Raw genomic sequence first — 140450 nt, 5'->3', positions numbered from 1 at the left:
CACACAGGGGAGGACATCCTCCTCTTCTGAGCCGGCTCCATTCTCTCCTGACTTTCTCTCCTCACTCTCCTAAACCTCCAAACTGTCTCCAAACTCTCACTAACCGCAACTCTCCATCAAACACCCACATTTTTGAATGAAGCCTGAGGGGTTTATATCTGTCATAGCTCGCGGCAAAGTTCAAACCACTTCATGAACCAGTCACGTGGTACAGCCGGGCAGCGAGGCTTCGGACGTCATCATTTTCAGCTCCTCCCATAAATGAAGCAAGCCTCGATACGCGCATCGCGGAAACGCCCCCGCAATTACTCGACACAAGCTTCGAAGCCTCGATACAGAACGTCACATCACTACTTTAAGGTGACACTGTGCAAAGGAGGTAACACCTCAAATCCGATGAAACACCTGGTGACGCATAGCGTTTTTTTTTAAAAAGCCGAAAAATGCGGCGTATTTGATAGCTTGCTGCGAGACCTCACACCGAGCACATCTACTGCGGGTGTGGTGCCTGTTATCGGACCCGGAGTTAGCAACATCCCCCAAGAACCCGAAGAGTAGAGTCCTGGCCCCTAGCCCTGCCAGTGTAGCAGAAATGATGAGGATGATGATGCAGCAGCAGCCGTTCTTCTCTGCGTGAGTAGCTTAATGTTGTTCGTGTGTAATTTACGTTGAGTAGGCTAACCACGTTATTACATTAATGCATGTAAGGTGAACTAGCAAACATCATCATAGCTACATGCGGCTGTCTTCTTGTTTGATGGCAGATGCTCCCTTCACCCTGGCCAAAAAGGCGAAAAAGTGGAAAACAGCTGAACATGAGAGGTTTTTGGACCAAGTTTGTGTTCTCCATTCTTTAAGCACCGGTTTGAGCACCGTTTAAGCACCGGCACCGTTTCAAAAGTACCGGTTTGGTACTGGTATCGGATAAAACCTAAACGATACCCATTCCTACTCACATGAATCTACTCATTTCAATTCTGTTATGAATTTTTTTCATGTTCACACGTTTTCAGATCTTCACTATGACTCCAGGTTTTATGTGCTGTAGATCAGCGGTCCCCAACCTTTTTTGCGCCACGGACCGGTTTATGCCCGACAATATTTTCACGGACCGGCCTTTAAGGTGTCGCGGATAAATACAACAAAATAAAACTAGTACCGGTACCGAAAAAAAGAAGATTTATTCATAACACACGTGAAAAGACCCAGGAAAACCGAGTAAACGATAAAAACGATAACAAAATAACGCTGAAAACCGATAAAAACCCTGAAAAACATACATTTCACACCTGAGCCTCAACTCTCGCGGCCCGGTACCAAACGACTCACGGACCGGTACCGGTCCGAGGCCCGGGGGTTGGGGACCGCTGCTGTAGATGACAATTTCAAGCTCTCATTCAGAATCAAAAGACTCAAAAAGGACACTTGTAGCAGGCACCGCCCATCCAGCCAGATTCCTGCTGTATTTCCTGCTGCAGGCTGTCTTACGTTTACACAACATAAACCAGTTTACTGGAATAACATATTTCCCATAAATGTGATCACTGTAACTTTAAGGTTACTGCTAACTTTGTATTTACACTTTGAAATGTCTCTGAGTATTTTTTTTAAGCTAAAAAAGCAAATCCATGCCTCCTAAAAAGAGCAAGATCCCCAACAAACCCCCTTTTGTTTTTTGGGGGCTATTTTATGTCCTCTTTGCTATTAAAAAAATCTTTATAGGCAATTTTTCCCTTTTTGTGTTGTTTGGCTTGGATTTTTGAACATCTTTGTTTCTTTTTTATACTGGTGGTGGTCAGAGGGCCCGGTGGCGCCTGTGTCCGGCAGCCTCGCCTCTGTCAGTGCGCCCCAGGGCAGCTGTGGCTACAACGTAGCTTGCCATCGCCAGTGTGTGAATGTGTGTGTGAATGGGTGAATGACTGAATGTAGTGTAAAGCGCTTTGGGGTCCTTAAGGACTAGAAAAGCGCTATACAAATGCAGGCCATTTACCATTTTTTATGATTTTACATTTTTTAAGATCATTATATTTTTTAGTTTTGTCATCTCTGTGGTCAATCACTTGGGAGGATTCAGTGCATTTAGGCACTTTACTGTTAATGAATATATGAACGTTTACCTTTTTGAATAAAGTATGAAAAGTCTTTTCCAGCTAGAACTTTTTGCTTCCCACTGTCACCAAGTCCTGCTTCACTGATGGGGTCTTCTCACTAAGATAGTAGGCTCTACCTTACACTAAAAATGCTTTAATATGAATAAATATTGAACTGATGTTACCGAGATAACAATATCCAGTTTGAAAAAGGAGACAGGGAGGCAAAGTTGACAACAGAATAAAGGTTTTTATTAATAAATAAACAAAAAAGACACACAAGCCTGTATTTTACCCCAAAAGAAAGAAACACACAAAACAAAATAAGTGTCGTTCAAAGGCTACATGAACCAAGCTCAGTCTTTATGACCAGCACGACCACGGCCAGCACGGCCAGCACCACCACGGCCAGCACCACCACGACCAGCACCACCACGGCCAGCACCACCACGACCAGCACCACCACAGCCAGCACCACCACGGCCAGCACCACCACGACCAGCACCACCACGACCAGCACCACCACGGCCGCCAGCACCACCACGGCCAGCACGACCAGCACCACCACGGCCAGCACCACCACGACCAGCACCACCACGGCCAGCACCACCACGGCCAGCACCACCAGCACCACCACGGCCAGCACCACCACGACCGCCTTCACTATCAGAATTGCTGTCTGGCATTGGTGGGCTCCACCCCATGGCCTGAAATCCTGTTGGACTACAATGACACATACAAAACTCAATGTCTTTTTTTTACATCAAAATATATAAAACGCTTCCAAATATGCAAAATACAACAATAACTGCTTGTGGAATTTACCTGTAGTGCATCCATGCACACCAGGCATCATAATCATCATCATAATCATAATCATATGAGTAGGGATTATGCTCTGGGAGGTCTGGGAGTGAGTAAGTTAATTCTCTCATCGAGATCGGTCTTGAACCAGCTCGAGTATCCCTGACAGGTTTTGGTTTGATGGTCTCAATGATTGTGATTCGCTTGGGATCCCAGACACAATTTTCCTCCAGGCCGCTCTTCACCATCCCACAGTTGGGCGGCACCCAGGCGGTGTCGTATCCGTGGTCATGCCAGGTCTTCTGAAGTGGGTGGTTCTTACAATTGATGGCCTTCACTTTTCCCACGTTGACCTTAACCTTAATGACAACCTTATCATGCTCAGGGTGACCAATGGGATAGTGACTCGCTTTCTTCAGGTCTCTGCTGAGGTAAACGCCCCGACCGAGCATCCCGCCTGGAGACTGATGAAAACCTGAAGCCCGGATCGATGAAACATTTGCCCTCGTTGTGCCATGGTACATGACATAGGTTTTATCATCTTTTGGTCCTTCACAGTCCACTCGAACTACCCCAGAAGGAAGACCGTCATCTTCAGCCCACTCAATGTTCATTTTTTATTTTCTGATATCGGTGTCAGTGTCCCTGCAGGAAGAAGGGTTATTGTGATGAGGACATCATCAAATTAAGACAAAAACAGGGTAAGGGTTACCGTTCAAAAAGGCTTATTATTATTATTATTATTATATGTCAAGTAATTTAAAGGTGTGTCCAGAAAAGCAATTTGAATTTACTTTAAATTCATTTTTAAGTAAAGTTAATCTTAAATAATTTCCAGTCCAAACATATGGAATAAAAATCCACATATACAATAATATACTAAGAAAAAAAATGGAAAACATGAATCTTAAAAAGACAGAAACAAAAACACTTGATTCATTTCAGTTGGAGTTTGGCTTTATGATGTCAACATAAAGCCAACAGAAAATAATGATAAAAAATATATAATAATAAAAATAAAATGCAAATCTCAATAAATCCAACAACTGTCCCCCCAATTTTAAAATATCAAAAGATGAATATATTCTATATATTATTTAACACAGTTGGGTAGATACCAAGTATACCAGTATTGGTATCTTAATGCAGATAAAAATGAGACCTGTAAGTGGAGCCTCACTGGAGGCCAAGGTAATACCATCCAGTCAGTATCTGCTTAGACACCAGGTTTCTGAGGGTTATTCGCAGGAAGTACAATAACAGTTAAATCAGAATTTAGAAGCAGAAAAACTAGTGGTCATCTAGGCCTTTATGTCTTTAAGACAGGCCTGGGTATGTCGTATGTATTATTGTAATAAGCAGCACCTATGGAAAGTATGTATAAAATAAAAAGCACTGGTCCCAACCTAAGAACCGTGTGCAACTCTGTGACTAAGTTTTGTGGGTGAAGAAGACAGACGAGAATATTTACATGAAAAATTACTAGAATCTACTAGAACCTATTAGAAATTATCCAAACAGGTGCATTGCATTTCTTCAGTACCAACACCCACAGTACAAAGTACTCGACTGTCTGCAGAAGAATATTATGGTCACTGGTATTGAACGCTGCCTAGCAGGACAGGTCCAGAGAGTGCACTGTCAGAGGCTTTCAGAGGGTCATTAGTAACCTTCACTAATGTTGTTTCTGTGCTCTGATAATCTCTAAATAATGACTGAAACTCTAGAAATAAACAATTCATCTGAAAGAGTCACAAAGCTGATTAGTCAATAAGCAGCTAACTGGACTTTAATTAGCACTTTATGTACACAGAACTATCTGTGAAATTCTAGACTTTGAGGAAAAAAGAAAAGTGTATTAGCTGAGTTCACGTACCTCTCTCTCCAGGTTCACCCAAAAGTGCAGCCTGTGTCTCAGTCTGCTTCGTTTAAATAACAATGTTCAGCCTTCAGGTGGAAGTACCATGAATAGAAATCCTTCTATCAGCTGTTTCACATTCTGCACATTGTTACGTCCTTCACTTTAGATTGTAGATGATGTTATTTATTGGGAGTGGTCTGCACAGGAGTTGTTATAGGTTTCAGTCCTGAGAACCAACTGCACACCACCCAGGGCCTATCAGACAAAACGGGCTTACGAGAACTTTCTTTTCCTCCACGAAAGATTTATGATAGGCACAAATTTGCCTTTTCAAAATGTACATTTTCCTATAGGTCTGTAAGACGAATTACAGGCAGTCAGAAATATCAGAAGGAAATGTGCAAACGGGAATCACCTGTCCAACTACATTCCTACCAGTATTAAAGTTTCCATTGCTCTGCTGTGTCCTCTCTTTCATTTCTCATCACATAAAACATCTTATGGGAATATGGCTGACATACTGTTAGGCCTGGACTTTTGGAAAATGGCACACGTTTGTAATTTTGCCTCTGTACACAACCACAGTGGATTTTAAATCCAGTCAAGATTTTTAAAAATCAAGATCTGAGTAAAATTAAAGTGCACGCCTTCAGCTTTAATTCAAGGAGGTTAACAGAAGTATCGTATTAACTGCTTAGGAATGACAGTTATCTTTATACACAGTCCCCCTTTTTTAGAGGCCCAAAACTAGTAGATAGTGATGGAGGAGCAGTTTCACTGCCAGGTTAGGCCTGCTCCATCATGACAAATTAAATGACTAAAAGATCTGGAGTTCATTCCAAGTGTTTGCCTCTTTCACATCTCTTTGGACCTCGTATTCAGAGTTCTAGTGAACAGCTTCCAAATGCAAGGTCGTTACTAGGCTGAAAGAACAAAAATAGAGAGCAGAGAAATAGAAAAACTTTAGGGTTTACAAGACGGTGCAAACCACTGGCTGTACTCAGGAACAGGAAGTCCAGAATCAGTCAGAAAACATCTAAAAGAGAAATAATACTTAAACAGATGGAACCAAGATGAATTTGTACCAAACTGATGGGAAGAGAAAAGTATGGAGAAAGACAGAAGCATGCACATCATCCATCAAACATGGTGAAAGCAACGTTAGGGCAGGAGCTTGTAGGCCTGCCAATAGAACGAGGTCATTATTGTGATGGCTGATCGCGGCAGCAGGATGAACTGTGATGTGACAAATGCTGTGAAACTGATCAGGCAGAGCTTCACAGTGTAAGTGGATAATAACCCACAGCAAACTGCAAAAGTAACCTCGAGGCAAAGAAATGGAATATTCTTCAATTGCCAAATACACCCAATAAATGCACTTTGAAAGAAGCAGGAGTTGAAAAATGCTCTGTTTCTTCTTTAAGGTGACGAACACTAGGGAGCAGGAGAAGCAGATCTAAAGGGAGGACGGGGAATAAAAATCATCGGCCCGTTGTTTTGTTTCTCAGTAACACAGCCACCTGTTAGCTTGTTCAACCTGTTTTAAATCCAAGTTTCACTTTTGTTTCAGGTCTTGTACATTTTTTGTAAGTCACACGTCATGGTATTCACGAGGTGTGGTTAGCAGAACAGCAGGTCCCACATCCATGTTTTTGACAGGAGACCACAAAGATATATAGTGGCCTGTGGTGCCATGCAGGGAAGGCGGACGCACCTGCACGGCATCCGCAATCACACCCGCCGACTTAAATATTGCACTGGGTTCTCTGGTTGGGGGTGTTCTTGTGGTACTGGTGAGCTCTGTGTGTATTGTGAACAGCAACAGTGTGTGTGCTAATAAAGAATGCTGCAAAGCATGTTAATGTCACCGGGTCTGCCGTGGTCATTTACAATAGTTATGCGGCCTTTCCCTAAAAAGAAAAAGTGTTTTTTAATTTTAATTTTGCCCTGCTGCTAGAGGAGGTTGTTTGTGATCATTCATATGAAGTCAACATATTCTCTTTTTTTAATAGCTATATTCAGAAACCCTGGTAACTTACAGAGTTGATAACCACTGTCATGTGCCTGTGACGGTTACTGTGAGAAGGATGTCCTGTTAATAATCCATTTGTTTCTTAGTGCTGAATCCAGATGTGGTCCAGATGTCACCACACAATTGATCCATAAATGATTCACATGTGCCTAAATCCTCAATCAAGGCCAAATGTGAACCAGAGAAAACTGCAGGTGGGGCTATGTTTAGGTTGAACATGCTGGCACTCAGACAATGAAAGCAGTAACAAATATTACTTAAATATCATGTCGAAAATCAGGTTTGACTCCTACTATATGCTCATTCAAAAAACAAAATTTGACCAACTGTACTGGGGCTGCCTTATAAAAGAAAACTGGAACAGCAGTGAAAAAACTCCAGTGTGATCACGGTGACAGAAAAAGTAGCAAAATGTTCATATCGATGCTATCAACAGCCACACGGGTTTCAGTGCTGGATCGATACTTTGTTTCTATCGTCTAAGTTCAGCATGTATTCCACTGAAAATGATCCATTATTTTTTAAGTGAAAAAAATATACGTCAAACAGGAACTGTGAAAAGCGTTCCCCGTCACGTCTATTTTATTTAACGTCTATAGCACATTTAAACAACAGAAGTTGGCCTAAAGTGTTTTAGACACAGACACATTTATGTTCCAGGTCTCAAACAATCTGTTTAATTATGTACATGAAAGCTGAAAGATGTGTTCACTGTGTTATTTATGGCAGAAAGTGAAAATCACAGTGATTTAGTGATCATTCAAATGTGTTGATGATGATTCACCTCATAAATCATGAAACACTGCTCTCCTCTATAAAGCTCCCTTTATTTATTTGGTATCACACAGCATTACAATTCAGGCAAAGTTGTTGGTATTTTTCCTCGAAAAGTAAAAAAAGTATAAATTTATAATTTTTCGAGAGTGTGGTTTCATGGGGGGGGAGGAGGGGCCCAACAACGCCTTTCTGCTCCTGTCTATAGAAATGCAGCTCCGGCCCTGCTGAGGTGTCGCTTCACAATCAGATTCAGAACATTTTATTAATCCCAGAGGAAATTATGTGGTTACAGTCGGTCCAAGACAATAAGAACAGCAACAGGCTGTATATACGATATATTACAACGTTACAAAATATAAGAAACAGCTCTAATATATTTATAATTAAGATATTTGTATATCCACAATATTACAGACATTTTACTGTAAAACTTTGTTATTTCACTGCAGCATGTGATCCTGCCACCCAGCAACACACAGATCAGGTGTTTTCAGCCAGAATGAAACGTTTGACACTTTCCAATTTTCCTCCATAAAAGTTTTGTGATATTAAAGGAAATTTGTCTCCTTAATATTTATAATTTTATGCTCTTGTTCAGATGCAGATGAGTTATATAACAGAAACACGTAACAGGAAATTCCCGTCCAGTCAGATTCCTGCTGTATTTGCAAATGTTTCCATTGTTCTGCTGCAGACTGACTTTCGTTTTGGACCAATGAAAGTTTACGGGAATTTGGCTGATATATTTCCCATATAGCGAGCTCCTGCTGTGGCTCTAAGGCTCCTGCTAACTTTGCATTTATGTAAAGCTGCAGATGCTGAAAATGACAGCCTGAATCTATTATTACACTAAATTGGCTTCTCTCAAAATATAAAAGAGCCCATCAGTGTCTTTAGTCACACATTTGTTCCGACAGATAGCATAGAAACTCAACATTAAACAGTCTTCTTTTGTCTTATCATTACTTAAATTTACTATAATGGATTATACAGCTGTGGGGTATACAGTTCATTACAGCAGACGTCTTTCTGAAAGTGCTGTAACTAATAACCCTTTCCCACTACTACCTACTCGAGTCGGCTCTGCACACCTCGACTCATTTTTGGGGGGTTTCTATTAGGTGGTGGTGCCTGGTACCTACTGTTAGTACCTACTCGGCTGGGGATCCAGGTGATACGAAAATGTGACGTCACCAGACGGCATGTCACCGATTGGCTAGTCAGTGGTGTCACTCGATGAGTCTTGAGAGCTTCTCCTTTACAAAAATCTAAACCGCCATTTTGAACCTGGCAACAAGGGAAATGTGTACAGAAAAAAACAACACTGTGGCCCCTGAGTCTGACAAAAAGACACAGACTGAGCAGCAGGTTTACCATCACCTCAACGTGCTGTTGTGTTGTGGCGTTCATGTCGCACAGAAATTACATCAACATGACCGGAACCGAGTTAAGTCAAGTTGAGCCAAGTAGGTACTAGTGAAAAAGAGCTAAAGTTTAATTCAGATCAAACTGAGGTTATTGTACTCGGCCCTGAAAATCTTAGAAATATGGTATCTAACCAGATTCATACTCTGGATGGCATTACCTTGGCCTCCAGTAACGCTGTGAGGAACCTTGGAGTCATTTTTGACCAGGACATGTCCTTCAACGCACATATTAAACAAATATGTAAGACTGCTTTCTTCCATTTGTGCAACATCTCTAAAGTTAGAAATATCCTGTCTCAGAGTGACGCTGAAAAACTAGTTCATGCATTTATTACTTCCAGGCTGGACGACTGTAATTCATTATTATCAGGATGTCCAAAAAACTCCCTGAAAAGCCTTCAGTTAATCCAAAATGCTGCAGCAAGAGTCCTGACAGGGACTAGAAAGAGAGAGCAGATTTCTCATGTATTGGCTTCCCTTCATTGGCTGCTCCTCACATACAACCTGATGTATCAATCTCACCTGATGAATTACGTAATCAACTAAAAAAATGCTCTAAGTTCCCTTCAAGGTGGTCTAGGTGAGGAAGACCAATGTAACCTGGAACAAAGAAAGGGTGGAAAGGGAATAAATAACTCACCTGTGTTTCACTCTGCTCTGTTTAAAAAGAAACATCCTTCTTTCAGTTTTGTTTCACGTGTTGTTGTTAAGTCACTTTAGGACCACACCCAGTAAATATTGTCTATAGCCAAGCGAGGGACTTAACAACAGCACGTGAAACAAAACTGAAAGAAGGATGTCTCAGAGTGGTTTGAAATGAAGTTTATTAAAGTGGAATTCAAAAATGGATTTACAAGTGCAGAATTTATTCTACAAATTATTATTTAAGCACAAAATTCTTTATTTTGATGCGCATGGCTCTTGACTCCATAGTCAGTGTGTGAATTAGGCTTCACTCCTGCCACACAGCAACACACAGAGCAGGTGTTTTCAGGCAGAATGAGACTTTTGGTATTTACCATTGTACCTCCATAAAATATTTAGAACAAACAGAGGGTGGAAGGGAATAAATAACTCACCTTTGTGTTTGTTTTGTTGCTTAACAATAGCTGGCAGACCAGGCGTGTGATCGGTCATATGATGTGTACACTGCTTCTTTTTTTGATTGTGCTTTATAGGTGGACTGGGAAACCTTGGGTCAGTGTATAGAGCTGATAACAATGGTCAGTGATCATTTTATTGTCCCCAATGGGAAATAGATTTGCAGCATGTCCACTCATCAAACAACACAGACATTTGAAAAACAAACAAACAGATAGAACAGCCCAAGTTTTATCAAGAGCTACAAGAAAGTCCCATCCTCTAGTTCGCAGTGATCGGTTGCATGACTGGAGGGGATGAAGCCACTTATAGGAGAGAGGTGGCCTGTCTGATGTCATGGTGTGAGGACAACATCTTCACCCTCAACACTGACAAGACAAAGAAGATGATAGTGGACACGAGGAAGAAGAGGAGGCCTCACCAGCTGCTGTTTATCCGGGGCCTTGAAGTGCAGAGGGTGAGCAGCTTTAGGTACCTGGGCGTCCACATCAGTGAGGACCTCACCTGGACACTGAACACCACACAGCTGGTCAAGAAGGCTCAGCAGCGGCTGTATTTCCTGAGGAGGCTGAGGAAATTTGGTATGTCGGCCAAGATCCTCAGCAGCTTCTACAGCTGCACTGTGGAGAGCACACTGACCATCTGCAGCACTGCATGGTACGGCAGCACTACTGCTATGGACCACACGCAAACGCCTGCAGAGAGTGATAACAACTGCGGAGAAGATCATCAGGACCCCGCTGCCCTCTCTGCAGAGCATCAACCATCGCAGAGTCCAGAGGAGAGCTGCCTCCATCATTAGAGACCCCACACACCCCCAACATGGACTGTTCACACTTCTGCCCTCGAGATGGAGGTTTAGGGGTGTGAAATCCAGAACATCCAGACTCAGGAACTCCTTCTTCCCCACTGCCATCAGACTCTTGAACAGCTGACCTATTTTCGAACAGTAATAATAATTTTTTGCACATCAGGCCATCCTGCATATTAAGCTACGGCTCTTTTGCACACATCTCTGTTTCAGAATTAAATATTTTTGTCTCCCTTTCTGTCTTCATTTATTTATTTGTACTATTTGTATTTTAGCTGTTCTATTTCTATTGCATATATTAATCGGCATCTGTGGGTGGACAGCAAAGAAAGAATTTCATTGCACAGAGAAATGTCTTTTTTATTCTTTGGACACATGACAATAAACACTTTGAGTCTTTGAATCTTGACTCTTGAAGGAAATGCTGTGTGCGACAGTGTTGGCAACAACAGCAGGTCTTCACTGCAGGCACTTCACACCGACGACCTGAGGGAAGCAGCTGAAAATTTGACTTTTCATTCTAAGAGCCTGAGTCTGTTCGGTCCCGTGACGAAGAGACAGATTGCCGTACCAAACAACGCTACAAAACATTAGAACAGATTAAAAATGTATCATAATTTCAGATGAAACATAAAAATACTCAATTTCCTTAAAAACACAGCCGTTGTTGGACCTTTTTTTTGTAGCAGCAAAATGTGACTCAAATGGCAGAACATCAAAAACTACCCTCCAAATACTTCTAACTGTCCACCAGTTCAATGGCTGGTGGCACCGTTTACTATTGTTAGTGCAGGATGGGGCCTGACCCCCTGGAGTGAGTGACCATGTCTTCAGTTTTCAGGGTGTTGATCTTTAAAAATGACGCCAAGAAGAAAACTCATCCACAGCCCCATGACTTACAATGACTGTTATCATGTGTACTTTGACAGTCATCCTATTACAGAATATATAGCAGAGGAGAGAGACAACATCACTGTGATGAACCAGTAGAGTATATACAAGGCCTGTATGCAAATATCAGTGGAAGCTCTTCCACCTGCTGCAGAATCTCCTCACTGATGAGCTGTTCATCTCTAGAGACGTTAAAGCAGCAGGCCTGAAATCATTTAGTGATGTGGGGTTTGTAGTCTTTACAACTGGAGCATTAACTGACTTTTTCTAAACCTCTGGAACCTTTTGCTTCTGGAGTGATAAGAGGAAGATATAAGAAAAGGTAAAGTAAAAATCTGTCAGCTCATTGGCCAACTGAAAACCAGGAGACTTCTTTCTTAGTACTGCTGCACATACACGACCCACATGAAGTGGAGATGTGACTGAGCTGCAGCAGACAGACTCAACCAGAGTCCAAACCTTCGGTGAGTCTGGGTAAAACAAATAAAGTGAATATATCTTCTTATCTGCACGCTCGCTTTGGCCCAGGCCACAGTTTCCTGCTCAGCTAGCTCAATCGGACTATTCTGGACTTTTCAGACTCTGCTTGTATCTTTGATTAAATTCACAGTAATCTTCCATCTGCTTCTCAATTTCTGTGCTTGACTTTTCCACTTTGGTGCTATTTCACATCCCTGCTCTCCTGTATATGAAGAAACCTCCAAACTAACTCTTAGGGTCCAGTCGTCAGTTTGTCAGTTTTTATGAACTTTAGTGTAAATTCTTTATATTTTCCTTCATTTAATTTTTTTTTTATTGTGGATTAATTTAAAGTAATGCCTGCTGTCATGTCCAGGGGGCGCTGTGGCTCTACAGTAATCACTGCCACATGGATGAACTTGTTAGTCACTCACATGTAGGGATGGGTACCGGTATCCGGTGCCATGATGTGGTAACCAGACCAAAAAGCAGCGCACATTTCGGTGCTTTTTTTTCCTGAGCTGTGATACACTTTAGATTCTAGCCAATCATCTTACGTTTCCGAGGATAGTAGGCGGGCCCAGGTACGTACGTTCTTTTAGAGCAGAGCTACAGATTAAAAATGCCCAAAGCGAAGCGGTCAAAATTCTGGCTGTACTTCACAGCAAAAGATGCAGCAAGTGCTTTAAGGTAGTGATGGGCAGATGAAGCTTCATGAAGCACTGAAGCTTTTCATCCAATTGGTTCACCCCAGCACAAAGCTTCTTGAAGCTTCATTTGCTCTAGTAGGACACCTACTGGACGTAAAAATATTAGTTGGCATGAATTTGAAGAGTGTGGCCTTTTGCACACAGCCTGTAAATGTCAACAACAAAAGGAGTGTGTAAAACATCTATATTGTAGTGATGCAGTATACTGTGTATATTTATACTGGCAGTATGGAAAATGATTATTTGGAAATGCTTAAAATGGAAATGATCATTTACTGTGAGGTGAGGTGTGGTTGGGGTGTGGACAGTAGTTGTGCTTTTGTAACGTTGAGGTATGAACAGCCACACACTGAGGCTTTGAGCCTCAGTGTGTGGCTGTTCACATTTTATTCTGTAAAAACTAAATTTTCACTGCTTTTATGACCTTTTTAGTGGGGAGAACATAGCTAGGATTTAATGATTTAACAAATCTTTTAAATCCTTTGTCCTCCACAATGCTAAATGGCTGGGAGTCCTCAATCACCATGCTAACCAGGTCTTCATCTATTTGAGATTGTTCTGAGGAAAGACAATAAAGACAAAGCACAAATATAAATATCACACACGTAACTTATAACAGTTGTATAATATTGTTATATCATTTAGTAACATTACTGCATGCTATATTATCATTGCATTTGATGGCTCACCTGGTCTTGCTCCACAATCGGTGTTCCCCTTATTCTCATGCAAAGCTCTGTAGTGCCTAAGCATGGATGAGGTGTTGTTGTTATATCCCAGCTCCCTGGCACATAGCAAACACTTCACCTTGTACAAAAGTAAAGAAAGCTTAACATAAATTGTATTGCACCATCAGTATTATGAAAATACATCTTCTGTAGAGATTTACATACCTTGTTGGGAGGAATAAGATCAAAATGTTCCCACACAGGGGAGGACATCCTCCTCTTCTTAGCCGGCTCCATTCTCTCCTGACTTTCTCTCCTCACTCTCCTAAACCTCCAAACTGTCTCCAAACTCTCACTAACCGCAACTCTCCATCAAACACCCACATTTTTGAATGAAGTCTGAGGGGTTTATATCTGTCATAGCTCGCGGCAAAGTTCGAACCGCTTCATGAACCAGTCACGTGGTACAGCCGGGCAGCGAGGCTTCGGACGTCATCATTTTCAGCTCCTCCCATAAATGAAGCAAGCCTCGATACGCGCATCGCGGAAACGCCCCCTCAATTACTCGACACAAGCTTCGAAGCCTCGATACAGAACGTCACATCACTACTTTAAGGTGACACTGTGCAAAGGAGGTAACACCTCAAATCCGATGAAACACCTGGTGACGCATAGCGTTTTTTTTTAAAAAGCCGAAAAATGCGGCGTATTTGATAGCTTGCTGCGAAACCTCACACCGAGCACATCTACTGCGGGTGTGGTGCCTGTTATCGGACCCGGAGTTAGCAACATCCCCCAAGAACCCGAAGAGGAGAGTCCTGGCCCCTAGCCCTGCCAGTGTAGCAGAAATGATGAGGATGATGATGCAGCAGCAGCCGTTCTTCTCTGCGTGAGTAGCTTAATGTTGTTCGTGTGTAATTTACGTTGAGTAGGCTAACCACGTTATTACATTAATGCATGTAAGGTGAACTAGCAAACACCGTCGTAGTTACATGCGGCTGTCTTCTTGTTTGATGGCAGATGCTCCCTTCACCCTGGCCAAAAAGGCGAAAAAGTGGAAAACAGCTGAACATGAGAGGTTTTTGGACCAAGTTTGTGTTCTCCATTCTTTAAGCACCGGTTTGAGCACCGTTTAAGCACCGGCACCGTTTCAAAAGTACCGGTTTGGTACTGGTATCGGATAAAACCTAAACGATACCCATTCCTACTCACATGAATCTACTCATTTCAATTCTGTTATGAATTTTTTTCATGTTCACACGTTTTCAGATCTTCACTATGACTCCAGGTTTTATGTGCTGTAGATCAGCGGTCTCCAACCTTTTTTGCGCCACGGACCGGTTTATGCCCGACAATATTTTCACGGACCGGCCTTTAAGGTGTCGCGGATAAATACAACAAAATAAAACTAGTACCGGTACCGAAAAAAAGAAGATTTATTCATAACACACGTGAAAAGACCCAGGAAAACCGAGTTAACGATAAAAACGATAACAAAATAACGCTGAAAACCGATAAAAACCCTGAAAAACATACATTTCACACCTGAGCCTCAACTCTCGCGGCCCGGTACCAAACGACTCACGGACCGGTACCGGTCCGAGGCCCGGGGGTTGGGGACCGCTGCTGTAGATGACAATTTCAAGCTCTCATTCAGAATCAAAAGACTCAAAAAGGACACTTGTAGCAGGCACCGCCCATCCAGCCAGATTCCTGCTGTATTTCCTGCTGCAGGCTGTCTTACGTTTACACAACATAAACCAGTTTACCGGAATAACATATTTCCCATAAATGTGATCACTGTAACTTTAAGGTTACTGCTAACTTTGTATTTACACTTTGAAATGTCTCTGAGTATTTTTTTTAAGCTAAAAAAAGCAAATCCATGCCTCCTAAAAAGAGCAAGATCCCCAACAAACCCCCTTTTGTTTTTTGGGGGCTATTTTATGTCCTCTTTGCTATTAAAAAAATCTTTATAGGCAATTTTTCCCTTTTTGTGTTGTTTTGCTTGGATTTTTGAACATCTTTGTTTCTTTTTTATACTGGTGGTGGTCAGAGGGCCCGGTGGCGCCTGTGTCCGGCAGCCTCGCCTCTGTCAGTGCGCCCCAGGGCAGCTGTGGCTACAACGTAGCTTGCCATCGCCAGTGTGTGAATGTGTGTGTGAATGGGTGAATGACTGAATGTAGTGTAAAGCGCTTTGGGGTCCTTAAGGACTAGAAAAGCGCTATACAAATGCAGACCATTTACCATTTTTTATGATTTTACATTTTTTAAGATCATTATATTTTTTAGTTTTGTCATCTCTGTGGTCAATCACTTGGGAGGATTCAGTGCATTTAGGCACTTTACTGTTAATGAATATATGAACGTTTACCTTTTTGAATAAAGTATGAAAAGTCTTTTCCAGCTAGAACTTTTTGCTTCCCACTGTCACCAAGTCCTGCTTCACTGATGGGGTCTTCTCACTAAGATAGTAGGCTCTACCTTACACTAAAAATGCTTTAATATGAATAAATATTGAACTGATGTTACCGAGATAACAATATCCAGTTTGAAAAAGGAGACAGGGAGGCAAAGTTGACAACAGAATAAAGGTTTTTATTAATAAATAAACAAAAAAGACACACAAGCCTGTATTTTACCCCAAAAGAAAGAAACACACAAAACAAAATAAGTGTCGTTCAAAGGCTACATGAACCAAGCTCAGTCTTTATGACCAGCACGACCACGGCCAGCACGGCCAGCACCACCACGGCCAGCACCACCACGACCAGCACCACCACGGCCAGCACCACCACGACCAGCACCACCACAGCCAGCACCACCACGGCCAGCACCACCACGACCAGCACCACCACGACCAGCACCACCACGGCCGCCAGCACCACCACGGCCAGCACGACCAGCACCACCACGGCCAGCACCACCACGACCAGCACCACCACGGCCAGCACCACCACGGCCAGCACCACCAGCACCACCACGGCCAGCACCACCACGACCGCCTTCACTATCAGAATTGCTGTCTGGCATCGGTGCGCTCCACCCCATGGCCTGAAATCCTGTTGGACTACAATGACACATACAAAACTCAATGTCTTTTTTTTACATCAAAATATATAAAACGCTTCCAAATATGCAAAATACAACAATAACTGCTTGTGGAATTTACCTGTAGTGCATCCATGCACACCAGGCATCATAATCATCATCATAATCATAATCATATGAGTAGGGATTATGCTCTGGGAGGTCTGGGAGTGAGTAAGTTAATTCTCTCATCGAGATCGGTCTTGAACCAGCTCGAGTATCCCTGACAGGTTTTGGTTTGATGGTCTCAATGATTGTGATTCGCTTGGGATCCCAGACACAATTCTCCTCCAGGCGGCTCTTCACCATCCCACAGTTGGGCGGCACCCAGGCGGTGTCGTATCCGTGGTCATGCCAGGTCTTCTGAAGTGGGTGGTTCTGACAATTGATGGCCTTCACTTTTCCCACGTTGACCTTAACCTTAATGACAACCTTATCATGCTCAGGGTGACCAATGGGATAGTGACTCGCTTTCTTCAGGTCTCTGCTGAGGTAAACGCCCCGACCGAGCATCCCGCCTGGAGACTGATGAAAACCTGAAGCCCGGATCGATGAAACATTTGCCCTCGTTGTGCCATGGTACATGACATAGGTTTTATCATCTTTTGGTCCTTCACAGTCCACTCGAACTACCCCAGAAGGAAGACCGTCATCTTCAGCCCACTCAATGTTCATTTTTTATTTTCTGATATCGGTGTCAGTGTCCCTGCAGGAAGAAGGGTTATTGTGATGAGGACATCATCAAATTAAGACAAAAACAGGGTAAGGGTTACCGTTCAAAAAGGCTTATTATTATTATTATTATTATATGTCAAGTAATTTAAAGGTGTGTCCAGAAAAGCAATTTGAATTTACTTTAAATTCATTTTTAAGTAAAGTTAATCTTAAATAATTTCCAGTCCAAACATATGGAATAAAAATCCACATATACAATAATATACTAAGAAAAAAAATGGAAAACATGAATCTTAAAAAGACAGAAACAAAAACACTTGATTCATTTCAGTTGGAGTTTGGCTTTATGATGTCAACATAAAGCCAACAGAAAATAATGATAAAAAATATATAATAATAAAAATAAAATGCAAATCTCAATAAATCCAACAACTGTCCCCCCAATTTTAAAATATCAAAAGATGAATATATTCTATATATTATTTAACACAGTTGGGTAGATACCAAGTATACCAGTATTGGTATCTTAATGCAGATAAAAATGAGACCTGTAAGTGGAGCCTCACTGGAGGCCAAGGTAATACCATCCAGTCAGTATCTGCTTAGACACCAGGTTTCTGAGGGTTATTCGCAGGAAGTACAATAACAGTTAAATCAGAATTTAGAAGCAGAAAAACTAGTGGTCATCTAGGCCTTTATGTCTTTAAGACAGGCCTGGGTATGTCGTATGTATTATTGTAATAAGCAGCACCTATGGAAAGTATGTATAAAATAAAAAGCACTGGTCCCAACCTAAGAACCGTGTGCAACTCTGTGACTAAGTTTTGTGGGTGAAGAAGACAGACGAGAATATTTACATGAAAAATTACTAGAATCTACTAGAACCTATTAGAAATTATCCAAACAGGTGCATTGCATTTCTTCAGTACCAACACCCACAGTACAAAGTACTCGACTGTCTGCAGAAGAATATTATGGTCACTGGTATTGAACGCTGCCTAGCAGGACAGGTCCAGAGAGTGCACTGTCAGAGGCTTTCAGAGGGTCATTAGTAACCTTCACTAATGTTGTTTCTGTGCTCTGATAATCTCTAAATAATGACTGAAACTCTAGAAATAAACAATTCATCTGAAAGAGTCACAAAGCTGATTAGTCAATAAGCAGCTAACTGGACTTTAATTAGCACTTTATGTACACAGAACTATCTGTGAAATTCTAGACTTTGAGGAAAAAAGAAAAGTGTATTAGCTGAGTCCACGTACCTCTCTCTCCAGGTTCACCCAAAAGTGCAGCCTGTGTCTCAGTCTGCTTCGTTTAAATAACAATGTTCAGCCTTCAGGTGGAAGTACCATGAATAGAAATCCTTCTATCAGCTGTTTCACATTCTGCACATTGTTACGTCCTTCACTTTAGATTGTAGATGATGTTATTTATTGGGAGTGGTCTGCACAGGAGTTGTTATAGGTTTCAGTCCTGAGAACCAACTGCACACCACCCAGGGCCTATCAGACAAAACGGGCTTACGAGAACTTTCTTTTCCTCCACGAAAGATTTATGATAGGCACAAATTTGCCTTTTCAAAATGTACATTTTCCTATAGGTCTGTAAGACGAATTACAGGCAGTCAGAAATATCAGAAGGAAATGTGCAAACGGGAATCACCTGTCCAACTACATTCCTACCAGTATTAAAGTTTCCATTGCTCTGCTGTGTCCTCTCTTTCATTTCTCATCACATAAAACATCTTATGGGAATATGGCTGACATACTGTTAGGCCTGGACTTTTGGAAAATGGCACACGTTTGTAATTTTGCCTCTGTACACAACCACAGTGGATTTTAAATCCAGTCAAGATTTTTAAAAATCAAGATCTGAGTAAAATTAAAGTGCACGCCTTCAGCTTTAATTCAAGGAGGTTAACAGAAGTATCGTATTAACTGCTTAGGAATGACAGTTATCTTTATACACAGTCCCCCTTTTTTAGAGGCCCAAAACTAGTAGATAGTGATGGAGGAGCAGTTTCACTGCCAGGTTAGGCCTGCTCCATCATGACAAATTAAATGACTAAAAGATCTGGAGTTCATTCCAAGTGTTTGCCTCTTTCACATCTCTTTGGACCTCGTATTCAGAGTTCTAGTGAACAGCTTCCAAATGCAAGGTCGTTACTAGGCTGAAAGAACAAAAATAGAGAGCAGAGAAATAGAAAAACTTTAGGGTTTACAAGACGGTGCAAACCACTGGCTGTACTCAGGAACAGGAAGTCCAGAATCAGTCAGAAAACATCTAAAAGAGAAATAATACTTAAACAGATGGAACCAAGATGAATTTGTACCAAACTGATGGGAAGAGAAAAGTATGGAGAAAGACAGAAGCATGCACATCATCCATCAAACATGGTGAAAGCAACGTTAGGGCAGGAGCTTGTAGGCCTGCCAATAGAACGAGGTCATTATTGTGATGGCTGATCGCGGCAGCAGGATGAACTGTGATGTGACAAATGCTGTGAAACTGATCAGGCAGAGCTTCACAGTGTAAGTGGATAATAACCCACAGCAAACTGCAAAAGTAACCTCGAGGCAAAGAAATGGAATATTCTTCAATTGCCAAATACACCCAATAAATGCACTTTGAAAGAAGCAGGAGTTGAAAAATGCTCTGTTTCTTCTTTAAGGTGACGAACACTAGGGAGCAGGAGAAGCAGATCTAAAGGGAGGACGGGGAATAAAAATCATCGGCCCGTTGTTTTGTTTCTCAGTAACACAGCCACCTGTTAGCTTGTTCAACCTGTTTTAAATCCAAGTTTCACTTTTGTTTCAGGTCTTGTACATTTTCTTGTAAGTCACACGTCATGGTATTCACGAGGTGTGGTTAGCAGAACAGCAGGTCCCACATCCATGTTTTTGACAGGAGACCACAAAGATATATAGTGGCCTGTGGTGCCATGCAGGGAAGGCGGACGCACCTGCACGGCATCCGCAATCACACCCGCCGACTTAAATATTGCACTGGGTTCTCTGGTTGGGGGTGTTCTTGTGGTACTGGTGAGCTCTGTGTGTATTGTGAACAGCAACAGTGTGTGTGCTAATAAAGAATGCTGCAAAGCATGTTAATGTCACCGGGTCTGCCGTGGTCATTTACAATAGTTATGCGGCCTTTCCCTAAAAAGAAAAAGTGTTTTTTCATTTTAATTTTGCCCTGCTGCTAGAGGAGGTTGTTTGTGATCATTCATATGAAGTCAACATATTCTCTTTTTTTAATAGCTATATTCAGAAACCCTGGTAACTTACAGAGTTGATAACCACTGTCATGTGCCTGTGACGGTTACTGTGAGAAGGAAAGGATGTCCTGTTAATAATCCATTTGTTTCTTAGTGCTGAATCCAGATGTGGTCCAGATGTCACCACACAATTGATCCATAAATGATTCACATGTGCCTAAATCCTCAATCAAGGCCAAATGTGAACCAGAGAAAACTGCAGGTGGGGCTATGTTTAGGTTGAACATGCTGGCACTCAGACAATGAAAGCAGTAACAAATATTACTTAAATATCATGTCGAAAATCAGGTTTGACTCCTACTATATGCTCATTCAAAAACCAAAATTTGACCAACTGTACTGGGGCTGCCTTATAAAAGAAAACTGGAACAGCAGTGAAAAAACTCCAGTGTGATCACGGTGACAGAAAAAGTAGCAAAATGTTCATATCGATGCTATCAACAGCCACACGGGTTTCAGTGCTGGATCGATACTTTGTTTCTATCGTCTAAGTTCAGCATGTATTCCACTGAAAATGATCCATTATTTTTTAAGTGAAAAAAATATACATCAAACAGGAACTGTGAAAAGCGTTCCCCGTCACGTCTATTTTATTTAACGTCTATAGCACATTTAAACAACAGAAGTTGGCCTAAAGTGTTTTAGACACAGACACATTTATGTTCCAGGTCTCAAACAATCTGTTTAATTATGTACATGAAAGCTGAAAGATGTGTTCACTGTGTTATTTATGGCAGAAAGTGAAAATCACAGTGATTTAGTGATCATTCAAATGTGTTGATGATGATTCACCTCATAAATCATGAAACACTGCTCTCCTCTATAAAGCTCCCTTTATTTATTTGGTATCACACAGCATTACAATTCAGGCAAAGTTGTTGGTATTTTTCCTCGAAAAGTAAAAAAAATATTAATTTATAATTTTTCGAGAGTGTGGTTTCATGGGGGGGGAGGAGGGGCCCAACAACGCCTTTCTGCTCCTGTCTATAGAAATGCAGCTCCGGCCCTGCTGAGGTGTCGCTTCACAATCAGATTCAGAACATTTTATTAATCCCAGAGGAAATTATGTGGTTACAGTCGGTCCAAGACAATAAGAACAGCAACAGGCTGTATATACGATATATTACAACGTTACAAAATATAAGAAACAGCTCTAATATATTTATAATTAAGATATTTGTATATCCACAATATTACAGACATTTTACTGTAAAACTTTGTTATTTCACTGCAGCATGTGATGAAGGGTGCAGCTACTGGATGGGGGAGTCGTACAGATATGTATCCACAGGCAGGAAGGATTTCCTGAGTCGTTCACTGGTGCATTCGGGGAATCTCAGACTTTCTCTGAACTACTGACGGTAAATGGCCGCATGAGGGCCTCTGCGTCCTCTTCACCGCCTCCAAAACTCTCTCCTCATTTCGAGTCTGTGCCAAATTCCCTCCTCCTGCTCTCTGCCAGCCAGTAGCAGCTCTCTGGCCGCGGAGGGGAGCATTCACACCCCGCTGTCGGCGTTTAGCGGATGGAGCTCTCAGTCTGAGTCTGACCCGGAGGGAGGGAGGAGGAGAAGATGAACGGTAACCCGTGCGCCCGCAGGCTGGCCCGGCGCTCCAGGTCCGCGCTGCTGCTGGTCGCCGCTCTGGCCGTCCTGCTGGTCCAGACTCTCATCGTGTGGAACTTCAGCAGCCTGGACTCCACCGGCGGGGACGGAGGCGCCAGGAGCCGGGAGAAGAGAGAGGACCGGACCGGGGGGTTCAACAAAGCCGACAGGGAGCACCCGCGGAAGGGGCTGCAGAAGAGGGGCGACCCGCCGCCGCTGGTCGGGAAGGCGGCCGATCAGCAGCAGCTGCAGGCGGTGGGTTTGACTGATGTGCCCTTCACGAGGCGCTTTAATCAGATTTTTACACGCGTGTTTTCGGGGAATGAGCCGAAGGAAGCCGCATGGCAGCCACGGAGAGGATGCTGCAGCTGCTGCCTGTTGTTTTGGCTTTCCCGTCAATAGTTTGCCCGCTTTCGTCAGGGAGATGGGTCTGTAGGCCAAAGTTAATTTAAAAAACAGCCAATTTAAGGTGTCGATTATTGGTGGCTGTGGCAGGTTAACTGCGCCACCTTCTCATTCGTAGCTACAGTTTAAAAACGTATCAGCACCAGGTAATCAATTCATCACTTTAAGCTGTGAGCCTCAGACAGTTTCCATTAACGCTTCATAACAGCTGATTGCTGTGACAATGAAATGAAAACTACGGGTGATCACGCGCTTTATTTATTGTAATACCAATGCCGAATTAAAGATCACGCAGACATTTAAAAACAAATGCCCCCAGTCTTGTTCTACAATCTAATTTTAAGGGTCGACAACCGAGAAAATGTGCAAATGGCTGTTTTTGTTGTTGGAGTTTGGTTTGGCAGCGTCTCACGTTTTAAACGTCATTTGTGTTACTTTCAGCGTGAAAGGTCACCGTGTTTTTTATGAATCTGTTCATTCTGCAGTCCCGTTTAAATTTCTGGTACTTTGGTGTTTTTGCACAGAATGAGGTTTGGGCCTGAAATGCTCTTCGGTTTAGGTTTTTGCGGTTTCCTTGGTAAATTTAAAGAATTGTACTGACACTTGAGGAATTTAGGAAATGATTAAGCCAGTTTTGGTTAAGAGAAGTTGCTCCCCTGTAATATTGGCTTATGAAATATGTTTATAAAGGGAAAACATAACATTTAATATTAAGTTAGAAGTAAAATGAACACTTTTACTCCTTAAAGCAACTTTTTGGGTGTGAGGTTTTAAAATTAAAGGGGTCCTCAAATTAAGCTCCCTTTCCCTCATAAATTTTAATCACATTTGAGGAAATTACTTAACAACTTTTATTGGTGGAAACTGGTCTTGTGTGTAAAACTTGGTAATTATGACAAAGACACAGCTCATCAAGTGAAAGCTTTGGTGATGAGTCCATTCTTGCAACAATAGAACTTTGTGTAATTTTTTCATCATATTTTGATAAACTGTTTCATTTCGAGCTCTAACACCTATTTTAGTGTCATGTAATTTTGCACAGAATCAGTAGTTCTTAGAGGAAAATGTTCTAAGCTTGGATTTTGGGTTTCCTTACTAAAATTAAAGGATTGTCGCGACACTTAAGGAACTAGGAAAACAGATTTAACCATGTATTATTAATGGAAGCCGGTCTGCTCTGATATTAAGTTGTAAAATGACTTTTACAAATGAGGCTTTGTGTAGGATTTCTTTAGCAAACCTGTATTTAAGTTTTACCCGAAAGCTAAAATTTAAAGCAGTTTTACCTTAAAGGCAAAAACCAAAAATCTCTATTTTAGTAATTTTCTGTCTTCTCACATTCATAATTAGATTTCCATCTTCATCTCCACGTGAATGCTCCACAGCTCATTTCAGGCACAGCACAGTACTCGTTATCATCCTGTTGAGACTCCTGTGTTTGTATGTTCAGAAAAACCTGTTGGGATCCAGCTGTTCTCACATGTTTTAATGACATGGATGTACTGTGTGTGTGTGTGTGTGTGTTAGCAGGAAGCAGTATCCCATTTCCAATAAAATATCACTTGCTGGAACTCAGTGAAAACAGCCTCCTCCCCCTGAAACACTGAGTGTGTGCTTTTATGTTTATCTTTGTGAGAACATGTTGGCCCGTTCCTTAAAAGCTGTTTGATAACTAAGAGTAGATGTTGGTGTTGTTCTAGAAAATACATGACGTGTTATCCGTGTCAGAGAACAAGAATGTTTACGGGGTCCAAACAGCAACAGTCTGGACTTCTCGGGAGAACACTGATAGCGCCGATTCACTGAAGAGCACTGTGGGAGTCTGCTTGTGATGGTGATGGTGGGGTGATTGGAAAGGTACAGGACTTACCCCATATTCTGATCACACTGGAGGTATGACTGTAATGCTGAGCCTGTATTAATGTGGCTGTTGATCCAAGTCGTTCCTCTGTATGAGTTGGGAGGATCCCGGCATCCTGCGACCTGTCTGTTACAGACTTGGACAGGTCAGCCTTTCTGTGCTTTAATGACGGAAATAAAACAAGTATATTTAATTCTTTCGTTACTCAGAAATGTCCTATTTTAAATAGTTGGCAGCCTTCAGAAACCTCAATGTTTACATGCAGCGTTATCTACTTTTCTATCATCTGAACTTCCTGTCAGAGTGGAGCAGAGCCACCAGGCCGCGACTGTTCGGGCCAGAGTTGAGGCTCGGTGTGAAATTTGTGGTTTTTATTGTTTACTTGGTTTCCCGTGTTGTAGTTGTGTGTCTTATTTTGAAAAAAATATTTACGCATTACCGTAGTGACCAGAGAGCATTAAGGGGCTGAGAGGAGGATGTTACTCTCAGTGTTGTTGGTGCATTTATATTATCTGACATTAAAACGGTCTGCGGCGCAACAAAGGTTGGGGACCGCTGCAGTGGTGATAAGCCTTAAAATTACATTCTTTCCAATGGCCAGCAGGAGGCAGTGACTCTGGTTTCAAAAAGATTTCAGGTTGTATAGAAGTCTGTGGGAAAATGACCCTACTTCACCCTCATCTATGAGCTCAGTAAACACTTTCCTGATGACCTTCTTGTCTCAGCCAGTAGTTTAAAGAGCTATTTAATACAACACAATCGTGATTTATTAAATTTTTGTCCCATTAGGTTAAACAGGAGCTGCTTTAGCTTTTTAAAAGAGAGTTCAGCCTCATTCGTCCTGTTTCAGTCTTGTTTCCGAGGGGACGGCAGCTACATGAATGTTTAATGTTTTCATTAAATATTTTGGGTCTTCCTGGACATCAAACCTCAAAAAGATTTTTGTTGTTTTTTCAGTACAAATCCCCAAAGTTTTTATTTTTATTTTTTTAAAGGTGAGTGTTTTCTGGCTTTTTAACTTTTCTATAACATTAACCGCTGGGTGTTGGAACAAAACGAGGATAGCTAGGAACCATCAGACCTGGGCCGAGTTGCCCTTAACCCTGGTTACATTTCTATCTGGGCATGTGCAGAAACAGGAAACCTGCTTCAGTGAAACACAATCATAGTAGTCACGTATGAGTGCGGTCCTCCACCTCGAAGGTGTGATGAATGTGGGAGTCGTGTCACTGTGGCGCCTTTCAGGATTGTAGTGAACACACTTGACTGGATGTTATAAACGAGGCTGCAGTGTGTTGGACACACACACACACACACAGCCGTTGCTGGAAAGCTGAACACTGCTGGTATTTAAACTCTGAAATCTGCAGTTGTGTCTTTGTGAGGACTTTGACATAAAGCTTTCCCAGGTTGCTGACCACAGCCTAATCCCGATTCTAACCTGAACTCTTAAATCAAACGTGAACCCTCAGAAAGCCCCGTGAAGCCGTCTGTGCGCACACGTGTAGAGTGCTGACCACACTGTGCGTGTCAGAGCCGATACACATACTAACAGCCAGGTCAGATCAGATTAGAGGATTTCTTTGGATCACGTTTCTCTGATGGGATTTATACTTTCTAATCTAGTTTAGATTGTACAATAATCCCTAAATGCTGTGTTTGTGTGTCTGTGTGTCCTCGCTTGTATCTCTGCACCGAACATTGTTTAAAAAAGGAGAGTGAGGACAGTTTAAGAGAGTGAGGACAGTAAGGTTTCAGATTAGGAATCTGTCAGTCTGCCTCTCTGATGTATGCGGCTGATTGTCATGAAGATGAATGTGTGACGCTCAGGAGTCTCAGATATCCTTTAAACCAGCTGTAAACCTGTGATGGCCCCAGAATGATGTAAAATATTTGGGTTTCAAATAGAGCTGGGCGATATGAGATTTTTTTTCATATCACGATATGTTTTTTTTTTTTCATTTCAGGCGATAACGATATATATCACGATATAAGCCAAATAACTATATTTGTAAGATTTAAATGTGCCGTTGCTCACAAGTAAAATGTGAAATAATCAGCAGCTTGTTTTGATTTAAATATTTATTTCCCATAATAAGTTCAACAGGGCAGATGTACTTAAGGAACATGAGACTTTTTCAGATAAATAAAGGAAAATATTGCAAACTACACAAAAGGCAGCTGCTAAAGCATTTAAGTTTCAGAATAGAACAAACAAAACAGACTAAATTGTCAATTCCACTTAGAAACAAAATATTCATTCTAGAAATAAATATTAGTTTGTTTTACAGAAGAACAGACAAAATTGACTAACTTTTGTCAATATCAAATAAACTGAGAACTAAAAGGAAATTCTCAATCTCTCCTTGTTGTATAGCTTAGCTTTTCAAACAGTTTTAACAGGTACTCTAGTCTGACAAAAGCCAAATGACGAATTAGCGCTTCCAGTCAGAGACTGAGCTGCACCGCTTTATTGTATTTCCAGACTTGCTTTCGGCACAATTTACAGTGCGCGCTACTCTGTTTTTTGTCTGACTTGAAATAGCCGAAATACCTTCACACTACAGAACTTCTGTGGCTCTTCCGTTCGACAATCTCTCCGGCGTTGGAACCATCATCTGTTTTCTCTTCGGTAACCTTCGGTCACGCTCGGTTGATTTTTCTCTAGTCGGCGCACTCCTTTCCTCCATTGCCCGGGCGGCACGGCGGCTGGCTGCTTCCCAAAACAAATACACATGTGAGGCTTGGCACTTGTGCTGTATGTAACAAGTCACGTGATGTGACGCTGCGGCTGTGATTGGTTCGGCTCTGCACTACTTAATTTGGATTGGCTGTTTTTTTGTTTTTGTTTTTTTTTAAGAGGACAAGAGCGGTGAGGCCTATCGCAATAGTTTAATTTTTCTATCGGGAAAAGTTAATTTGCAATACATATCGTTATCGTTCTATCGCCCAGCTCTAGTTTCAAACCAATAAGTTGTTCTTAACAGACACAAAATGAGACGGGAGCTCTGTACATTTATCTGCCGTCATGTCAATATTTTCTACATGGATTTGAGATTATAAGCTAGTTTAAAAACAAACACGTCTTACCTGGACAGTGTCTTATTAAGACTCAGGCAGAACTCGACATCGGCTCTGTTTTTGGACTTGGTTCAAACTGAGTTTGAGTTTGGGTCATGATGCCATTACGTAAATATTCTAGCGTTGTTTTAAGTTTTTTAAACATCATAATGTTGAGATAAGGGCTCTGTTCCTGGACTTGGTGACAGATATTGAATCTTGATCGTGGACTGGTTTTGGTCTTGGTTCCTGACTCATTGATGCTGACGTGTCTCTATTTTTGGACGTCTTGACAGGGTCGTTGGCTCGGGGGCTGTTTTTGGATCATCAGTGGTTCCATGATGTTGAGATCAGGGTTCTGTTCCTGGACTTGGTTCATTGTGAAACATTTGGGGCTGTGTTTTAGGGTTGGGTGGGGGCTTTCCAACACCATGATGATGAGATCAGAGCAAAATCTTTGGACTTGATTTCAAAGTGATTTGGGAAAAAGTAAATGTTATAATCTTTGGTCCTGACTCTGTGGTGTAGATGTTGCAGCTTTGTTTTTGGACCGGGTGTTGGACTTTTGTTGATTATGGTAATTTGCACAATGATTTGAGATCAAACAGTCAGGTTTGATCTAAGGTTTGCAGACCCTCTGTTGCAGGACTCTCCTAGTTATTAAAGATGATTTGTTTGACTCTGATTGTATATTTGTGCTTACAGATGCAGAATTAATTGGGATGATCTGTCTCTCTGATGCTGTTAATGATGCATATACATTTATTTTAAGGAAAAACCTGCAGAGTCTGATAGCAGTGCCTGAAACCAGCAGAGCAGCTGCTTAGCATAACACAAGTAAATTGATGCGATGGTCCAGATCTAATTCAGTATATGTGATTTAGCAGCGTAGACTGCTGTCAGAACCATGAAGCTGCTTTATGTTTTTCTGTATTTTCTTTGATATAATTCTCAGTAAATCTGGCATGGATGGATGTAAATCCCTGCTGTAATCCTGGGGCGCCCTGTTGGTGCCGGGGTGGTTTCAGCCAGGTTTCACAGCACCATCCTAACCCTCATCACAGTCCATTTAGCTTACTTTCTGTCCATCTGGCTCTGGTTTTCCTTTGTCTCTCAATCTCTCTATTTAGACAGATTACTCCATTCATCTCCTTTGGGACGTGATGCTCTTCTTTGTCGGTTTGTTTCTTCTTTTTTTTGCTTTGGCAGACTGTTTCTTTTTAAAGATGAGATAATGATCATCCTGTATGGATAATAAATTAGCATTCCTAATCACGCTTAAAAAAAACCCAAAACTGTCACTCAGTATCATAGTTTACTAAACTATGATGAATCTTATTATTTTACTATTCCCATATTATTGTGTATTTAGTACCAGCATGTATTTTGAGCTACAGTGCACTTATTGCCAAATATAGCAACCTGATTACTCAGATCTGTTTATTCAGGCCCAAAAAAATCAGAAAAATCTAGCTTTAAAAAAAAAAATCAAAAAAACACCAACTGTCTGCCATTCACACCATTGTATTAAGAATGGGCGAATCTGAAAAATATTTTTAATTCACACATCTGGACGTGGCGCCGTCAGAGGGAGAAACGTTTCTCCCTCTGACGGCGCCGCGTCCAGATGTGTGAATCAACTTTTGGGGATTTACTTACCTGGATGATTGAACATGCATCAAGATTTAATTCATACAATATTCACACAAATGTTTAACAGTGAAGAACTGACAGTCTGGTTTCAAAGTTGGTCAAACTGTATGAAGTAAACTAGAACAGTATCTTAAATAGGATTATTTTTATTGTCACGTTTTGCTGCAAAAAGATGAGGTTGGCTCTTACACTCGATTAAACAAGGTAAACGTTAACAAAAACAAATTGCGGTGGTGTAGGAGACTCAATATCATAATCCCATTACCAAGCTATAACATGCTATTCCTACAATCCCATTTCCTAAGTTGGGAAGTCAGTGTCCTGACTGGTGCGTTGAGGTTTTGCAGAAATGTGACCCGGAAACATGTGAATGTGGCAATCATGGCAATCACACAGGCCTGGGGACCAGGCTGCAGCCATCTGGCAAACAACTGTTTCTGGGAGAAACACGCATTCGCCACAAGCTGGGAATTAACTAGTTGTGTGGCAAACGTTTTTGAGCTTTTGATGTTTTCTTTTTACTCGAGAGGACGTTCACATGAGCTTGTAGCTCATCATTTTCTTTAAAGCATTTCGTATGTCTTCTGTGTTTTAGGCTCCACTTTCATGCGGAAGTGAAATGATCACAGCTTGAATTCAGCATGCATTAATTAAAAAAGACATTATGAAGATGCAGTAGAAAAACTAGAAACGTCTGCGTAACGGCTCTCGCTGTGAGCCATATAGAAATCTACAGGCCTTATGAAACGTACCATCTGTGAGTTAAAACATCTCAGGCACCACGGAAGCTCTTTGCCAACCTTTCCTGCTTCATGGATGGATTTGTAAACATGACCAACATAAGGCAGCCTATAAGATTTTCACTGCCCACCAGTCGGCATTTTCCCGCAGGTATACTGAGGGTAAACACACCTACACAGGAGCTTGATTAATGCATAACCAGAGCTGTGTACAGATGCAGCCTACAGCCATGTGAAAGGGCTCTTTATCGCGTCATATGAAGGTGTTTTCTCGCTCTGTCTGTCACAACACACCAAATCACTGCTGCCAAGAAAACAACAGCCTCTTTCTACCCTGCCTGTGGGGGGCATTTGAGCAGACATTAGAGACATCATGTACTGGATATTTGGTCGTTGGAATCATTAAAGAACCATTTGATATGAAAAATGTCCATTTCTGTGGACGGATGCAGACTTTGGTCCGAACTGTAAAAGCAGCAACAGAGACCTGTGGGCTCATTCATAAGACTGAATCATGACTTTATTGTGATTTACTGGGTGATAATAAAGGGTGAAGGTGGCATTTGATGTGAACTGTAGGTCCGTTAGTATCCATGATCATTCTGTGGAGAATTGACTAACTTTGTAGTAAGAAGTAGAAGTTCTGATGTAAACAAACGCCTGCATTTATCTTTGCATGGTCACCTTTGCTGTGTGCCACAACCTTCGCTCACATTTGTGACTTTTGGACCTACATCGTGTTCCTGTTGTGTTGATGTCGTTGGTGGATGTAACAGACCAATCCCACTGGTGACCTGTATAACCAGTCAGGCTTTTAATCCAGTTAAATGTGTAAATGTAAACGTGGCGTTTCTAATGTTGTGGCTCACTGGTGCATATCTCGGAGCAGGTGTCTGTGCACTCTCGCCGTTATATTCAACACTTCAAGATCTTTTACAAGATGTAGATAAATATGAGGAGCACAGCAGCTTTTCGCTGATAGTCACACATGTGTAAGTGGCTGTTCTGCTCTTCCCTCACTTTCAGACATTCCCAGAAAACACCACTGCACATTCTTGTCACCACACCAGATCCAGGCATTCTCAGATTATCCTTATTAGTGTGAACTTGTAATCAACAGATGTCAGAGCAACAGGTCTCTTTCCTCCCACCCTTTCCCTGCCTCGCCCCCGGCGCCCGAGGGAACGGCCTCTCTTGTCTCTTGTGTGTCTCCTTTATCGCGGAGCAGCAGGAAGTCTGAAGGCTTCAATAGGAACCTGCTGAGAAGGAGAGCGGCTGAGAGCAAACTGACTCACACAGGAGCACCACGAGCAAGAAAGCAGTGACTCAGTCCCTCTGTGAGTGTAAAGAATGATGTCTTTGTAGGTAAGCGGTGGTATTTTAGCTGTGGCCGGTCTCCATGGAAAGCACGGCCCTCTGGGAAAAAACGCTCTGCTTTTCTTTGGAGGTGGATCTGTGAAGGAGAGACAAACTTGTATTATTGTGTCGAGCGAATTACAGCCTGAAACGCTCGAGGACATTTTGGAAAACTCCTGAAACGGCATCAAATCGGCCTCATTACAAAAAACATTTCATTTACAAACCTCTGACTTCTTGTTTGCACTGAAGGAGCAATATTAGCTGTTAGGAAAAACATCATCATCATCATCATACGCCAGTTTTCTACCTGCTGTCCTGCTTTTTTATGTTTGTAGTCAGTTTGAGTCATTTTGTTAGTGTTTCTGAGCCGAGTGTGTCGGCATCTTGTTTCTTTCTGATAATGTTTTTGTCTGTAAGGTTATTTTGTGGTTGGATGGCTGGCTGCTCCAGTCTGCATGCCAAATGTTCTTGGGTAAGATTCTTAACTCCAAGCAGCTCTCCAATGCATCCATCAGAATATGCATGAGTGTGAATGTTGGACAGAAAGCACTTGAATGGGTGAAGGAGGGATGTTGTATAAATCGCTGAGTGCTCAGGTGGAGTCGGGAAGCGTTATATAAGAATCAGTCCATTTCCCTTTGTTTTGTTTTTGTGTAACAGTTTTTCCTCTCTGTGGTCATTTTGACATCATTTGTGTGCGTTTGGGATTCGGTTGTTGTCACTCTGCATTTCTTTGAGGTTCTGTTTTGTTCCTTTGGTTGTTTTGTGTCTCTGAGATGGCTTTGTGTTTGTGGCTGTTTGGTTTTCATCGTGTTTTGGGTTTGTTTGGGGGGGGGGGGTCTTTGAGATCTTTTTGTGGTTATTTTGTGTTTGTGTGTAAATTGTTGTTGGCAGGTTAAAGAGTTTAGACGTTTTTCACAGTTTTCTGTTGAATTTCGAGACTTTGGTCCAGACCGACATATTTCAGAGGTCAGAAAAAAACCTCAGTCAGATGTTTCAAGAAAGATAACGAAGAAGGAAAAGCAGAAGTGTGTGTGTGTGTGTGTGTGTGTGTGTGTTGCCGCAGTGAACATTTTCAGCTCTCCTGCCATTATTATAAGTGTGATATCCAGGAATAAAACCTCCAGAGTACAGCAAGAGATAGATTTCACACACACAATCTCTTGCTGTACTCTGGAGGTTTTATTCCTGGATATCACACTTATAATAATGGCAGGAGAGCTGAAAATGTTCACTGCGGCAACACACACACACACACACACACACACACACACACACACACACACACACACACACACACACTCTCTCTCTCTTTCCTCTAAGCTGATATTACAGATGAGATAATGAAAGGTTGACTGAGAAGCAGGTGGCAAGAGCTGATATTACTGTCTTCCTGCTGGGGCTTAGTGTGTGTGTGTGTGTGTGTGTGTGTGCGCGTGTGTGTGTGTGTGTGCGCACTCTTTATCCTGGGAAAGACCGATATGGGGGAGATCTGTGGGATTAAAATACTCATCGAGGTCATGTGGCGATGCTGCTGAAACACAGATGCCCACCAGGCTCTGATTATAGCGCTGTGGACCCCGGCGTGTGGATGAGTCTTTGCTTCTGCTGTCTGTTTTATTGTGATGTGCAGGAACAACACTTTGATTCATTCCAAGGAGATAAACGAGCTCACGTGGGTGTAACACGTGGAGCTCCGTACATTTAACATGTATGTGAAGCAGGGATAGCCTAAAGGGTCCAAATGTCTTCCTGACTTGAGCTTTGCTCCCGTCCTGTCCAAACGTTCCTTTCTAGCCTCATCACTTTCAGATTTAGCTGGAAGTTATTTATTTCCTTGCAGCTGGTCCACGTCCATCACTTTAGTATTTGGATTCAAAATGACGATGCAAATTTATTTCTTGAAAAATGCATCATATAATTGTAAATGGATACACAGCCTGTCTTTGTAACTGTTAAAGAAGGTTTTGCTTTGATTTAATTTATTTAATTTTTGCTTTATGTAAGAACTACATTTGTCATTCTTTGCAGGACGTTTACCACTCGCACCGCCCCAAAGAGAAAGTCCGCCTGGACAGCAACAATAATGAGAACTCGGTCCCCAAAGACTTTGACACCATCGACAGCAACAGCAACCTGGGGGCCCGATCACATAGCCAGCGAGTGCCGGTCGGAAATGCCAAACGTAAGCTAGAAAAGAGCCAAGCGCAAAGCATGCTGGGAAAATCTGCCAACGAGGTCCTCAAGTACCCTCCCATCCAACCGAGAGTGCCGGGCCACAATCGCAACCACACCCACATCCGTAAAGCCCACCCCAAGCTGCCAACGGTTGCAGCGCCGGCTCAGGGGTCCAATCCGGATTCACCGTTCTACCAGACCAAGAAGCCGGCTTCTCCTCCGCTGCCGCCTGGTCTGGAGGTGAGGAAGGAGCAGCTGCAGTGTGAGATCAGCGGTAAAGAAGCCATTTCAGCTCTTTCCAGAGCCAAGAGCCGGGAGTGCCGGCAGCAGATAGTAGAGGTGTACTGCAAACACAAGGAGGGGACGCTGATGCCCGAGAAAGTTCCTCGCTACTGCCCCGCAGAAGGTAAGATCACATCTCAGTGTGTGCAGGTAACAACAGACGCGTTTCATATTATTCAAATAACCAACAACAAAAAACATAAACATCCTTAAATTTTAGGTTAAAGGAATGTTTTATACTCTTTATTTTCTGCTGCATAACTGTTGTTCAAACCTTCTCTTTGTGAGGGAGAGCCAATCAGAATAAGGGAGGTGACTGTGGGAACGAAGCTAAAACCGATGAGGATGAAGACGAACTGAGGACCTCTGAATAAAATAAATTGTTTTTTTAGAAAAGTGAGTCATAGTCATCCTCATTACTGTCATGAATTGGAATGTGAAGGGTGAAAAGCCCAAACGCAGGCTCCAGACCAATTTGATGAAGCAGAGGTTGAACAATCTGTTATGTTTATAAAGTCCAAGAATAAAACAGAAGGACACAAAGAAGCAGAGAGGCTCAGAGAAACGCATGAAACAGGAGGGAGGAAACAGCTGAAACTAATCAAAGACACTATACTGTCAAAATAAAACAGGAAGTAACCTAAACAGAACAACTGACACAGACGAAGACTCGACAAGATGCAGGAAGACACAAAACATCAGACATGCTAAACACTAACACAATCAGATTACAGAGATTACTCGACATTAATGGAGACATTAGATGGAGACATGCTTACTCTTACTGTGATTGTAGCGCATGTAGACATATTATTCAGTCTGAAAGAAACTAATGTGGCAAAGGTGATAAAATGTTTTGTTGTTTACATGACATCAGTTACAGTGAAGGTACCAGGGATGTATTGTCATTAGGGCTGCCACAAACTATTATTTTGATAGTCGACTAGTCACCGATTATTTTTGCGATTAGTCGACTAATCAGATCATCATCCATTGGACGTAAAACGTACAGCTTATTGCACCAGCAGCATCTGCTCTTATATAACTATCATTAGCTTACAGCTTGAAGTGTTTAAGGTGCTAACTAAAAATAAAGACAAGATGATAGTTTATTAATTTTTAATGAAATTTGCAGATTGTTTCGGTGAAGTTTAATAAACTCCTTGCTATTTAAAATATAACAGGACACCGGAGTAAATTCTCGAGCATCTCACACTTCTGATAATCAGCTGTCTGCTTGACGTTTATTCAGCTGTGTAAAAACTATAACTTTAATCTCAGCCAAACCGATTTACTCAGGAACAAATAAAATACTAAAAAAAACCCAAACAATAACATTTAAGTTATCTAAGTGACTTATATATCATGTTTAACCTGAGTAGCGAAAGACGGCGGTGGGTTTGAAAACGATTAGCCGGGAGTCCGGTGTTCTCACGGCTCTAGTGAGCCTAGCCCCCGGCTAGCTATCGAGCTAGTGGGTAACAGACGTCTCCGAAAACGTCGGAGCGCTTTTGAAAATATGTGGTGTCTTGATAAACTGAGCAGATATTTGAGGTTTACACAGCTACATTCTCGCCTGAAAATATGTTAAACGTTTATTTTGTGACCCAGAAAGAATAATAAGAGTAATATTAAAACTAACTAGCTGCCGCCATTGTTGGAAACTGAGCTGGGCTGCGCTATGAATTCTGGGACACAGCTTCTTCTTCTTCGGCGTTTAACGGCAGCTGGCATCCTTGTACATGCAGTGCTGCCATCTTCTGTTTCAGTCCGTTATTACACTCTTAAATCCTACCACTTATTCCTGCGTCTTTTGGGATCTTACAAAGCTTCAAACGACGCGTCGACTATTAAATCAGTCGTCGACGATTTTGATAGTCGACGTAATCGTGACTAGTCGACTAATCGTGGCAGCCCTAATTGTCATGCAAATCTGTGAAATGATTGTTCATCAAGCGGTGACGGTAACAGTGCCTGTAATCCATGCTTTGGTTTATATAATGAACATGTAGCTTGTGAGGAAGTATATGTATTTAGTATTGTTTATTGTTTGGTGTTTATGAACAGCCGTTTATGCCATCATAAATGGTGACATAATGAAGATATAAAGAAAAACATGATAAGTTGATGCATGTCTTTGTTTTTAATACGTTTGCAAATGTCCAAAAATACAAAACTCAGGGCTCAAAACAGGACGGAGACAGTTTGATCGTTTTTTCTTGACCATCTGAAGGATGGATGTGTAGGTGGCATCAAGATGAAAGCTGCCCACCCTCTTTGTCCGAACCTGGCATGAAGATATAAAAAGATTAATTTGATCATCTGTAAATTGCACGTTCAGTAATGTGCTCTACCTCCATGTAGCTGACAGCTGCGGTGCTGCGATCCATCGCTTGCAGTCTGCTCCGGGTGTCAGCGCGACTAAATTTCCACGTGTATGAGCACCTCGAGATTTATTCGTAGTCTGCATGTATTAACCTATGATTTTAGGTCTGAAATATCCTTTCATGTTAACATAGTGATTCATTTGTCAGCAAATGAATGGGCGACAGATTTAAAGACAGAAAGGACATGAACAAGTGGCTGCTTTGAAGTGGCAGATTGCAGTAAGTGGAAAAGGGATTTTTGCCTTCCAAATTTACCCTTTCAGAAACATTTTTAACTGAGCACGTGCCGTAGATGCAAAGAGGCATCCCTCACGGGTGCCAGCTCTATTTTCAGGGACTTGAAGCATGAATGGACACAGAGGAGGACGATGCTCATCCAGCATAATTACACCCTAATTAAACAAGCAGTTTGTAGTCTTATTTTTGGAAAGGCTGACTAATGATTTACTCAGGGCCGTTTGAGGGTTAATCTATATGATTATAGGTTGTTTTGATGACACACCAGTGGTTATATCCTCAGAGTGAAGCCGGGCAGGGGTTTGGTTTCAGATTGACAGGCATGCGTTCGGTCTTTTAAGGAGTTTGGTGTTTCTGTGCCCGTCCCTGGGCGTATTTGACGCATCTCTGCCTCTGCGTTCGACTCAGCCGCCTGATTACTGTCATTCCCCCCTCAAACTCCAATCCCAGCATGCTCCACGGCCCAAAAAGGTCACTAATTAAAGCCAAGCAAGCCAAGGCCGGCGGGATGATGAGGAGGCATTAGGCTGTCAGAGCGTTTGTATGTACAAGATTCGGCTCGACCAGCTGCAGACGGCATGACTAGGAAAGGCGGAAGTGAAGAACTGGAGTGAGGAATGGGCTTAGAAGTGACGCTGATGTCTTAAAAAGGAAACGTTCTGCTTATTTCCAGATCCATATTGGTGTTTTTGGGGTCTATCTTTGTATGACTGACAGTTAAACACAGCCCTCTTTACCTTACCTGTCTGAATTGAACCATCTTAGCATCAAAAAGCAGAGAAGTAGGAGGATGGATTTTGTTTGTTACTAATTGCTAAAAAAGAAGGACTATTATTCCTAAGACCATGAAACTCACCTGCTAGTGTGAAGTGGATGGGAGGAACACTTTTCACACAGGCAGAGATTCATGGATTTATCAGCGAGATGTTAACCGACCTCCTCCTGTCCAGGTAAAGCTAATGTGAACGTACAGTGGGACGAGGACGCCTCCGATGCTTCTCCGCCTGTACGGATCGCCTTCGTCCTGGTCGTCCACGGCCGAGCTTCGCGTCAGTTCCAGCGTCTCTTCAAAGCCATCTACCACACCTCACACTACTACTACATCCACGTGGACCAGGTAGGACTGCTGACCGTCGCACAGAGCAGGATTTTTTTGTAATATCTTAATTTATAATTTATAAACATAAATAAAACCTGAATTTCTGAACAGCAAACGTAACTGAAAGACCAAAAAAATAAGACTTGAACCAGAAGTCAAGGGGCCACTGGTGCACAGAGATTATGGTTGGGGACTTTGTTTTGTGCCCATTGCATTTTAGGAGCCCAGCATAAAGGGTTAAAGGGAGTTCCAGCTTTTATCCCTTGACTAGAGTCTAGCTACAGGTTTGGGACTGAAGTGCTGTTACAACCAGACTGTGTCCTCTGTGGGGGTTTGAACTTTTTCCAGTTTTTGAAATGGGAATGCTGGAGAAAGTTTGAGACTGGCTTCAAATGATCTGTTAGGGAGGGTCTCCCTGCAGGCTTCCCCGTGGCTGCACTCGTGGGTTTGCAGCTGCCCAGCTGTTTGAAAAGGCTGCTTTCAGTTTTCAGTCGTGTATTCCTCGTGAAAAGATCTAAGGTTTAGTCCGCGTGGTTGGTTTATATTCTTAGTTTTTTCTTGTATAAACAGATTAATTCACTTTCTTGTATATACCGCCTTGTTCTTTTGCTCAGGTACTTCCTGTTTGTGTGATCGAGTGCGCTGGGTTGGTAAAGGTCTGATTTGTTTTAACTTCAGGTTAAACTACTTTTGGAAGCACGTCTCTGCTCGGTTTGTTGTTTCAGCATTGGTGCTTTTAATTCTCGTCACATTTCTTTTAGATGAACTTGATAAAAAAGTCACGCTTGAAGACAAACCCGTAGGTGGAGCGAGGCGGGAATCCCGCTCTGCTACGCTGAGACGTAGTGGTTTGTGGTTTTGTGTGGTTTTAAAAAAGCAGGAAAGTATAACACAGGGAACAAAACGTAATTAATAATTAATAATAATGAATGCCGACACTGGGACAGAGATCTCACTTCTGCAGCAGGACTTGGACACACTGCAGCTTTAAAGAACAGTTACAGTCAATGAACGTCAGCACAGTCGCCTCAGTCATTAGTAGCTCATTGCTACCTAAACTTAACACTGTCGTAATTAAGACAACGATCAGAGAACAAACACAAACTGTAGTAATGATGGAGCACTCGCTGTCGAGCAACTTCAACAAGGATTCTTGTTTGTCTGGGTGTGACAGCGTTTTCTATACTTAATAACACTAATCCTGCAAAACATCTAAACTTAAACAGGTTTCTGATGTAAAGAATGCAGAGACTGTGTGTCATCTTAAGACTGCTGTTGCTGTTTTAGATCATGTTGTATAAGCTCCACTATAAATTGTATCTGTTGCATTTTTATTATGTTGAGAGTTTGCGTGGCTTCAGCCTCAAACAGGTCTCCCAGGGGAAACAGATTTCCATCTCTGTGGGACTTCCTGCTACAATAAAGGTTGAATAAATAACATTAACAGTCCCATGAGTCTGTGCACGCTCTGTTGCAAAGCTGTCCACAGTCCTAGCGAGCGCCCCCACCGCCGGGCCGTCACTTTATCTGAATCTGTTATTTTCTTCACGTCTTCAGTTGAGAAGCTTTAAAACTTTGTGCAGCATTAACCGGCTCATAATCAGACTTTTACATCATAACACGCCACTTTTAGGCAACGTTTCTTGTTCCCTCATTTAAACCTGCACCAAACAATTTAGCAGCAGTGACTGTAAAGCCGGCAGTATGATGCCCACTCCACATCTCGAGACGAATCCGACACCCTTGATTTCACTGTCTGAAAAATGGAGCTAAATGTGCGTTTATAGTGAGCTTTATAAATCCTGTGGAATGGTTGAGAAAGCAGTTTTGAAGCTCTGTCGATGTCCACAGTAACAAAAGTGTTTGAACTGCTGAAAAAAATCCATCTCCAGTGGATCCCGGGGGGGTGGAGCCTATCACCGCTGTCATATTTCTTAATTGAGATCCTTTCCCTCTCTCAGAGGTCCAACTACCTCCACAGAGAGGTGGTGTCTCTGGCCAGCCGGTATCCAAACGTGCGGGTGACTGCCTGGAGGATGGCCACCATCTGGGGCGGGGCCAGCCTGTTGACCATGTACCTACGCAGCATGGAGGACCTCCTCAGCATGGCCGACTGGTCCTGGGACTTCTTCATCAATCTCAGCGCTGCAGACTACCCCATCAGGTAAGAGCCTGAGCTGAAGTTTACACCTGATATTAAAACGTGTTTCTTGATGTGATTACAGTGTGAAGATGAGCCCCAGCTGAAAGTGCCTGTAGTTCATGTAGTTTATGTCGGGTTTGCCATGTGATCTGACTGATTCTGGTGATGTAAGAAAAGGTCAGTTTGCAGAAATACAAACAGCCTTTGGTGGATAAAACACCACAGATCTGTTTAAAATAGACTGAAGTGGGTGAAAATGAGGTTTTAATAGCTTTTCCAAAACGACCTGCTCACCATTTAATCCCATGAGCAACAGTACCACCAATGCTGGAAGATGTGTCAGACCTAAAGTTGGTCTAAAAGGTCATTACGTGATGACCTTTTATAAAATTTGTAAGTCAGGCTACTTCCTGGTTTGGAGTTGGTTTGCTCCTGAATGTAAAAGCCTGACACTGTCAGTCATCATTTGAAATCCTCTGTTTAAGGAACACAATGGCAGCGTACAGAGTTGTAATTACAGTCAGATCTTCCTGTGAGCTGTGATGCTGATAATCTGTTAACTGACACATTTTTTCCTGCCAGTGTTTCTTGCTGGCTTCTTCCTTCCTCGTACTTCCTCGGCTGCAGGTGTAGCTTCCAGACTGTACCGCAGGTAGAGAAGATAACCTGCGTACGTTGAGCTTGCTTCGTAGTACAGATGGCTGTGGAAGCTGTGCCACTCATGTCAGCTAACAGCCACTAATCTGCCCAGTCCTGTGGGCCTTGTTTGTTTGAGTTGATGCTCTTGTGGTTTATTGGTAACTTGATCTATACGACTGTAAACCAGAGCGAGCCGTGAGCCTGCAGCTGTGAAGCAGAGCATTTCTTCTTGGCTGTCTCGTGTCTCGGTTTGAAGGGATCGGCAGTGATCAGCAGAAGTCCTGAATTATGTGAAGCAGTAACGAGGTTACATAAAGAGGCCGGTGGAGGATACGTTTTGGCTCATCGGTGTGTTTGAACTGGTGCAGGGATGTTGAGATTTGTGAAGCAGGATGAGATCCAGCTGCTTCTCGCCTTCCTGAGTAAACGCCTCAGGCAGGTCTTCTAGCAATTTAGGAGCAGGTATGAGCTGGCTTTGGGGATGTCAGAGGGTCACAGACGGGTGACGTGTGAAAGGAATCAGCTGTACTGCACTTTAATGCACCTCAGCCAGGATATTGGTTTAAGTTTATCAGATTTCATTGTGACCTAATCAGTTTCAACAGAGTCCAAAATTAGGTGCAAATCTTAAGAGAAAAGTATGATTGCATTCAGACGAATCAATAGCCAGTGTCTTTGTGCTCTTTCTGAGTAAGTATTTATCTGATCCACATTCTTATTTCTTGTAAATATTTATGAATGACTTAAAGTTTTAAACCAGAGTTTAACCCTGGAAGCAGACGAATCTCAGAGCTCACATTTCCACCCACGCTGCTCGAACTCAAGCCTGTTCTTAATGTTCTGGCATTCAGAGCTACATCGCACAGTTGTTCTAATTGGTTTTAGCTCCATCCATCGCATCCACAGGCATTTTGGTATGTGCCTGTGTGACAGAGGCATACCATAGCGTTCTTCTTATTGGCTGACCCTCATAAACAGAGGGTCAGCGCAGCAGGTGGGTGGAGCTTCTGTTCCTGAGACCTATAACGCCTCTCTGTGACACCATATAGTTACGCGAGAAGAATAAAAACGGCATCAAACAGCATAACAGTATTTGTACGTATATATAAATATAAAAGCCAAGTTATTAGGTACACTTGTTCAGCTGCATGACAGAAACTCATTTAGTGATGTAGACACAGAAACGCAGGTAGTTTCCACGTATACTTTGGATGTGGCGTGGCTGGTCTGAGTCTTTCAGGATCTGCCGCTCTGGTGGAATTTTCCCACAGGACCATATCTATGGTGTACAGATAATAGTCTGAAAAAGAGAGAAACCAAATTTTCTTTAACGTTTATTCAAAGATTATCTGTCCTTTGGTCGTTAACAGAAAGAGACAAAATAAGAATCACAGTCTTCACATTCAAGTGAGCTTTTATTCATTTTCCCGCTTTTTATAATCTGTGAAAACAGATTGGCTCTGAGCAGTGACCGGCCACGGTCCACAACATGAGCACAACAGTGCAGGCAAATAGCACGATGGCGTGCACACTCGCAGCACACCAACATGTCATTAGCATGTGGCTGCGGCCCTTGCTAATGACATTCTTCTCTGTGAGGGTAGAAGACACAACGTTTGTAATGCATCGATCATTTTCTTTGATAAAATCCATGAAAGTTTCCGTCCTGGTTTCCTCTCAGGATGTAAGTCATTTGTTGTATTACCTCCAGCGGTTAGTTTGCTGTTTTAATAGAAATATAAACTATACATGAACTAATTAAGTCACACACAGCAGAAATCCAAACATAAACAAACCGTGCGTGGAAAAGCAAAGAGAAAGCTGTCACCCTGAAAGGCCTGAGGCTACTCTGATATTAGCTTTTAAATGGAAAGTTAAAGGTGACTGAAGGTTGTTTAAACTTTACTGGTGGACGGCTGAGCAGCTGAGGTCATTGTTTACTTTGTACACAGTGAAACAGCAAAGTGGTGTTTTCAGATTTCCACACCCTGGAGTCTGGATCGAGAGCTAAAAGCCTCACAGATGCAATCAAATTTATTTACTTCCCCAAATCAGAACTGGAGTCCAAATGCTGACTGTTTAAAGCCAGCGTTCATCTAAAGCTGTTTCTGTGGAGAGCTCCAGACTGATGACACGTGTTCATCTTTCAGTCTTTTTTCTTTCCCATCGTTCTGTCCTCGTGAGCTCACGAGCACCAGCCTGCTGTCCTCCATAACAGCGATGGTTTGAACATGCTTCTGGCTAAAATCCATAACATTAGCACCACAGCATCCATCGATAGCTGTGACGTCATGAGCGATGGCGGCTCTCTGTGGAGAGGGGGTCACACAGCTTTCTCTTTCTTCACTTAAACATTCAAACGTTTCTTCCAAATGGCTAAACGGTAAGACTGCAGATCAGTCTCTGCAGTTTTCTCGTAAACTGTTAAAGCAGCAGACAGAAATGTACATGAGCACAGCAGGAGGGCGCGTCAGGAAGTCCGCTCTGTGAGGAGGACGTTCAGTTAATCGGGACAGAGAGGAGCTCAAAGTGAACCCGTCACACTATATATTTTTCTTGGACTCTACTAGAGGTGCTTTGAATGAGTCGCAGCTCCTCGTTTATCTTCTCACGGTTCTTTGTGCAGCTCCTCAACTCATCTTCTAGCCCCTCCCACTTAAAGCAAACCACTTTCTGATTGGCTGCCCCTCGTAAGCAGAGTGTTTGTGCAACATGCTCGGATGTTTGCAACATGTCTGTCATAACTAGACCCGCCCAACAGCATAATCTGATTCTTGGACCCTAATGTGGACCATAATTCATAAAGATTACATCATCTTGAATTTAATCAGACTTGAAACTGGAGGTTGAGACCATAAAACCATCAGAAAGGTCACAGATCAGGAGATTCGAGACCTGTTTTCTCGTCAGTCTTAAGATCCACTGTGGAGTTTGTGTGGAGTTTGTGGTGCCATGAAGTGTCCAGAGTCTGGAGCAGGGGTGAGGAAAGGTTTTGGGAGATGTGGATAAGTAGGGAATGAGTTTACTGATCGCTGGTCCTGATGAACACTGGCAGAATAAGACTATATTCTTCTGACAATGAGATGACAGCTAAACGACAGAGGCTGTGGAAAAATCCGATTTAGCAGAGAGGGGAACGCCCTCATCCAGCTGAGGAGGAAGGTGAAATAAACTTAATGTATGCAGTTCTTTCAGCTTTCGCCGTCACGCTATCTTTGCACGTGTGTGTTGAACGTTGGCACATTGCAGGGAGTCATGGACGGCCCGTCTATCTGCAGGCAAAAACCTAATCAGATGTTTTTTAAAACAAGCTGTAGTGTTTGCATGTAGATTGTGACAAACAGGTTCTTGTTTTTTAAAAAGATAAAGGTATGTTTCCATGAATAATTGGGGCCAGCTGTGGGCCAGCTGTGGGCCAGCTGTGGGCCAGAGGCCTCACTGAAGGAAGAGACACAGCACTGCTCTGTGGGATCATGTTTTTATCTTTGTTCTTGGACAAAATAAGAGAAAAAGATGATTTTAGTGTTTTGTCCATGGACACACCGTCATTCAGTGACTGCATGTACTCACTACTGCTGGCCAGTCTGACAGATGTACCAACCCAGTAACTGTGATCAGCTCAGATTAGGAGCTAAATACAAACGGATGATTTTCCAGCTGTTTATGTTACAAATGTGTCGTTCATACATTTAAGAAACAAATGAAAGAAAACAATAAGACGAAAACATGAAACTCTTCTGTTATTGTTGAGTTTCCTGCTAAAATGATTTATTTATAGTTAAGGTCACATTATTTAGAAAAAAAGGTCGGTGCATATAAACAGTGAGTCAGCAAAGAAACACGAATTCATGCGTCTCAACACGAAGGGAACAAAACAGTTTCAGCCCTAATAGATGTCAAAGCATCCGAATTCACAGCAGCCCCAGGATACAAGTTCTGCTTCCGTGCATCCACGCCTGTTTCCAGGTTTGTTTGTTTCTTAGCTAAACATCACTTAACGACCACCAGCTGTCAAAAAGTGAAATTATTCCTCAGCTAACACATCTGTAAATATAATTTGTACATGTGAGAAATCTTTGGTGATATACGACCAGCTATAGATTGCTGTGCCTCTGCACAGCAGCAACACAAACACGGCCACAAATGCACACATGCACGCCTGCGGTTCGTCTTAACGACTGTAATCAGCCGTAATCAAAGCGATCTGTGCGTCTGCTGTCCTGTCTGCAGCTCGGGCCGACACCAGGCTCACGCTGTGCATGCTGGGAGAGTCGGTGTGAGCGTGCAGGCTTCAGGCCTCGCGCTGAAGCCGAGACGCTTCCCCTCGCCTGGAAGAGGAAGTAAACAAACTGGGGCAGCTGTCCCAAAAAACAGCCACGCAGCATCACCTCGATTCCCCTAAATGGAAGATTGTTTTTGCACAGTTTACAACAAGAGCCGCATCCTGCGTCAGCAACAGCATCCTGCTTAGACGTACGGCCGTCAAAGGAATTAAAGTCCTCATCAGACACCTAAATGTTTGGTTTGGTGTTGTTTTTGTTCTTCAGGAGGCCAAAGGCTCACGACATCATGTCAGGATCAGATATGAATGAATTATTACATAATGGGAGACTGTTATGGTTACACAGGATGAGTTAAAATCCGATTTATTTATTCCAAAAGTTGGGAAATTCCTGAGTTTAAAAAAATAAAGTTACAGCTTAACAGAGTAGAGTTTGATAAATAGAATAGGAGGAAATAAAATAACATACTTATTTTTATTTTAATCCCCCCCAAGGAAAGTTGGGAAGTAGAACAGCTCATTATGACAAAATAACTCTAATGAGGTAAAAAATATGCAAAAGAATTAAATAGAAAAATAAAGTAAAATTAAATACATGATTGCAGTTAGTAAAAATCTAAATAAAAAACAATCGAACACCATGTAAAGGCTGAATATAGAACTATAACGTAAAATAGGTCAAAAAGTGCAATAAAGCCAAATAAACAGTTACTAAATGTAATCAAAATAAGCACAGTACAACACAGTGTAAACAGTAGATGAGAAAACAACACAATAAATCAGCTCTATAAGATAAAAATTTGCTCGATAGATGAAATAGAAGAATGAAAACTTCTTGCAGTGTTGTTTCAGTGTCGTCTGATTTGGTGTTATGAGCAGCTGCAGTCTGGATGCTTTCAAAAATAGTCCTATGAATAGTTTAAAGTTGGCGTCACATGACAGGTGGGTTGTTATTATTACACCTGGTTTGAGCCTGGATTAGGACTGCTGCTGTTTAAAAGTGTTTTTATTTTCTAACGGAGGATATTTAGGCAGTAATTTTAAAGAGTAACACTTGACAAAATGAACCGTCTTTTATCTTTGTGAGAGCACGCTGTTGTTTCTGATCGCTTTTATATTATTTTAGTTGATTACGGTAACTTTTCACACGCCAGCTTTTACTGTAACTGTAAAAACAAACACCTAGACTCTGTTTTGGATGAAGCTCCAGCTGGGTTTGCACGAGGTGTGGGACGTGCTTCAGACTCACGTTAGACTTGTTTAATCCAGGTTTGGTTTTAGGTTTTTGTGTTTTTGTATATCTGATATATTTTCCTGTTCCCCTTTCGTCACGGCAGACTAACTTGCACGATGTTGAGATCAGAGCTCTGCGTTTAGCCGAGATTTGTTAAACTGTTTGCTAACAACAAGGATTAAAAACCAGCAGACGTTTCATTTGACAGCTCTGACCTGATGATGGCGCCTTAGGAGTGTCACAATCATCCTGAGTGGAAATGTGAACATCTTCTCTGCGTTTCATCTTCGTCTTTGCCGTAGTTGTCCTAATATTACGTTCTGAACAGCAGCACTGAAGCTCATGGTGACATCACAACATGAACATTATAAACCTTGTTGCTGTCAAGCTGCTCGTCTTCTAGACATAAACAGACTGAAACTGTTGATACTGAGGTCCAAACACATAAGTCACAGCAGCGTTCGCAGCATGGGGCCGGGTGTGTTTGTTTCTGTGACCCACACCTCCCGGTCAGGTGGAGTCTGATCTGATGATTCACAGCTGTCGTCTCTCCTCAGGACCAACGAGCAGCTGGTGGCTTTCCTGTCCAAATACCGCAGCATGAACTTCATCAAATCTCACGGCAGAGACAACGCACGGTAAGAAAGTCCGCTGTGTGCCCCACGGGCCTTTATTAAAACAGTGCAATGAAGTGAAAGCTGCACAATAACTCAGCGTTACGTTGGGCTGCGGGCCGAGCTGCTGAACCTGAATCGTGGATTCATGGAACAACGATTTGAAGCTCTCGGCGTTTGTGAGCGTAAAGCGGGGAGATACTTGGAAATGCTCCTGCGCTTCGAGAAAATGATCCCAAAATTATATCCAAGTTAACCAAAGCTCGGTTCCTGGAAAGCCCTCGAATCACAGAATAGCTGATGGGAGCTAAAACGGGATTTCAGACAGAGAATAGACAAATCAATAATAGATCAATAAAAACTGGTCTACTCTGCATTAAGTAAAATAAATAACATTAAAGGTTAAAAGGTGTCATTATTAGGGCCTTTTTAAAGAAATCTTTATTCTGTAAGTCTTTAGCTGTCTCCTCATTACAGCACGCTTCAGGCTGAATAATCGTAAGCGTCCTCTCAGTTTCATCCGTAAACAGGGCCTGGACCGTCTCTTCTACGAGTGCGACACCCACATGTGGCGTCTTGGAGATCGAAAGATCCCAGAGGGCATTTCTGTGGATGGAGGCTCTGATTGGTTCCTGCTCAACAGGCGCTTTGTGGATTATGTGGTCAACTCCAGGGACGAGCTGGTCGGCAGCATGAAGCGTTTCTACGCCTACACGCTGCTGCCCGCCGAGGTAACGCACACGCACACACATGTATAGAACTCTTCAGACACGCCACGCCGATACAGTCTGTCATTTTAACAAGAAAAGAGTATTCCAGCAGAAACGATCCCGGGACATCCTCCAAGTCTGTTCTCTTAAAATGAGGCAATATTTCAGTTTTATTTCAGCTCACTTTAGGAATATTTGAAAAACCTGAAACACTTCTAATTTTTCACATGAGTCTCTTTATCATCAAAATCTTTTTTTATATATTTGATAAGTCAAAAAGCAAAACGAGATTTTGGGTTTTTTTCTGCATTAAATGCATAAAACAGCCAAACGATGATGACTCTCCCTCCTCCAGTCCTTTTTCCACACCGTGCTGGAGAACAGCGCCCACTGCGAGACCATGGTGGACAACAACCTGAGGCTCACCAACTGGAACCGCAAACTGGGATGTAAGTGCCAGTACAAGCACATCGTGGACTGGTGCGGCTGCTCGCCCAACGACTTCAAGCCCTCAGATCTGCCGCGCTTCCAGGTAGGACGCCACACTGTGCAGCATCATGTGACATCACAGCTGGCTTAGAGCCAATCAGGGCCCAGCATAAAACTTACATAAGTTCCAAAAAATACGTGGAGACTTGTCATATACGTGTAAAACCAGCACAGACACGAGTGAACGCAGGTTTGTGTTTGGAGTGAGTTGTCCTGTAACACCGGCTCACATCCCAGCAAACACTTGAGTCTGAGTTTAATGAGTTGCTGACTGTGTCCATGAAACATGATGGTCCAGTAGAATTGGCTCAGCCTGAACCAGCTGCACACAGCTGGACTTGTTTCTGTCAGGATGATGTGCACAGACGTCTTTTGTAGGCTAACTTGGACGTTAGCATTGCCTGGTTCCCTGCTGGGATTTTCTCTGTAAACTGTTGTTACTGCAGAAAATAAGTCATTGCATTACATCTTCACACATTAATACAACTTTAATGATTCCTGAAGCATCAATAATATCATTAACATTAGTCTGTAAGTGACTTAAACACTATCACCGCTAACTGTTTAATGTTCTGGACAGTTTCTTGTTTGAGCGTTCAGGGGTTGTGGTTAGTCAGCAAAACCCTTCATCTTAACCAAAGAGCTTCCTCGATCACATGGGACACAACTAACCAATCAGAGACTCGGACTGAAACGTGACATATGAACATGTATATGTTTTTAGTAAAATGATTCATATGAGTTAACGTTTAAATCTTATATAACCACAAACGCATTAAAAACATTTGCTTTGAGGAATAAGAAGTACAAATTGTGAATTTCCAGGTTTCCTGTATACAGGCAGTAGTCACACAAGAGGCAGCACAGCAACACCAGTGATATTTGTGGGGGGTTTTTTGTTAGTTTTTTTAGCAGAACTACACAAAAACTGATTTGAATTCCAGAAAAGTTCATTCTGACGTCTTCTTGTAGATTACATTTTGGTGGGAAACTGAGGGACTGTTTGTGTGGCTGTTTTTGTTTGTTTTGTTTAAATAACTTGTGAATTTTAGGTCGACTCTGTGGGTATGAATTAGCTGCTAAAACATTAGCATTTTCTTTAATGTCTCTTGATTAATGTGTACTGTCCCCTAAAACCCCGAAAGAAAAACCTTGGGAAGCCCTACAGAGAAATCTGTTAACAGTTAAAGATTGAACTGAATTTGAAAAATCAGATTCAGAAGTGAAGAGGATGCCTGCAGAAAAGAGAGACCTGATCTGATGTGAACAAATAATTCATCCCTCAAAAATTCGTAACAACGAACCAAATCCCTTCAACAATAGTTCCCTGATAGAGGCAACATTTGCTCCTAATATTTACCAAACTTACATCATTAATTTACACAGACCAGTGACGAGTGAAGCTCACCGTTTGCAGTTTAGCGTGCATTCAGTTGCAAGCTGCTTTGGAACCCACCCAGCCTCCCGTTTTCCTGCTGTTCCTGACCTAAAGTCAGATCTGTTGTACTGATGCAGCTTTTTCCACCTCTGGCTAAAAACAGAGTCTCGGCCATTATGAGTGACTGTAAGAAGATCCTGTCAGTTATGATTGGTGGTGTGAGAACACATGAAGTCTGGATAAATCCACACTTGACACTTTTTTCAGATTTACTCATATGAAATCTGGTGAATTTGTGGCCGTATCATGTCTCAGAAGCTCCGCCTTCTTTTCCTCCTGAGGTCACCAGAGATCAGAATAGCTTCGCATTCACAAATTAGCAGTGCTGGTTTTACTTCCAGCAGGCGGGCCTCAGCTCGCTGTAACAACAGACCTGAGGACAGCGCCTGTGGTGGGGCTGCTGATGGCTTCTATAAGGAGAGCTGATCCTGGAAACGGCTCTGCACTTATGGCAAAAATATTTTTAGAGCTCGGTAGCTCCCCAAAACTCACTGCTGAGGTTTCTCAAGGTTGTCATTATTATAATGTCGGGTTTGCCAGTTGGAAAAGCAGCTCAGAGTCCTGGATATAAGGGTCACGGGACATATATATGTACATACGCTTTAGTTTTTAGACTAGGCCACAATAAAAAATAATAAAATGCACTGAAAAATCAGTCATTTGTAGCAAACTGTTTACATATACAGCATCAGTTACTGCTCTTTTAGTTATTGACTTCTTTAAATCAGTTGGAAACATTTCACAGATAATGTGCAGACTTGTAACTGACCAAAGTACGTGACAAGCAAAGACTTCACTGGTGCCAGCGTCTGAAATGTGAATACTGTGGTTTCATTAGGTTCCTCTGATGGGAAGCTTGAGTATGTTTGGCTTTATTTGTCACTTTAAATGTCAGGTTGGGAGTTTGAAGGCTTAGTTTGGTTTCTGTTGGACAAACTGCTGCCAACAATAATCAGTAATGGGAATAATGAGGGAATACGGCTCTCCTGGAATAACCTGAAGGACAAAAGGGTTAAAGATGATATATCTGGGCTAAATAAAGCTCCAGCATCAGAGTCTTGTCTGACCTTTGTGGGCACAGCGGAGAGCTTGGAGTTAAGGTAGATTTATATGATTCCCTCTGATCTGATGATGGATGAAACAAAAAGGCTCCCTGACTCTGTAACTAGTGGTTTCCACTGTTGTTTAGCTACAAATCCCCAGAATAACTTCTCAGAGGAACAAAGCGCCCCGCTGCAGGCTGCTCAGGCCTTCTCATTAGTCTGGGGTTTCCTGGCTCACCGGTGCTGCCGGAGCCCACCGAGTTGGCGTGGTGAGGTCACACCCTCCTGGTGACATCATATAGCCACGCCCTTCTTTCCTGCAGTCTAGAGGAGTTCTTCTTCTTGCTCTCAGCCTCTTTGTCACTTCTGTCCCACATGTTCTGAGCACTTCTGCTTTTTATGATCGGCAGCTAAACCAAGAGCTCTTTGAATTCTCAATAATAAGGATCCAGTGTATCAGTGCAGGTCATACACTGGACACCTTTATGAAAGAGCTCCTAAACTCCAGACTTTTGTGACCTGCATGAATCGATAGCCCTCGCAGGACCTGAAGATCAGATTTATCTCTGCTGAAAACCAGCAGGGCTCAAACCAGATGTGATGCCGTCCCATCACCGTCTTCAAAAACCTCAAAATGTTTTAAATGTTTATTCCTTTATGAGCTGAACCATAATACAGATTATTACAGCAGCTGTTTCTCTGCTGTGGCATAAAAATTACATTCATGAGACGAGAAATTTCACCAGTTAATATTTGACATGATTCACCTTTTTACTGGAAACCAGTCCAGGTGGCGACCTCATAAAGTTGTCAATGCGAATGTTCGCTCGGCACTTTTATTACTACCGTCTGATTTTATCATTTTCGTGTCTTTTTTCCCATCACAGCTATTTTAGGAAAGAAGGAGCCGTTCACGTCTCCTTTGAGATCCCAGCATGATGTCAGACTTGTCTGTTGGGAGTGGTTTGAGTTTGGAGCCTGGGAGTGAGAACATCATATGGCAGACCTTCAAAATGCTGCTTTTGGTTTCCAGACTTGGTTTTAGGTTAGAATCAGGTGTAGGCCGGGGTGAGCTGTCTGGGAATGTGCTGACTCAGAGGGTTTTCACATGGACTAATGTGTTCCCGGGGAGGTGCCGGGCCGTCCTTTCACTGAGAATAAAATGATGCAAAGTATGTTTTTCCCTCAGTGTGCGTTTAAAAAATAATGTGTGTGATGCTGAGAGTCTTTTACTGCAATGACAGTTTTTAACGTGTGAAACTGCATGCTGGGAATTTCTGACTGAAATAGTGATCATCAGTATCAGATATGCTGACTGAAACTGTCCTTATTATGAGCTCGGCGGCTCTGTAGCTGCCGAGTGATGAGTTGATGTTTGTTTACATTTTAATTTCTATTTATCCGTATAAAAATTCCAGAGCTAAAACATCTGGACATGTTGTCATGTGACTAAAAACAAGTGAAAACTAAATATGTGAATAGAAGCCATAAACTTTAACGGGTAAATTGTTAAAATACTTAAAAGTAAAGGATAAATGGTTGAAATTGTTACAAGAAACAAGGACATTATTTGGTTTATTATTTCTAATGCTTTAGTGATAAATCTTCCATGCTTATAATTGTAAATGGGTGAAACAGCAGAAAGTAAAGGGTAAAAGGTTTAAATGTGCATCGTCAAACGTAAATAGTTTAATGTGGCAGCGAGTTAAATCGCTGAAAGTGAAGCTAAATGGTTGAAATTGTTATCTGTGAGTGATGTTGATGGATAAATGGCTTACAGTGCAGTGGATACATTATAAAAGAGGCTAAACATCGAATTAATGGTCAAAAGCAGAGGTAGCTGTGAAGTTAACGCGGGTAAAGTAATGGCTTCAGTGTTGGAGCTGTTGGGCTGGTGGTAAACTGACTCATTTCATTACAACATTCATCTCACTGCACCACAGCTGCAGAAAGCAGTGACTGAGGCTGCTGTGCTTCATGTTTTTCTTGGTAAACATCAGTGATCCTGCAGGTATGCTGGACGTAAACAGCATGAATAAACCTGTTTGTGACAGCAAGGCACCATGGGATTGTATTCCTTGTGTTTGGACTCATTTCAACCAGTGAGTCAGTGAAAAAAGTAAAATATCTTCTTTGTGACCATCAAACTGCCTTTTATTGTGCACATATCTTCATCCCTCCTCGTCTTGTCTCTCCTGACCGCAGCAAGCGTCCAGACCCACCTTCTTCGCCCGGAAGTTTGAGGCCAGCGTCAGTCAGGAGATCATCAGCCAGCTGGACGCCTACCTGTTCGGAGCTCTCGCCTCGGGAACACCGGGTCTGCAGGCCTACTGGGAGAACATCTACGAGGCAGAGACAGACGGACCCGCAGGCCTGTCGGACTCTGCGCTCACCCACTACCACGCCTTTGCTCGTATGGGACTGTCCCGCGCTGCCAGCTCGCTCCAGGGACATCCCAGCGACAACAGCTGCAGGTAGGAACAAGGGTGCTGGGCTCCCATGCAGGAAGAGGGCTTTGATATGTGTGGCAGTGTGTTTGCACCAGAGCCCAACCAACCACACTGAAATCCCAGGCGTGTGTGCGTGTGCATGTATGCACTGGGGTTTAAAATTGTCCCAGAAGCATCCAAAGGCTCTTTTGTTAACACCAATAACCACAAATGGGAGCATAAACGCTAAGAGTGCATCGAATCATGACGTGTAACTTCAGGGTAAACAAACAGGAAGTGTTGTGCTTCACGGCATCAACAGAAAAACATTTTCGGATTAGCAGAAAAATGATTCTCACAGCTCAGATTATTGACTGTCACCGTTTCACACATGGACACTTCTGTGAGGATATTTTCCACAAACGCCACACAGCAGGAATTGATCCACTTCAGAGCCACTCGATACTGGAACTGCTCCGTGTGGTTTCGTTGAGGGGTCTGCATGAATGGAGCTTGCAGGAATAATGCCCACTCAGTAGCAGTAAATGTGGTATTTGCACACTGGCCCAGTCTGACGTCACTGACAGGTTCCAACCGGCTAACGTATGATCGTGTGATCCACCTGCATCAGGCATTACGTTCTCTCACACCTCTGTCAGATGATGTTTACAGAAGCTCAGACTGGAAAGGATGTGTGAAAATGAGTTATGTTGCTCAGGTTTCCTGCTTTCTCTATATTAATCAAATGTAGTGCTGTGCAAGCTTTAATTAAAATCATACTGAAAACTTGGCCTACCTAAAGAGTCCAAACACGTCAGCCAAACAGCCTCTTTTTGGTTTGTAAAGAGGGAATTTGGGGTTGTTTTGCTCAGGTTATTTTTCGAGCTCAGCTCCTCACCTGCAGGCAGGAAATGAGATAAAAACCTTGGCTTTATCAGGGGCAATCAGGCTGGGAATAGCACAGGGTATTGCATGGGCGAGCATCCATCTACAGGCGTAATCGTGTCTCAGGATCCCTTTTTTTCCACCGTTCTCATTTATTATCTACGTGATCGGCCATGCAGTGCAGTGTTTGCAGAGCCTTCAGGTTTGAACTCCAAGAACTTTGAAACTGTAAAATGAAGATGAAGCTGTTGTTGGTTCGAACTCAACATCTAGAAGCATTCGTCTCATCAGGTCCAGCTCACTGTTTGCACGGCTGTCAGAGGCTGGAGCAGAGGTGCAGGTATCACCTCCATCAGTTTCCATCAGTCTCTGTGTGACACACTGTTATTATTGGCCGTGCCAGTAAATCGTGCTTTTTGCAGAGAAAGAAACTGTGCAGTCGTCTTCTCAGGGGAAAGGGGAGGACTAGCAGATGAAATGTCTTTCCACCAAACTGGCCACCGCTGGTGTTTGTGCAGTCCAAATTAAATATGAAGATAAGGCGAGCTTGTTCCTTTGTACAATCAGGCTTCAGTTTCTGCACAGGCTAGATTTTTCCAGCTCCGTCTCTCTCACAGACCCACAGTAGGTACAAGGAGGTACTTGTTGCTGGAGCTTGGGTGGGGACTGGTGGCTGGCATGGGTGGGGGCAGCATTATGGGAGTGTGTGTGTGTGTGTGTGTGTGCAAGGGGAAGTAGGGGGTGGTTAGAAAGGGCCAGTCTGTTTCCTTCAACCTGTGATTTCAGTCAGAGACCTCTAAAACCATGTCTGCAGTAACATAGATGCATTTGAAAGCAGGCAGACACGGTTCCCTTCACAGTGGTGCTTTAGTTGGTTTAACAGATCCTTGGAGATTCTCCACATCCTCTGTAGAGATTCAGGGATTCGAGCTGTCACGTTAAGAAAAAGTGTTTTCCAGGAAAAAGATTCGCCTGCCCGTCCGAATGGAAAAGGAGAAACAGACATAAACACCTGAAAGATGATTTTGATAATAAGGTGAAGCCGTTCATCAGGAAATGAATGATAGCCGACCTGATGTCATTCTTCAAAGAGCTGGTTTCACATTTGGAGCAAAGTACCTTTGCAAGAGTCAAAATAATCCTAATCTATGTCAGCAAACACTGGCCGGTCCATCCTCTGTCTGTTTCAGCGCCCTTCTCTCTGTCTTTGAGTTGTCTTTAATGGGATTGGCTTCCCCTTCAGAGCAGAAAGTCAGAATCGTAGCAGGATGGGGGGAAGTGCAGCTCACAATCAGAGCAGAAAAATGAACATATTAAGGACTCTTTTACATACAGATTAAAAAGCAGAAAACTGTCTGAATTTGAGCATTTACAGAGTTTAAAGCCTGAGTTTATGTTATATACGAGCACTACTGCAACAGTATGTACACAACAGAAGGAAATGCAGAAAAGACTGCAGAAAGGGAGATAACAGACTCTGTAAGCCTTAAAATCTAATTATCAGAAGCTCTGAATGTTGTAATTGAGGCTGCATCCAAATGATTGGCATTACTGTGGAGAGCAGTCACATCCTGGGTGCATGTCTGCTCTCAAAGACAACAAGGTCAGCATTACCTGTAATTTACTACCATGTTGAATTAACCACAGACAGTCACAGCTGATGTTTCTGTTGTCTTCTGCGAATGGGGACATGTGACTAACGACAGCCAATCAGGCAGCGAACCTGAGCATCAGCATCATTCCTAGGGAGTCTGAATTTCTACCAGTCCAACAATACTTGGAAAAAAAAAAAAAAAAAAAAAAAAAATGAATAAAACAGGAGGCGTTTTTAAGGAGTTTTGTAGGAGAATGTAGGTTTAAGTTTTTAAAAATATTTTTGGAAAAAACTTGGAGTAATTTGGAGCCATAATCCAGCAGCTGCCTGTGATGTTACAGTGCAAAGCAGGGAACTCCAGGCCTCGAGGGCCGGTGTCCTGCAGGTTTTAGATGTGTCCTTGATTCAACACAGCTGATTTAAATGGCTAAATGACCTCCTCAACATGTCTCGAAGTTCTCCAGAGGCCTGGGAATGAACTAATCATTTGATTCAGTGTGTTGACCCAGGGTGAGATCTAAAACCTGCAGGACACCGGCCCTCGAGGCCTGGAGTTGCCCTCCCTGCTGTACAGTAATGCTTAAAGCGTTTCCTGTACCCATCGTTTGCACTGAACACAGACATCTGTGGAAACGTCACTGGTTTTCCTGCACATGAAATGTCAGATGATCACCAGACTCATTAAGATGAATTTTTATGGATAAATAATGTTTGAATCAAATGTTCATTTGATCCATTCTGTAGTTAATGGGAAAACGTACGATTAACATAGACTGTACATCAAAGACGGCTGTCGAGAGCAGGATGGTTACATTTTGAAGGCCCAGCATTACTGCTTCAGCCATGCTGGCTTTTTTCACAGAGAGAAATTACCATATGTAGACGAGCGGGTGGAGTGCCAGATAATTAGCCGGCTTGGTTAGCAAACTGCATTCATAGACTATGTGGGCAGACACGATACCTGCTAATTAGTGCTGAATAACATCCAATTAAAATCCTAGAATTTCACACATCAAAACTGGAGCCCAGACTTCTTGGGTGGCATGTCAGTACAATTAACTGCACAGCAGGAAAATTATTGGTCAGATGATTGTATTACAAATGCTCCAAATACTCCAGAGGTCCAATTCAGGGACTCCAGTGAGGTGAAGCTTCACAGCTACAGTTACTTGTGCCATCCACCTGACGGTCAACTTAGTGAGATCCTTAAAAAAAAATCCTTTTATTTAATTAATTAAATTAACAAACATTTTTGTGTTAGTCTGTAAACATCTTATCTGTAAAGTTGGGTATTTTAAACCGACTCGCTTTGAGACTGCCTCTAGTGGACGTTAGAGGAAGTGCAGTTTGATACATTGTAACAAACTGCACTTCCTGTCCAAAGCATCATGTGTTCTCTGGTAAATGGCCTGTATTTGTATAGCGCCTTACTAGTCCCTAAGGACCCCAAAGCGCTTTACACATCCAGTCATCCACCCACTCACACACACATTCACACACTGGTGTGTGACCACTACCAGTAGGCGGTAGGTGAAGTGTCTTGCCCAAGGACACAACGACCGAGACTGTCCAAGCCGGGGCTCGAACCGGCAACCTTCCGATTACAAGGCGAACTCTTGAGCCACGATCATCTCTGATACTAATAAAATAAGATATTTTGTCTTGAAGGATAACACGGGTAAAATAAAGATGTGTTTTATTTATATGGCGCCAAATCACAAAAACTGTTGCCTCAAGGTGCTTTATAGTGTAAGGTGAGGACCTTTTGATCCACTTGGTGAACGTGGGAAGGAAAAACTTTTTAACAGGAAGAAACCAGGCTCAGAGAGGGGGAGCCATCTGCTGGGACCAGTCAGGGGAGGAAGTTGTATCTACTTTATTGTATATGTGATTTAAATATGCTTTGGGGCTTTTTTCTTTTTTTTCTCTCCTTTCTCAGGTACGTCGGCGTGAGTCACCCGGTGTCTGTGCACCTTTACTTCCTGTCCGACCAGTACCAGGGCTACCTGGTCCATCATGTGGCTACCAACCAAGCCTCTAACCAGTTGGAAACCCTGGAGACCTGGGTAGCTGCCAAAGACCACTTCACCCTGACCAGCTCTCCACATGCCGCTAACAGGCTCCAACACATCCAGGTCAGACTTGTGTCTTTATGAGGGCTCTCTTAACTAAACATAAACCTGGACATCGTTTTGCAGTCACTGTTTTAGGTTTGTTATTACCTCAGTTTACATGCCTTAATATATTCTCAGTTACAAAAATGTCCCAGGATGCTTTAATGTTTTGAATTTAAGTCTAAGAAATGATTGATCCCTGCAGGGAAGTAAAAACAAAGACTAAAAGCAAATATTCAAAAATTAGAAAGCAGGTAAATAGAAAAACATGTAGGTGAAAATATAAAAATTTAGAGTGAATCTCCAATCTCACAGGATTACAGAGAAACGAAAGACAGCAGAGACGTGAACAAGAGCATCCCACACACACGACCGATAGCCTCAAACAACTGTAGATGTGACTGTGACGGTTGTACCACGCTGGGACTCCAACAGTTCAATATTTCTGCTGCAGAAATGTTAAGTTGTGGTTTTATGACCGGCTAGAACAGGTTAATTAAAGCCAACAGTGAACGCTAACAGATCAGCCCCCTGCAGTGACGCTGACGTATTCTAGAGCAGCTTTCACACATTTTCAGCCAGTTTCAGGAGAAACCAGTTGGAATACTTTGTAAAGTTTTCCTTTGTCACAAGACAACAGCCAGAAGGAAGCGACATCACGTGTAACAGTGTGACGTAAAGTCTATAAAAACGAGTTCTTGGATAGAAGGAGGTCACTGATTGTGCGAGCTCGATCTCATCGGCCGGGTCAGTTCAAAGCCGGGGGCCCTGGTGGCAAAACCAGCCAGCTTTAGATTGGATCAGCCACGAGGGACCAGCCTGAAGCTCTGAGGCCCAGGAGTCGACACTTCTGCTGTGTAGCTTGGGGCCAGACACGACATGCTTTAAAAGTGATCAGTAAAATATTAAAGTGAACTCTAAAAATATACAGGAAGCCAAAACCGGCCTGAACTAGTACTAAAACCAGTAAAGAAGCTGAGTTGGTGCATTCTGGCCCAACTGGAGGTGAGAGAGTGACTTTTTGTTGATACCAGAGAGGAGAGAGTTGGAGTAATCGAGCCTGGAGAACATCTGGTAGGCTCTTAGGGTCTCGTATCAGTAAACGCGTCTCACGTGCACCTTTCTCTAAGCGATGTCTAAACTCTGTCAAGCTGCAGCGCATTCGTATAGACAGCTTTAAGAGTCGTCTCTGACCTTTCCACTGTTCAGGTGGGGACCGACTGGGATCCTAAGGAGCGTCTCTTCAGGAACTGGGGGCGTTTCCTGGGGCCAGAGGACGAGCCGGTGGCCGTGCAGCGCTGGAGCCGGAGCCAGAGCAACCTGACGGCTACGATTGTCTGGATCGACCCCACCAACGTCATCGCCGCCACCTACGACATCCTGGTGGACGCCTCCGCTGAGGTCACACACTACCGGCCGCCTCTCACCTCCCCGCTGAGGCCCGGCATGTGGACACTGAGGGTGCTGCACCACTGGAGCCCGCTGGGCCAGACCAGCTTCATCGTGGCTCCTCTGGAGTTTCACAGGCAAAGGCCGATACAGCAAGGTGGGTGATCAGACCTCATCCTGCTTAGAAGCACGAGTGCAGGGTTTCCAGGAAATATACAGGACCAAGGCAGCTCTACCTGTAAAGAAAGAGTGCAGGTTTAAAACCTCCCTGGGATGGGAAGTCTCTGTTTTGTTCTTATGCTTTGTCAGACTTGGACTTTTACACATCATTGCAAGTTTTCTCATCTGTTTTGGCTAAACCAAGTTTACAGCGTCATACTTTAGTAGAAATTCATTGGTGGTTAAAAGAAAACGTGTGTTCTTAGTAATCAGAGTACTTTTATCCACTGGATTCATTTCACTTACATGCACAGCGAGTTATTTCATTTCATTTATTTATAAAGCATATTTAATAACAGGTTAGGCTTAAACCTGGCACAAAGTGTCGGCCTTCAGAAACTCTCCTGGAAACAAGCGTTAAAACTATATGCAGGATCTTCATACTTGTTCATGTCAATAGCAGATAATAGCCAGTACTTAAATTACACAGAGCAGAGGCCCTCCTGTCACAGCTGTCAGCACCATGCAAACATATATTTATAGTGTCGTATCCAATCGCCCTCTCGCGCCCACACGGGGTCACCTCTGTCCGAATTAGCCTGCCCCGGGTTAACGCTCGGTTTGTTTGACCTCCTCGGGCCATGTGTGGGTATTCAGGGGATAACTGCAGGACTAAGTAAAGCTCGGTGCACGAATAGACACCGAGGTTTTACAGGGCGCTGCTATGAAGTGCAGGTGGTGCGTGACGTGATCCGATCGGACTGTTGTTGCACAGGCATCTGTAACTGGTGGCTGTACTTTAAAATAACAGCATTCACCTCCAATTAATTTAGAGAAGACTCCTCAAGCTTCTCGCTAATGAACTATTCCACCAATAATCATTAATTACATTTAAGCACTTTATTAAAAAGTTAAACAGTTCGCAGTAAATTTTGCTGCATTTTTGTTTGAAATGTCCACTCCTAGCATGGTTTTTATAATTAATGATAAACTAAAAATGTTAAGTGGTTTGGATTTGGTCAGATCTGTCTGCACAGCCCGTCTGAGGCTTTGCTGCACATGCACAGGACTGCGGGTCAGCAGGCTTTAAAAAGTGGCTCTTCGTATTGTAAGCTTCTTAGATTTTACTCTTGAAATATGCCTCATGTTGCAGTAATTAAAAAGATGAAGACTTACTGTGAAACTTACAAAACATTTTTAAGCAATAACGACTAAAAAAAACAACTTTAAAATTCAGAAAAATGTGCAAAAGATAAAAAGCTGTTATAACTCTGATCCTGAATGGCTACTTGTTCTGTAGTGAAACCAGCATTCCCTGTAATGACCAGCAGGGGGCGACTCTTGGTTGTGAGACTGACTCTGAGAAAGACCCTTTTCATGACTTGAAGCAGAAGCTAACCTCGTGTGCAGCAGCCGTTAGTTTCTCACTCAGATCCTACTATTGCTTCCAACTTTTATATACAGTCTTTGGACCAGACCACCTCAGTCTGGATTTGGGCCGCGGGGAACCAAAGAAACCTGAAAATAAAATGAAATGTGCGTCTTTGTTTGGATAAACATTTTCTGTGCTTACTGTCGTTACATTTGACTTGTCTGTGTGTGTTCTTGTTTCGGATGTTTCCTTATTTCTTACCTGCGTCTTACGTAGACGATGTTACTTTTTGTGGCAGCTCAGGTCCCATCATGACTACAGTTTAACTCAGACTTTCTTTGTCCCTCTGCTGTTGGACTCCAGAGGACGCTCTGCGGCTGCACGGCGGACCAGCCAAGAACTCCTACATGGAGCAGAGCTTCCACGGCCTCAACCCGGTCCTGCAGCTGCCGGTGAGCCTGGGCGCTGTCGAGGAGGCCGAGGCCAACGCCAGTCTGACGGGGGCGCCATTGCGTCGCTGGCTGGACGGGCTGCTGGAGGGCTACTGGTCCGCCTCAGACGTCTGCTCGATGGGCCCCAGCGCCTGTCCGGTCATGCAGCGCTGCCGCCTCACCGCGTGGAGCTCCGCCAGCCCCGATCCAAAATCAGAACTGAGCCTGCCCAGAGAGGACGGGCGGATAAGGTAGCAGGCGGACGGACTGAGGGAGGATGAGGCGAGGGAAAATGAAGGAAAACACGGGGCTGACGTCCCGTTTGTGTCCAGTATTTATTTATTTAAAGTCTGTGGGCGTGAACAGAGAGGACAGATGGAGCATCAGAGGGAACAGTGGGAAGAGACACTGAGGAAAATCTTCTCCTTCAGTCCTCATTCGGTCTGCTCTCACTTTTATTTAGGACTACAAAGCTGTGCGTGCTCGAGTGAGTGAAAGTGTGGTAAGAGTGTTCGAAGAACTTTATACCTCTTGTTGTACGAGTGTCTCCCTGAGTTTAGGGTCACATGCTGAAAACAGACGTGGTTGCTCGTTCTTTAGGCCCATTATTTAAAATCTCCAACGTAAACCTGAATCAAGCCTCTAAGGAGAGATTTCTCCACGCTACTAGTTTAAAACCCAAAATCAGCCTCTTAAAAAATAAAATCTGATTTAAAGCGTGTCACAGGTTTTTGTTTTTGCTTTTCCTTTTGGCTCTGACGTCAGTGAGACAGGATGTGCACAAAGCCTGTGAGATAAACAGATAATTTTGAACACTGAATCATGCAAAGCTACTCTGATGGAGTCCAAGAATAAAAATATAGAGCTGGAAGGGAGCAGAACAGCCCACTTTAAAGCACAGTATGTGATTTCTGAAAGCTTTTTTTTAATGTCCTGTTGAGCTGGAAAAATTTCCGTGTTTTTTCTTATTTAAAAAGGAAAATTGGTTTAAGTAAAATTTAGAAATATTTAACTAATAACTGCTGACATTTAACTGTAAAAATGTTCTTTTTTACATCAATGCCGTGTCTGTATGAACCATCCACAGAAGCAGCTGTAGATGGAAATCCCACCGCAGCGACCGTATCAATGATTTCCCCTTTAACCAGCTTTCCAGAGATGATGAGCCTAAAATCAGTTCTCAGCAACCACAGATGTTCTCTCACAGAGCCAGTTGGGTATCAGGGGAAATTATGATTAATCTTTTAAAGTGATCATTTATGGACAGAATATATTTAATGAGTTTTCTTAAGTTGTTCGGACTCTGTGTGCGATTCGTGGTTTCTTTCTGTGCCATGTCTGAATCCCTCAGACTTGAAGTGAGACGTCCGCGTCCTCTTTCCTTTAATCTGCACACATTACAAAACGACAAACTTTCTGCTGTACAAACGGCTACCCGATTAATTTATTCAAAACTTTTTCTTTTCTTTGTTTGTTTTTTACATAAATGGGACCAAAGCTGGAGCCCAGCAGCTCTGAACGAGTTTAAGAGTCTGAACGTGTCGGTGCTACGCAGGTCTGTGAAGGTTACATTTATTTACGGTTACATTAAGCGGCCATAATGAGTTGAATTTAAAACATCTGCAGTTTAATACCAAATTCAACTCATTTATTTTTTTCTATTCAAATTCAAACCGATTCAGAGCCATTTTTACATCCGGTGTGTATTTTTCATATATCGAACGAGTCTATGTAAAGCTGTATTTTGTAAAAACCTGACAGATGATGTACAGTTTTTAAGTTAATGAGTATTAAGATGCAGATGTTTGGACTGTGACGGTGTCGCAGAAGTGGTGGCGTTGTGTGAAAACGTTCCTGAGATGTTCTGACTCTGGAGGACGGTCCCAGCCGAGGGCGTCCCGCTGCGCTTCGCCGCGGCTCCGTCCATATGTCCGACCAGCCCGTTCCTCCGTCTCCTCTTTGTCGTCGTCTCTCGCTGGGAGCTGTGCTGCTGTGCCTTAGCTGTTCTGTCTTTAGGAAACCCTCCTGAAAGCATCTGTAATGTCTAAAAACTGAAAAATTAAAGACAAAGATTTGTTGTGAATGCCTTACAAACGATCTTGGTGGTTTTAAAGTACAATTTCTAAAAAATAAAAACAATCTCCCTTTAGTTTGTGTCTGAGCTCATGTCATACGTTCATGTGGCCCAGAGTCGCTGCAGCTTTGTATTTACTAATGTTTTTCATTTTCTTTTGGTTTTTAATTCAGACACCAAATTGAGGAAAATCAGAGCTGTTACAATAAAAATTAAACTGTTACATTTTCTGTCTGTTTACATCCAGAGTCACACATCCATCAACGCCTCATCAGGAAAATTGTAATAACTTTATCAAACATATGAAAACTAACGATATTTACTGTGTTTTGTCACAAGAATTGTTTCAATTTTACAGACTAGTTTTATTTTAGCTATTTTTTCCAATCTAGTCTCAGTTGAACATAATGGCCTTGAATTGATCTTCAGTAAAATCAGGATTTGAGGCTTGCTGATTGAAAACACTTGTAGATCTGCGTTGCCCTGTGGAGGCAGGGCAGAACGATTGTCTGCCTCTGAACTCGGCCTACAATCAGTACTACAATTCCTCTTCCAGGTACGACACTTCATCATCCTCCTCAAATTCACCACCACTGATACTATTACTGCTGTGCTACAGAAGCCAAGATAAAAATCTTCTCCCCGCCAGAGATGACCTGATTTCTCAGGATCCAGAAGGATGTGCTGATCCTGATCAAACAGTTTCCTTATTTGTATTTTGTCAGTTTGTCTAAAAAATAAAAATTCTTTAAAAAATAATAATAATGTGGGATCTCCTGGATCCTGTCATCCTTGGTCCAAGTATCTACTAAAGCACTTTGAATACAACTTGGAGTGAGGCTGTTAATAACAATAATCACATGAGCTCCTCGGTGAGGGTCAGAAATAGCGCACAGATGTTGAGGATTTCAAATCAGCAGTGAATGAAGAAGAGCCAGAGGAGATGGAGTCATCACCACAGCTGATCGATGACACACAGCCGGAAGGACAGGCCTGATGATCGGGACCACGTGACACCGATTATATCTCAAACAATCACATTTATGCTTCAAGGCAGTTTTTACATTTTTAATAAATACCATTTTAATTCATATATTTCCTATTTTACATAAACGATTTAATCTCTTAAGCGTGTGCTGTAGAAATAAAACTAAGTTCTTTACAATGAGCAACTTCTTCAAAGTCCCACCATCAAAACACCAACGGAGGGAATATTTTTGTGTTTTTGTTATAGTTCATTCTTCCAGTCCATTTAGGACGTTTTTCTTTTCGTCACCCACCTGTAGTTTGTCACAAATTTTGCACCAACCATTCAGACGTCGGCTGAAAACACAGAACATCCCAAACACAGTAAAAGAAAAAAGCAAGTCACTAACAGCACTGCCGCCCTCTTGTGTTCAATACTGGTATTACACCAGCCCCGGAACAGCTGGCTGGACGTGTTTGCGTCTCACAAATGAAATCTTCTGCTGCTTTGAGGGCCGTTTGACAAACTACAGCTACAGCCTGCAGTGGAGGAAAGCCTCAAGAAATAAAACCAAGAAAATCTTAATTCATTAAACCAATTGTTGCAGCGACAGCAGGTAAAACTCACCTGTCTGAAAATACCCTTTTCTTCAGCGGCACGGTACCTGAGCACCAAGCTCAGGTGTAACTCATTAGTCCTGATGGCTGCTCCTCCAGCATGTCATCATGAGGAATACCAGCTGATTGGAGCTGGGCACGTGGACTGCTGTTTTTTTCTTTGTGTTTTTTATATAAACAGCGACAGAAATATTGAAAACGTGAAAACACGTTTCAGTTTGAGAGAAAAAAAAAAAAGACTTCAGATGAAGCACAAACCAACCGTCCCGAGCCTGGTTCTTCTGAGAGTGGTAACAGGCGACTTTACCTGACTATATAAATCATATTCATACATCCAGGGAGGCCTCGGAGATTCAAACCAACAATCTCATGGCTCACCTGATACAGACATGAAACCAACCTATGAGCCTATGAAAGAACAAAACCAAGTATTTTTTAAACAGAAAGTAAAGAGACTACATGAAACATTAGAAACCAGAGTGAAGTGTGATCACTGTTAGAGTTTAGTTTCCCGATGAGCGAGAAAGTGACTGAAAAAGAACACAAAGGTTTTTTTAATTAGGATGAGTTTTTATTCGATCGTAAACATCTTCTGTTCCTAATTAAAGGAATATTTCATCCTTGCAGCAAATATTTCGTTTCCTCAGTGATGTTTAACGTATGTAGGAATCAGATCAGGAGACGAAGCTTTATTTTAGAGATTTATTTAAAAAAATACAGACAGGAGAGACTAAAAATTATGTACAGTAGTGACACGAGCGCCGGGCGGACGATCACACGTCGACGGCTCCGTTCCTCACTTCTTGGACAGCTTGGCCTGTTTGTTTTTTGGAGGCGCCCACTTTAAACACATCGTGTCCACTGAGAGCGAGACAAGAGAGACACACAATCACACCTGACGTTAGCAAATCAGCTGCGGGGTAAAAACCCGACACGAGAATCCTCGAGATCTGAGAGCCTGACGGCCATGTTTGTAATAAAATGAGAAGACTTTTAGAACATCTGTGCAGGTACCTGTGATTGGTGGTTTCTTGTACTGGGCGCTCTTCAGGTGCTCCTCCACCAGTTTGGGCGTCACACAGATGACGTGCTGACCTTTCCAGTACTTCACCATGTTGAGCGACTGCAGCGTGCTGATGATGTCACTCTGTGTGATGCTGGTCATCTGGCTGGGAGACGCAGACGGACACGAACGTTAAAATCAGAGACGGCTGGGAGTTTGTTTTTTTAATTCCAGGTTTTGTGTTTTTTAAAAAGTTCTGATCAGAAACTCGTCGAGTACCAAGTTTCACATCAACATGTAAACTTATAAAAGTTTGTCTGCTGTAAAAATGAAAACAGCAGAGCTTTCACACCGAGTGCATCTCTGAGCTGCCAAACAATCATTTCATCTTTTTGGTTCTTAACCTTCACAGCGTCTACAAAACAAGTGGAAAAGCAAAGCCGAATCGTCCAGCTTTGCACGTGTTTGCGTGTCTACCTGAGGTCTTTGATGGACAGCGTTCCTCTGAAGTCCCTCAGGATCTCCAGCAGGACCCAGGACCAGTAACTTCGGTAGCTAAGCTTCCCCAGATCAGAGAGCGGCTTCTCCGGAGACCCCACTGTGTTCTCCAGCTTAGACAGCTCATAGCCTGCAGCAGAAACGGACGATATCAGAGCTGCTGCCAGCGAGCGTTTCTCCTTCAGTCACTCGCTCTGTTGGTGTAATGACTACACCCCTGCCATCCATCCATCTGCTGCACTATTTCCCATCTCCACTGTATTTTACTCAACATCTGTTGTGTTTTGTGTGCTTTTGCAGGGTTTTTCTATTTGCTCGTGTTTTCTTAACTTGGAGTGTTTGATCTCTTGGGCCCCCAATCCACAAAGAATATCTCTACAGGAGACAAAAATCTGATAATTTAACTCAAAAATTTGATATTTTATAGAAATTCAGATATGCCAAACAAACACAGCATGAAAAGTTACCAAGCTGGAGGACACCTGGATCTGGATCAGCTTGTGATACCATTGTGAGATTAAAACAGTGACTCCTAATTTATCTTTTCTCAGTCTGATGTACATTCATTCATTCATTCATGTGAAAGCTGAACCAATCACATCAGCTCTTTGGTGGAGGTCAGGAGTTGCAGATTTACTGACTTCCTGTCGATGTCACTGCAGCTTTCGGTTTTATTATAAATGTGAAACAACTTATTTGTGTCATCTCGAGTCCATCTGAAACTCCCAACTTAACATTTGAAATCCTGTTTCGCCTGAAAAAATTTTCTGCAAACATCTTTAAAAAGCTTTGATTACAAACTCCAGGCTCTGGTATTCCAGGACGCTCCCTCATCATTCATTCACTGTCGCTTACTGAAAGCTATCAGGAACTTCCCGTAGCCTCTGCGCTGGTAAGGCGGCAGCGTGAGAATACAGGCCACGTTATTCCCGTCTGGAGACTCTTTCTCCTGAAAAATAAAACCACAGAAGTCGTGACGATCAGTCTGAAATGAATACGAGGAAACGACCTTTGAGTCGCGCGCTGAGGACTTACTTTGGAGAAGTAGCCGACGATGTGCGCTCCCTGTTTGTTGACCTCAGTGAGGATGTAGAAGATGAAGGGCTCCACATCAAAATAAAGAGTCTTGTGGTCGAGAAATAATTTGGCTAGTAGACACAGATTCTGACAGTAGATCTGCAGACAGAGAGCGACAGTCAGCAGCAGGAACACGAACCCACGTTAGCAGCTCGGGTGTTCAGCCGGGCTCACCTTGTGGTCTCTCCCGTCCACCTCGTACACAGATATGTTGCTCCTCCTGTAAATCTCTTTGCCTGGAGGCTGCCTCCACTGACAGTGTGACTGAGGAGGAAAAGGTCAAAGGTCAAATAAACACCGCAGGAGTTTGATTTAACAAGTGAAACTAAAAATGAGGACAAACATGCATACGAATAAAATTACATATTCATTTGTTTTACGCCTGAACTGCAGCTTTTACGAGAGACTTTCACACTGGTGGGTTTGATAAACAGCAAAGTCTGACACTTTTATTTAATATGGACAGTTTATGTAGAACAGCATTAAAATATAAGATCTAAACATGCTGAACTGTAGCAAACAAGTTGTGGATGTATGAATGAGGCAGGTAACAAAGACGGAAACATCAGAGTGTCATATTTCTTCCATTGAAGGATTCTGACGTATTCCTTCTTAACATGTCTTTTGTTGTTCTGCAGTGCATGTTGAGCTCTAAACCTCTGCTGCAAAGATTCCAGTAAAACACAAAGCTCTGAGGAAAAGAACAGATTTGAGGCTTAGCGATTAACCTCAGGGTTAACTGTTTCAATCCAAGACATTAAGGCTGAGGTGGAAAAGTGTGGATTTAAAGCAGCGCTTTTAAACGCGACCTCTGTCTCAGTGCAGCAGCAGGTGACAGTGAGTCTGAGTGGTAGTGATTTAGTGGTTTCATGGTGGTGAGTTTTGTGTGCTCAGCGGCTCTACAGCTGCCGTGCAGGTGAAGTGACGGGACGGCACGCTGCTGTCACGAAAAACATGGATTACACCCGGACAGATCCACAAGTAATTAACATCTAATGTACCCGAACACAAAGATACATGCTGGCATACGGAGAAGCACCCAGCTGTGGTTTGTTAACAGCAGATCGCTAAAGTCAAAGATGCATCACTTCAAGGCTTTTTTGGTTTTTGTGGAGAAGCACCATCACACCTCTCTCGCTTTGCTGAGCGGGGATGACTTTACTCATTTTGTGGCACCAGGCTAGGGCTGTGCGATATGACCAAAATCTCATATCCCGATATAAGACATCTATCGTCCGATAACGATATAAATCACAAAAATGTAACATTTTCTGTAAATTCTGCGAATCTCGTGCAGCTCGACTTGCGTGAAGTGTTTCCAGCTGGGCGTCATGTAGCTGGAGTCGAGTGTTTTAACCGATGCATGAAACGATACATTTTTAGACATAAGTTGTAACGGCGCCGTTTTCTTTGTGAGTATTTATTCCACGGCGTGCTGCGGGGAAAAGCCTGTTCTAACGTTTGAGTCTAAGCTTTATTTTTTAGCACCTGGCGGCTCTTTTTTACTTCTCATCCGTAAATAATCTGCTCTTTCACGTGATTCAGTTTATTTTGAAAAGTCTCAACAGGATCTTGAGCTTTATTGTGAAAGGTTTATGTGGAACATAAACAAGCGGACACGCGATGGTGTTACCGTCGTTGTTGCTAACGACAACGCATAAAAACAGGTGCTTGTCCGTCCGTAGTGTGGTTATATTAAATATAAGAGAAAGAGAGAACTTTAAGAAATGAATATAGCCACTACAGTGACCATCAGAACAATGAAAAAATATTGCCGTAAACAGTTTATTTTGCGACACCACGAAACAAACGATAGCGTAAAATGAAACGATGGACGTTTTTATATCATCATCCGATACATATCGTTATATCGAACAGCCCTACACCAGGCTGCAGCACACAGCACACACATTTATCAGATTTGTGAATGACTGACATTAATTCTGAGTAAAACGAAGGCTGACAGAATCATGACAGCACAACGTTTTAATAAGAATCTCATCAGGCTGGATAACAATCCTTTAACAGTCTTCTGTCTCACAAATAAAGCCATCATTCACCGACTCAAACAAAAAAGCAGTTATGACTCTATGAGACACAAACGTCCTGAACTGAGGTGACTGACCAGGTGATGTCTGAACGTCTTCTCGTACTTCATGTATTTGAGGCAGTACTCGCAGATCCACAGCTTGGGCTGCTTCCCATAATCCTCAGGAAATGGTGAGAAGTACCAGGCATCGATCTCAAAGTTTCCTATCTGGATCTTATCCACATACTTCACTTTGGTGATCTGAAAGTGAGGGAAACAGTTAGCTTATTAACTAAATACTGGAAATAGTGAAAAAACGTGGAAGAAAAGTGGTTGTGACTACACACCGCCTCGTGCTCCTTCTCCAGTGCAGCTGTCGTTGGGTCCATCTCTGCGTATGTCTGCAAAGAAAAGCTCCATTAGAAAACTGTAAGTTATGCAATGCTCCTGGTGTTATTACACACACTCTATACCTTCTGCACATGGTTGATCTCATCGTGCTTGCGCTTCTGGTTGCGAGTGATCTTCCTCTCAGGCTGGTCACCCAGATCTCCAACGCCACCGATCTCTGTGCTTTTCCTAACCGCGTCCTTCACTGTCTTGGTAAGTGCCAGGCGAGACTTACCCACCCATTCGTCCAGCCGCCTGTTGACTGCACGAATCCCAGAGAAAATTAGATGTAGATACAGCAGCTGGATATGAACGTTTAGCATGAATTAAATAGAAGAAACATGCAATATAAATCAGAATTTAAAAATATTAAAGTATTTTTGTACTTACACCCCACATAGTGGACATAAAACTCTTCTCTGCCCTCCTGTTCGTTCAGTCTGGACTGAATAACCTCTGCTGTGTCTGTGAAAGGAGCAACAACCATCAGCTGGTGCAACTTACGCCAGTACAAGCAACTTCCTGCCGAACTCCCTTCAGATTTCTGGGACTTAAATGCGGGCTTGCCTTCATTACCCATAAACTTTGTATAGATTTGGCTGTTAAAATCTCACCTTATGTGTATCGAGACGTCATTTAATTCGGCAAACATAACTAAACACCTTAGTGTGTTTATTATGTTTCAATGCTAACTTTCAGATGTGGGCCGTTTGTCGTTTAAAGTGTCACTGTTTAAAGATCCATAGAGAATTTTCTAGAAAGCCCTAAAAATCTTCAGTCAGTAAGCGATCGCTGAATTAAGTTTTTGGACCAAAGCCGTTTGGGACTTTATGCGAGTCATTTAGATTTTTAACTGTTTGATGTGTTTTTCACCAAAACAAAAGCACTGAGTCCATATCCAAAATAATAAGACAGCTAGCATGCCAACGAAATTGAGAAGGGAAAAGCAGAACATGGTCTTTACTCACGCCATGTCTTATCGGCTCTTTGACATAAATACGTCTCTCCGATTGCCACCGACACCTCCTGCTCCCTGCCACCGAGCACCCCTCCTCCATCCGGGATGTGCTGACTACTCGAACTCCCGGCCTCCCTGGAGCGGCCGAGGGCCTCCGCTTCATCCTCCTCCCCGCCACTGCCGTTGGAGGAACACGCAGCCGGGATGCTGCCGTCCAGCTCACCCCGCTCGCCTTCCATATGACTCGAATCCATGTCCACGTCCATCGTGGGCTCCGAGTCCTTGTTATTAGCGTAGCTCTTGTGAAAGTCGCTCCCGCCAGTCATAACCTCCGAGGTTTAAAAACAGCCACACACCTCTGCGTAGTTTAAAGAGGGGCTTAACAGGACAAACTGCCAAGATGGCGCAGGTTACGATCCGCCTCTTTCACGGTAAAGTAACTACCTCTCCCATGATCCTTAGCGCTGTGACGTTGGCGATTTCGCCTCACTGCTTAACGGCTGTTTTAAACACATTTATAGCCAAAAGTTTAAAAAAAAAAAAATATATATATATATATATATATATATATATATATATATATATATTTTCTAATGAATTTTCGCTTGTTGAGACTTGATTTAAGCAAAAGCTCAGGAATACACTAAAAAAGATGGTTCAGAACTCCCCCAGGTCAAAGTCTGTCATTAAAATGTGGCTGCAGTACAATGGAAGAGTAGCTTATTACTATTATTGGGTTTTCTTTGGGTTTTTTTTACACTTCACATCGGTTTTTGATTTGAGGTAAATAAATACTTTAAATGTAATAAATGAAATGGTACCAAGTGTTGTGCATGCAGTTTTAAATTATAGTACCATATGTTTATCAAACTGACATTAACAGTGAAGTTTATGTTGACAAGTCCTGCTCAGTGACTGCAGATCTGTTCACAGATCTTTTTATTCTTACGTTTGTTCCCTGTTTGCTGAGCAGAGTAAAAAAAAAAGCTGAGTGAAAATCATCCTCTCAACTGCCAGGCCATGGAGACAAACACATCACAGCAAGATGTCAAGCTGGAGTTCACCTAAAGTTTAACAGTCGTGTGCCAGAGTTTCAGAAAGAGTTTGAGTTTTCCAGTATTGCTGCACTGTTGGTAGTTTAAGGTGGATCAAAGTTTTGCTGCATATTTTAAAGGCAAAGTCAAACTATCTTCTTATGCTTCTTAAAACTCTTCGTTTGCCCACTGTTACCCTCTGGATTTGACACGTGCTTGTCTACCTGCCACTACGCTTTTTAAGCCAGTCATTCTACATTTCTTTGCTTTGATGCAGATGACACACTGCTGTATGTGTCAGTCTAATGCGACAATCTGAGAAAGATGTTCGATCGAGAGGTGTTTCCTATCAGGCCTGAAAGTCTCTGGAACCAGCATATCTCAATCCAGGAACCCATCAGCTATCACTGTGGTGTTTCAGAACTTTAGGTCAGCCAACAGACATCCAGTTAATGGATATCAAAGGCAGACTTCCTGTTTGGTGCAGCAGGCATACTAACACAGACACTCAGCCTCTCTACCTTCAGTTTTGTCTCCGGTACCTGATTGCAGCACTTTAATGCAATATCAGTATATCACAGAGGGTCCACATACAAGTTATTTACTGTACTAAGAGAAAAACACCAAAGCTGCCATCCAGAGAAATTTGGATTTGTACTTCTTTTAATTTATATAGTGCCACAACATAAAGCAACAACCATCTGGACCTGATAGCGTGCGTGAAAGTGCGTACCAAAGCGCAGGGTGATGGCGATGGACAGGAGGATGGGACACTACAGTGAACGTCTTTTCTGCTGCAGGACTTTGATCTATGCACACTGACAATGGAGGCACATGTAAGTTTGTTCATTGGCCCTCCTGTCGCCCTTTGTCATAGCACCTCCTCTATTCCCCTCTCCACCACCTTCTGCTGGAAGCCCCTGCCGTGACCACGACGGGGACCGCCTCCTCTGCCGCACAGGTTATTGGCTCCTCCTCTGCTCCTGGAGCCACGATCGTCCCAGTGGTGCCGTGCAGGTCCAGCAGCCCCGGAGTGTGGGGCAGGTCTGTAGTGGCCTCTTCTCCGTCCACGATGGCCTCGACTGCCTGCAGAGTCTGCAGCATCTTTTGGGAACTCTGTTTCCAAACCCGACTGACATGTGGGCACCTGCACCTCTTGTTCCATTGCCTTGACACCCCCGTCCGTCTTTGAGGGACATAGTTCTGGATTTCCTTGCACCTGTTGGCCACGATTACCCTGAGCTTTAGCTTTTGCTGGCTTCTCAGTACAGTCTGAAGACAGAGAGAGTTTGTCCAGGTCCTCTGTGATGGGGGCGACTCTCTCGTGATGGGGTCTGGACCTTCCTCCTCTTCTCTGCCCCCTCACCTGGTGCTGATGCCTCTGTCCCAGAACACCTTTACAGTGGGAAAGCCCGGGAACAAACTGGTCTGCTGTGTCACCAGTTTCAGGAGGAACGTTAGAGGCTGAGGAGATTGGAGGGCCTGGAGGCTCATCGGCATCCAGATTTCCATTTTCAGCAGCAGGTGGAGCCTACGAATGTCAAAAAAAAATTTATACATTGAATACATTCAAAACATCGTTTAACACATTAAAGTCAACGTGTTCTGCTTATTTCCGGTTACCAAGTGGTGTTTGTTCCTCTTTCTTTAAGTCAACTCTTCTGATTGGCTGCTCCTTTCTCTCTCTCTCTGCCTGACATGACCATATAAAGTAAATCCCCTCTGGATGACATCACTCAGAGCCAAGAGCAGAAAAAAAAAAAAAACTGTGTGAAACTGAGTGTTTGGTTCACAAGGATTACTCTGATCTTCTCTGAACTCAGGTATGTGCGGTCAGGGTCACAACGCATCCTTCGCCATTACCCCCGTTTACACTCGTAAACGTCCCCGCAAACCACTGCAGACAGGGACCGAGTGCCTCACACACATTCTTACCTCGTTGATGTGGATGAGAAAGCGGTTGGACTCCACTTCGGGGTCAATGATCCCTCCTCTAGACCTCTGACTTTCCAAGAGCTTCTGGAGTTCACGCCACTTCAGCTGAAAGTCTGAACCGATCGCTGCCTCGTCGAGCTGACAGGAGAAACACGAAGCCCGGTAACGTTTACTGGCGACATCAGACAAACATCCGTTAACAGGTGAATTAAGAACGAGCTTTACCTCGGGCAGCTGAGGTGCGGGAGACGACAGAAGCTGAGTAACATCATACGTCAGAGGCTCTCTGCACACCGGGCACACCACGGTGAGCTCCTGTCAGAAGAATCAAAGGCAGAGTCAGAAAGTCTCTGATCAAAGTGATTAATCATCCGTGCAGCTGCTGACGTCTGACCTGGTGGTCCGCTCTGTCTCTGGTCTTGTCCTCCTCCAGCTCCTTCTCCCTCTGCTGGAGCTCCCTCTCAGAGTGGCTCACGTAGCGGCCGAGGCAGTGTGAGTGGAAGTAGTGGTAGCAGCTCGTCTTGGTGAACGTCTCTCCCTCCTGACAACCAAAGCAGGAATGAGTTTACTCATGACTCTTTCCACTAGACTCTACTCCATCTCTGTCGTTTTCCAGTACGACTGAGTACCACCTAATGTGCTTGGCGTTGTTATAGCAACATGGCCAAAAGTCCCATGACTTCATTTGTATTTGACACAAACAACAACAATGGAGGGCGTTGAGGCGGTGATAAGCATCTGGACTGCGTGTGGAACCTTTTCTCCCACTGCTGGGTTTGATTTTTGTGAAAGAGTCGCCCTCCTGACTCATCGAGCGATGCTCCTGACTGGCCAATCGGCAGCATGCAACCTGCTGATGTCACATTTTCAGATTTTCTCAGATCGTTCGTAAGTAGGTACTAAAAAAGTACCTGAGAACAGGTACTAATGGAAAACCCTAAAAATGAGTCGAGTCGAGCTGATCTGAGTAGATACTATGTCAGGCACCACCTACAGAACAAACAGTCACAAAAAATGTTCGGGCGTCTCTTTCTGGGTCAGGATTGAATATCCAAAACAACAAATTCAAGACAAAAACAAAAGTCTTTGTCCTAATTGTGTCACTTTCACAGAGGAGAGCACCAGAGATGCTGACCTGTTAAACAAGTTGTTCACGTTTATTCATGCCAGCTAACTAGATGATGATGATGCTGATGCTGATGATGATGCTGATGATGGTGGTGGCTCTCTCTGTGACACCAAGCTGCAAACAAGCGAGGTGGAGAGTAAGCAGATGGTCGCTGTGCTTTAAGCCCCGCCCTGCAGCGCTCTGATGTAGACACGAGGAGAAGCGTGACACCGTGTTGAAGTATAACCGCTCGACCACCATGTTTGACCACGTTCAGCACAAACACCAGGACGCTAACCTGCACGCTCAGTTATCTGAGTGTTTTGTAATCCTGTTTAATCAGCTGCCATAAAAAAATAAAACCCCACAGCACAGATGTTCCTGGTAAATAATTTACTTGTACTTTTAATGGCCCAGTTCCACCCACACACCCAACCCTCGCACCACAGGCAGCAGGTACCTATTTCCTGTGAGTGGGCCCTCTACCCTTTTCCCTGAGAATCATAGTGTCAGACATGGAGGTGCTGATTCTCTCTGACAGGTGGAGGTTCTTGTTTGATGAAGCCACAGAACCACGTCATCTGCACAAAGCACAGACGCTATGCTGAGGCCACCAAAGCGTTTGTCCATAAACGTCACAGAACAGGTGACGCAGGGAAAGGCTGCTGGATCCAACACCCGCCGAGAACAAGCCCGACATAGAGTCCAAACCAAACTCTCGCTGCAGCCGTAGACGGCAATCAGAGGAACAAGAGCAGGCATGGAGACACGAGCAAACACGGTCAGAGCTGAAATTACCTCAAAACGCAAGCTGAGGTAAGACTTAGACAACAAAGAGCTGTGACTAAGACCACAAGTGTATAAACAGCCCCGTGGGAAGCATTCAACACAGGAATGTGGCCACGTTTAAAGTGGGAACTCCAAACTCTGATGGAGGGAAGCGACTCACCTTAAAGCCGTAGAGACAAATGACACAGTTCCCATGAGGAATATTGCTTTCAGTCAGGATTTCTTTAGCTTTCTGCAGGAGAAAGATCAGAGCAAGACTTTAAGATAAACCCAGCGAAATGACACATTTTATCCTAATGAGAAACAAACAGCACGTATAACAACCTCAATGAGCTGATACAACATGGGCGAACCCAGACAGGACTGAGCCTCGAGCTGAAGACACTTTTGGACACTAAGAGAGAAGAATCAGAGGGTTTTACACTCAGTGCTGAGAGTTTGTGAGCAGAAGGGACTGACGCTGGGAGATGAGTCACTTCCTCACCTGCTGAGTTTGTCATCAGAAAGCCCGCGGGGGTTCCGGATGGAGATCCCCGGAGACGATGAGGGATACTAAACACAGAAGAAGAAAACACTCATTTCAGTTCAGTGAAAACTGCAGAAAGATGTCAGCTGTTCAATCAGTGCAGAGTGTGATGTGACCATGAACCGTGACCGTGAGATTTGCTGACACCAAAAATGTAAAAATGAGCTTTTTTATCCCTCACAGCACATGACTGTTAATAAACCATCCACTAACGGTCTTCTGTGTGTTTCTGTCTCGGAGTTAACAAACGTTTCTGCGAGCTGAGCCGGTGAAAGGCGAACCTGCTGATCGAGGCTCAAAGTCAGCGTGAGCCGGACGAACTGTGAGACGGAGTCCTCGGCTGTGGACGGGTACAGGTCCAGGCTCACCTCCCAGCCCCTGAAACAAAAACAAAACTGCATCACCGATCACAGAACCTCCCACCAAACTGTCGAGTTGACATCACTTCCTCCAAACACAGTCAGAAGCATTAAAAGAGAGACGGGACACTCTCAGAGTCCTGAAGTGAAACTTTTTAAATGTAAAGATGATTTTTTTTCCCCCCAACTTTTATGGGAAAAAACCTTTTTAAACTAATTTGAGGCAAAATCAGAATTTCTTTTAAAGTGAGTTTTACTCAGACTTGTGATTCTCCTGGAGCTTTGGTACGTAGCAGTCTGTGTCAAATATGATCATCAATGCCACAACTCCAGATGTGGTAAACCGCTGGCCACATCTGGAACTCCTTCGTGTCTCCTCTGATCATCGAAAGTAAAATGAATGAAGGCTAATGATTCAAAAGGAATTCTCTAATTCTGCAATTAGAGATTATTCACAAATGGAAAACATTCAAAACATCATCCACTCTTCCAGGAGTGGAGGGCCCAGCACATTCACCCCAAAGTGCAGCCAGGAGAAACTAAGCCATAGCAACATGGCAAAGCTGCGTGGGAAGAAACAAGACTTCAGGAGCAACGTCGTCTGGACTGACTAGAACAAAGTGCACCACAAACACCTCAGGCCAGCTGTCAGCACCTGGTGGGTGAAGATAATGATGATGATGATGATGATTTGAACACCTTGCAGTTACTGAGTGGACCATAAACTCTTCTGTACATCAAAGTGTTCTAGAGTGTGAGACCATCTGACCCACAGCTAAAGCTTGGACCAAACTCGGTTTTGGATGATCCCAGAGCAGCAAATCTCCAAACAAGGAGCTGCAATGATCCAGAGTCCACACCTCAGGCTGAGCTGGGACCTTCAGAGAGCCAAGAGGACTAACTTCCTCCAAATGATGACATTTAACACCTGTACAAGTCTCACCTGTCCAACACCAACCAGCACTAAAGCTAACCCAGCTGCTGTTAGCTCACCTGTCCTCTCTCGTGTCCACCTGCAGCTCGTCCAGGTAGATGGACTGCAGCACCTCGATCTCAGACTGGACGCTGCGGACAAGAAAACAGCGCAGTTAGTGTGTGCGGCTGAATCTCTGCGACATTTCATAACCGGCTAAAATTAGCATTAGCATCTTAGCTCGACACAGCAGCAGACCTGCGGTCAGATTTTACTGCGCGGCGGCACCGAGCGGGTTAGCCGCGGGTCACACACACGCGGACACGACATTAGAGAAGCTTAGTAGTCACACTTCACACACTCATCCAACAAACTCACTCGCACTCGGCCGCCGTCATTATGATGCTGTGCGAGCCGGCAACAGCTAGCTGTGGCTAACCGGAGGTTGCGTATACACAGACCTTTCAGAATAAAAGCATCGCAAAACAGACCGTGCTAAATACAATAAAATGTACAAGATATTTGTTGACAGATTCTCAGACATTTATCACAGAAAACACCATACAATGAAAAAACTACACTGAGGCTGTGAAACCTTTGGATCGTAGTTATAAAGCAACAAACTTCTTCGAACAAAGAGGAAACCACAGTGAGAGAGTCGGTGTGTTCAAAATATGTTTATGAAATAAAATCTTTTTATTTAAAACGGATTCAAAACTCAGTCATAAAATTACATTTAAATTTTTCGTTTTACCTTTTAAAACAAATTCAGAAAAACTGAAAATGTACATATATAAACGCAAATAATCCGTACTTATTTTAATCCACAGACTGTAACTATTGCTCTCTAGTGGTCACAGAACGCAACTGCAATTAATTTAATCTTATTAGTTTTGTTAATCCTAAAATTCTTGAAGGACTTGTGACTTCAAATACTGAGAAATTCAAGTAACTTTTGAAAATACTAAAATATTGCAGTAATGTCTGCTTAATGGGAAAAATGTATGATTAAATGATTAAATTATTTTTTAGTAATATCATTACGAAATCTATGATCAGCTGTACTTAATGGAAACTGATGTATGCAGTTCCCCAAATGACCAGCAGAGGGCAGACAACTCTCAAGATTTAATGTATAATGTCAAAACATGTCTTGATGCATTCTCAATCATCCAGGAAAGTAAATCTCCAAAGTTGATTCTGTTCATCTGGACGTAGCGTTTTGTGGGAGAAACGTTTTGTCACTCATCCAAGTGACTTCTTCAGTCTCAGCTGACTGCAGGTTTCCCCAAATCTTATAAACAGTACATTTGCATTGGTGAATGTCAAAACATATTATTACCATATGTTTATGAAGGAATTCAAGATGATGATAGGTGATTTAAGGGAAAGGTGGGTTCTAAACCATCTGCACCCCCTGGTGAGGTCTTCATTGGATTCGCTGCAGTTTGCTTACCAGCCTGGCATCGGGGTGAAGGACGCCATTATCTACCTCCTGCACCGAGCTCTGACTCACCTGGAGAAGCCTGGAAGCACTGTGAGGATCATGTTCTTTGATTTCTCCAGTGCTTTCAACACCATCCAGCCACGACTTCTGAGGGACAAGCTGGAGCCAGTATCCCAGTAGATACTGGACTACCTCACAGAATGCCGCCAGTATGTGAGGACACAGGGCTGTGTCTCTGATACGCTGGTCTGCAGTCCGGGGGCCCCATGGGGAACAGTGCTGGCACCGTTCCTCTTCACCGCAGACTTCTCCATCAACTCCCCACGCTGCCACCTACAGAAGTTCTCTGACGACTCTGCCATAGACTCAGAGTACAGACAGTGGTGACTCGTGCCACCTGCTGATCAACGCCGGGAAAACCAAGGAGTTGGTGGTGGATTTCCGGAGACGCAGACCCACCACACTGACACTGGTGAACATCCAGGGAGTGGACATTGAGATAGTGGACTCGTAAATGGTAAATGGCCTGTATTTGTATAGCGCTTTACTAGTCCCTAAGGACCCCAAAGCGCTTTACACATCCAGTCATCCACACATTCACACACTGGTGATGGCAGCTACATTGTAGCCACAGCCACCCTGGGCGCACTGACAGAGGCGAGGCTGCTGGACACTGGCGCTACCAACAGGCAACGGGTGAAGTGTCTTGCCCAAGGATACAATGACCAAGACTGGCAACCTTCTGATTACAAGGCAAACTCACAACTCTTGAGCCACGATTGCCCCGCATGTATAGGCACCTGGATGTTCACCTGAATAATAAGCTAGACTGGAGCCACAACACTGATGCTCTGTACAGGAAGGGTCAGAGCAGACTGAGGCGGCTGAGGTCATTTGGAGCACAGGGAGCGCTTTTAAAGACCTTCTATGACTCTGTGGTGGCATCTGTCATTTTTTACAGTGTGGTATGTTGGAGCAGCAGTTTATCGGCAGCTGAGAGGAAGAGGCTGGATAAACTCATCAGGAAGGCCAGCTCTGTTCTGGGATGCACCCTGGACCCAGTGCAGGTGGTGGGAGACAGAAGGACTCTGGCCAAAATAACATCTCTGATGGACAGAGTCTCCCAGCCCATGCATGTAGATGTTGCTGAACTGCAGAGCTGCTTTGGTGACAGACTGCTGCATCCTCGATGCATGAAGGAGCGTTTCCACAGGTCCTTCCTCCCTGCAGCTGTCAGACTGCACAACCAGAACTGCTCCCAACAAACATAGATGTTTACATCAGCGCTGTAACTGCAATATTTTATCAACTGATTCACTCTACAACCTGGGTTTGCCTCTTATCTGTATTTTATTTTATTTTATTTAATAATTACCTCTAAACAGTACTCTGTTTTTGGTAACCATTGTCCTTGATATAGATATGTAAAACTTGTGTATGTTTCTGTTCTGTGTCTTGTGTACTGTTTGTTTGTATATGTGTCTTTTTTGCTGCTGTTACACCCAAATTTCCCCTTGTGGGACAATTAAAGGATTATTCTGTCTTCTTCTTCTTATGTCAGCGTGTTAGGACAGCTGTAGTTACTCAGTTTGACCACTGGGGAGCAGATTAACAAAGACCGCAATACATTACTAATAACACATTTACAATGAGTTGATATTCATTATTAAGTTTATTAATCGAGTATTTATATTTATAAAAATGATCTGTGCCATGAATGTAAATAGTGTTGCAGTTCCTAATTGTAATTTTCTGTGTGTTAATATTTAATTTAATAAGAAAAGATAAGATAAGACTTTATTGATCCCACTGTGTGGAAATTTTTGCATTACCTCAGCTCAGGTACAGAAAGCAGAAGGATAATACAAAAAAATACAAATAAAATACAAACAAATATAAAATAAGTAAGATATTAAACTATATACAACGGTAGCATACACAGTATGTGACTATGGATATAGCTGTAGAAATATGCAAGACATAAACTATAAACTACATAGTTATAACATAATTTTTCTACCACTACTCTTCCTATGTAAGTAATAGATATCTATAAGAATAGACGTGTACACGCACACTCACATGTAATATGAGTGTGCATCTAAATATACAGCATCTAAATATACATATACATACACATACACATACACATATACCTGCACACGTCCCTACACATAGAATGTGCATTATGCATGAAGTGACCGTGGATGTCCACAATGTCCAGTGACTTATGACACTGTGAGAAAAAAATGTTAAAGTATTCACATTTTTTTCTTTCTCCATAAAAAAAAAGTTGATTTTGTTTTTCTCTAAATTCTTTGATCATTTCTGGATATGAACAACCGAGTACGGAGCCATTTAAAACGTTATAGCGGCAATTTTATCCTCATGACAAGTTCGCCACTGTTATGACAAACACCAGCCCACAGAGACACTTCCTGTGAACTTCAAAATAAAATCTGCGAGGATTTACAATGCGCACTGTCTGACAGTAGAGGGCAGCATATGGCTCCTTGGCGTCAAAATTACGAGAAGAAGAAGAAGAAGATCGTGATCACGAAGAAGAAGTAAACCCGCGATACTGAAGAACATGTAGTTTTAGTTCAGAGTAATAACAGAAACTGGGGCTGATTTTAAGCAATATTATTCTTAGACATGAGTAATACCCACCGGAAACATGGAGCGTGTTTGTAGATGTTCTGGAGCGACGTTATAACCGGATAGAACCTCCACAGTTTAAATGTGGGACACCGAGAAGCTGCTTCGCGGTTTGTGAGGAAAAGTGTGAGAAAATGGAGGAAAGTGCGATGGAACCGGACTCAGTGGAGATGTCTGGATCCGGACCGAATCCCGGGGTCGCTGAATCCTGGGAAACCGTCACTGCGGCGCTGGTGAGTGGCTTCCCACTCTGGACACCTGCAGCTATGTGACTGTAGCATAACGAGCAACCGAACTCCATTAAAAAATCTCTCGATTTAACGTTTCGTTGGTCGTAGATGTGGTTTGTTAGCAATTTGAGAGGTTTTAAGACGTCACATTAATCAGGAGAAGTTTTCGGTTAAATTCGGCTTGTATGTATCGATGTCTTCTTAATGGTCCTAATCTGTGTTGTTTCCCCTGTCTGCTTCCTACTGCGTTCATTATTGGTTATTAATCCTCATAAATTTAAAGTAAACTGTGACGTGACGTCCATAAACAGCCAAACTTACAAGTTACAAAACAGAGGGAATAAAAATGAACACAGAGGTGAAACAAGTGTGTGAAAAAACGAACTTTCACAGTTAGAGAAAGACCACAAAGCTACACAAATTCAACTGTAAGAAATGTAAAATGAACACAGATTAATAAAGCAAGTGCAAAGACTCAAAAGGAGCGCACAGAGACTCGGAGCAAGATGCAGATCAGGTCAAAAAGAAGCAAAACAACCACAAGGGTTAGTGAAATTGACCAAAAAACAAAAGCTGAGACACAAACTCGGCTTTGGTCTCCTCCAGTCTCGTGGTTTTGCTCCTCTGTACGAGGGTCATCGGTCAGTCTAAGAAATCCAAACTGAAACTCGCTGTGAAGAAACCCTGTCAGCCATCACCAGCACCTGTGCATCCTGTGTTTGTGTAACGCTGTGTTTTGGTTGCGTTCAGGTGTCTCCGGGTAGCTCGGTGTCAGAGCAGAGCCTCTCAGACTCGCTGGCCCTGCTGAACGATCAGGGTCTGGGCCGGCTGCTGGGCAGCTGGCTGCTGGAGACGCTGCAGATGCGTCTGTCTGCCTGCGTGGTTCCCGAGTTCTGGTCTGGCCTGAAGCAGCCGGAGAACGAGATGGAGGAGAAGGACAGGGTCTGGGTTCTGCTTACGGCCTTCAGGACTCTGCTGGACAGGCTCCAACCTTTTCTGGGTGAGTGGACCATCAGAGAGTTGATGGGTTTTCTCTGTGAGCAGCATTCAAACTTCTCCTCCTCCTTACAGCTGGTTTGGAGAAGCTGGGGGCGTGGCAGGATGAGGGCCGTGGAGGTCTGTGTGGCCCAGGATCCAAAGCCCTCATGGAGCGAGCCTTCACCACCATCAGGGCCCTCCTCCTCTTCTCCCCGGCTCCCGTCCTCCAGGAGCGAGTGCTGGAGTTTTACAGCCGGACCTTCTCTGTCTACATGAACCGGGAGGGCAGCGGTGAGGACGCCACCGAGGCTCCCGATGGCCCCGGCGGCGGGGCCTGCCGGGGCTGCTGGGTCCCCGTGCAGCAGTGCTGGTGTCAGCAGGCCCTGGAACACCTGCAGGAGCTCAGCCACATCCTGTGAGTCAGGCTTTTAATTTGAAACAATTGACGTAACGAGGCAGGAAGTTGGCATTATTTCCTTGAATTTTCAGAGTAAAAAAAAAAGAATAAATAAAGTTGTGACTAAAATAAAATAATAATAATTTAATATAAAGCAAATATAAATCCTAGATCATTTCTAACAGTTTTATTTATGATGCTGAAGCGTGGCTCAGATCAGCTGTTTGTTCTCTTGCAGTCTGAAACGCTGACGTCTGATTGGTTGTTTCCAGGTCGAAGCTGCAGCTGCTGGAGTGGGTGAGCTCCGAGGCCGTCACCACCATCCTGCACAAGCTCATTGAGATGCGGATGGAGCAGCTGTGCCGGGGCGAGTACGAGCGCTCCTTCCTGCTGGAGTTCCAGGAGGTGAAACATCTGCAGCATCTGTCCACACTGAAACTCGCTGTCGCCTGCTCCTCATTTACTGTGTGTGTGTGTGTGTGTGTGTGTGTGTGTGTGTGTGTGAGAGCAGTGGTTGGAGCTGGTGCTGGGCTGGCTGGCTAAAGTGTTTGCCAGTGAGGCGGACGGAGACGCCGCTTCACTCCCAGCGGCCCCCGGCGGTCTCGGCGTCCAGGTGGTCCCGGGCGGCAGCTCGGTGCTGAAGCAGTGGAGGTGCCACATGCATCAGTTCTTCTGCAGGATCTATGTCAACATGAGGATCGAGGAGCTCTTCAGCATCATCAGAGGTGGGAGTCTGCAGCAGGTTTACAGATCCACGCCAGGCTGAACTCTGACCTCTGAGCTGTGATTGGACGCTGACGCCTGCTGATTCTTTAAGTCTTTTCTTTGCCGCGGAGCTCTCGTTTCCTCTACGGCAGTGTTTCCTCTCATCGCTTAGAGCTCAGCTCGAGTCAGGACGACGGAGCGTTTCAGCTAGACGCCGCTGTAGAACGGGGTGGTCAAACATAAGGCCTGTGGGACAGAATCGCCCCGGGAAAGAATCCACTCTGGCCCACTGAAAGGATTAGAAAAAAATAAAGAAGGGCATGAAGTTTGTAGAAAGAGCTCCCCGGTGGTCATTCATGCTACGACAAAGTAATAAAGTAGTAGATAAACATTTAAATGACAGAAAAACTTCTAGTTTTTAGTTTTTCTGTCATTTAATCAGTTTCTGTTTGTAACAGAGCCACAGTCAAAAAACAATAATAATAATTCTCTCTCTCTCTCTGTAAACCAGATTTTTTTCTCTCATTTCAAACTCTTTGTGGCTCTTGTGCTTTCTTTCAGATTTCCCAGAATCCAAAGCTGCTATTGAGGATCTGAAGTTCTGCCTGGAGAGAACCAATCAGAGACAGCAGCTCCTCACCTCGCTCAAATCTGCCTTCGAAAGCCGCCTACTGCACCCGGGTCGGTTTCTGTTGGGGTTTGTTTTTGTGACCTGATGAGTCGCGGTGGCAGATTTTTTTAAGTTAAACGCGATTCAATGTTTAAAGTCAGGATTAGAGAAGAAAACAACAATGAGATGAAGGTGGAGGAGGAAAAGAGCTCAGAGGAGGTTCAGTGAGGTGGTGAAGGACGTGCAGAGGGTGACAGGAGGAGGTGGAGGCGGACCATAGAGCTGATGCAGCTGATGCAGCTGTTTAAAAACAGCATTTGTTGATTTGCTTATTTTGAAGCTGTTTTTCAGCTCGTCGTGCACACGTGTGATTTCTCAGGTCATCCTCATCATCGTGTAGGGAAGCTGGTCTCTATGGTAACGTCTGTGAAACTGACTGATCTGTCTGCAGGCGTTCACACGTCGGACATCCTCACCGTTTACATCTCGGCCATCAAGGCGCTCCGAGAGCTCGACCCGTCCATGGTCATCCTGCAGGTCGTCTCCCAGCCGATCCGCAAGTACCTCAGGTGAGTCCACGCAGGCGCCGGCGGGATTCACTTTCAGTCCTGCTCTGATCTTTTGGCTCTGATCGTGCACTTTTTTGTGAGTAAAGTTCTACATGAGTTTAAAATTTGACGTCCTAGCAGAGGATCAAACGTCCGTGTTGTGTTTCAGGACCCGGGAGGACACGGTGAGGCAGATCGTAGCCGGTCTGACCGGAGATGCAGAGGGCTGCACCGACCTCGCCTCCGAGCTGTCCCGAGGAGACCCGGTGACTCTGGAGATGCAGGACAGCGACGAAGAAGGCAACGACACCGAGGACTGGACTCCAGACCCGACCGATGCCATGCCCGGTCAGTGAACGCACCGCGCTGAGCGCCATGAAGGAGACCGCAGGTGAAGAGAAAGATCTTACTCGTGTGTTTGTTCTCAGATAAAATGGGCTCGAAGCGCCGCTCGTCCGACATCATCAGCCTGCTGGTCAGCATCTACGGCAGTAAGGAGATCTTCATAGACGAGTACAGAGGCGTGCTCGCCGACAGGCTGCTGCAGCAGCTCAACTACAACACGGCCAGGTACGACCGCACCAGCGCCCGGCTTAAAGCTGAGAGAAAGTGTTGGTATTTTGAACATGTCGGGTCACTGATAGCAAAGTAAATGCTGCCCAAACTGTCCCAAGATCCTCACACCCGTCCTGTTTTCTGCGTCTTCAGGGAGATTCGTAACGTGGAGCTGCTGAAGCTGCGGTTCGGCGAGTCTCACATGCATTACTGCGAGGTCATGTTGAAGGTAAACATCTGGAATATGGATCGTTAACCAGATATTTTAGGACATTCCCTAAGGATGAATTTCTGAGAACGTTGTGATTACCCGATGGATGCAGGACATGGCGGACTCTCGCAGGATCAACAGCAACATCCGTGAGGAGGAGTCAAAGCTGAGCGAGGAGGAGCAGCCGCCACTGCCCCTGTCGGCCATCATCCTCTCGTCTGAGTTCTGGCCCACGCTGAAGGAGGAGAAGCTGGAGCTCCCTCCTGTCGTCTGCCAGGCCATGGAGGCCTACACCCACCGCTACGAGAAGCTGAAGGTGGAGTTGACCCACTGTGGCGTCTCTGGTTTGGTTTGCAGTAGAAACCAAATGCACAGCTACGCTTTTACCTGCTGAGTCGAGTCCCGTTTGTGTTTCAGGCCATGAGGACGCTGAGCTGGAAGCCTCACCTGGGCTCGGTCACTCTGGACGTGGAGCTGGAGGACCGAGTCCTCACCAACCTCACGGTCTCACCCATCCAGGCTGCCACCATCATGTACTTCCAAGAGAAAAGTAAGAACTTTCATTTCAGAGCGCTTTCATGCTGTACATGCATGCTGTACATGCATGATGTAATTCTGCGATGACCCCTGATGTTTTCCTGACATGGCGATGTCATGGTTGTAAACTATCGCCTCTGACATCGCTCGTTACGCTGCGTGGAGTCGAGGGAGATGCAGTTTGATCGTCGTGTACCTGCTCGTCCTCTCAGGTTCTTGGACGTTGGAGGAGCTGAGTGCGAAGCTGGGCGCCCCGAAGGAGCTGGTGCACAGGAAGCTGGCTCTGTGGCAGCAGCAGGGCGTGCTGAGGGAGGAGGCGGGCGGCCACTTCTACGTGGTGGAGAAGGGTTCGTCCAAAGAGAAGCTGGACAGAGGCGTGATGCTGATCGACAGCGACGAGGAGAGGGACTCCAACACCGCCACGCAGTCCGAGCAGAGGGAGGAGAAGCTGCAGGTACGCACACACTTCATTCCTCCTGCTGTTTCAGGGTTAATTACTTAGTTACTTTAAATATTTGAAACCTGGCACCTGATGATGTGCCGCTTCTTTTCAATCGTGTTATAAAAATCACTTAATAATGAATGACAGTGGGTGTTTTAGGATTACTGGTCACAGTTATTTTAACTATCACATGCTCCATAAATCACGAGCTTATTGTTGTGAACGACTTGGTGCACCCGCATGATCCCAGGAGGGTAACTCACCCCTGGTTGGGTCTCCTAAGGAGGTCTTTCATGGGAGAGCGCCTGAGAGCCGGGATCTTAGCCATTGAGGCACAGCTGTGGACAGCCCACCTCTTGTGGGAGGGGCCGTAGGGGTTCAGTGCTTTGTGAATCGCGTAGTGTAGGTCTTCAGCTGTCTGGAACGTCACCTCTCTGCTGGGGAAGCAGCTCAAACGAGCGCTTCAGCCTGAAAAGTATCAGCTAGTTCTAGTTAAGTCTTAAACTCTTACAGTAAGCACACTGGGTCTCTGTCTCTGCAGCTGTTCTGGGTCTACGTCCAGGCCATGCTCACCAACCTGGACACCATGACACTGGAACGCATACACACCATGCTGCGGATGTTCGTCGCCACGGGACCCGTCGTCACGGAGATGGACGTGAACGAGCTGGAGGCGTTCCTGCAGAGGAAGGTCAGGGACCATCAGCTCATAATGTCCGGCAACGTCTACAGGCTGCCCAAATCCAACTGATGACTGTGCTGCGTTCGAGTGCGTCGGGATATGTGGAAGATTCCAGCGTTTGTTTTGCTCTCTGCAGGATTTTTACTAAAAGGGTTCATGGAGCCTAACCCTATGGAACAATTCTAACTTAAATTTCCTGGATTTTTCCATATGATGTGAAAGCAGCATGGATTAAAAAAAAAAAAAAAAAAAGGAAAAGCAGTGTTTGTTTTTTCAAAATAAAAGCACTTCCACGCCTTTAAGCATCAGTACGGATAGATTTGATGCTGCACCTGGAGATAAATGTAAAGGTTTTTGGTGAACACTGATGTGTAAAACTGGTTAATAAACAGAATCATTTCAAAACCACTTTCGTCTGTGCCTTTCTTTTCCAACAGCTGCAGTTCTTCCCAAAGTATAGAGCAAACATTTCAGCCTTTCCTGGTTCTCTCTGTGAGATGAAAACAAGAGTTTATTTTGCAAACCACGAGAGGAAGGGCCTGCAGCTGCAACAGCAGGAACACACACACTCTTCGACAACAAAGAAACACCAACACCTGCAGTTCCTTTAATGTCCAGCAGAGACTCCAGCAGTGAGTCAGTCCCCATGTTAAAGCTTTACAGCAGTAATAAAAGTGTCTGACACACAAACTGGTCTCTGTAGATAATTTCCCCTTCATAATTGATTGTCCTAAAAATCAGAACAGAATTGGGGAAAAGGGCTTTTAAATACGCTGCCCCTGCTTCCTGGAAAAATCTGCAGAAGGAACTGAAATGATCTGAGAGTTTAAGTCTGTCTCAAAGGAACGAGAGAACAGCTCTTTTACTCAGTGTGATTGTTTTTAATGTACTCTTAATTTGATCTGTTATTGTGTATTTTACACATGTTGGTATGGGATATTGTATTTGTTGTAAATGTTGTAGTGCTATGTGTATTTTGACTTTTGTTGCCATGATGCCAGGTCTCTGTTGGAAATGAGATTTTTTTACCTGGGTAAATAAAGGACTAATAAAAATAACACCTGTACAGAGGACGATGTTTTTATAACTCACCTGTTTAAAGTTTGCATTGTTAGGGGCGTGGCACAGGTGACTGTCGGCTCCGCCTCACCTGAGCTGGACCTCTGAGCCGTGTTTGTACTGTTGGAGCCTTTTGGGGCATTTTAATGACATCACCTAACCAAAAACATGGCTGCTGTGAGGTCACTATACTAAAGGTAAGTGAAATTCTAGGATTTCATTGCATACAGTCTCATCACTGCACAAAGAATCACTGAATTTATTGCTTTTATTGTATTTGGACACATTTGCTTGGCATCAGATTTACATTAAAACATGTTTTGGGCTTACTGGCCTCATTCAGACTGAAATAAGGCATGCAGACAGTTTGTACTCATCACACACGTTAATGTCACAATTGAACAAACAGCTCCCTTTCACTGGTTAAATACGTGTTCTGTATTAAGAAAAAAAAACACTAAACAGTGGTTTAAGACCAAAGTTAAAGGACCATGCTGGTGTTTGGTTTTGTATGTTTTAGTTCACTGCAAATACAGATGTAGAGTTTCTCAGTGTTTCTCCCTTTTTTCCACCAACATGAGAACTGGCGATTAAAGACGTGGAGCGTGATATGGCTTTCATCTTCCACGTGTCACAGAAGGTAACAGAACAAAATAGAAACAAATCCCTGCAGCTTGACTTCATCTTCAGTGAAACCTACACAACTATAACCTGTCATTGTGAAGGGTCGCAAGGTCATTATTTTCCCACTTTCAAAACCTCTGCTGATGAGCCAACCGGAGAAAAACTGACTTAACAGGGGAGAAGCTATCGGCTTGTTTCAGACAGGATGGAGCCTGTCTGAAACAAGCCTAGCACGAGATAAGTGAGTAATCATGCAAAGCTGCTTTAATCCAAAAACATGGAGGGAACGAGCAGAATCGGAGCACTTTAACATAAAAACTGATTCTCCCTAAAGCGCTGTGCAGCTGTGGTGGGAGCACAGACTCGACATGTGACCAAATCTCAGGGTTTTCCACCAATCAGGACGCATTATTGACTGACGCAGTGCCCAATCAAACACGTTTCACGCCAAAAAGGTAGAACGTGTTTGAATGGTCACCACAGAGGTCCCCGACTCTAGAGCTCAAGCATCGGTGCCATGTTGGTGGAAAGTTCTTTGGCTACATGTGACCATGAACTGAATTCTGTCTTTGGAGAGATGAGTCATAAGAATCAGTTTTAATGATGAAACCAGGTTTGTTTCCTGCCGATTGAAGTGTTTGAAAATTGTAATCTGTCGTCGATAGTGGTGAAGAAAAAGCCGGGACAGAAGCTCAAGAGGCTCAGACCAACTTCATTTTTGTGGTGTAACTTGAATGAGACAGTTTTGCAGGTGCTGATTAAGCTGATGATCACACACCTCCTCATAAACCAGTGCAGCTCAGACTGAAACGAGTCATTTAAGGCGAGCTCAGGAATCCACTCGTTTGAATAAACGTCACAGAAAATGTTTTTCTGGTTAGCATCCACAAACCAACCTGCACATTAGTCGCTCTTTAGCTTCAGTCCAACACACATGAAACGCTGCAGTCTGGTTAGAAAAAAAAAAGCATAAACACCAGAATGATCCTTTAGGTCATGTGACCTCCTGGCTGCTACTTGCATTCAGTGCTGGCAGACTGTAGACCCTCAGGCACAGCGAGAGCTACAGCCTGCTGTGCTGTAGCTCCACACATTCATATCTGCAGTGAGAGACACTGATCTTTAAGTGTCAAACCCTTTTCACCTCCCCAGAGTCAGACCTGCAGAATAACCTGCCTGTTTAAAATTACTAGTAAAACTTCACGTTTACTGAACCTGAGAAATCATCTGATAACACGAGTGCAATAACAACAGTTTGTCTTAATAAACACAGTAGATCTACAAAAGGACAAAAGTGTTTATGAAGACTCAGCGGGACGGCACGTCTCACCATCAGGAAGTTTATAAACTGTTGGTGAGGGGAAAGAGGCTCTCCTCACCAGAGATCTGCCTGCATGATATCATAATAAATAAAATATTCGACCAGAGTTCAAGCCGACTGCACCATGTGGACTTTAAAACATATCCAAACTCAATTTTCCAAGTCTGGACATTAAAGTGGATAATGGAGCTGAATGAATGCAGCTGCATCTTTAACAAACTGTACGTCACCTGGAAGCAGACGGAGCCTCTCAGCAGCTTTCGGCACACCTGTGAGCGGGTCAGAGTTCACACTGAAACACTGATATTCAGGATGAGTTTACGGTCGACCTACCCAGGATCTTGCAGACGTTGTCACAGTTCTGGGAGATTTCATTCAGCCACCTCTTAACATTTACGAACGACTCTGGATTTGTCACGTCGTAAACTATGATGACGCCGTGGGTGTTTCTGTAGTACCTGGGGACACGTGAAGCGGAATAAACTGATGACCTCAGCGATGATGCTGCAGTGCACTGCACGCAGGCATACAAAGAAACTCGGGGGAGAAAGTTTCAGAGATCATTACGTTGAGGTGATGGTTCGAAACCTCTCCTGCCCCGCCGTGTCCCAGATCTGCAGCTTCACCCGCTCCCCGTCGATATCCACCGTCCGGATCTTAAAGTCCACGCCGATGGTGGTGATGTAGCTGCCTGCACGAGACGACACGAGAGAAAAAATAAAAGCCAGAGTGAGGCAGACGTACTGCACAGCAACGCGAGTGCAGACACACTGCGCACTCCTGCGTGGAGTCAGTTTAAAGTTAAATATCTTTACGTGTGTGTGTGTGTGTGTGTGTGCTCTGCTGTTGCATCTGCAGGCCCTTGTTAACCCCCCCCCCCCCCTTCCCCCCTCACGCACCAACTCCACCACTTCAGATGTTTTGGCGTCCTGTCAGGAGCGCCTGGCTCAGTTCCACTCGCCCCACCCGTTTACATCCTCTCCCCGCCTTCGAGAACTATATTTTCGCTGCAGTTTGCTTACCAGCCTGGCATCGGGGTGAAGGACGCCATTATCTACCTCCTGCACCGAGCTCTGACTCACCTGGAGAAGCCTGGAAGCACTGTGAGGATCATGTTCTTTGATTTCTCCAGTGCTTTCAACACCATCCAGCCACGACTTCTGAGGGACAAGCTGGAGCCAGTATCCCAGTAGATACTGGACTACCTCACAGAATGCCGCCAGTATGTGAGGACACAGGGCTGTGTCTCTGATACGCTGGTCTGCAGTCCGGGGGCCCCATGGGGAACAGTGCTGGCACCGTTCCTCTTCACCGCAGACTTCTCCATCAACTCCCCACGCTGCCACCTACAGAAGTTCTCTGACGACTCTGCCATAGACTCAGAGTACAGACAGTGGTGACTCGTGCCACCTGCTGATCAACGCCGGGAAAACCAAGGAGTTGGTGGTGGATTTCCGGAGACGCAGACCCACCACACTGACACTGGTGAACATCCAGGGAGTGGACATTGAGATAGTGGACTCGTAAATGGTAAATGGCCTGTATTTGTATAGCGCTTTACTAGTCCCTAAGGACCCCAAAGCGCTTTACACATCCAGTCATCCACACATTCACACACTGGTGATGGCAGCTACATTGTAGCCACAGCCACCCTGGGCGCACTGACAGAGGCGAGGCTGCTGGACACTGGCGCTACCAACAGGCAACGGGTGAAGTGTCTTGCCCAAGGATACAATGACCAAGACTGGCAACCTTCTGATTACAAGGCAAACTCACAACTCTTGAGCCACGATTGCCCCGCATGTATAGGCACCTGGATGTTCACCTGAATAATAAGCTAGACTGGAGCCACAACACTGATGCTCTGTACAGGAAGGGTCAGAGCAGACTGAGGCGGCTGAGGTCATTTGGAGCACAGGGAGCGCTTTTAAAGACCTTCTATGACTCTGTGGTGGCATCTGTCATTTTTTACAGTGTGGTATGTTGGAGCAGCAGTTTATCGGCAGCTGAGAGGAAGAGGCTGGATAAACTCATCAGGAAGGCCAGCTCTGTTCTGGGATGCACCCTGGACCCAGTGCAGGTGGTGGGAGACAGAAGGACTCTGGCCAAAATAACATCTCTGATGGACAGAGTCTCCCAGCCCATGCATGTAGATGTTGCTGAACTGCAGAGCTGCTTTGGTGACAGACTGCTGCATCCTCGATGCATGAAGGAGCGTTTCCACAGGTCCTTCCTCCCTGCAGCTGTCAGACTGCACAACCAGAACTGCTCCCAACAAACATAGATGTTTACATCAGCGCTGTAACTGCAATATTTTATCAACTGATTCACTCTACAACCTGGGTTTGCCTCTTATCTGTATTTTATTTTATTTTATTTAATAATTACCTCTAAACAGTACTCTGTTTTTGGTAACCATTGTCCTTGATATAGATATGTAAAACTTGTGTATGTTTCTGTTCTGTGTCTTGTGTACTGTTTGTTTGTATATGTGTCTTTTTTGCTGCTGTTACACCCAAATTTCCCCTTGTGGGACAATTAAAGGATTATTCTGTCTTCTTCTTCTTATGTCAGCGTGTTAGGACAGCTGTAGTTACTCAGTTTGACCACTGGGGAGCAGATTAACAAAGACCGCAATACATTACTAATAACACATTTACAATGAGTTGATATTCATTATTAAGTTTATTAATCGAGTATTTATATTTATAAAAATGATCTGTGCCATGAATGTAAATAGTGTTGCAGTTCCTAATTGTAATTTTCTGTGTGTTAATATTTAATTTAATAAGAAAAGATAAGATAAGACTTTATTGATCCCACTGTGTGGAAATTTTTGCATTACCTCAGCTCAGGTACAGAAAGCAGAAGGATAATACAAAAAAATACAAATAAAATACAAACAAATATAAAATAAGTAAGATATTAAACTATATACAACGGTAGCATACACAGTATGTGACTATGGATATAGCTGTAGAAATATGCAAGACATAAACTATAAACTACATAGTTATAACATAATTTTTCTACCACTACTCTTCCTATGTAAGTAATAGATATCTATAAGAATAGACGTGTACACGCACACTCACATGTAATATGAGTGTGCATCTAAATATACAGCATCTAAATATACATATACATACACATACACATATACCTGCACACGTCCCTACACATAGAATGTGCATTATGCATGAAGTGACCGTGGATGTCCACAATGTCCAGTGACTTATGACACTGTGAGAAAAAAATGTTAAAGTATTCACATTTTTTTCTTTCTCCATAAAAAAAAAAGTTGATTTTGTTTTTCTCTAAATTCTTTGATCATTTCTGGATATGAACAACCGAGTACGGAGCCATTTAAAACGTTATAGCGGCAATTTTATCCTCATGACAAGTTCGCCACTGTTATGACAAACACCAGCCCACAGAGACACTTCCTGTGAACTTCAAAATAAAATCTGCGAGGATTTACAATGCGCACTGTCTGACAGTAGAGGGCAGCATATGGCTCCTTGGCGTCAAAATTACGAGAAGAAGAAGAAGAAGATCGTGATCACGAAGAAGAAGTAAACCCGCGATACTGAAGAACATGTAGTTTTAGTTCAGAGTAATAACAGAAACTGGGGCTGATTTTAAGCAATATTATTCTTAGACATGAGTAATACCCACCGGAAACATGGAGCGTGTTTGTAGATGTTCTGGAGCGACGTTATAACCGGATAGAACCTCCACAGTTTAAATGTGGGACACCGAGAAGCTGCTTCGCGGTTTGTGAGGAAAAGTGTGAGAAAATGGAGGAAAGTGCGATGGAACCGGACTCAGTGGAGATGTCTGGATCCGGACCGAATCCCGGGGTCGCTGAATCCTGGGAAACCGTCACTGCGGCGCTGGTGAGTGGCTTCCCACTCTGGACACCTGCAGCTATGTGACTGTAGCATAACGAGCAACCGAACTCCATTAAAAAATCTCTCGATTTAACGTTTCGTTGGTCGTAGATGTGGTTTGTTAGCAATTTGAGAGGTTTTAAGACGTCACATTAATCAGGAGAAGTTTTCGGTTAAATTCGGCTTGTATGTATCGATGTCTTCTTAATGGTCCTAATCTGTGTTGTTTCCCCTGTCTGCTTCCTACTGCGTTCATTATTGGTTATTAATCCTCATAAATTTAAAGTAAACTGTGACGTGACGTCCATAAACAGCCAAACTTACAAGTTACAAAACAGAGGGAATAAAAATGAACACAGAGGTGAAACAAGTGTGTGAAAAAACGAACTTTCACAGTTAGAGAAAGACCACAAAGCTACACAAATTCAACTGTAAGAAATGTAAAATGAACACAGATTAATAAAGCAAGTGCAAAGACTCAAAAGGAGCGCACAGAGACTCGGAGCAAGATGCAGATCAGGTCAAAAAGAAGCAAAACAACCACAAGGGTTAGTGAAATTGACCAAAAAACAAAAGCTGAGACACAAACTCAGCTTTGGTCTCCTCCAGTCTCGTGGTTTTGCTCCTCTGTACGAGGGTCATCGGTCAGTCTAAGAAATCCAAACTGAAACTCGCTGTGAAGAAACCCTGTCAGCCATCACCAGCACCTGTGCATCCTGTGTTTGTGTAACGCTGTGTTTTGGTTGCGTTCAGGTGTCTCCGGGTAGCTCGGTGTCAGAGCAGAGCCTCTCAGACTCGCTGGCCCTGCTGAACGATCAGGGTCTGGGCCGGCTGCTGGGCAGCTGGCTGCTGGAGACGCTGCAGATGCGTCTGTCTGCCTGCGTGGTTCCCGAGTTCTGGTCTGGCCTGAAGCAGCCGGAGAACGAGATGGAGGAGAAGGACAGGGTCTGGGTTCTGCTTACGGCCTTCAGGACTCTGCTGGACAGGCTCCAACCTTTTCTGGGTGAGTGGACCATCAGAGAGTTGATGGGTTTTCTCTGTGAGCAGCATTCAAACTTCTCCTCCTCCTTACAGCTGGTTTGGAGAAGCTGGGGGCGTGGCAGGATGAGGGCCGTGGAGGTCTGTGTGGCCCAGGATCCAAAGCCCTCATGGAGCGAGCCTTCACCACCATCAGGGCCCTCCTCCTCTTCTCCCCGGCTCCCGTCCTCCAGGAGCGAGTGCTGGAGTTTTACAGCCGGACCTTCTCTGTCTACATGAACCGGGAGGGCAGCGGTGAGGACGCCACCGAGGCTCCCGATGGCCCCGGCGGCGGGGCCTGCCGGGGCTGCTGGGTCCCCGTGCAGCAGTGCTGGTGTCAGCAGGCCCTGGAACACCTGCAGGAGCTCAGCCACATCCTGTGAGTCAGGCTTTTAATTTGAAACAATTGACGTAACGAGGCAGGAAGTTGGCATTATTTCCTTGAATTTTCAGAGTAAAAAAAATAAATAAATAAAGTTGTGACTAAAATAAAATAATAATAATTTAATATAAAGCAAATATAAATCCTAGATCATTTCTAACAGTTTTATTTATGATGCTGAAGCGTGGCTCAGATCAGCTGTTTGTTCTCTTGCAGTCTGAAACGCTGACGTCTGATTGGTTGTTTCCAGGTCGAAGCTGCAGCTGCTGGAGTGGGTGAGCTCCGAGGCCGTCACCACCATCCTCCACAAGCTCATTGAGATGCGGATGGAGCAGCTGTGCCGGGGCGAGTACGAGCGCTCCTTCCTGCTGGAGTTCCAGGAGGTGAAACATCTGCAGCATCTGTCCACACTGAAACTCGCTGTCGCCTGCTCCTCATTTACTGTGTGTGTGTGTGTGTGTGTGTGTGTGTGTGTGTGTGAGAGCAGTGGTTGGAGCTGGTGCTGGGCTGGCTGGCTAAAGTGTTTGCCAGTGAGGCGGACGGAGACGCCGCTTCACTCCCAGCGGCCCCCGGCGGTCTCGGCGTCCAGGTGGTCCCGGGCGGCAGCTCGGTGCTGAAGCAGTGGAGGTGCCACATGCATCAGTTCTTCTGCAGGATCTATGTCAACATGAGGATCGAGGAGCTCTTCAGCATCATCAGAGGTGGGAGTCTGCAGCAGGTTTACAGATCCACGCCAGGCTGAACTCTGACCTCTGAGCTGTGATTGGACGCTGACGCCTGCTGATTCTTTAAGTCTTTTCTTTGCCGCGGAGCTCTCGTTTCCTCTACGGCAGTGTTTCCTCTCATCGCTTAGAGCTCAGCTCGAGTCAGGACGACGGAGCGTTTCAGCTAGACGCCGCTGTAGAACAGGGTGGTCAAACATAAGGCCTGTGGGACAGAATCGCCCCGGGAAAGAATCCACTCTGGCCCACTGAAAGGATTAGAAAAAAATAAAGAAGGGCATGAAGTTTGTAGAAAGAGCTCCCCGGTGGTCATTCATGCTACGACAAAGTAATAAAGTAGTAGATAAACATTTAAATGACAGAAAAACTTCTAGTTTTTAGTTTTTCTGTCATTTAATCAGTTTCTGTTTGTAACAGAGCCACAGTCAAAAAACAATAATAATAATTCTCTCTCTCTCTCTGTAAACCAGATTTTTTTCTCTCATTTCAAACTCTTTGTGGCTCTTGTGCTTTCTTTCAGATTTCCCAGAATCCAAAGCTGCTATTGAGGATCTGAAGTTCTGCCTGGAGAGAACCAATCAGAGACAGCAGCTCCTCACCTCGCTCAAATCTGCCTTCGAAAGCCGCCTACTGCACCCGGGTCGGTTTCTGTTGGGGTTTGTTTTTGTGACCTGATGAGTCGCGGTGGCAGATTTTTTTAAGTTAAACGCGATTCAATGTTTAAAGTCAGGATTAGAGAAGAAAACAACAATGAGATGAAGGTGGAGGAGGAAAAGAGCTCAGAGGAGGTTCAGTGAGGTGGTGAAGGACGTGCAGAGGGTGACAGGAGGAGGTGGAGGCGGACCATAGAGCTGATGCAGCTGATGCAGCTGTTTAAAAACAGCATTTGTTGATTTGCTTATTTTGAAGCTGTTTTTCAGCTCGTCGTGCACACGTGTGATTTCTCAGGTCATCCTCATCATCGTGTAGGGAAGCTGGTCTCTATGGTAACGTCTGTGAAACTGACTGATCTGTCTGCAGGCGTTCACACGTCGGACATCCTCACCGTTTACATCTCGGCCATCAAGGCGCTCCGAGAGCTCGACCCGTCCATGGTCATCCTGCAGGTCGTCTCCCAGCCGATCCGCAAGTACCTCAGGTGAGTCCACGCAGGCGCCGGCGGGATTCACTTTCAGTCCTGCTCTGATCTTTTGGCTCTGATCGTGCACTTTTTTGTGAGTAAAGTTCTACATGAGTTTAAAATTTGACGTCCTAGCAGAGGATCAAACGTCCGTGTTGTGTTTCAGGACCCGGGAGGACACGGTGAGGCAGATCGTAGCCGGTCTGACCGGAGATGCAGAGGGCTGCACCGACCTCGCCTCCGAGCTGTCCCGAGGAGACCCGGTGACTCTGGAGATGCAGGACAGCGACGAAGAAGGCAACGACACCGAGGACTGGACTCCAGACCCGACCGATGCCATGCCCGGTCAGTGAACGCACCGCGCTGAGCGCCATGAAGGAGACCGCAGGTGAAGAGAAAGATCTTACTCGTGTGTTTGTTCTCAGATAAAATGGGCTCGAAGCGCCGCTCGTCCGACATCATCAGCCTGCTGGTCAGCATCTACGGCAGTAAGGAGATCTTCATAGACGAGTACAGAGGCGTGCTCGCCGACAGGCTGCTGCAGCAGCTCAACTACAACACGGCCAGGTACGACCGCACCAGCGCCCGGCTTAAAGCTGAGAGAAAGTGTTGGTATTTTGAACATGTCGGGTCACTGATAGCAAAGTAAATGCTGCCCAAACTGTCCCAAGATCCTCACACCCGTCCTGTTTTCTGCGTCTTCAGGGAGATTCGTAACGTGGAGCTGCTGAAGCTGCGGTTCGGCGAGTCTCACATGCATTACTGCGAGGTCATGTTGAAGGTAAACATCTGGAATATGGATCGTTAACCAGATATTTTAGGACATTCCCTAAGGATGAATTTCTGAGAACGTTGTGATTACCCGATGGATGCAGGACATGGCGGACTCTCGCAGGATCAACAGCAACATCCGTGAGGAGGAGTCAAAGCTGAGCGAGGAGGAGCAGCCGCCACTGCCCCTGTCGGCCATCATCCTCTCGTCTGAGTTCTGGCCCACGCTGAAGGAGGAGAAGCTGGAGCTCCCTCCTGTCGTCTGCCAGGCCATGGAGGCCTACACCCACCGCTACGAGAAGCTGAAGGTGGAGTTGACCCACTGTGGCGTCTCTGGTTTGGTTTGCAGTAGAAACCAAATGCACAGCTACGCTTTTACCTGCTGAGTCGAGTCCCGTTTGTGTTTCAGGCCATGAGGACGCTGAGCTGGAAGCCTCACCTGGGCTCGGTCACTCTGGACGTGGAGCTGGAGGACCGAGTCCTCACCAACCTCACGGTCTCACCCATCCAGGCTGCCACCATCATGTACTTCCAAGAGAAAAGTAAGAACTTTCATTTCAGAGCGCTTTCATGCTGTACATGCATGATGTAATTCTGCGATGACCCCTGATGTTTTCCTGACATGGCGATGTCATGGTTGTAAACTATCGCCTCTGACATCGCTCGTTACGCTGCGTGGAGTCGAGGGAGATGCAGTTTGATCGTCGTGTACCTGCTCGTCCTCTCAGGTTCTTGGACGTTGGAGGAGCTGAGTGCGAAGCTGGGCGCCCCGAAGGAGCTGGTGCACAGGAAGCTGGCTCTGTGGCAGCAGCAGGGCGTGCTGAGGGAGGAGGCGGGCGGCCACTTCTACGTGGTGGAGAAGGGTTCGTCCAAAGAGAAGCTGGACAGAGGCGTGATGCTGATCGACAGCGACGAGGAGAGGGACTCCAACACCGCCACGCAGTCCGAGCAGAGGGAGGAGAAGCTGCAGGTACGCACACACTTCATTCCTCCTGCTGTTTCAGGGTTAATTACTTAGTTACTTTAAATATTTGAAACCTGGCACCTGATGATGTGCCGCTTCTTTTCAATCGTGTTATAAAAATCACTTAATAATGAATGACAGTGGGTGTTTTAGGATTACTGGTCACAGTTATTTTAACTATCACATGCTCCATAAATCACGAGCTTATTGTTGTGAACGACTTGGTGCACCCGCATGATCCCAGGAGGGTAACTCACCCCTGGTTGGGTCTCCTAAGGAGGTCTTTCATGGGAGAGCGCCTGAGAGCCGGGATCTTAGCCATTGAGGCACAGCTGTGGACAGCCCACCTCTTGTGGGAGGGGCCGTAGGGGTTCAGTGCTTTGTGAATCGCGTAGTGTAGGTCTTCAGCTGTCTGGAACGTCACCTCTCTGCTGGGGAAGCAGCTCAAACGAGCGCTTCAGCCTGAAAAGTATCAGCTAGTTCTAGTTAAGTCTTAAACTCTTACAGTAAGCACACTGGGTCTCTGTCTCTGCAGCTGTTCTGGGTCTACGTCCAGGCCATGCTCACCAACCTGGACACCATGACACTGGAACGCATACACACCATGCTGCGGATGTTCGTCGCCACGGGACCCGTCGTCACGGAGATGGACGTGAACGAGCTGGAGGCGTTCCTGCAGAGGAAGGTCAGGGACCATCAGCTCATAATGTCCGGCAACGTCTACAGGCTGCCCAAATCCAACTGATGACTGTGCTGCGTTCGAGTGCGTCGGGATATGTGGAAGATTCCAGCGTTTGTTTTGCTCTCTGCAGGATTTTTACTAAAAGGGTTCATGGAGCCTAACCCTATGGAACAATTCTAACTTAAATTTCCTGGATTTTTCCATATGATGTGAAAGCAGCATGGATTAAAAAAAAAAAAAAAAGGAAAAGCAGTGTTTGTTTTTTCAAAATAAAAGCACTTCCACGCCTTTAAGCATCAGTACGGATAGATTTGATGCTGCACCTGGAGATAAATGTAAAGGTTTTTGGTGAACACTGATGTGTAAAACTGGTTAATAAACAGAATCATTTCAAAACCACTTTCGTCTGTGCCTTTCTTTTCCAACAGCTGCAGTTCTTCCCAAAGTATAGAGCAAACATTTCAGCCTTTCCTGGTTCTCTCTGTGAGATGAAAACAAGAGTTTATTTTGCAAACCACGAGAGGAAGGGCCTGCAGCTGCAACAGCAGGAACACACACACTCTTCGACAACAAAGAAACACCAACACCTGCAGTTCCTTTAATGTCCAGCAGAGACTCCAGCAGTGAGTCAGTCCCCATGTTAAAGCTTTACAGCAGTAATAAAAGTGTCTGACACACAAACTGGTCTCTGTAGATAATTTCCTTCATAATTGATTGTCCTAAAAATCAGAACAGAATTGGGGAAAAGGGCTTTTAAATACGCTGCCCCTGCTTCCTGGAAAAATCTGCAGAAGGAACTGAAATGATCTGAGAGTTTAAGTCTGTCTCAAAGGAACGAGAGAACAGCTCTTTTACTCAGTGTGATTGTTTTTAATGTACTCTTAATTTGATCTGTTATTGTGTATTTTACACATGTTGGTATGGGATATTGTATTTGTTGTAAATGTTGTAGTGCTATGTGTATTTTGACTTTTGTTGCCATGATGCCAGGTCTCTGTTGGAAATGAGATTTTTTTACCTGGGTAAATAAAGGACTAATAAAAATAACACCTGTACAGAGGACGATGTTTTTATAACTCACCTGTTTAAAGTTTGCATTGTTAGGGGCGTGGCACAGGTGACTGTCGGCTCCGCCTCACCTGAGCTGGACCTCTGAGCCGTGTTTGTACTGTTGGAGCCTTTTGGGGCATTTTAATGACATCACCTAACCAAAAACATGGCTGCTGTGAGGTCACTATACTAAAGGTAAGTGAAATTCTAGGATTTCATTGCATACAGTCTCATCACTGCACAAAGAATCACTGAATTTATTGCTTTTATTGTATTTGGACACATTTGCTTGGCATCAGATTTACATTAAAACATGTTTTGGGCTTACTGGCCTCATTCAGACTGAAATAAGGCATGCAGACAGTTTGTACTCATCACACACGTTAATGTCACAATTGAACAAACAGCTCCCTTTCACTGGTTAAATACATGTTCTGTATTAAGAAAAAAAAACACTAAACAGTGGTTTAAGACCAAAGTTAAAGGACCATGCTGGTGTTTGGTTTTGTATGTTTTAGTTCACTGCAAATACAGATGTAGAGTTTCTCAGTGTTTCTCCCTTTTTTCCACCAACATGAGAACTGGCGATTAAAGACGTGGAGCGTGATATGGCTTTCATCTTCCACGTGTCACAGAAGGTAACAGAACAAAATAGAAACAAATCCCTGCAGCTTGACTTCATCTTCAGTGAAACCTACACAACTATAACCTGTCATTGTGAAGGGTCGCAAGGTCATTATTTTCCCACTTTCAAAACCTCTGCTGATGAGCCAACCGGAGAAAAACTGACTTAACAGGGGAGAAGCTATCGGCTTGTTTCAGACAGGATGGAGCCTGTCTGAAACAAGCCTAGCACGAGATAAGTGAGTAATCATGCAAAGCTGCTTTAATCCAAAAACATGGAGGGAACGAGCAGAATCGGAGCACTTTAACATAAAAACTGATTCTCCCTAAAGCGCTGTGCAGCTGTGGTGGGAGCACAGACTCGACATGTGACCAAATCTCAGGGTTTTCCACCAATCAGGACGCATTATTGACTGACGCAGTGCCCAATCAAACACGTTTCACGCCAAAAAGGTAGAACGTGTTTGAATGGTCACCACAGAGGTCCCCGACTCTAGAGCTCAAGCATCGGTGCCATGTTGGTGGAAAGTTCTTTGGCTACATGTGACCATGAACTGAATTCTGTCTTTGGAGAGATGAGTCATAAGAATCAGTTTTAATGATGAAACCAGGTTTGTTTCCTGCCGATTGAAGTGTTTGAAAATTGTAATCTGTCGTCGATAGTGGTGAAGAAAAAGCCGGGACAGAAGCTCAAGAGGCTCAGACCAACTTCATTTTTGTGGTGTAACTTGAATGAGACAGTTTTGCAGGTGCTGATTAAGCTGATGATCACACACCTCCTCATAAACCAGTGCAGCTCAGACTGAAACGAGTCATTTAAGGCGAGCTCAGGAATCCACTCGTTTGAATAAACGTCACAGAAAATGTTTTTCTGGTTAGCATCCACAAACCAACCTGCACATTAGTCGCTCTTTAGCTTCAGTCCAACACACATGAAACGCTGCAGTCTGGTTAGAAAAAAAAAAGCATAAACACCAGAATGATCCTTTAGGTCATGTGACCTCCTGGCTGCTACTTGCATTCAGTGCTGGCAGACTGTAGACCCTCAGGCACAGCGAGAGCTACAGCCTGCTGTGCTGTAGCTCCACACATTCATATCTGCAGTGAGAGACACTGATCTTTAAGTGTCAAACCCTTTTCACCTCCCCAGAGTCAGACCTGCAGAATAACCTGCCTGTTTAAAATTACTAGTAAAACTTCACGTTTACTGAACCTGAGAAATCATCTGATAACACGAGTGCAATAACAACAGTTTGTCTTAATAAACACAGTAGATCTACAAAAGGACAAAAGTGTTTATGAAGACTCAGCGGGACGGCACGTCTCACCATCAGGAAGTTTATAAACTGTTGGTGAGGGGAAAGAGGCTCTCCTCACCAGAGATCTGCCTGCATGATATCATAATAAATAAAATATTCGACCAGAGTTCAAGCCGACTGCACCATGTGGACTTTAAAACATATCCAAACTCAATTTTCCAAGTCTGGACATTAAAGTGGATAATGGAGCTGAATGAATGCAGCTGCATCTTTAACAAACTGTACGTCACCTGGAAGCAGACGGAGCCTCTCAGCAGCTTTCGGCACACCTGTGAGCGGGTCAGAGTTCACACTGAAACACTGATATTCAGGATGAGTTTACGGTCGACCTACCCAGGATCTTGCAGACGTTGTCACAGTTCTGGGAGATTTCATTCAGCCACCTCTTAACATTTACGAACGACTCTGGATTTGTCACGTCGTAAACTATGATGACGCCGTGGGTGTTTCTGTAGTACCTGGGGACACGTGAAGCGGAATAAACTGATGACCTCAGCGATGATGCTGCAGTGCACTGCACGCAGGCATACAAAGAAACTCGGGGGAGAAAGTTTCAGAGATCATTACGTTGAGGTGATGGTTCGAAACCTCTCCTGCCCCGCCGTGTCCCAGATCTGCAGCTTCACCCGCTCCCCGTCGATATCCACCGTCCGGATCTTAAAGTCCACGCCGATGGTGGTGATGTAGCTGCCTGCACGAGACGACACGAGAGAAAAAATAAAAGCCAGAGTGAGGCAGACGTACTGCACAGCAACGCGAGTGCAGACACACTGCGCACTCCTGCGTGGAGTCAGTTTAAAGTTAAATATCTTTACGTGTGTGTGTGTGTGTGTGTGTGTGTGTGTGTGTGTGCTCTGCTGTTGCATCTGCAGGCCCTTGTTAACCCTCCCCCCCCTTCCCCCCTCACGCACCAACTCCACCACTTCAGATGTTTTGGCGTCCTGTCAGGAGCGCCTGGCTCAGTTCCACTCGCCCCACCCGTTTACATCCTCTCCCCGCCTTCGAGAACTATATTTTCGCTGCAGTTTGCTTACCAGCCTGGCATCGGGGTGAAGGACGCCATTATCTACCTCCTGCACCGAGCTCTGACTCACCTGGAGAAGCCTGGAAGCACTGTGAGGATCATGTTCTTTGATTTCTCCAGTGCTTTCAACACCATCCAGCCACGACTTCTGAGGGACAAGCTGGAGCCAGTATCCCAGTAGATACTGGACTACCTCACAGAATGCCGCCAGTATGTGAGGACACAGGGCTGTGTCTCTGATACGCTGGTCTGCAGTCCGGGGGCCCCATGGGGAACAGTGCTGGCACCGTTCCTCTTCACCGCAGACTTCTCCATCAACTCCCCACGCTGCCACCTACAGAAGTTCTCTGACGACTCTGCCATAGACTCAGAGTACAGACAGTGGTGACTCGTGCCACCTGCTGATCAACGCCGGGAAAACCAAGGAGTTGGTGGTGGATTTCCGGAGACGCAGACCCACCACACTGACACTGGTGAACATCCAGGGAGTGGACATTGAGATAGTGGACTCGTAAATGGTAAATGGCCTGTATTTGTATAGCGCTTTACTAGTCCCTAAGGACCCCAAAGCGCTTTACACATCCAGTCATCCACACATTCACACACTGGTGATGGCAGCTACATTGTAGCCACAGCCACCCTGGGCGCACTGACAGAGGCGAGGCTGCTGGACACTGGCGCTACCAACAGGCAACGGGTGAAGTGTCTTGCCCAAGGATACAATGACCAAGACTGGCAACCTTCTGATTACAAGGCAAACTCACAACTCTTGAGCCACGATTGCCCCGCATGTATAGGCACCTGGATGTTCACCTGAATAATAAGCTAGACTGGAGCCACAACACTGATGCTCTGTACAGGAAGGGTCAGAGCAGACTGAGGCGGCTGAGGTCATTTGGAGCACAGGGAGCGCTTTTAAAGACCTTCTATGACTCTGTGGTGGCATCTGTCATTTTTTACAGTGTGGTATGTTGGAGCAGCAGTTTATCGGCAGCTGAGAGGAAGAGGCTGGATAAACTCATCAGGAAGGCCAGCTCTGTTCTGGGATGCACCCTGGACCCAGTGCAGGTGGTGGGAGACAGAAGGACTCTGGCCAAAATAACATCTCTGATGGACAGAGTCTCCCACCCCATGCATGTAGATGTTGCTGAACTGCAGAGCTGCTTTGGTGACAGACTGCTGCATCCTCGATGCATGAAGGAGCGTTTCCACAGGTCCTTCCTCCCTGCAGCTGTCAGACTGCACAACCAGAACTGCTCCCAACAAACATAGATGTTTACATCAGCGCTGTAACTGCAATATTTTATCAACTGATTCACTCTACAACCTGGGTTTGCCTCTTATCTGTATTTTATTTTATTTTATTTAATAATTACCTCTAAACAGTACTCTGTTTTTGGTAACCATTGTCCTTGATATAGATATGTAAAACTTGTGTATGTTTCTGTTCTGTGTCTTGTGTACTGTTTGTTTGTATATGTGTCTTTTTTGCTGCTGTTACACCCAAATTTCCCCTTGTGGGACAATTAAAGGATTATTCTGTCTTCTTCTTCTTATGTCAGCGTGTTAGAACAGCTGTAGTTACTCAGTTTGACCACTGGGGAGCAGATTAACAAAGACCGCAATACATTACTAATAACACATTTACAATGAGTTGATATTCATTATTAAGTTTATTAATCGAGTATTTATATTTATAAAAATGATCTGTGCCATGAATGTAAATAGTGTTGCAGTTCCTAATTGTAATTTTCTGTGTGTTAATATTTAATTTAATAAGAAAAGATAAGATAAGACTTTATTGATCCCACTGTGTGGAAATTTTTGCATTACCTCAGCTCAGGTACAGAAAGCAGAAGGATAATACAAAAAAATACAAATAAAATACAAACAAATATAAAATAAGTAAGATATTAAACTATATACAACGGTAGCATACACAGTATGTGACTGTGGATATAGCTGTAGAAATATGCAAGACATAAACTATAAACTACATAGTTATAACATAATTTTTCTACCACTACTCTTCCTATGTAAGTAATAGATATCTATAAGAATAGACGTGTACACGCACACTCACATGTAATATGAGTGTGCATCTAAATATACAGCATCTAAATATACATATACATACACATACACATACACATATACCTGCACACGTCCCTACACATAGAATGTGCATTATGCATGAAGTGACCGTGGATGTCCACAATGTCCAGTGACTTATGACACTGTGAGAAAAAAATGTTAAAGTATTCACATTTTTTTCTTTCTCCATAAAAAAAAAAGTTGATTTTGTTTTTCTCTAAATTCTTTGATCATTTCTGGATATGAACAACCGAGTACGGAGCCATTTAAAACGTTATAGCGGCAATTTTATCCTCATGACAAGTTCGCCACTGTTATGACAAACACCAGCCCACAGAGACACTTCCTGTGAACTTCAAAATAAAATCTGCGAGGATTTACAATGCGCACTGTCTGACAGTAGAGGGCAGCATATGGCTCCTTGGCGTCAAAATTACGAGAAGAAGAAGAAGAAGATCGTGATCACGAAGAAGAAGTAAACCCGCGATACTGAAGAACATGTAGTTTTAGTTCAGAGTAATAACAGAAACTGGGGCTGATTTTAAGCAATATTATTCTTAGACATGAGTAATACCCACCGGAAACATGGAGCGTGTTTGTAGATGTTCTGGAGCGACGTTATAACCGGATAGAACCTCCACAGTTTAAATGTGGGACACCGAGAAGCTGCTTCGCGGTTTGTGAGGAAAAGTGTGAGAAAATGGAGGAAAGTGCGATGGAACCGGACTCAGTGGAGATGTCTGGATCCGGACCGAATCCCGGGGTCGCTGAATCCTGGGAAACCGTCACTGCGGCGCTGGTGAGTGGCTTCCCACTCTGGACACCTGCAGCTATGTGACTGTAGCATAACGAGCAACCGAACTCCATTAAAAAATCTCTCGATTTAACGTTTCGTTGGTCGTAGATGTGGTTTGTTAGCAATTTGAGAGGTTTTAAGACGTCACATTAATCAGGAGAAGTTTTCGGTTAAATTCGGCTTGTATGTATCGATGTCTTCTTAATGGTCCTAATCTGTGTTGTTTCCCCTGTCTGCTTCCTACTGCGTTCATTATTGGTTATTAATCCTCATAAATTTAAAGTAAACTGTGACGTGACGTCCATAAACAGCCAAACTTACAAGTTACAAAACAGAGGGAATAAAAATGAACACAGAGGTGAAACAAGTGTGTGAAAAAACGAACTTTCACAGTTAGAGAAAGACCACAAAGCTACACAAATTCAACTGTAAGAAATGTAAAATGAACACAGATTAATAAAGCAAGTGCAAAGACTCAAAAGGAGCGCACAGAGACTCGGAGCAAGATGCAGATCAGGTCAAAAAGAAGCAAAACAACCACAAGGGTTAGTGAAATTGACCAAAAAACAAAAGCTGAGACACAAACTCGGCTTTGGTCTCCTCCAGTCTCGTGGTTTTGCTCCTCTGTACGAGGGCCATCGGTCAGTCTAAGAAATCCAAACTGAAACTCGCTGTGAAGAAACCCTGTCAGCCATCACCAGCACCTGTGCATCCTGTGTTTGTGTAACGCTGTGTTTTGGTTGCGTTCAGGTGTCTCCGGGTAGCTCGGTGTCAGAGCAGAGCCTCTCAGACTCGCTGGCCCTGCTGAACGATCAGGGTCTGGGCCGGCTGCTGGGCAGCTGGCTGCTGGAGACGCTGCAGATGCGTCTGTCTGCCTGCGTGGTTCCCGAGTTCTGGTCTGGCCTGAAGCAGCCGGAGAACGAGATGGAGGAGAAGGACAGGGTCTGGGTTCTGCTTACGGCCTTCAGGACTCTGCTGGACAGGCTCCAACCTTTTCTGGGTGAGTGGACCATCAGAGAGTTGATGGGTTTTCTCTGTGAGCAGCATTCAAACTTCTCCTCCTCCTTACAGCTGGTTTGGAGAAGCTGGGGGCGTGGCAGGATGAGGGCCGTGGAGGTCTGTGTGGCCCAGGATCCAAAGCCCTCATGGAGCGAGCCTTCACCACCATCAGGGCCCTCCTCCTCTTCTCCCCGGCTCCCGTCCTCCAGGAGCGAGTGCTGGAGTTTTACAGCCGGACCTTCTCTGTCTACATGAACCGGGAGGGCAGCGGTGAGGACGCCACCGAGGCTCCCGATGGCCCCGGCGGCGGGGCCTGCCGGGGCTGCTGGGTCCCCGTGCAGCAGTGCTGGTGTCAGCAGGCCCTGGAACACCTGCAGGAGCTCAGCCACATCCTGTGAGTCAGGCTTTTAATTTGAAACAATTGACGTAACGAGGCAGGAAGTTGGCATTATTTCCTTGAATTTTCAGAGTAAAAAAAAAAGAATAAATAAAGTTGTGACTAAAATAAAATAATAATAATTTAATATAAAGCAAATATAAATCCTAGATCATTTCTAACAGTTTTATTTATGATGCTGAAGCGTGGCTCAGATCAGCTGTTTGTTCTCTTGCAGTCTGAAACGCTGACGTCTGATTGGTTGTTTCCAGGTCGAAGCTGCAGCTGCTGGAGTGGGTGAGCTCCGAGGCCGTCACCACCATCCTCCACAAGCTCATTGAGATGCGGATGGAGCAGCTGTGCCGGGGCGAGTACGAGCGCTCCTTCCTGCTGGAGTTCCAGGAGGTGAAACATCTGCAGCATCTGTCCACACTGAAACTCGCTGTCGCCTGCACCTCATTTATTGTGTGTGTGTGTGTGTGTGTGTGTGTGTGTGTGTGTGTGTGTGTGTGAGAGCAGTGGTTGGAGCTGGTGCTGGGCTGGCTGGCTAAAGTGTTTGCCAGTGAGGCGGACGGAGACGCCGCTTCACTCCCAGCGGCCCCCGGCGGTCTCGGCATCCAGGTGGTCCCGGGCGGCAGCTCGGTGCTGAAGCAGTGGAGGTGCCACATGCATCAGTTCTTCTGCAGGATCTATGTCAACATGAGGATCGAGGAGCTCTTCAGCATCATCAGAGGTGGGAGTCTGCAGCAGGTTTACAGATCCACGCCAGGCTGAACTCTGACCTCTGAGCTGTGATTGGACGCTGACGCCTGCTCATTCTTTAAGTCTTTTCTTTGCCGCGGAGCTCTCGTTTCCTCTACGGCAGTGTTTCCTCTCATCGCTTAGAGCTCAGCTCGAGTCAGGACGACGGAGCGTTTCAGCTAGACGCCGCTGTAGAACGGGGTGGTCAAACATAAGGCCTGTGGGACAGAATCGCCCCGGGAAAGAATCCACTCTGGCCCACTGAAAGGATTAGAAAAAAATAAAGAAGGGCATGAAGTTTGTAGAAAGAGCTCCCCGGTGGTCATTCATGCTACGACAAAGTAATAAAGTAGTAGATAAACATTTAAATGACAGAAAAACTTCTAGTTTTTAGTTTTTCTGTCATTTAATCAGTTTCTGTTTGTAACAGAGCCACAGTCAAAAAACAATAATAATAATTCTCTCTCTCTCTCTGTAAACCAGATTTTTTTCTCTCATTTCAAACTCTTTGTGGCTCTTGTGCTTTCTTTCAGATTTCCCAGAATCCAAAGCTGCTATTGAGGATCTGAAGTTCTGCCTGGAGAGAACCAATCAGAGACAGCAGCTCCTCACCTCGCTCAAATCTGCCTTCGAAAGCCGCCTACTGCACCCGGGTCGGTTTCTGTTGGGGTTTGTTTTTGTGACCTGATGAGTCGCGGTGGCAGATTTTTTTAAGTTAAACGCGATTCAATGTTTAAAGTCAGGATTAGAGAAGAAAACAACAATGAGATGAAGGTGGAGGAGGAAAAGAGCTCAGAGGAGGTTCAGTGAGGTGGTGAAGGACGTGCAGAGGGTGACAGGAGGAGGTGGAGGCGGACCATAGAGCTGATGCAGCTGATGCAGCTGTTTAAAAACAGCATTTGTTGATTTGCTTATTTTGAAGCTGTTTTTCAGCTCGTCGTGCACACGTGTGATTTCTCAGGTCATCCTCATCATCGTGTAGGGAAGCTGGTCTCTATGGTAACGTCTGTGAAACTGACTGATCTGTCTGCAGGCGTTCACACGTCGGACATCCTCACCGTTTACATCTCGGCCATCAAGGCGCTCCGAGAGCTCGACCCGTCCATGGTCATCCTGCAGGTCGTCTCCCAGCCGATCCGCAAGTACCTCAGGTGAGTCCACGCAGGCGCCGGCGCGATTCACTTTCAGTCCTGCTCTGATCTTTTGGCTCTGATCGTGCACTTTTTTGTGAGTAAAGTTCTACATGAGTTTAAAATTTGACGTCCTAGCAGAGGATCAAACGTCCGTGTTGTGTTTCAGGACCCGGGAGGACACGGTGAGGCAGATCGTAGCCGGTCTGACCGGAGATGCAGAGGGCTGCACCGACCTCGCCTCCGAGCTGTCCCGAGGAGACCCGGTGACTCTGGAGATGCAGGACAGCGACGAAGAAGGCAACGACACCGAGGACTGGACTCCAGACCCGACCGATGCCATGCCCGGTCAGTGAACGCACCGCGCTGAGCGCCATGAAGGAGACCGCAGGTGAAGAGAAAGATCTTACTCGTGTGTTTGTTCTCAGATAAAATGGGCTCGAAGCGCCGCTCGTCCGACATCATCAGCCTGCTGGTCAGCATCTACGGCAGTAAGGAGATCTTCATAGACGAGTACAGAGGCGTACTCGCCGACAGGCTGCTGCAGCAGCTCAACTACAACACGGCCAGGTACGACCGCACCAGCGCCCGGCTTAAAGCTGAGAGAAAGTGTTGGTATTTTGAACATGTCGGGTCACTGATAGCAAAGTAAATGCTGCCCAAACTGTCCCAAGATCCTCACACCCGTCCTGCTTTCTGCGTCTTCAGGGAGATTCGTAACGTGGAGCTGCTGAAGCTGCGGTTCGGCGAGTCTCACATGCATTACTGCGAGGTCATGTTGAAGGTAAACATCTGGAATATGGATCGTTAACCAGATATTTTAGGACATTCCCTAAGGATGAATTTCTGAGAACGTTGTGATTACCCGATGGATGCAGGACATGGCGGACTCTCGCAGGATCAACAGCAACATCCGTGAGGAGGAGTCAAAGCTGAGCGAGGAGGAGCAGCCGCCGCTGCTCCTGTCGGCCATCATCCTCTCGTCTGAGTTCTGGCCCACGCTGAAGGAGGAGAAGCTGGAGCTCCCTCCTGTCGTCTGCCAGGCCATGGAGGCCTACACCCACCGCTACGAGAAGCTGAAGGTGGAGTTGACCCACTGTGGCGTCTCTGGTTTGGTTTGCAGTAGAAACCAAATGCACAGCTACGCTTTTACCTGCTGAGTCGAGTCCCGTTTGTGTTTCAGGCCATGAGGACGCTGAGCTGGAAGCCTCACCTGGGCTCGGTCACTCTGGACGTGGAGCTGGAGGACCGAGTCCTCACCAACCTCACGGTCTCACCCATCCAGGCTGCCACCATCATGTACTTCCAAGAGAAAAGTAAGAACTTTCATTTCAGAGCGCTTTCATGCTGTACATGCATGATGTAATTCTGCGATGACCCCTGATGTTTTCCTGACATGGCGATGTCATGGTTGTAAACTATCGCCTCTGACATCGCTCGTTACGCTGCGTGGAGTCGAGGGAGATGCAGTTTGATCGTCGTGTACCTGCTCGTCCTCTCAGGTTCTTGGACGTTGGAGGAGCTGAGTGCGAAGCTGGGCGCCCCGAAGGAGCTGGTGCACAGGAAGCTGGCTCTGTGGCAGCAGCAGGGCGTGCTGAGGGAGGAGGCGGGCGGCCACTTCTACGTGGTGGAGAAGGGTTCGTCCAAAGAGAAGCTGGACAGAGGCGTGATGCTGATCGACAGCGACGAGGAGAGGGACTCCAACACCGCCACGCAGTCCGAGCAGAGGGAGGAGAAGCTGCAGGTACGCACACACTTCATTCCTCCTGCTGTTTCAGGGTTAATTACTTAGTTACTTTAAATATTTGAAACCTGGCACCTGATGATGTGCCGCTTCTTTTCAATCGTGTTATAAAAATCACTTAATAATGAATGACAGTGGGTGTTTTAGGATTACTGGTCACAGTTATTTTAACTATCACATGCTCCATAAATCACGAGCTTATTGTTGTGAACGACTTGGTGCACCCGCATGATCCCAGGAGGGTAACTCACCCCTGGTTGGGTCTCCTAAGGAGGTCTTTCATGGGAGAGCGCCTGAGAGCCGGGATCTTAGCCATTGAGGCACAGCTGTGGACAGCCCACCTCTTGTGGGAGGGGCCGTAGGGGTTCAGTGCTTTGTGAATCGCGTAGTGTAGGTCTTCAGCTGTCTGGAACGTCACCTCTCTGCTGGGGAAGCAGCTCAAACGAGCGCTTCAGCCTGAAAAGTATCAGCTAGTTCTAGTTAAGTCTTAAACTCTTACAGTAAGCACACTGGGTCTCTGTCTCTGCAGCTGTTCTGGGTCTGGGCCATGCTCACCAACCTGGACACCATGACACTGGAACGCATACACACCATGCTGCGGATGTTCGTCGTCACGGAGATGGACGTGAACGAGCTGGAGGCGTTCCTGCAGAGGAAGGTCAGGGACCATCAGCTCATAATGTCCGGCAACGTCTACAGGCTGCCCAAATCCAACTGATGACTGTGCTGCGTTCGAGTGCGTCGGGATATGTGGAAGATTCCAGCGTTTGTTTTGCTCTCTGCAGGATTTTTACTAAAAGGGTTCATGGAGCCTAACCCTATGGAACAATTCTAACTTAAATTTCCTGGATTTTTCCATATGATGTGAAAGCAGCATGGATTAAAAAAAAAAAAAAAAAAAAAGGAAAAGCAGTGTTTGTTTTTTCAAAATAAAAGCACTTCCACGCCTTTAAGCATCAGTACGGATAGATTTGATGCTGCACCTGGAGATAAATGTAAAGGTTTTTGGTGAACACTGATGTGTAAAACTGGTTAATAAACAGAATCATTTCAAAACCACTTTCGTCTGTGCCTTTCTTTTCCAACAGCTGCAGTTCTTCCCAAAGTATAGAGCAAACATTTCAGCCTTTCCTGGTTCTCTCTGTGAGATGAAAACAAGAGTTTATTTTGCAAACCACGAGAGGAAGGGCCTGCAGCTGCAACAGCAGGAACACACACACTCTTCGACAACAAAGAAACACCAACACCTGCAGTTCCTTTAATGTCCAGCAGAGACTCCAGCAGTGAGTCAGTCCCCATGTTAAAGCTTTACAGCAGTAATAAAAGTGTCTGACACACAAACTGGTCTCTGTAGATAATTTCCTTCATAATTGATTGTCCTAAAAATCAGAACAGAATTGGGGAAAAGGGCTTTTAAATACGCTGCCCCTGCTTCCTGGAAAAATCTGCAGGAGGAACTGAAATGATCTGAGAGTTTAAGTCTGTCTCAAAGGAACGAGAGAACAGCTCTTTTACTCAGTGTGATTGTTTTTAATGTACTCTTAATTTGATCTGTTATTGTGTATTTTACACATGTTGGTATGGGATATTGTATTTGTTGTAAATGTTGTAGTGCTATGTGTATTTTGACTTTTGTTGCCATGATGCCAGGTCTCTGTTGGAAATGAGATTTTTTTACCTGGGTAAATAAAGGACTAATAAAAATAACACCTGTACAGAGGACGATGTTTTTATAACTCACCTGTTTAAAGTTTGCATTGTTAGGGGCGTGGCACAGGTGACTGTCGGCTCCGCCTCACCTGAGCTGGACCTCTGAGCCGTGTTTGTACTGTTGGAGCCTTTTGGGGCATTTTAATGACATCACCTAACCAAAAACATGGCTGCTGTGAGGTCACTATACTAAAGGTAAGTGAAATTCTAGGATTTCATTGCATACAGTCTCATCACTGCACAAAGAATCACTGAATTTATTGCTTTTATTGTATTTGGACACATTTGCTTGGCATCAGATTTACATTAAAACATGTTTTGGGCTTACTGGCCTCATTCAGACTGAAATAAGGCATGCAGACAGTTTGTACTCATCACACACGTTAATGTCACAATTGAACAAACAGCTCCCTTTCACTGGTTAAATACATGTTCTGTATTAAGAAAAAAAAACACTAAACAGTGGTTTAAGACCAAAGTTAAAGGACCATGCTGGTGTTTGGTTTTGTATGTTTTAGTTCACTGCAAATACAGATGTAGAGTTTCTCAGTGTTTCTCCCTTTTTTCCACCAACATGAGAACTGGCGATTAAAGACGTGGAGCGTGATATGGCTTTCATCTTCCACGTGTCACAGAAGGTAACAGAACAAAATAGAAACAAATCCCTGCAGCTTGACTTCATCTTCAGTGAAACCTACACAACTATAACCTGTCATTGTGAAGGGTCGCAAGGTCATTATTTTCCCACTTTCAAAACCTCTGCTGATGAGCCAACCGGAGAAAAACTGACTTAACAGGGGAGAAGCTATCGGCTTGTTTCAGACAGGATGGAGCCTGTCTGAAACAAGCCTAGCACGAAATAAGTGAGTAATCATGCAAAGCTGCTTTAATCCAAAAACATGGAGGGAACGAGCAGAATCGGAGCACTTTAACATAAAAACTGATTCTCCCTAAAGCGCTGTGCAGCTGTGGTGGGAGCACAGACTCGACATGTGACCAAATCTCAGGGTTTTCCACCAATCAGGACGCATTATTGACTGACGCAGTGCCCAATCAAACACGTTTCACGCCAAAAAGGTAGAACGTGTTTGAATGGTCACCACAGAGGTCCCCGACTCTAGAGCTCAAGCATCGGTGCCATGTTGGTGGAAAGTTCTTTGGCTACATGTGACCATGAACTGAATTCTGTCTTTGGAGAGATGAGTCATAAGAATCAGTTTTAATGATGAAACCAGGTTTGTTTCCTGCCGATTGAAGTGTTTGAAAATTGTAATCTGTCGTCGATAGTGGTGAAGAAAAAGCCGGGACAGAAGCTCAAGAGGCTCAGACCAACTTCATTTTTGTGGTGTAACTTGAATGAGACAGTTTTGCAGGTGCTGATTAAGCTGATGATCACACACCTCCTCATAAACCAGTGCAGCTCAGACTGAAACGAGTCATTTAAGGCGAGCTCAGGAATCCACTCGTTTGAATAAACGTCACAGAAAATGTTTTTCTGGTTAGCATCCACAAACCAACCTGCACATTAGTCGCTCTTTAGCTTCAGTCCAACACACATGAAACGCTGCAGTCTGGTTAGAAAAAAAAAAGCATAAACACCAGAATGATCCTTTAGGTCATGTGACCTCCTGGCTGCTACTTGCATTCAGTGCTGGCAGACTGTAGACCCTCAGGCACAGCGAGAGCTACAGCCTGCTGTGCTGTAGCTCCACACATTCATATCTGCAGTGAGAGACGGCCTCGAAGGCGCAGAGTTCAGTCTCAGCTGAATGCTGTGGGCGGAAGCGGCGTCTCAGCAGCATTTCTTCCCCCTCTTCCTGCGGTCTCGGTCTCGCTGGGCGTTGATGTTCACCGTGTCCTTCTCCCGCTCCCGCTCCCTCTCCACTCTGTTCTGGCTCTCCTTCTTGGTCCGGAGCACCATGAGGGTGAAGGCCATGAACATCTGAGCAGAGCAGCAGAAACAACACAGACTTCAGGATTATCTAACGCGGCCCCGTGTCCCACTCCCCGACCCTCAAACAGGAGCGAAACCGTGCACGAAACTGTTCGTGTCACTGAAGACATTTTAAAAATAATAAAGCAAATACTCATGGATAGTAACAACAGGAAGCACAGTCACATATGATCCTACCTTTACTTTAGTCTCCGTTATTAAAACACGAGTAAGTAGTCTGAGCTTTCCACCGTGAATATTTGTACCTTGGAGCTCTGAGATCAGTCACAGTGTCCCTGCTGGTGGTTTACCAGCATTTTTATCAGCGGGATTGAGGACAAACCGCCATCTCTGCTGTTACCAAAGTCTCCGTCTTTCAGCTCAAATCGAGACTAAACAGACCCCTCCTCCTCATCGCTACCCTCTGCAGTGTAATAATGAGATGATGATGAACCTGAGATGCATCTTCATCTGCAGGGCTGGACCATCCAGTATGAAGGAAACCACTGCATTAAACCTGAAGCCCCATCATTATGAGACACTTCTGCGTCACTGGGCCTGGATGACAGCAGTGAAAGGACACTGCCCCCACCAGGTCACACTGAGAACTACGACACCACGCTCTAATTTACCTGCCTGTCATTTCAATACCAACCTTACAGACAAAACATTAGGAACAAAGGCTTTCGACCTTTTAATGGGACAAACTGCACACCAAAAAAATCATTTTAAATCAGAGGATGTTAATCATTTAAAGCTTCACCTCTTCAACATTTATGTTCTCTTTGGCACTCGTCTCGAAGACACGGACACCCACCGACTCCCCAAAACGCAAAGCATCCTGGGTATCCACCTGCTTCTTGGAAGGGTCGTCATTCTTGTTCCCCACTGAGGAAAGAAGGAAAATCCATCTGTAAACTCTTCCTGCAGACGTCCTCCCCCCCCCCCAACCAGGGTGAAACTCAAATGCATCATAAAAAACGCAGCATGCAGAATTATCTGCTACTGATATGTAAAATAAGATATTAATAACTGATGCTGCAGGTCTGAAATGAACCAAAGCATCTTTAAGTGTCAAACCCTTTTCACCTCCCCAGAGTCAGACCTGCAGAATAACCTGCCTGTTTAAAATTACTAGTAAAACTTCACGTTTACTGAACCTGAGAAATCATCTGATAACACGAGTGCAATAACAACAGTTTGTCTTAATAAACACAGTAGATCTACAAAAGGACAAAAGTGTTTATGAAGACTCAGCGGGACGGCACGTCTCACCATCAGGAAGTTTATAAACTGTTGGTGAGGGGAAAGAGGCTCTCCTCACCAGAGATCTGCCTGCATGATATCATAATAAATAAAATATTCGACCAGAGTTCAAGCCGACTGCACCATGTGGACTTTAAAACATATCCAAACTCAATTTTCCAAGTCTGGACATTAAAGTGGATAATGGAGCTGAATGAATGCAGCTGCATCTTTAACAAACTGTACGTCACCTGGAAGCAGACGGAGCCTCTCAGCAGCTTTCGGCACACCTGTGAGCGGGTCAGAGTTCACACTGAAACACTGATATTCAGGATGAGTTTACGGTCGACCTACCCAGGATCTTGCAGACGTTGTCACAGTTCTGGGAGATTTCATTCAGCCACCTCTTAACATTTACGAACGACTCTGGATTTGTCACGTCGTAAACTATGATGACGCCGTGGGTGTTTCTGTAGTACCTGGGGACACGTGAAGCGGAATAAACTGATGACCTCAGCGATGATGCTGCAGTGCACTGCACGCAGGCATACAAAGAAACTCGGGGGAGAAAGTTTCAGAGATCATTACGTTGAGGTGATGGTTCGAAACCTCTCCTGCCCCGCCGTGTCCCAGATCTGCAGCTTCACCCGCTCCCCGTCGATATCCACCGTCCGGATCTTAAAGTCCACGCCGATGGTGGTGATGTAGCTGCCTGCACGAGACGACACGAGAGAAAAAATAAAAGCCAGAGTGAGGCAGACGTACTGCACAGCAACGCGAGTGCAGACACACTGCGCACTCCTGCGTGGAGTCAGTTTAAAGTTAAATATCTTTACGTGTGTGTGTGTGTGTGTGTGTGTGTGTGCTCTGCTGTTGCATCTGCAGGCCCTTGTTAACCCCCCCCCCTTCCCCCCTCACGCACCAACTCCACCACTTCAGATGTTTTGGCGTCCTGTCAGGAGCGCCTGGCTCAGTTCCACTCGCCCCACCCGTTTACATCCTCTCCCCGCCTTCGAGAACTATATTTGATTCCCGCTGAGCGGCTGAGACACGGAGAGCCATTCCAGCCGTGTGTGGGAAAAACTCTGCTAGAAAACCTCGATGTTTCCCCACAGACTGCAGAAACGTGGCCGAGGCTCCAAAACGCTTTCTCAGACGGGATCGCAGCTGGCTGTCACACTGACCATCTGTGGCCGCAGCTACAGCCCACTGAACCACCACCACCACTCCAGCTTACATGTTTGTGATTCCAGCAAGAAAAAACTGAGCCGTGTGTTTCTGGCTCCGTCCTCCAGCTGTCGTGAGAACTTTTGGTCTGTCCTGTCAGGACCAGACAAACCGTCCAGTGACACGCTTTAAGCGACCGTGAGATGCGTGTTCCACGGAGCCGTCACACTCGGTAAACAAGCCTGAGTGTGAATGCTGCTGGTAGCGCTTCATAACTAATAACACGTTCGACGACCACATTTCTCCAACACCTGAGCTTCCTGTTATGAAACGATCAGCAAATAAAAAAACTACAAACTGCAAATAAACTTTGGACTCTTGCTGCCTGACGCAGTCACTTCCTCTGCTGGGATCAAACTCGTCTTTACAGCATCATCACTTTGAGATTTGGCTCACGAGAGACATTTTACTGTAGTTTCACCTCGGCTTTCAGTTCAGCAACTTTCTGCTTCTGTTCCACATCCGTGGCTGTGTACCCACGCCACAGAGTGGATTCAAAACGCTGACACAGGTTATTAATATTCCTAAAGGAGTGCAGTTATTGTTTGACACTTGGGTGCGAGCACACGAGACCGTTCAGAGGAAATGGATGAAGCATTTAAACGTTTGATGATATAGATCTGCCTCTCCTGCAGCTCCTGACGTGTTAGGACAGCTCTTATGACTCCTGGAGATAAGATGACTCCTCCTGATAAAATGCTTTTAATTCTCGGCCTATAACTGGAGTCTGCTGTGTGTTTAGTGTGAGCAGGTATCACCTTTCATGTAACCAACTCACCTGAGAAGGAGTTATCTGCGAAGCGGAGCAGGAGGCTGCTTTTTCCCACATCTAAAGGGGGGAAAAGATCAGAGGGACGAGATTAATATCTGTTTGAGTAAAGCCTATTATGTCCCCCACTGTAACTATCGTGACAGCCACATACCAGCAAAACACACAGATGGGAGGAGGTGAGATAAGGAAAGTGAAACAACACAAAATAGGACAAAGGTTGAACTCGCACTGGACATGTGTGAGAAAAGCATCTGAAGAAAAAAAAAAAACCTGACAGAGGAGAGCCGATGAAGCAGAAAGACGTTGGAATAAACGGAGAAATCGATGGGAAAGTTACAGTTTTCTCAGAGCATTAAAGTGTTAAAGATTACACGCCTGCAAAAACAAGTCCTGCATCTGCTTTGCAGGCTGGATGTTTGCAGCTGACACTTGTGGTGTCTATCAAAATCAGATTCCAGAAGCTGGAGAAAAAAAAAAGAAAAATCACTGCTTGGTTCAATCATTTAAGCGGTTTTCCAAAACAAGACTCGACTAGACTCGTTCAGCAGGCTCGGAGATGGAGCTCGTTTATCAGGAACTAAAACCTCTGCCTGCTACGCCTCAAACAGACGGACGATAAACGTGACAGCATTACTCCTCACAGAAACAGCTCTGCCAACGAAAGGCACGAGAACTATGTCGAGCTGAAAACTGGAAACTCGCAGCAGCTTCCTGAAACCGTGTTTCCATCCAGGCACGCGTCTCGTGTGCAGCGATGAAATCCACCCACTGCTCTAAAATAAGTTCCTGCAGGGAAGAAGGTGACCGACCGTGACTCAGCACCTCCTGCAGGAGGCCTGACACCAAAAGCCCTGAAACTACAACAGTCGCTCAATAACTGGAGCCTGCTCTCTCTAAAGCAGAGGATCAGGTCCGTTTGTTTTATGGAGCTCATCTTTGTTTTACTACGAGCTTGGAGGCAGTTTGTTTTCTTGTTCTCGTGCTGACGTTAAACGAGTTTTCCTGGGAACGCACTCCCAACACAAAACCAGGCTCTGCTGAGGCCTGCAGTGCTGGCATCCCAACATGCTTTGCAGCGTCTGAACTCGAACAACATCTGGATTCATGAAATGTTAAAGTTTAATTATCATTATTTTTATTTAGGTACTCAGTCACTCTTACTGGTTTCAGATATATCACACCACCTCAGTCCTGGACTCTTTATTTTATCGATGACCTTTTAAACTAAAAGCTGTGCTCCGCCCCTCATGGGAACTAATCTGCAGCCAAAACACACAGAAACGTTCACACACGCATCAGACACGCCCACCACAGCCGAGTCCGATACCCGAGCTGTGACGTCTTACACACATCTATCTACGTTTCATATCTGAGACATTGTAGCACATTAGGAGATAAGGAAGACAAACAACATCACACAAAAAAAGTGAAAAATCTCCTGTGGAACACGATCCCCGACTGCTCGGTTTCACAGTTTTTTCTGCTCTTGGATCTGTATGATGTCATAAAGAGGCGATCTCTCTAATCTGGAAAGCTCCACCCACCCAAAGCTCAAACCGGGCAGCCAATCACGAGAAAACTGATTTTAAAGGGGGCGGGGTTTAAACAGCTTGTTTCACTCAGAGGACAAACTGATGGGCCACACCAAGGCTCAGTATGATTTAAGGGAGGATTATTTTGAACTGTGACTCATGCAAAGCTGCTTTAGTTGCGTCGAGAAATAAAATTATGGCGCTATAAATAAATAAATGTTTAGTCCTTAATCCAGCCTTGCATCTGGGCTGGCATGAGCTCAGGATTAATCTGTATGAACTGTGCATAATATAATAGAAAACAAAGATTAAATTTAACTTTAAATCACATAAAGCTACTCTAACTGCAAGGATAAGCACATGGAGCTGGGAATGAGCACAGGTCCTCTTTAAAGCAAGTCTATATAAGCAGGCAGTAAGAAGGCAGTGAGTCTGTGAGGGGTCCCGAGGGCTACAACGCCAACACCTTTGAGATTCATGCAGTCAAGATTCTTTCACATACAGGTGAAAACCAGACCAGGTGATCGGCAAAAATCAGTTAAAACCAATTCTGAAACAAACTGGAAGCCAGGACAGGGATGGTGTGATTTCGACCAGTAAGACCTCACCAGTTCATCAGTATGGAAACGTTCCTATTAATAGGTTTATTATGGTTCTACTGGCCCACAGAGACAGCAGCCTAAATTTACTGGAAGTGTCTGTTCACACATCTGTTTCTTGCAGGGCTCCATTAAAAAAAAAGAAAAGCTTTGACTGCAGATAGATGTAAACAAGTTAAAATGTACTAACTGGAGTCTCCAATGATGAGCAGCTTAAAGAGATGATTGTAGTCTTTCCCTGCCATTTGGATGGCCTTGTTTTGGATTTCCAAGTAAAACCAGTTTCATAGGAGGAAGGTGAGCTTCCTTCCCTCCAAGTGCACATGCGGCGCTCGCCTTGTTCCGCCTCCAAACGCTGACCACCTCAAGAGTTTGTCCAGAAATCACAGGTTCGATTCCCCTTTGGGCGTGAGGACATTTCCAGTTACACTATAGTTTCAGTTCTGATGTTCACATCGTTTTAAAAGCGAAACCGCAGCAGCCGGCAGAGTAGGTGGCACTTCTCGAGAGCTCTGCATTTATAATTCACGCTTGACGGCGAGGGCCGGCACCGTGGTTCCACCTTACTTCCAGTTCCACCCAGCGACACTCCTGTGGGGGATTTTCAACAACTCCTCCACAGTTGTGTCAGTGCAGCTCCAGCACTCCTCCTCTGGATGCTCAGTCCTCACATGTACGGCTCCAGGATAGACACATTTGGCATTTTGTGGTAGTGCTGATCATAAATCCAGTTACTGCCCTTCTCCTCAGAATTCCACCCCCCCCCCACCTCTCTTTTTTTTTTGGTTGTTGCACTTGAAAGAAACTAAGATGTTCCTCTTTTTTTTAAACAGCAGCGGTTACATCTGCAGAGGTTTCTTTGACTCAATCCCTTCGGTTCCTCTGGTGGTTGGCTAAAAAGTCACCCGTTCCCTGTTTCATTGCACGAGGAGGGTTCACCAAAAGGAGCTAAACAAAAACAAGGAGAAAAGGTAATGAGAAGTCAGACCAAATCACATCAGACTCCACAACTTTTTGCTTGCTGCGTCCCGCCTTAACTCCCTGCCTGTTACTCAAACAGCAGCTGAGTCACTAAATATAACTTCCTATTCCTGCTTTATCCACCCCCATCCAATGCCTTATCTGTGTTAGCAATAACAGCAGCTCACTGACGGCCATCGTCCAGATTTTATTGTTTTTCTAAATTCTTCAGGTAAAACAGTGGAGCTGAGCTGGCTACTGCTGGGTTCGCTTTCCGTGAAAACAGGAAAGGCTGGACTTCGCTAATGCGAGCTAACCCAGCCGCAGGACGCTGTTCTGTCGTGAGTAGAGCGACGCCAATCTCCACTCCAACAAACGCACATTTAAATGTTCGTAATGTGGCGGCAGAATCAATGCCTTCAACAATAAAACTACTCACCCCGGAAAGTCTTGGACCGATCGTCTTTGATTCGGCTCACATCAAGCCCCCAAATGTATACGTGATTCAATAAAGAAAAATAAACCTACATTTAAAGTAACGGACTGGCTCCTTTAACTACACTTCAACCACCATGTAAGGCACAGCAAATTATTGAATAAAAGTATAAATTACGTGCAACCTTGTGTGTCTATACATGCCGAATTGAAGTATAATACATAACGTTGGAGCAAAGAAGTCCCAAATCTGTGTGACGCGGGTTTAAAATGCTTGGGCGTAGAAAACTGATGTTTTCGCTTAGATTTTTGAAGCAGTTTGGCAGATAATTCCATCAAACATTAGAAGAGATGGCTATTGGTCTGTGGATGGCCTCAGGTCACTGATTCAGCTTTAAAAATCTTTAACGGCCTTTACTGGCAGTTTCTGACCCGCTGCTGGGACAACACGTTCGAAGGTCTCTTATTGCGCGAGCGTTTGTAGCTTTTGGTGGAACGACACGCCTGACTCCGCGCGAAATATATTCATTTTTCGTTAAATGAAATCAAACTATGCCAATCCAAGACTTAGAGTCACTTGTGTAAACATTGTAAAAATTAATCAGGGACGTGCTTCAATACGGCACAAATAAAATAACACAGTGCTGACGTTAAACTGTAGTTTTGTTCAGAGCTCGATGGTTTTAACGGCCAAACCACCGACCTGTTAAGGCACAAACGGGACAAAACTGGTGAATAAATAAATATTAACGTTAATTCAACGGGCGTAAATAAAGAAGAAAGCAATGACCGCTCGTTAAAAGGCTAAATGTGTATTTGGTACTGGGTGTACTGCTGCAGACTAGCAAGAAAACGTTTAAACTTCCAGATTTGTTCATCCAGCCTAGAGTGACGGTGTCCGGGCCCGACGCTGGCCTGCCAAGACGTCGGGAAACTTCAGTGCTCGGAGAAACTTTCAACCCGCCGCCGCCGTTTATTTAAAAAACGAACTTACTGTGGTCATGATGCGGTGCTTGGCCGGTGGGTCATGCTCACAGACCGGTGCTACACTCTGACCTGTGCCCGTTGATTCCGCTGGCTCGCCGCTCCGACGGTCGGACCGTCTCCCCGCCGACCACACCTGACTGACTGCAGCTGATGACCCACTCTCATCATCTGACGCTGCGTTCACGGTCATGTGGGAAAACCCTGCACCCTTCAACCGCAAAGTGCACACCGACACCGAGTACTACAGCTGTTCTTTCTTTCGTTTTCTAATATCTAATCAAATCATCTTTACCCATGTACTGAAACATATGATAAGGAAACAAGCCAGGGGCGTCCAGCATACGACCGGAGGAAAACAGATCTGCCCCACAAAAGGGTCCAATCTGGCCCTGATGGACTATTTTTTCAGATTCTCAATTTAAAATTTTCACATTGTCTATTTTATTTCATGCATTTAATGTACATAATTTACTTACTTGCTTGCTGCATATAATATCCTCCTATATATATTCACTTAATGTACATAATGTTCTCTCTCTTTCTGCACAGCCAAGGAGCATGTCAGGATACATTTCACTGCGTGTTGTACTCGTATAACTATGGATGTGACAAATAAAGGTTCTTGAATCTTGGAAGGTTTTACAAAATATTACAATTTAAAAAAATCTTCACTTGGAAAGAATCATGAGAGTCTGAATCATCATAGGTTTTACAGCCTTCTTACTGACAAATACTTACTGTTTCCCCCCATTACAAATGAACCATTCAGTATAATGAATTGTTCATTTTCTACAGTGGGAACATAGTTACAATAATAATAACAATAATTTCACAGTAATAACTTAATAACATAGATTTATTTGTTAAAGTTAAAACATGGGTAGTAATGCTGATTTATCTTTGAAAGGGTAAAATTAAGAAAAATTAAAAAGAGAGAGACAGAGAGAAGTAAATGAATAATAAAATCAATGCAGAAAGACAAATAACGTACAATCAAAAGTGGAAAAACAGAGATGCAAAATGGTCACTATGACACTTTAAAATGACCCCAAAGCAACAAAAAGAATTATAAAAATTACTGAAAGGAGGATTCTTGAAAGAGGCTCAAACCCGTCAGACAAAAAGGTCAAATTAAAAGGACATAGGGTGAGTAAAAAGTACATAATAAAACTACAAAGACACAAAAATACAAAAAGCAAGTCCACTGAAATGACATGCTGTTAATGAGCTTTCCCTCTGTGACCAGTAAAGAGTGAATGCTAAATAAGTGTAACCAAAACTAAAATTCACAGTTTGAATTTAACCAAAATATTTGAAACACGGAGCTCAGAATCAGAACTTGTCTGTGTCGTGCGTGAAGTTAAAGTAGTGAGAAACACACACTGAACGATGGCGTGTCACCAGTTTTAGTATTACAACAGCAGCTTGCGCTTATGTCCGGTCACACCAAGATTTCCGTTGGCAGATCACTTTTTACCAACAAAAAAGTATTTCACAAGAAATTCTACGGACATTTAAAATGCTGCTTAAGAAATGAAACCAGAGGAAAGATGTCACAAACGACTGCAGGAAATAAATCAGCCGGGTGACCCACATGTGACCCTATATATGTAAATGATTTGTAACAGTATCCTGTTGCAAAACTCTTTATTTTGAAATTCAGAGCTCCAAGCTTTTATTTTGTAACGTTACACTTGTTACTCACTTAATACTTTGTGTTAAACGTTTTTTTTTCCACACTTGTAATTTTCAGTAACTTGCAGATTCAGCTGAGCTCATGTTTTGGAGCGAGAGGCTGGTCTGCTGTCACTATGTGAGAAACGTAAAAATGTGTGAACACATCGTGTTGCATTTGGTGTTTTATTGCTCCACTGGTGAATCATCTGCGCACAGCAGGCAGAAAGCGGCCTTGATTGTCGTTTTTAAAATTACTGCATTCATAAAACGAGTCACTGGTTTTTCCAGGAAAACCTGGGGTAATTATACAACCTACCTGCTCAATGACACTTACAGTTACCATCGTTATTAAACTGTGGTGTAGCGGTTCTCAAACTCTGGGGCGTGGGCAACAAGAAGGAAACACGAAGTGAAACTCAACTGAATGAACAGGACTTTTTTTTTTCAGGAAAACAGATTGTTAAGCAACAACCGCTCAGCTCCTGTTTTTATTCATGATAAAAGTATAAAAAGTCTTTTGTGGCTTTTTATAGAACAATTGTGGTGAAAACTGAATGAGCAATTATGACAGTATGTTTACACCATAAAAATAAACGTGCATTGCATAATTTTTTTTAATTAAATCTGTTACTACAGTACAAATACTTTTACATTGAAAGACTTAAATTTAGTCTTAGAAAATTAAAAACTATGATTAATGTATGAAAATTGCTTGTTACAGTTTCTGAATAAGGACAAAAACTTAAATTGTTCAGTCAAAAGAAGCAAACTGAAGTAATTCTCTGCACTACAACAAAACCTCGATTACTGCTACTTAAAGGTGCATTTCCTCTTTAACACTAAGCATTAACAGAACGTGACTGCTAGGAAGTTTCAGAACATCTTTTTACTGTTAAGACATGCAAGTTGAAATAATGCTCAGTTGTACTTCTCATACACAGTGAGTCGACGTGACCTTTATTGGACCGAGTGAGCTGTTAAACATTCTTATTTCCAGCAGAAGCCTGTTGAGAAAATGGTGTTAAAAGTTAAAAGAACAGCAACACACCCGCTGCTCAAACACTGGTTAAAGTTGAAGTCACAAATTGCAGAAAAACTACAAAAGTACCTTTAAAGTGTGACACAAAGCACAGCAACAGAAGACTCGCAGACAAATAAAATGTACAATTGCCTTTTATTATTATTATTAATAATTTGCAACAAAGAAATTAACCACGTTTCAGTTTCCGCTCACATTAAATGGAACTCACATGATAACCAAAATACAGACAGCTCATATCTACAGGTGAAACGCAACACAGAGTACAGGTACAGAGGAACAGTGCTAGAGTTACGCTTTACTTAACTGTGTGAACTTTTTACTGAGCTCATAAAAAGAGACGTACACGCCAGCCTCGAGCCATCGCTGCTTAAAAAAAACAAAACAAAAAACCCCACTAACACTGGAGACCTCCCGGCGACGCAGATCTGCTGACTGCTGGCTCTGGAGTTTGTGTTGTAGTCCAGTTCAAACACCACAGAAGAAGAAGGGAGGCGTCTGCTGTTGGCTCACTTCCTTCGTCTGCTGCTCGATGATTGGTTCGGTGACCGTCTGTTGCTGCTTCTACCAGGAAAGAGTTTAAGAAAAAACAAACAAGTCATTTCCAAACCTTTTTCCACTACTACTCCACTTTAATATAAATAAACCTTTATTCATACAAAATCGTTTCACAACAGCACACAGCTAATGTGAAACAGGTGCATTAGATACAAAAAGCACCAGCTTCTGTAGATATATCTGCATATATGAACAGGGAGGTTAAATTTGAGATGTTCCGTCTTCATTTTTGTACCCTGACAGGAAGTGGTGATGTGTTCATTCCTATTTGTTTTACAGTTTATGGCAGGTGTGTCAAACACATGGCCCGGGGGTCTGAAACAGCCCGCCAAAGGGTTTCAAAGGGCTTCAAAGTTTGGTCTCCACTTCTAGCAAATCTCCTGGTCTTTTCGCCCTGCATCACTTACTGCTGCACATCTCACTAAACAGCACTAAACACAACCTGTTTATTTTTTAATAATTTTATTCAGATATAAGCCTGCTGAAGTAATCAGGACATGTATATGTAATTGCAGCAGGCTCTCAATATATTTTAGATTCAGCATCATTTAAAAAATACATTTAAAACTTACTCCACAAATTGTTCTAATTCTGTAAAACCAACCAAAATGAATAAACGACACCATAGGCTGCTGTCGCTCTATGTAAAGTTCAAATGTCCTGGGTGGTTACAGACCTGCGGCTCGGTGAGGACGCCACTGGTCTCACGTGTCGGGGAGGAGAGTAACTGAGGGAGCGAGAATCTCTCAGCGAATCAGCCGGCACCCGCTGAGGCCTGATGGGGCTGCGAGCAAAACACAAATCTGTCACCAGACTACCGCGCTGCAACCTCGGTATAATCAAACATCACTGTAACCATTAAAGCTGAAACAGGCCGGTACTCGCCTAACGGCTCAGCGAGTATGATAACAATGATAACTTCCAGAGAAGTGGTGACTACACAGGACAACAAAAAAAACATTAATTGGGCAACAGTTCATTTTATCTGCCTGTTAATGTAGTTTAACATTTTACAGGAACACTGAGGTATTTTTCATGAAATCTTTAAGCTAGCTGCCAGCTCGCCACTGTTGCCCAAAGTGATGTCACAACTAATGATTAAAAACAAACAACAACAAACTATTTTGCAACTTCCTGTTTCCACTTGTTCTACTCCTGAGTGTTTCTTTCTTTCTTTCCATCTTTCCGGAGACTTTCACTTCAAGCACTGGCATAAACGTGTCGTTGCTGTGGTGAAGGTATTAAAGAGTCGCTAGTTTTTGTGTGGTCCTCCCTTCTTACCTTCTCTTCTTTGCTTCCTTCTCGTTGTCAGAGGAAGAGGAAGCAGAGCTCTTAGATTTGGCTGCCTTCCTGTTGGAGAGAAAAGAAAACAGTCTTAGTTCATTAATGGTGTGACGGACACAGTTAACTCCACCGTCCCACAGCTCAGATTATCAGTCTGCTCACCCGTTCTCCTGCTCGGCTTCAGAATCTGAGCTGTCTGAAGAGGACGAAGATGATGAGGAGGAGGAGGATGATGATGAAGAGGAGGAAGAAGATGAAGAGGAGCTGGAGCTGCTGCTCTTCATCTCTGCCTCCTTCCCGTTTACAGCGTTCTCGCTTCTGCCTGTTCGTTCGGGTGGCTGGCGGCTGGCTGGCGGCGACCGCTTTCCGCTTTGACCCCGGTGCGGCTGCTTGCCGTCTGGTTGGCTGCTCCCCAGAGATCTTTGGGGGGTCACTTCAGAGCGGCGAGAATCTGACTGTGAGCCTCTCCCACCTGAGGGTGGAGCATGAGAAGAGTCTCTAGAAGGGCCCTGTGAGGAAGAGGGTCGGCTTTTCTGCTCCCTCCTCTCGTCCTGCTGATCTGCTCTCCTGTCCCTCTCTGATGGTCCTCTGCTGTCTTTCCTCTCTGGCGGCGGTGACTGTGAGGACGCAGAGGAAGAAGAGGAGCTGGAAGAAGATGATGACGAGGAAGAAGACCTGCGGGGTTGGGGAACATCCTTTGGCTGCAGGTTTTCTTTTTCCTTCTCCCTTTCTCGCTCTTGCTCGAGCTCCCTCCTCCTGACCCTCTCACGTTCTCTCTCCCTTTCTCTTTCACGTGAGAGCGAGCGACTTGTCCTTCTTCGCCGCTGTGGAGACGGAGACCGCCGAGGCCTGGGGGGGGAAAAGATTTGACTTTACTCTGTTACTCTGCACAGAGTCAGCATGGCAGAAATCATCATTGGATCGCCGCCCACAATACACTAAACAGAAAAACACAATGATGTCAGATTATAAACTTCCATCTGAAGTAAACTAAGTTTTTATTTATAATGACATGTTAGTACATACAAGAGTTCAGAACCCTAATTAATATTAGAGGGGGCTAATAGGACAGCCTCCTGCCTGCTGGCTACACCCCCATGGCAATCCAGAGACACCACCCAAGATGTGACTTTGTAGAGGCATGTCAACCAGGACAGCCCTACAACATCCAGAGCTTTCAGGAACTCAGGGGAAAACTTTGCCCACCCCAGAGGTCCAGAAACCAAGGAGTTGTTAGCTGCCTCAGTGACCTCACCCCAGGCTAACCAAGTCCAACAGGACTCCATTAGCTTGATGGATCTCTTCACCTCCAGTGCCCACCATCTGGTATCGTGGATTACTACCACAACAGGGAACAACCATCTTGCGGCCGCAGCTCCTGCAGCACCCACCCTTGAAGAGCTCATAGACCCAGGCCTCTGCCTCGTGTTTCCGACACACCCTCACTTAAAGGTTTAGGTGTGCCAGCTCTGTCCACCATTTCCCCCCCACCACCACCTGATCACCAGCACTGCAAACTGACTAATATTAGGAAAGAAGACCGAAAGGAACATTAGTTTCACATTAGTGATCTCTGTGTTTTCCAAAGACTAATGTTTCCCAAAGATTAGTGCATCTTTGGAAAAAACTGACTCAGAATGTCACAACTATTCAGAGACATGCAGCTGCCATCACATTCGTGACATTTCTTCTAAAATGTCCACAGCTTAAACATTTGATATTTGTTCGATTGTGAATGAGTTTGATATTTGCACATCATTTCATTCCGTTTTAATTACATTTTACTCAGCGTCCCAACTATTGGGGAACTGTGGATGTAAATTTGCCCCCTAAATATTCATCATGTGATCTGTTACCTACTCAAGATTTACTTCGTACAATTTTCCCTTCTGTTGCCGACGACTGGAACTCTTAGGATTTTGTGCGTGCTGTAGCCGTGTATTGCACTTAGACAAGCTCAAGCAGTCACAGACAAAAATACAATAAAACATAAGATGATGACATCCCTGTGAGGAGGCTGTTCATTAACTTAAGAGAATATGGATGTTGCCTCATGACAACACTGCCCTGCAGACCCTGCACACTTACATGTAGGCTTGTCTCTTACCTGTTGGGGGGGCTTCGTCTTCTTAGACCTCTTGAAGTGGACCTGCTACGTCTCCTTGGACTTCTGGACCTGGTCCTCCTGATGACCCTATCCCGCTCCCTCTCCCGGTCTCTGTCCCTCTGCCTCTGCCTGTCCCTGTCTCGGTCTGACCAGGCTGGAGGAGGTGGAGAAACTCTTCTGGACCGGGCTGGGGGGTCCTGATACTGCCTGGGTGGAGTGCGACGGGGGGGTGAGACGGTAGCTTTCCTCTGGGGTGGAGAGCGTGACCTCCGGGCAAAGGGGCTAGACCTTGTGGCCCCCCTGGTTGTGTCTTTGTCCCTCCCTCTCTCCTTTTCCCCAGCCTTTACCTCTGCTCTCCCCCTCCCACCATCAGCCTCAGAGGGAGAATATCTCCTGCCTCCTCTGGTGTCTGCTCTGCTGGGTGGGGAAGGAGGTGGGCTGGGACTGTCCATCTGTGTGGGGCTGTAGCGTTCCTGGCCTTTGGTGCGGCGTGAGCACTCCTCTGTCGGAGCTCTTTGAGGCAGTCTTTCCCTCTCGGGTGCATCTCTTCCCCCTGCTCCTCCTCCTCGCTCCCTCTGGGAGCTTTTGGGTGTGTCGCGTTCAGAGGCCGAGCTTTGCTGTTTACCGTTGGCTAAATGTCTCTGGACTGCAATCCCGATGGCGGACAGTGCAGCTTTTCCTAGGCTGTCCTTCTCCCTCTGTGGGGATCCAGCCTTTTTTGACTTGCCTTCATCTTCAGAGGATGAGGACGAGGAGGAGGAGGAAGATGATGAAGAAGATGAGGAGCTATCACTGTCACTGTCGCTGCTGCTATTGCTGCCGCTACTACTGCTGCTGCTGCTGCTGCTACTGCTCTCCCGTTTCTCAGCAGGCTTCTCCTTCTCCCTCACCTCGGGTCTTTCACTCACCGCCTTCTCGGCAGGCCTTGATTTATCTCGCCTGATTTCTGAGGACAATCGAACCTCGTCCCGCTTCCTCTTGCCTTCCTGGACTCTGTCTTCTTCCCTCTGCTTGTTCAGATGCCGGTCCTTCTCCTTGTTGCCCTCTCTGTCTGTTTCTCCTCTCCTGTCGTTCTCCTTTTCCCTCTGACGTCCATTGGTGACAGGTGAGTGGGAAGCAGGTGACAAGGAGTCACGGGATGGTTGTCCGTCCCTCTTCCTGTCATTTCTCTGCTGGCGAGGAGGCGTCTCCCTTGCAAGTCTCCTTGCATCCTTCCTGTTGTCCCTTTCGTTTGGCACTGTTGACTGCAGATCATTAGTTCTGCGCTCCCTCTCTCTACTCCTCTCCCTCCTTGTTCTCTCTTTTTCAGGGGGAGGCGAAGGCGTGGAGGAGGAGTCATGTCTTGACTTTTTGTCCAGTTTAATTCCGTCTTTGCTCCTTTCCATCCTAGTTTCCTGTTTCAGAGGGGAAGGGGAAGGGGATGAGGAGGAGTCATGTCTTGTCCTCTGAGGGATGCTCTCCTTTCCTTTGTCCCGCTGTTCTTTGCTCCTTGAACGCCTCCCTCTCTCCATCTCTGGACTTGCTGATCTTCCCCTCTCCATGTCTCTGCTTCTGGAGCGCTTACTTCTCTCCCCCTCATTTTCTCTGCTCCTTGATCGTCTCCCCCTTTCCATCTCTCGACTCCTCGATCTCCTTACCCTCTCCGTGTCTCTTATTCTTAAATGCTGCCCTCTGTTCCTTTCCATGTCCCGACTCCTCGATCGTCTCCCCCTGTCCATGTCCCGACTCCTCGATCGTCTCCCCCTGTCCATGTCCCGACTCCTCGATCGTCTCCCCCTCTGTATGTCTCTGCTTCTGGAGTGCCTATTTCTCTCCTTCTCCTTGCTTCTTGAACGTCGTGATCTTTCCCTCTCATTTTCTAAGCTTCTTGAGCGCCTCCTCTTCTCCATCTCTACACTCCTCCTCTTCTCCATCTCTACACTCCTCCTCTTCTCCATCTCTACACTCCTCCTCTTCTCCATCTCTACACTCCTCGAGCGCCTCCTCTTCTCCATCTCTACACTCCTCGAGCGCCTCCTCTTCTCCATCTCTACACTCCTCGAGCGCCTCCTCTTCTCCATGATCTCCACACTCTGGGAACGCCTTCTTTTCTCCACTTCTCTGCTTCTTGAGCGCCTCCCTTTCTCACTCTCTTTCTGCTTGCTCCTGGACCTCCTTCCTCTCTCTCTCTCTGTGGCTTTTGCCAGCTGTGGTGGGGGAGAAGGGGATGAGTAGTCGTGTCTCCTGGAGGTCCTCTCCATCTCGCTTGGTCGCTCTTTTTCCCTCTGAAGATTGGGCCTCTTCTAGATGACATGAAAATAGCGTTTCCGTCACTTTAAGGTGTCGATCAATATTTAAATAGTATTAGTGACCCCACACGCTCAGCCTTACCCGTTCGCCCTGTTCTGGGCTCTGCTCCTCATGGCCTCGTCTCCTCCTGCCTGGAGAACTGCCTTTTCTACCTTCAACAACGTTTCTTCCAGTCTGGTCCTGTTGACGTGATCTTGGTGGCGCCGGAGATGGGCTGCTGCTAATGTAAGGGGGGGGGGAATTTAATAATTAACGATTTGATCCAAAATGTCAAAGCTGTTTTTAAAGTTAAGGGATTCACTGATGTATTGCTTTGTCTGTAAAACTTTCTATCCAGTTTACTGTGACGTGGCAAAAACAGCCTTCACATCCTCACATTTCTGAGAAACTATAAGCAAAAAACATGATCTCTCCCCATCTGTTCCTTTTATCTGTTTTTCAGTCTGTAGTCATGTAGAACAATACTTCGTGATGATCCATGACGCAGAATCAAGTCAAAAGGAAAAGAGATCATGACCTTATGACTAGGAATTAAAAACATGAATGTCACATATTGGGTCGAGGTCAGAGTGACATGAAACATAAAGCTATTCCTTGTTGGTTAGCTCCAGTAGGACACGATTTTACCAAATACAATAACGAAGCTTTTGTTTTTCTGAAAAGACAAAAACGAAAAGATAAAAATGAGAAAAAACCCCTCAAATGATACAGTAGGGAAGATAAGTGGTGTCAAACTGAGTACGAACGGCACTGTAAGGTTAATTATGAACAGCCAGTTCCTCAAAGCTGGCCCTGCATGTCTCCTGTTTGATGTCATACCTGTGAGCAGAGCTGGAGGAAGCGCTCCCGCCTCGTCCTGGCTTTGCTTTTGGAGGACTCGCACTTTCACTCTTTTTTCTGTTTTTCTTCGACACCATCTCTTTTTCCTCTGACGAACTTTAAAGAGGGCGAAGGACAAAGTTAGACACAACGCTGTTTAAACAGCGACAAAATCAAACGCTGCCGATTGGCTGTCAAATACAAGAGTCTGATAAACACCTACCTGTCTTCTTCCTCCTCTGACACCTCTCTGAAAAAGAGATTTTCAGGTTAACAGTGACAGTCTGTATGATATAAATGAATATGAATGAAAAAATAAATGGTGGTGTAATACCGTTTCTTCTTCTTCTTTTTAGATTTCTTCTTCTCTCTGCGAGGTGATGGGGAGGGACTCTCTGAGCTGCTTGGAGAAGAAATAAAACCATCAGACCACCGCTCAGCAGCCAAAACCTTTTCTGCTTTCCCCTCATTTATCGTCTCACCTGTCTCTGTTCTTGTTTTTCTTTTTCTTCTTGCGACTGCGCTTCTTTGGAGGAGAATCTGATTCATCTGAATCTTCCAGCAACCTGAGAGAGAAAAAAACAAAAAACAAACAAACCAGACTCTAAATAATGATCAAAACATTAATTAATAATTAATTTGATGTGCACTCAGGCTCTGAAGGTGTTTTTATGTCCTCCTCACGTGTATTTCTGTTGCTGTTGCCTCTCCCTCTCCAGTCGTTCCTGCTCCCTCTTTTCCTTCTCTTTCTCCTTGCGGTCAGCGTGGAAGGACGATCCGTCCACGTAATCGCTGGCGATGCCAAAAGCAGCGCGAAGGCGGTCATTCTTCTGCTGGTTGGCTGCAGCGAGGGCATGCGTCTCTGTCACCCTGAGAAGAAACAGTAAAAACCCAACAACACGCTCTGAAGGATTAGAAGTTTCTGTCATGCTGTTTTCCAGAGTTTAGGCACCTGGGTAGCACGTGCAGACCAAGCTTCCTGTAAATTCTGCAAATAATGAGCTGGTGCCCCTGAACATCACACTGCAGCTCTAATATTAAGACATGGCAGGATTTTACAAATGTAATTAACTGGACGTTCTTTTAAATTAATGGACACAAGACAATTTTAGCCTTATTCCTTCCGCTGCAACCCTGTTGCTATCAAATGAGCTCACGGTGAGTAAAGAACCAAAAGAAATAACAAACTGACAGGTGTGATTATCCTCCGTGCAAACTGTATACGAGGTCAGCAAGTACGAGGCCTGGTGCTGGTTTATAGAAAAATATGTTTCTTGAAACCAATAAAAGAAAACAGGCAACCAAAGTTGCTTCAAGGAATCAATTTGTGATTTCTTTTATTATTAATGAGGACATAAATGCTTACGTTGGTCTCTCGGTGGAGGCGGGTGCAGGCTCCTCCTTCTCCTGCAGCATCATGCGGAAACTGTTCACCTTCTCCTCGATCTCCTCAGCAGAATACCTGAGCGTTCACACAAAGAAGATTTAGCAATATGCAGAAGTCGGTGTAACAGCACGCTGCACTACCAGTACTTCCTCCCACTGAAGCAATCTGGGTGGATTGATTACATATTTCTAAACACACGGTTCAATATTTTTGTGAGAGAGGAAAAAAAAAAAAGATCAGTTAATATTTTAAGAATAAGCTGGAAATCCTCACGACTTCAAACACACAGCAGCTTAGATAAAGAGATTCATTTTGAGTTCAATAACCATATTTACCCTTGCTCCTCCATCATGTCCTGCAGCTCGGCACACTTCACCTCCAGCTGCCTCTTCCGCTGGTGCTCCAGGATGTCGGCATTGGGCTGCCTGTTGAGCTGGCTCTCCAGCCTCTCCCGGTCCTTCTCATCCCGCTCGCCACCACGCTCGTCCCGCGGCCGCTTGACCCGCAGACTCGATAGGTTGCGCTGCACGTAGCCATTGGTGCCACTCCCGCGCGGAGTCGTCAGGCCAATCCCATTGTACATGGCTCTGAAGACGTGAAGCAAGTGGTTAAACATCAGATATCAGCTGCAGTAAAACGTAATAAACATAAGTAGAAAAAACAAACAACAATCAGGATCATTGAAAGGACCTGATATGCTGATGAGGTCCAAGTGAACACTGAATAACAAATATGGAGCTCAGGAAAGGGGACAACCTGAAGATTAAAAAGAAAAAAAAAAGACTCACTGCAATAGGGGTGGGCGATGGAAACGATATAAATTTGGCCAACGATAGAGATTTTGACTATACCGCTCTACCGCATGTTGATGATGTCATCAAGCTGCGCCTGTTTTGGTTGAAAGCATCGCAGCGGCTACAACCATTATCTTCTGCAAATTATGGCGGGCGACAGTCATAGCAAAGAGATGAAGCACTTTTAAAATATGGGGAAAGCCAAAACCTGCGCTTCCTCCACTTCCGTAACATTGATTCATTAATGTTGAATTCTCTCGCAGCTGCTCTGTTCCCATGTTGCTGCAGTATATTAATGACTAACCTCGTATTGTGGATGAATAATCTCAGTTGTTCTCCTGACTGAAGTTTGGCCCGTGTATAGCATCCTGCTATGCGACTGCATTTGTCCCTGACCACCAGAATCCCTCACGTTCACTTTTATCGAGTGGAAAAAAAGTTGGCGTTCATCCTCCAGCTTCACTGTGCTAATGTTATGCTAACATAGCTGTGTCGCTAGCAATCACGTAGCACAACATTATATAGCAGCTAGCCCAACTTCAGTAACCCTGCAAACGTCACTGCTGTTTAGTTTTCTGTCTCCATTTATGTTGGAAGTGGTAGCAGAGCTGTACGTTTGAATTAGTTTCAGAAATCTCTGTCAGAACATGGTATGAAATGTTTAGGTGGAAACTAGCGAGCTAACTTCCTGCTAACTTCTAACTCCGTTAAATTTGTTTTCATGGATGCCTGGATGTAAAACTTAATTGTTACACCCGATAAAGCAGCAACGCTGATGATTTAATTAAAGATGAAAGAATTTAGACCGCTTTTAACTCTTAGTGTTCGTTTGACTTTGGGACCTGAAACGGACGGAGTTTTGGACCCAGATTACTCCGTGAAGCTCCTCACTACAGCAGCCGTAATGCTCTGACAATCCATCAAGCAGTGCGGCTTACCAAAGTTGTACTAAAACATTATTTAACAGATTTCTGCAGCCAAAATCGGTTCGAGGTCAGTAAGCACAACCAGAATTTATACATAAGGCACACTCTCAATTTTTGAGAAAATTAAAGGATTTTAAGTGTGCCTTATAGTGTGGAAAATACGTTATACAGAAGAAAAGAATATATCGTGATATATATATGTCATTACCGCACATGCTTCAAATTATATCGCAATATGAATTTTAGGCCATATCGCCCAGCCCTACACTGCAACACTAATGTGAATGAGTGTCTCAAAAAGCCACCTGGTGTTTTCCCTGCATCTGAAAAGTCAGTGTTAGAACCTACAATATCTAAAAATGAATGATTTAAACTTTGAAGCGCGTGTATGCAGACTCTACGCACACCGAACAATACAAATGCAAATAGATCAAATGCTGATTGGTTAAAAAGTGGGTTGGAACAGGGAAGGGAGCAACAGTGGAGTCCCCACAAATGACAGAAGACCAACAAATATACAAAGAGAAACAAACAGTGGCAGCAGAGGACACCGTTTATTGTTCTTAACACTTGGTTTCATTTCAGCTCTTTGAATGTTGGACCTCTGCTCTTCTTCACGGGTCACTAATGGACCAACAGCAGCACAAACAAGACAATGTGCAGACTGCTGTCTGCAAAGCTGTCCGAGGACCACCACACTGGCATGTTTGAGCCATTACCTCTCACAATTTCAACAAAACAGGGTTCACCATGTCATCTACTATTAGGAAGGTTAGTTGGGCCGATCACTGGCTGCTCTGTATACAGACTGTACAGTCAAGATACTGATCTGCAAGTTGCTCTCTAATGCATTTGGAGCCTGAATGTATAGAAAGCACTATGATATGACTGCTGTATAAAGTGCTTTGAGTGCTCATGTAGAGTAGAAAAGAGCTTTAAAAGAACTTTAGTGTGTGTGTCATGTCATTTCCATGTTCTGGCTTTGTTGTAATGCGCTTGAAGGACATGTTTAACGTTTTTAAATTGTTCTTTGTGCTTAAACAGAAGTCTGCAAAAGCAATTAAGGGTAAATATAAAATGTTAAAAATCAAAAAATTAAATATTTACAAAAATGTGTGTGGAATAAAGTACTGTACAAGTAAAGATCCAAAGTAAAACCAAATCAAATTAAAAAAAATAATAATTGTAGAATTACATTTAAAAAAAAAAACATCTAAAAATACTTCAAACTAAATAAAAAAATTCAACAATATTTAGGTAAAATAGAAATACTAGTATACGGCTTAAAATAAATAAATAAAAATAAAATAATAAATAAATAAAATGGTAGTAGTAGAAAATCAATTATGCCGACAGCTCCCTGATCCTGAAGCAGCTGAGAACTTCTAGAAGTCTTGCAGGATGTGGTTACGGTTCGACAACTATAACTTTTCTCATAGTCTCGATTTCGCTGCTAATAACCAAATATTCCGACGCAATGGTAGACGTTAAAAAAAACTGGCAGTGATTATTAGTCGTACCTGTTTAAAGCCTCAGACTGTCACAGGTGTATCATTAAATCAGTCTCTCGCACTCTTTTTGTTTTTTGTTGACACGGGTTTGTTTGAAGCTTCGGATCACCGAAGGCTGGAGCAGCCTCTGAGCCGGGTAGCACACGCTGTGTGGGTCGGTGTGCGTCTCCGCTCGTGTTTAACGTGAATTCTTTTTCATTTGATCTGAATTTATTACCGCTAACAGTAATTTTTGGCGCACTAACACGTGCGCCATAACAGGCCTGCTGTTGCGCCTGATTGTTAAATAAACTCATTTATGATAACTAACGCCAACAGAACCGAAGGGATACGCAGATTATATTTATATATAAAAAATTAAAGGAGTAAATGCAGCTTCTCTGACATTTGGTTTCCTTACCAACTGGCGAATTTAACGCCATGTTTCTGAAGGCCTCTCAACACACAGCGAAGCTAATATAGCTAACGTATTTGATACGTACCAGCTTGTTCTCCGGGCGGGGGCGAAGAGAAAACGGCGTCTGAGATAATTTGGCGGTTAATAAGGTCCCTTACAATCACACGATCACAGAAATTAGATTATAATAACAGTGTCTTTAAAACTATGCAAAGATAAAGAAACGCTGCTAGCTCCGTTTGCTTTCAGATAGCCCCTCTGGTCTCCAACCGCAGGAAGAACGAGACTCCCAGTGACGTCAGACGCACGCAGGCGCGGATAAAGACTGATGCGTTCAGATTCTGAAAGACAGAACCATATTCACAAAAACTACACCGTTCCGTCGTTAACTATTATATTGAGCTTACTAAACTACCTGTTAAACTCTCTGAATTCCATAAACAGGTCCTTCTTTATTGGAAAATGTTATTTAAACATAATTTCACTCCACATAATAGCCCAATTTGGAACAATAGATATATACTGATGAACAGAAAATCTATTTTTATTCAAGATTGGTTATCAAAAGGTGTTTGGGCAATTGCCCATTTTGTAGATGAGGAAGGACATGTTCTAGGACATCAAGATTTTTGCCAAAAGTTTAATATCCAATGTTCTAAAAGTAAATTTAATCGGGTTATAAAATCCATTCCATTGTCACTTAAAAACATAGTTGTAAATGATATAATATATCATATAATATATATTCTGACATCTCCCCCAAGTTAAGGCAATTATATAAAGATGGCATTCGATTTTGTGATGTTAAATGCAATAATAAGTTTCTAAGATCTTCATTAAGGAGTCTTTATTCTCCAAATTTACTTAGATGTAATTACATATTAAAATATTTCCAAAGGGAAGAAATTGAAAAAATAAGAACTGATTATATCACCTTCCCTATCCCTCCTAAAGGGAAAGAAGTCCAAATTAAAATTTTGAATAAAATTTACCCGACAAATAGACTCCTTAGTGATAGATTCAAAATAGAAACTGGTAATTGTGTATTTTGTGAAACAGAAGAGGAGGATTTGGACCATCTATTCTTTTTGTGCAATTTTATACAAATATTTTGGTTGGATTTTCATACCTGGCTTTATTCCAGTGGGATTTACCTTAAATATGATAATGTTTGGAGTGTTTTTGAAAGAAAAGAAAGCTAATTATGGTGTTAATGTGTTATTAATCTTGTGCGAGCAATTTATACATAAATGTCGTTTTTTCAAGACCAAACCAACACTAGCTTACTGGAAAACGACTTAAACCTGTTGGTTAAATCTTTGACCTTAGTTAAAAAGAAAAAGGCTGCTTTTTTTGTTTCCTTTGTGGAAGATTTTGATTTAGTGAGTTAATAATCTGTTAAATTATGTGACCCCATCTTTATATTTTCTTTTTCCTATGTATGAAAATTGCTAATATGTAAGGAATGTTTATTTTCTGAATGTGTAATATATGGTGCATTTTGTTTGTATATTAATATTACTAATAAAAAAAAAACTATTATATTGAGCATTAAATATCCCCAATACATGAAAGCCTGGAACAGCCTGTTTGCAAAGTCCGAGTCTCTGATCCTATGAGTATCATCCAGTAGGCACTGCATAGCTTGGATGGACTTATCCAGCTTTATAGTCCTCAGAATGTCGATCCTGCTCCCTCTTAAGGCGTGCTTGCCTGGGTGGCCTTGTAGGTCAGGTGCAGTCCTTCAGATACATCCGTCATCATCCGTTCCATGTCGATAAAATCCAAATTGGAAGAGAACCAAATCCTTGGAAGTTGCAATCCAGCAGGAAACAGACAAATGCTTTGACGTTATGATGCAACAAAAAATAAGCAGAAAAAAGGCCCAAAAATATATAAATCCAATTTGTGAGTCCACAGTATTGCACTTTGATCCGCTGGCGGTTTTAGTTTTTGTTGGGTTTTTTTGCTGTAATTTTAAACTGTGAATTCCCAATCCCAGATCTTCTGATACTGAAACTAGAGGAAGAACAGCTTATTCCGTCTGCACGGGGTTGTTTATGCATTTCTTCTTCTATCTCCTCCCCTCCACGAGACATCTATGACAGCTACATCAGTCTATGCTGCTCTCTCTCTACAGCCTTTCAAATACATGATTTAAAGCAAAGTTCAGTCACTTTCATTATTCGTCACAAATGAATAGACTTTACTTTTCATTCAGTCTTAATGTTGTTGTAGGATGATTCTAACATGATCTCTTTTTAACTCAGGAATACTTTTTCTCTGCATGACTCGACGTTTGTGACTCACAGTATACTCAGTATCACTTGTTTTGTTCAGAATCATGCATGATGATGGGCCAGAGTCACATTTCACTCTTTTACACACACACTCTATCCACTGTGCTCTCTCTCTCTCTGTCTCTCACACACACACTGAGTCAAGGATACATCATAGTCATAACAATGCTCCTGGAATCTGGGTGGAAAAAAATCAGGCATCTCAAAAACTGAAATTTGTGATTGTAAGGGATGTTATTACGCTAAGTTTTCATTCATTAGATTGATCAGAATTATACTTGATTATTTTCTGATTATAATTATAAATCATTAACTGTTTCAAAATCACATACTCTGTTTAACACTCTGTGTGTCTTTAACCATAAAGAGATGGATGTCAACTCCTTTTACTCCACTTTTGGGTAAAGATGAGCCTGGGATGTCAAATCTCTTTGACATTATTTATATACCACTGTGAGTTATACTCTCAGGTAGGACGGCCTGCTTTGGTAAGTCGGAGGAACTCTCATTTATACAGTTTTATATATAAGGCAATACTTGGGTTGCTGCCTTCTTATCTATGTTCCCTGCTTGCAATGAAACATGCTGGTCGGTATTCTCTTCATCCGCATGGCTACTTGTTGCTTTCTGTTCCATTTGCCCGAACTGAACTTGGTAAAAGAGCTTTTGTCCATTTAGCACTCTTGGCCTGGAACAAACTGCAGAAGGAAAATGACTGAATTCATTTCATTAA

The 140450-nt window shown here is 44.2% G+C and overlaps 9 protein-coding genes and 2 long non-coding RNA genes across 16 annotated transcripts; 4 read left to right on the top strand and 7 right to left on the bottom strand.

The window, feature by feature from the left end:
- Positions 1-2424: 2424 nt before the first annotated feature.
- Positions 2425-17396, bottom strand: LOC146387994 (uncharacterized). Its single transcript, XM_084924834.1, has 3 exons — positions 16931-17396; positions 3043-3444; positions 2425-2813 (listed from the first exon to the last, which is right to left on the bottom strand). The coding sequence occupies exons 1-3, from the start codon at positions 17394-17396 to the stop codon at positions 2425-2427; spliced, it is 1257 nt and encodes a 418-aa protein (XP_084780960.1).
- LOC146387995 (uncharacterized) lies at positions 13346-14228 on the bottom strand. Its single transcript, XR_014800016.1, has 3 exons — positions 13857-14228; positions 13653-13770; positions 13346-13521 (listed from the first exon to the last, which is right to left on the bottom strand). It is a non-coding gene; the product is annotated as an uncharacterized LOC146387995 (long non-coding RNA).
- A 4619-nt stretch (positions 17397-22015) lies between the features above and the next one.
- Positions 22016-62797, top strand: LOC146387993 (xylosyltransferase 1-like). Its single transcript, XM_084925062.1, has 11 exons — positions 22016-22529; positions 33384-33936; positions 37387-37553; positions 39497-39699; positions 46391-46471; positions 46962-47178; positions 47513-47689; positions 52333-52601; positions 56975-57170; positions 58359-58695; positions 60433-62797. The coding sequence occupies exons 1-11, from the start codon at positions 22245-22247 to the stop codon at positions 60753-60755; spliced, it is 2808 nt and encodes a 935-aa protein (XP_084781188.1). The 5' UTR covers positions 22016-22244; the 3' UTR covers positions 60756-62797.
- A 2049-nt stretch (positions 62798-64846) lies between these two features.
- On the bottom strand, positions 64847-70542 carry kat8 (K(lysine) acetyltransferase 8). The gene is made up of 11 exons (XM_084925063.1): positions 70124-70542; positions 69546-69620; positions 69239-69417; positions 69113-69166; positions 68862-69026; positions 66911-67000; positions 66695-66835; positions 66515-66608; positions 65639-65789; positions 65173-65327; positions 64847-65019 (listed from the first exon to the last, which is right to left on the bottom strand). The coding sequence occupies exons 1-11, from the start codon at positions 70437-70439 to the stop codon at positions 64955-64957; spliced, it is 1485 nt and encodes a 494-aa protein (XP_084781189.1). The 5' UTR covers positions 70440-70542; the 3' UTR covers positions 64847-64954.
- A 1250-nt stretch (positions 70543-71792) lies between these two features.
- rnf25 (ring finger protein 25) lies at positions 71793-77248 on the bottom strand. The gene is made up of 10 exons (XM_084925064.1): positions 77156-77248; positions 76858-76929; positions 75787-75883; positions 75464-75531; positions 75304-75373; positions 75140-75211; positions 73477-73623; positions 73308-73397; positions 73083-73220; positions 71793-72678 (listed from the first exon to the last, which is right to left on the bottom strand). The coding sequence occupies exons 1-10, from the start codon at positions 77173-77175 to the stop codon at positions 72019-72021; spliced, it is 1434 nt and encodes a 477-aa protein (XP_084781190.1). The 5' UTR covers positions 77176-77248; the 3' UTR covers positions 71793-72018.
- A 3501-nt stretch (positions 77249-80749) lies between these two features.
- LOC146387990 (anaphase-promoting complex subunit 2-like) lies at positions 80750-87185 on the top strand. Its single transcript, XM_084925061.1, has 14 exons — positions 80750-81115; positions 81863-82112; positions 82184-82505; positions 82760-82892; positions 82999-83212; positions 83754-83873; positions 84254-84371; positions 84520-84698; positions 84779-84920; positions 85059-85134; positions 85229-85432; positions 85534-85666; positions 85866-86107; positions 86637-87185. Exons 1-14 carry the CDS (start codon positions 81017-81019, stop codon positions 86844-86846), a joined length of 2442 nt encoding a protein of 813 aa, XP_084781187.1. The 5' UTR covers positions 80750-81016; the 3' UTR covers positions 86847-87185.
- Positions 87186-88086: 901 nt separating this feature from the next.
- LOC146387989 (uncharacterized) lies at positions 88087-90585 on the bottom strand. The gene is made up of 2 exons (XR_014800014.1): positions 90349-90585; positions 88087-90239 (listed from the first exon to the last, which is right to left on the bottom strand). It is a non-coding gene; the product is annotated as an uncharacterized LOC146387989 (long non-coding RNA).
- Positions 90586-93315: 2730 nt separating this feature from the next.
- LOC146387988 (anaphase-promoting complex subunit 2-like) lies at positions 93316-99728 on the top strand. Its single transcript, XM_084925060.1, has 14 exons — positions 93316-93680; positions 94428-94677; positions 94749-95070; positions 95324-95456; positions 95561-95774; positions 96316-96435; positions 96816-96933; positions 97082-97260; positions 97341-97482; positions 97621-97696; positions 97791-97994; positions 98096-98228; positions 98415-98656; positions 99186-99728. The coding sequence occupies exons 1-14, from the start codon at positions 93582-93584 to the stop codon at positions 99393-99395; spliced, it is 2442 nt and encodes an 813-aa protein (XP_084781186.1). The 5' UTR covers positions 93316-93581; the 3' UTR covers positions 99396-99728.
- Positions 99729-105875: 6147 nt separating this feature from the next.
- Positions 105876-112288, top strand: LOC146387987 (anaphase-promoting complex subunit 2-like). Its single transcript, XM_084925058.1, has 14 exons — positions 105876-106242; positions 106990-107239; positions 107311-107632; positions 107887-108019; positions 108134-108347; positions 108889-109008; positions 109389-109506; positions 109655-109833; positions 109914-110055; positions 110194-110269; positions 110364-110567; positions 110669-110801; positions 110988-111229; positions 111759-112288. The coding sequence occupies exons 1-14, from the start codon at positions 106144-106146 to the stop codon at positions 111945-111947; spliced, it is 2421 nt and encodes an 806-aa protein (XP_084781184.1). The 5' UTR covers positions 105876-106143; the 3' UTR covers positions 111948-112288.
- An 899-nt stretch (positions 112289-113187) lies between these two features.
- LOC146387986 (ras-related protein Rab-35) lies at positions 113188-122790 on the bottom strand. The gene is made up of 7 exons (XM_084925059.1): positions 122637-122790; positions 120438-121195; positions 118123-118173; positions 116706-116829; positions 116472-116596; positions 115636-115760; positions 113188-114881 (listed from the first exon to the last, which is right to left on the bottom strand). The coding sequence occupies exons 2-7, from the start codon at positions 120490-120492 to the stop codon at positions 114732-114734; spliced, it is 630 nt and encodes a 209-aa protein (XP_084781185.1). The 5' UTR covers positions 120493-121195; positions 122637-122790; the 3' UTR covers positions 113188-114731.
- A 2673-nt stretch (positions 122791-125463) lies between these two features.
- Positions 125464-137720, bottom strand: srrm2 (serine/arginine repetitive matrix 2). Of its 6 annotated transcripts, none has more exons than XM_084925056.1 (15): positions 137503-137720; positions 134125-134376; positions 133769-133864; positions 133087-133272; positions 132885-132968; positions 132737-132805; positions 132626-132652; positions 132403-132519; positions 131665-131803; positions 131308-131576; positions 129295-131265; positions 127350-128036; positions 127185-127253; positions 126580-126687; positions 125464-125909 (listed from the first exon to the last, which is right to left on the bottom strand). In XM_084925056.1, exons 2-15 carry the CDS (start codon positions 134370-134372, stop codon positions 125855-125857), a joined length of 4125 nt encoding a protein of 1374 aa, XP_084781182.1. In that variant the 5' UTR covers positions 134373-134376; positions 137503-137720; the 3' UTR covers positions 125464-125854. The 6 variants fall into 6 exon arrangements, with proteins under 6 accessions (XP_084781182.1, XP_084781183.1, XP_084781177.1 ...); XM_084925057.1 differs by having other exon boundaries at positions 129295-131169; positions 131275-131576; positions 137503-137719; XM_084925051.1 differs by having other exon boundaries at positions 129295-131576.
- Between the last annotated feature and the right edge of the window lie 2730 nt (positions 137721-140450).

The sequence above is a fragment of the Perissodus microlepis genome, chromosome 4, assembly GCF_051167445.1.
Source record: "Perissodus microlepis isolate ML-2025 ecotype Zambia chromosome 4, ASM5116744v1, whole genome shotgun sequence".
Lineage (NCBI taxonomy): Eukaryota > Metazoa > Chordata > Actinopteri > Cichliformes > Cichlidae > Perissodus > Perissodus microlepis.
This window is presented reverse-complemented; position numbering and strand designations above follow the sequence as displayed.

Coding starts and splice junctions, on each gene's coding strand:
- LOC146387990 (XM_084925061.1), top strand. CDS start 81,017: ATGGAGGAAAGTGCGATGGAACCGGACTCAGTGGAGATGTCTGGATCC. Junction 81,116..81,862: donor AAACCGTCACTGCGGCGCTG/GTGAGTGGCTTC, acceptor GGTTGCGTTCAG/GTGTCTCCGGGTAGCTCGGT. Junction 85,433..85,533: donor ACCGCTACGAGAAGCTGAAG/GTGGAGTTGACC, acceptor TTTGTGTTTCAG/GCCATGAGGACGCTGAGCTG.
- LOC146387994 (XM_084924834.1), bottom strand. CDS start 17,396: ATGAACATTGAGTGGGCTGAAGATGACGGTCTTCCTTCTGGGGTAGTT. Junction 3,445..16,930: donor TGTCAGGGATACTCGAGCTG/GTTCAAGACCGA, acceptor TGGACTGTGAAG/GACCAAAAGATGATAAAACC. Junction 2,814..3,042: donor TGTCAGGGATACTCGAGCTG/GTTCAAGACCGA, acceptor GTGTCATTGTAG/TCCAACAGGATTTCAGGCCA.
- rnf25 (XM_084925064.1), bottom strand. CDS start 77,175: ATGACGGCGGCCGAGTGCGA. Junction 73,221..73,307: donor CCGCACCTCAGCTGCCCGAG/GTAAAGCTCGTT, acceptor TTCTCCTGTCAG/CTCGACGAGGCAGCGATCGG. Junction 72,679..73,082: donor TTCTCATCCACATCAACGAG/GTAAGAATGTGT, acceptor TGACATTCGTAG/GCTCCACCTGCTGCTGAAAA.
- LOC146387993 (XM_084925062.1), top strand. CDS start 22,245: ATGAACGGTAACCCGTGCGCCCGCAGGCTGGCCCGGCGCTCCAGGTCC. Junction 37,554..39,496: donor ACTACATCCACGTGGACCAG/GTAGGACTGCTG, acceptor TCCCTCTCTCAG/AGGTCCAACTACCTCCACAG. Junction 46,472..46,961: donor CACGGCAGAGACAACGCACG/GTAAGAAAGTCC, acceptor GCGTCCTCTCAG/TTTCATCCGTAAACAGGGCC.
- srrm2 (XM_084925051.1), bottom strand. CDS start 134,372: ATGTACAATGGGATTGGCCTGACGACTCCGCGCGGGAGTGGCACCAAT. Junction 132,806..132,884: donor AAAAACAAGAACAGAGACAG/GTGAGACGATAA, acceptor TTCTTCTCCAAG/CAGCTCAGAGAGTCCCTCCC. Junction 131,577..131,664: donor GCCCAGAACAGGGCGAACGG/GTAAGGCTGAGC, acceptor CATGTCATCTAG/AAGAGGCCCAATCTTCAGAG.
- LOC146387987 (XM_084925058.1), top strand. CDS start 106,144: ATGGAGGAAAGTGCGATGGAACCGGACTCAGTGGAGATGTCTGGATCC. Junction 107,240..107,310: donor CAGGCTCCAACCTTTTCTGG/GTGAGTGGACCA, acceptor TCCTCCTTACAG/CTGGTTTGGAGAAGCTGGGG. Junction 108,020..108,133: donor TCCTGCTGGAGTTCCAGGAG/GTGAAACATCTG, acceptor GTGTGAGAGCAG/TGGTTGGAGCTGGTGCTGGG.
- LOC146387986 (XM_084925059.1), bottom strand. CDS start 120,492: ATGGCAGGGAAAGACTACAATCATCTCTTTAAGCTGCTCATCATTGGA. Junction 116,830..118,122: donor CGCAGATAACTCCTTCTCAG/GTGAGTTGGTTA, acceptor CGTCTCGTGCAG/GCAGCTACATCACCACCATC. Junction 116,597..116,705: donor TTTCGAACCATCACCTCAAC/GTAATGATCTCT, acceptor ACGTGTCCCCAG/GTACTACAGAAACACCCACG.
- LOC146387988 (XM_084925060.1), top strand. CDS start 93,582: ATGGAGGAAAGTGCGATGGAACCGGACTCAGTGGAGATGTCTGGATCC. Junction 96,436..96,815: donor AAGCCGCCTACTGCACCCGG/GTCGGTTTCTGT, acceptor ATCTGTCTGCAG/GCGTTCACACGTCGGACATC. Junction 97,697..97,790: donor ACTGCGAGGTCATGTTGAAG/GTAAACATCTGG, acceptor CGATGGATGCAG/GACATGGCGGACTCTCGCAG.
- kat8 (XM_084925063.1), bottom strand. CDS start 70,439: ATGACTGGCGGGAGCGACTTTCACAAGAGCTACGCTAATAACAAGGAC. Junction 66,836..66,910: donor TGGACGGGAGAGACCACAAG/GTGAGCCCGGCT, acceptor CTCTGTCTGCAG/ATCTACTGTCAGAATCTGTG. Junction 65,020..65,172: donor CAAGAAACCACCAATCACAG/GTACCTGCACAG, acceptor TCTCGCTCTCAG/TGGACACGATGTGTTTAAAG.